This window comes from Artibeus jamaicensis, unplaced genomic scaffold (genome assembly GCF_021234435.1).
Source record: "Artibeus jamaicensis isolate MK-2021 breed Jamaican fruit bat unplaced genomic scaffold, CSHL_Jam_final scaffold_847, whole genome shotgun sequence".
NCBI classification, from domain to species: Eukaryota; Metazoa; Chordata; class Mammalia; order Chiroptera; family Phyllostomidae; genus Artibeus; species Artibeus jamaicensis.
Window position 1 is genome coordinate 15,562,315 of NW_026522057.1, and position 137,179 is coordinate 15,699,493.

The following is a 137,179-nucleotide window of genomic DNA, read 5'->3' on the forward strand; positions in this document are numbered from 1 at the left end:
CCCACTCTTATCCCTCGGCCTTCTTCACCCTGGCTCCTCTGAACGTGGGGCTCACAGGCACAGGCCTAGAGAAGCTGCCCCTCCATAGCCCCAGGCATCTTCCCAGGTACAAGGGAGAGGATGGGCTCAGGCCAGGCTTAGCCAAGTCACGCTAAGGATGCAGGAAGATGCAGCAGCTGGGTGTGTGTGCACAGGCCCCTCGGCTCCCCTTCTGCCCTCTCAGCGGCTAGTCTTGTGCTTGTTGAGTACACTTGTGTTAGATTCCTGAACCTGCAAACCGAGAGGTCTTGTCAATAGCACCCTGACATGGCAGATACTCCCTTCCTCCCTTCCCCCAGCTTCAGGCCTCCCAGGGCAGTCCTTCATATGTCTGTTAGCCTGCCTAGTGTCCTCTCTGAGCTTCGGAGACCAGGCTGTGGACAGTCACAAAGCTCCATGTCATTTTACAGCAGTCAGGTGGTATGGGAAGCAGAAACATTATGTGGGTGTGTGTCACTTTCTCCCTAGAAGCTTCCTCCCTCAGAAGAGAGGCTACTCTTATGCACCCTCAACAGGACTCAGGGGTCCTTTGCCATCAGGGGGCCTAAGTAACTGCCACTAAGCAAGAACTAATCTGGCTCAAGCCTCACTAAGAAAGGGTAGATTTGAAGGCACTAGAGTCAGAAGTGGTTCAGTGGGCAGAACCTGATGGGGGTGGCAGGGTGTCTTAGAGAAGGAAATGTGGAACCTAACCCTGATGGCGGATTGGCAGTGACTGCTGGGGTGTGGAAGTCTGGTGGCGGGGGTGGGGACCTGGAATAGACAGAAACCCTGACTACTGCAGCAGAGGCTTGACTCTGCTGGGCGGGCTGCATGGGGTGTGTGAGCACAGAGTGGGTGACTGGGGGAAGCTGCACCTTTTCTCTGTTGACGAGCGCAGTGAGCAAGTCTTGCTGGCTGGCTATGTCACGGATGTCCGTGGAAGACTTGCTCTCCATCAACAGGCTCTTCGACATATGCCTATGCAACAGCGCTTCTTCCTGCTCCTGGTTGAAGCGGATGGAGCGTACCTCCTCCACTATCCTGGGGGCGAAGGAGTGAGTGTATTCCAGAGTGGGGAGAAAGGGGGTAGCCCTCCCACCACTTCCCTGGTGTCCACCCGCTTCATCCTCCCTCCACTCTGTTAGAGACCCAAGTCGAGCGGTGCAATCGCTTGCTTGTGTGAGATGAGAGGAACTGAGAAGTCTGGATTCCAGCTTCTCCAAAAGGCTGGGGAACCATTGGCAAATCACTTAACCTCTCTGGGCCTCAGGGTCCACATAATAAAATGGTGAGGACGTAAGGCCAGAGAAACCTGAGGTTCCTCTCAGCCCTAACTCACAGGACTCAGGGGCAGCCCCAGTACCCGCCCTACGTGTTGAGCTCATCTCGGATCTCTCTGTACTGCATCAAATTCTCCTGAATTGCCTCCAGCACCAAGCAAAAGTTGTCACATGTGTTTTCTGAGAGGTTTGACATGGGGCCTCCCATAAGTGGCTCCTGGGGAAGGCCGGACATGTCCAGACGGGCCACCGCACAGTGCACCAGTGGGAGGTCAGAACTCTCATACTCCGCCATGTTGACTGTCTAGGGGAGGGGAAACGGAGAGAGGACAGACAACTCAGCCCACACCGCCTTCCCCAGCCCCTGCCTGTTGGCTTCGGGAAGGGCGAGCCTCAGGACACCAGGATTCTAATGTACCTCATTTCGGCTGCAACCACACTTAGTCTCCTCACTGCGCTATGGGAGCTCAGCTTCAAGTACATACACAAGCCCTTCCCCTACCTCTTTGGAAATTCTCACCCCTCTTTAGAACTTACCCTCCCACCCCCATTTCACTGCTAATGAATCCTACCCAGCAAACTTGTAAAGCACTATCTACTCTCAAGTCATGGCCCAGGGCCCTCAACACTTTGAGAAGTCCTATACCCCCCACTTTCCCAACCTTTTGGAAGTTCTACCTCTGACTAAATAATACTGTAGCTAACATTTATTGAGTTCTTAGTATGTGTCAATTTACCCACGTAGTTCTCATAATAGCCCTGTGAGAGAAGTACTATCATCATTCCCATTTTACAGAAGAAATTGAAGCTTAGATTGGTTAAACGCCCTAAGGTCATCCAGCTGCTCAGTTTTGAGTTGCCATAGAAACAAGACAGCTAGGAAACCCACACCCCTCAAAAGACACAGTTGGTGAGTTGTCACTCAAAGTGGGGAATGTGGCCTTGGGGTCTCAGGCTTGGCTTCCTCCAGACACTTGAGTGTGCCAGTACACACTCATCTACATGTGCGCAGGTCAGCACTCATACACACCCTCCCTCTCCTTCCTCTGCCCTCCCCATCCCACTCACCTCTGTGAAGTTTAGTTGATTCTGTTGCCCCTGCTCTCCTGCCTTCACCATTAGCTCCAGGTTGGTGGTCACCACGACGACCAACAGGTTGATGCCAATGAAGGCACCAATGGTGATGAAGGTGACAAAGTAGAGGGCACCCCCAACCTCCATTGCGTAGTCCCTGATCTCCCGCCTGGAGATGACAGCCAGAGGCCCAGTCACCCCCCTGGCTCTTTGAGCTCAGTTTCCTTATCTATGAAATGGGGAAATCATCTCAAGGCCTGCTAGGACTTCCGTCGCCTCATTGCTATTGTGCGGATGTATTGCCTACTTCTAACTGCCACACAAAAAAAATTTATTTTCTTATTTTCAGGGAGAGAGGAGGGAAGGGAGAAACATCAATCAATTGTCTCTCGCACACCCCCAGCTGAGGACCTGGCCCACAACTCAGGTATGTGCCCTGACTGGGAATTGAACCAGCCACCTTTAGGTTTGCAGGACAATGCCCAGCCCACTGAGCCACACCAGTCAGGGCAACAGCTGCTCTTTACCAAGCACCTGCTGTACTGCCAGATGGTGGGGTCTTCAACCCAGCCCTGCAGGGTGGAGATTTGTACATCAGCATTATCAAGTTTAATCTATTGGCTATACTCTTTCTTATTATAAAAAGCTCATAATTCAAGCTCACTATAGAAAGTTCAGAAGGAAAAATATACCAAAAAATCCCATCCACTATTAACACCTGTTTTAAATCTCTCATAAGATATTTTTCCAGTCCTAGCTGATGTGGCTCCGGTGGCTGGAGCATTGCTCCATAAACTGAAAGGTCACAGGTTAATTCAGGGTCAGGGCACAAGACTAGGTTGTGAGTTTGGTTCCCGGTTTGGCTTGTAGGAGACACAACTAACTGATATTTCTCTTTTTGTCTGTCTCCCTCCCTTCTCCTCTCTCTAAAATCAGTAAGTATGTCCTCAGGTGAGGATAATATATATATTTTTTCCAGATAATAGTGTCCTCCCTTTCTGTCTTCTGTGTGCATGTGTGTGTACTGTGCCAAGTTCTGTGCTAAGAGATTATATAGCAATAGATTTTCTGTTGATCCTCACAGCAATCCATGACATAGTTAATATTGTATTATAATCCCCAATTGACAGATGGGGAAACTAAGACTTAGGAAAAAGACGAAATAATTTGCCTAACATTGCACAACTAGTGTGGTGGAACAAAGACTCAAAAGCCCAGTCCACCTTTACAGGGCACCCTCTGGTTTCCCCACTACCTAAATCATAATGGACAATGACAGCAGAAGCCCTTTACCAACTGGACTTGACTCTCACATGAAGGGAATAAAAGGAAATCCGTCAGGGGACCCAACACCCTTGGATAGGCTAGAAACAAATAGGGTTTAGACTTAATGGCAAAGGGGTAAGAAACAGAACCCAGGCAGCCATCCGTGGCCAAACATGACCTTGGGCAGCATGTCTAAGAATAAATAAAATGAGACCCTAAGTTCCCAGGAGTCCAGGCAGTTTGGTGAGCTCCGGTGCAGGCTGGGAGGCTACCCTGAAGCCCTAGTGTGACCAGAGACAGCTCCCTTGCCCAAGGCCAAGCTACTCAGGTGTTTGGATGATGGGAGGAATATCCATGAATAGGTCTGTGGTGAGACTTTGAATAGGTGGAGTTTCAAGAGGACAAGTCTTCAAGTAGCGCACACACCCAGAGGCCCCAGCCCCAGGGTTCTTTCCTCCAGTTTTAAGTTCTGGCACACTCTTCCTGGTGGGCCATCCTCACCCCCATCCCTGGGAGCTCCACTCCCATCCAGAGCCCTTTTCTGTCCCCACTCAGTAGTTTGCTTCATGGGAGCCCAGCCCCTGCCTTGCCTGGCTGGGCTGTAGGACCAAACCCCCCGGGACTCACTGAAAGTCATTGTAGATGACCACCCAGCCATCCTGGGTGATGCAGATGAAGAGAGTGTACAGGGCAACTGGCATGTTCTCGAAATGCCTGGGCACGAATGCACCAAAGAGAGTGACCCCAAACACGGAGAACACCTGCCGGAGAGACCAAAGACACGCCCTGACTTCACCCAAGAGCCCTGGAGGTAGGACATGCAAATGAACACTACCAAGGGAATCACAGGGGTTCAGACCCTTAGGCCTCTCCTCTCCTCCAGACACCCCTGTAAGCCCAGTAACCCAGGGCCTGTTCAGGAAAAGGGAGTGGTGGGGGGGTGGGGGAGGGCACTGACCAGCATGAAGAAGAGGATGAGGGCCATGATATTGGCCATGTCAGGCACCGACTGCAGGATGACGCGGATGATCCGGGCCAGCGGCTCCACCGCCATGCACACGTGCAGCAGACGAAGTACCCTGTGGCAGAGCCTCTCAGGGGTGCCCCTCCGCCCTCCCCAGACCCCTCCTCCCGCTGCCACCCTATCCATTCAGACAGGCAGAACTAATCCCCAGCTGGTAATAACTCCCATCTCTTCCCCAGGGTCCAGACAGGTCCCCCTTGTTTCTCCAGAGGGCCCAGCTCACCTGAGGGTGTAAGTGATAGAGATGACATTGAGTTCACTAATGAAGAACCCCAGGAGCAAGATAAAGACGATAAGGAAGTTGAGGATGTTCCAGCCGTCCTGGGGGTGGGGTGGGCCAGCCCCAGTGGGGTCTGTCAGGCCCATCCCATGGGGACATCCCGCGTCTGCCTTCCCCACACCCCAAGGATGGGGGGCTCAATGTTCCTCTCACATCCGGACCAGCCATTTGCCATCCGCTGCTGTTACTCATTCCGTTGCCCCCAAACCATGCCACCCAACAGGCATGCACTCACTGTCTCATACATGTGTCAACAGCCAAGTGCAGTCTCAGAGACACACAGTGGAGACTCACACACAGGCAGCTGGTTCTTAAACCGAGCACCGCCTTAGTGTACTGAGTGTGCTAAGTTAGTTAGTGAAAATGGCCTTGCCCTACAGTTACATGACAGGAAAGTGTTTGGATACTCCAGGCTTTGTGTGACACACACTCCAATTAATAATAAAATGAAAATAAATGCTAATAAAAGCATTAAGGACCACTGCTTCAATAGCCAGTTCAGATGCAAACTAGCTCTCACTGTTTAAGACAGGAAATTTTTCCAAGCCCTTTGTCCAATCAGACACAAACTCATCCAGGAGCGGGGATGGGGGAAGGCAGCTCACATGGATGAAAAATTCAAGCACAGCTGCTAAAGAGGGGAAGTGGCTCTATCTAATAAACAAAAGATGCATTTACCTTTGACCAGTGATCTCACTTCTAGACATCTGACCTACACAAACTCTGGTACAAGTACAAAATGACATCTGTATGAGGTTGAAAACAACCAAAGTGTCTAGGAATTGAACCCTGGATGAATAAACTATTACACATTCATCCAATGGATTCTGTGTAGCCATAAGAAGAAAAATAAGAAAGATCTCCATGTACTGACATAGAAAGTTTGCCAGAGCACAGGCTGCGAACCAAAGGGTCACCGGTTCGATTCCCAGTCAGGGCATGTGGCTGGGTTGCGACCCAGCTCCTCAGTGGGAGCCATGTGAGAGGCAACCACGCATTGATGTTTCTCTCCCTCTCTTTCTCCCTCCCTTCCCTTCTCTCTAAAATAAATAAAAACTTTTTTAAAAGTTTGCCAGGATTTATTAAATGACAAGAGCAAAGTGCAGAACACTGTGTATAGTAAGCCACCATTAGAAAAGGGAGAACTAAAAATATATACATGTTTGCAAAATAAACACTAAGAGGATAAACAAGGGACTACAAATACACAAAGATTACCCAGAGAGGGTGTGGGTAAGGAGCGAGGGAGGAGAGAAAAGGAGTGAAAGCAAGAATTCTGTGTGTATTTTTTTTCTGTTTTAGATATTATTTATTTTTATAGAGAGGGGAAGGGACAGAGAAGGAGAGGGAGAGAATCATTGATGTGTGAGAGGTACATCCATCGGTTGCCTCTCATTCATCCCCAACTGGGGACCTGGCCCACAACCCAGGCATGTGCACTGACTGGGAATTGAACTGGCGACCCTTTGGTTTGAAGGCTGGCACTCAGTCCATTGAGCCACACCAGCCAGGGCTATGTGTACTTCCCAATAAAGTTTTGACCAATATGTATCTGCTTTAAATATTCAAAAAGAAACTGTTTTTTAATGGAAAAAATGTTCTTAAATTTCTCGGGCAGTCCAATAAACACAAGGTCTCCTGGTGTCCCCCGTTCAGAGTGTCTGCACCTGCACATACACAAGGAGACGCGAGCCAGCTTGCCTACAGTTCCGTCCCTCTATCCATCCAGTGTTAAGCTCATACTATATACCAGGCCTTGAACCACATTCTGAAGATATAGGAGTTTTGCCCTGATGCACTCACAGATTATTTTATTTTGAGGGAGGTGGACAGGCAGTAAATTTTTAACTCCAGGTAAGAGAGATAAGCACATAGTGTTAGAGAGACACAGAGCAACACCTAAGCTAGTCTGGGAAAGATAGGAAGACTTCCTGGAAGAGAAGACATTTGAATGAATCTTAAGCTGTAAGTAGGTGTAAACCATGTGAATTAAGTGGCAAAGAGCTTGCATAGACAGGGGTCAGCATGGACAAGGACAAGGAGGTGATAAGCGGCAGTGTGTGTGTGGGGGGTACAACTACATGCATTTTGGTGCAGCTGGAACACCAAGGGTGAGGCCAAAAGTGATGAAGCTGCAAAAATAAGCGAGGATACTTTCGCTTGTGCCTTGGGAAGATCACTTTGATGGCAGGTGGGGACATAGCAACATCCTGGTGAGAAAAGACAAGGCAAAAGCTAAAACGAGGGTAGCAGCCCTGGCCCATGAGGCTCAGTTGGTTGGAGCATAGTCCCATACATTGAAAGGTTATGGGTTCAATTCCCAGTCAAGGCACATACCTAGGTTATGGGCTCAGTCCCAGGTCGGGGCATGTATGGGAGGCAACAGTTCCATGTTTCTCTTTTACATAGATGTTTCTTTCTCTCTTTCTCCCTCCCTCCCTCTCTCTAAAAGCAATGAAACAATGTCCTTGGGTGAGGATTAAGAAAAAACATAACAAAACAAACAAACAAACAAACAAACAGGAGTATAGTGATAATTAGACTGTGGAGGTGAGGAAGAGGAAGGAATCACATGAGGATAGTAAAAAACGTGAGAGCTGAGAACAAAACTGGGGATCCCTATGCGGCTGGGTAATATCTGAGATGTTCATTTCCAGACTTTCCTCCCTTCCCTGTATTTTTCCCTTTCCCTCCTCTCACCACCCATCCACTGCACCCACGCAACAGGGAGCAAGCAGGCTTTGTGTACCAGGACCCAGGGGGAAAGCTGAGGGTGAGGAAGGAGGCAAAACACAGCTTCTAACAAGCCCTGGCTTTTGGCACTGGTAGCCGGGCCCCAGATGGAAGGTTAGAGTTTGGAACATTATCTCAGCCGGGGGTGATCTTGCCCTCCAGGGGACATTTGGCAATGTCTGGGGACATTCTTCATTGTCACAATTAGGATGGTGCTACTGGCAGAAATGGGTAGATGCCAGGAATGCAGCTAAACACCCTACAATGCCTAGGACAGTGCCCATGACAAAGAATTAGCCAGGCCAAACTATCCATACGTTGGTGCCGAGGTTGAGAAGCTGTGGCCTAGGGTATGAGTAGAGTGGCTCGGAGGAACACAGGACTCTCGTGCTCGCCTCGGGTCTCCGGTGCTAAGACACTCTGGGGCGTAGCCTTGAAAGTGCAGGCCCCTAACTGCTCCTGAAAGAAATGTCAGGCAGAACTGGAGGAGGAATGTTCCCTCTTAGGGAATAGATGTCTGCCTGCATCCTGGAGTTAGTTCTGATGAAGCACCGTGGCACCTGCTCTCCTCTCTAGTGTGGAGATATGTAAATACGAACCCTCCTATCCTTTTCTCTGCTAATAAGTATCCTTGCAAGTGTTTGCCAAAGCAGTCTTTAAGACATCCAGACTTCAGCATTCTTGTTCTAGGTTCTACATTCAGTGTCCTATGAAGTGAAACCTCTGAACCAGGGGTGTCAATCTCATTTTCACCGGGGGCCACATCAGCTTCGAGGTTGCCTTCAAAGGGCCAAATGTAATTTTAGGACTGTATCAGTGTAATTACTCCTTAATGGTTAAGCAAGAGCTTGGCACTGCCGCCAGGTAGAAACAAGGTGCCAGGCCGGATAAAACAAGGTAGAGGGCTGGATTCAGCCCGAGGGCCTTGTGTTGGCCACCATGGAAAGCTTTTAGTTTTAATTGGTTGTTCTCGTAACTATATTTAAATGGTTAAATACAGTTATTTATATGAGAGGGTTTTTTTTTTTTTACATTCCTTTTACATTCCTTTTTATGAGAGGGGTTTTTTGGATAGGTTTTTTCCCCACCTTTAAAATCTCTTCTGGAACATTCCCAAAGGCAAAATAAATGTCTTGGCTCCAGGAATCCCTTGACTCCAGAAGTCCTATTCAAACAAAGTTTGAGTCTTCATCTCACTTAATGAAACTTTGGGCCCTGGCTGGTGTGGTTCAGTGGGTTGAGCATTGCCTGCAACTAGAGGGTGGTGGCCAGTTTGATTCCCAGTCAGGGCACAGGCCTGGGTTGCAGGCCAGGTCCCCAGTAGGGGGCGTGTGAGAGGCAACCACACACTGATGTTTCTCTCCCTCTCCCTTCCTTCCCCTCCCTAAAAATAAAATAAATAAAATCTTTTTTTAAAAACTCATTTTAATGTAACTTTCAGGCCCACTCCCACCCAGACAGCTCCTTGATGCCCTCCAGAACAGGGGTCAGCAGACTCTAGGCCAGGGGCCAATCTGGCCAGCAGCTCTTTTTTTTTGTAAAATCCTCAGGCTAAGAATGATTTTCATATTTTTTAATGGTTGGTAGGAAAAAAATCAAAAGAATAACATTTGGTGACACATGCAAATTATATGAAGTTCAAATTTCGGTGTCCTTGAGTGAGGTGATCCCTGCAGAGGTGGTCACACGCAGCACAGGTGAGTGTTTGCAAGTGAGACTGGATGGCCCACAGAGCTTACAATACTTATCTGGCCCTATATAGAAAATTTTTGTTGAGTCCTACTCTTGAACCCTGTAAATTAAGGTGAATGCTCTCGATCTCATTCCTTATATAAGGACACGAAGGTTTCCCCAGGATCACAGAATGGCGGAAGGTTAGAAAAGGGACGGAACCCAGGGAGGCTGCACTTCTAGTACAAGTTGCTGCATCGGACATCTCCGAAGTAATCGGTCTCTCTTTCTCACACTTTCTTTCTCTCTCCACACACACGCTCCCCAGTTTGCAGGGCCAGGAGCACAAGGACGGGGACAGGGTGGGGTGCAGTTCCTAAGAAGGCATAGGGGCGATGGCAGGGAGGGCCCGGGATCTCACCTTCCAGAAAATCCAGAAGCCATTTAACCAGCCAAGGAGGACCTCACAGATAAGGATGGTCAGCACAATGTCATCTATGGTAGAGAACAACTCATAGTGTTTCTACATGGAAGACAGAGAAAAAGAGAGGGACAGAAAGGTCAGTGGAGGGGGAGACTGGGCCTGGCCGGGAACAGAGAACGTCCTGGGGGGGAGGGAAGGCTCATATTCCTGCTTCTCTTCATCCTCAGCATCGTTGTTGCTCCTTTAGGGCACACTTTGCATGTATAGGCCAGGCCCCATGCCAAGACCACCCTCGCATCATTTCACGTTACCATCACCATCGTCCTACAAAGCGGGTGTAATCTCATCTTACAGATGAGAAATGAGAGGTGCCCAAGGTCAGACAGTTAGCAATAAAGACTATTGGCTGCCTACAGACCTTTGTTCCTCTAGGGTGAGGATATTTGTAAAAGGAGGCAGGGGAGAGGCAGAACTGGCTCTGGATTGGGAGGAAAAGCCCCTGAGATGGAGGACAGCAAGTTCCATCTCCCCTTTCTGGTTGTCCCAACCACTCTTGCTGACCCGGCTCCCAAATCCCCCAGACCAGCCTGACCACATTCCCTGGGTGGATGCATTGTGGTTGGATGACTGTGTGGTGTTGAACTCTGTTTAAACCCCAACTCACTTTTCCCCGACCGAGATCTCTTAGCGCCCATTAAGCTGTGACACCACTATATTCTGTGACCCTATTAACATCTCCCAGCCCCTTGACTCTACCCTGGTAGTTATCAAAGTCACCAGGACTCCTCATTCTTTTAACTTCCATGGCAAACAAACTCTGCCCCACGGCTCGCCGCCACACATGGAGACCACCTGCACCCATTCCCACTGTACCCCCATTAACCAGCTGGGCTGAGCTTCTTCAGTCCATATGGGAAGTTAATGTTTATGGGCTCCCTGCCTATTCCAAATTCCTGAAGGGCTTCATGGGCCAGGGATGACTGCCTACAACAAGGAAGAACTTTCTGTCCCCTCTGTTCCATTCCACTGGCCACTGAACGCAATAGGCTCTCCTCATTATAGAAAGAACTTTCTAAATAGTCCTGCCTTCTTCAAGTCACGGCATCTGTGGCTAAATCAGAGTTGCCTTCTCTACCCACAAGCCTTCCATGGTTTCCTATGGTCTGCAGGGTAAGGTTCAAACCCAGTTTGGCATCCGCAGGCCTCTAGGATTTGCCCTCCATGGACACATACCCTATACTATGTTTGATTGGGACCCATGTAAGAGAAATATATTTTATATCTTATAACATGACCCTCTCCTTCCCTCTCTGCCCCCCACCATCACCTCCACATACACAGACAATTCCTACTCCGTTCTTTTTCATCCTGGTATTTCCTTCTATGTCAGAACATTAGCATCTGCACTCTGAACTGATTTCCTGACCCATCAGTGCGTGTGATCTGCCCTCCAGGCTGCTCATTCTCCGAACTCTGGCAATTGGGATTCTGCCTCCACAGCATCCCAGGCACCTCTCCTCAAGGGCATGAGAGCTGACTCCAGGGGAAGCTCCACAGTCCCTACTGCCTCTCTGCCCGCCCCCCTGGGAGCACAGCTCCCGGGGCTCCTCCCAGTTCTCCGGCACTCATTGGCCTCAGTCTCCTCCTCCACTCTCCGCCCTTCACCTGCAGACTCTCCTCAGAGCCGGGCGTTGGCCCCTTCTCTTCTCACTCTATTCCTTCTCCCCGGGCAACCTCATTCCTTCCTTCAGCTTCAGCACACCCAGAGGCTGGCAACTCTCATGTCACCACTTCCATCCCAGTGCTCTCTGAGGCCTTTCGGGGTTGGCCTCTCACCCCTTACTAGACATTTTTGTGTGGATAGTGCACGGGCAGCTCAGATACTCAGACAACTCAAACCGAACTCAGCATCCTTCCCAGACCGACTCATCCTTCTCTGTCCCCATCTCCATCCCCACATAGCTGCTCAGACCAGAAACAACTTCTTGCTCTCCCTTCCTTTGTCCGTGTGTGCGGTGATGACAGATGTGAACCAAGGTAGCCCATGTAAGTGCTCATTGAATGTTGCTATGAAGAAAATCGATCTGGAAGGCCCGTGGATCCAACCTCTAGGGAGCTCCAGACGCCTGTGGTCTCTTTTTCCCACTGCCATTGCCCTGCTCCACACGCATTGCCTTTCACCTGAAATTCTACAACACGGTCCTGCAAGTTCACCTCAAAGGTGAACTTGAAACTTCACCTTTTCAACTTCTTGATCCTCTCCCTTCTGTGGCGCACACTGTGGTAGCCACTGTAAGTTTTCTAAACATACCTGGTCATGTCACTTCCTGGCTTTAAACCCTTCCCTGGTTTTCCGGTGACGTGGGATAAAGGCCACCCTCCTTAACAGAATGTAAAGACACTGCTGCTGACCATCTTTCTGAGCTCATCAGCCACCACATTGAACATTTTAAAAATATTGATTTTAAATATCACAACTCATGTATATAGTATCCTCCTTGTAAGAAAGTAAATAATCAAGTCTTACTGGATTTCACGTTGGACATGGAGAACATACGCTATTTCTCCTCTCTCTGCCTGGCCAGCTTCTACTCTTTCTTTATTGGCAACTTAAGGGTCCCTTTCTCCAAAAAGCTTTCTTTAACCCATCAGGCTTGATGCTTTCTCTGAGCTCCCATGAGCTCTGATACCCAGGCATTTAATGAGCTATAGAAATGATCCCTGAAAGTATAGTCTTTGATACTCAGGCATTTATATAATGACATGTTTGCGTCTGCCTGAGACAGGACTGGGTCTGTTGTGTTCATACCTGGAACCCTGGCTCTCAGTACAGTGCCCAGTGCAGAAAGATTCTGTCTCAGTGACTGTTGATTAAAATGGGATATCCTTCCCTACAAGGCACCCATTTGCCTGCCTCTCCTCACACCATTTTTTCCTGCCCTTCTTTATACAAAAGCAATGTATTCCTTGAAGCTGGGCCCCCTCCACCACAATGCCTTTATTGCTAGACTACTGGAAGGTCAGAGCTAACAGGTCCTTGAAGAGCAGCCAATCCAATCATCACGGACAGATGAGGAGCCTGAGGCTCAGAGAGGGAAGTGCCTCACCCAGGCCCCCATTAGATCATGGGTGCAGAGGTCAGGCTAGAGTCCCACCTGATCAAGGACAGAGTTGGTGCGGAGCGCAATGGTGATGGCGTTGATCACCAGCAGCATCGCCAGCAGCAGCTGAAAGGCCCAGTGTCGGAGCAGCTGCTTGACATACATTCTAGTGATGAACTCCTGCACGTCCCAGGCATCCTGGGAGAAGGCAGGAGACCTTTCTTCAGGCAGGTATCGCCGTAGGAGGCCTCTGCCTGGATGTTTGCTCTCAGTGAGTGGGGCTCCCTGGGGAGGCCCCTCTCAGGGGAAGGGGCCTAAGAGGGAATCAGGGAATGGGAGATCAGTGTTGCGGTCCCTACCCAAATGGCTCACTGCAAGGGAGGCTCTTTTAGGGTTTCGGGCAGTGGGTGACTGTCATTACATAGGGGTTCCTGTGGATGACTGCAGGGATTACTGCTAGGGAATCCCTGGAAGGAAGGCAAAAGGGACAGAGTTATTATGAGGCCTGTTGCCCTGTGGGTACAGCTGCAAAAGGGCCACTGTGGGGTGAGGATGGAGGCAGCCCAGCCCTGTCCTTACCTTTCTGCTGGTGATGTCTCGGCGGTCGATGAGCACTTGTTCCTCTGGCCGGATGTAGTGCTCTTGAGTGGACCTCTGCAAGGGTGAGGAAAGGGCCCGTCAGTGCGGCCTCTGCCCCTCTGGACCTAGTACAGTCCTCCTGTGCTCCACCCGACCCTGGGATGCCCAGGCCGAGTGGTGGAGCCAGGGGCCACCTACCATGACTTTAAAAGATTTGATATTGGTGGTGTCCATCCATTGCTGCCACCAGTTTTCCATCACTGTTGCTCAGTTTCCTCCCACTCCTCAAAGAAATTTTATTCCAAGTGGTCTTGCTCCCCCTTGTGGTGATATCATAGAGGCCTCTGTGACCTCCAGCCATTTGCATTCCACCTAGGAATTCCAATCTTGAGAGAAGCTCCTCCCATTGAACCCCCTTATACCATACAGAGGAAGTCAGAGATGTTAAGGGCCATGGCTGAGGTCAGAAGTCAAGAGGTTGATAGGAGCAGGTCAGGTCTCCACGACCTGGATGAAACACAGGGGTGTGTCCCTACTCTGGATCCAGGAGCCAGAGCTGACACTGGGCTAAGGAGAGGAGAAAATGTCTCCCCTCAAGGCTCTCCTCCTAGTAGACCACAACCTGCGCCCCTCCCCACGGGCTATCCATCCCATCACCCTGGCCTCCAGGAGCCCGCCCCGCCCTCCCACGTCAGGTATGTTCTCCATCCAGAGAGTGAAAGGCCGGTCTCTATTCCTCACTCTGACACGAGGCAGGAAAGCACCCTCTGGTCTCCAAAGGGCTGGGGGCAGACGAGCCTGAGTCAAAGCCCCTCCTGAGCCACGGATTGGCAATCTTCATCATGGGAGACAGGAGCTTCCTGCTGAGCCAGGGCATGGGCTGCCCAGTGGGCTAATTACCAAGCGTGTTCACCCCTGTCTGACAGCTTGTTATCCCAGTCTCCCTGGGGAGCAGATTCCTGATTCTAATATGGAAGCTAAAGGCACACATAAATTCATGTTAGCAAAATTGACTTTATTTGGTTGAAAAGTGTCTCTGTGTAAAGTGAAGAACGCCCATACAGACCGGTCTGGGGAGGGGAGAAGTGCCATGGGCCTGAGGGAGGCAGGTTCGTGGCCCCCAGGTCAGAGGACAGATGGGAGAGTTTCTTCCAGCCCAGCCTCCCATTCCTTCATTGGCAAGGGGGGAGCGGGGAGCAGAAATGGTGGATGCTCAGGCAGAGGGGTCAGCTTGGGGTGAAACCGTGGACCTGTTCTACCTCCAACTTGAAAAAATTCAAGGCTGCTCTGTGCTAGACAGGCTGAGGCTGGGGTGGAGGTGGTCCTCAGATCCAGAGGTCAGGAGCTAGGTGCTGGCCAGGGTCAGAGATCCGGAGGTTGGAGGGTGCTCTCTGAAGTCAGGGAGCTGAGATGGGAGTGCTCCTCAGGGTCAGAGGTCAGAGGGTGAGAAGACTGTTCTCTGGAGTCAGAGGTAAGGACTTGGGAGCTGCCCTCAGCCTGCACCGCTCCCCAGGCCCCCAGACTCTCTGAGTAGAGCTCCTGGTTCTGCTCTTTCCACCGTCGGAACTTCTCTCCAGTCAGCTCGGGGTCACCTAGCACTTCCTCCAGGGCCTGCAGTTCTTGCAGCTTTGCCTACGAAGACAGTAGGGGCTAAGGGGCCGTGTTCACCAGGGAGGGTGGCAGAGCCTGAGCCCCGAGCTAGCTGAGTACTTAAAACCCAGCACCTGGCCCAGTCTAGTCCAGATCTTCAAATTGGGAGCCTAGAGCTTGGCCCAGTACACAGCTGAGCCCAGAGCTATGGGCCAGGAATGTGCGCCAAAAGCCTAGCCCCTTGCCATGCCCAGCACCTCCCAGCTGACCTTGAGGGTGCTCTGTAGTGTCCTCACACGGTGCACTCGCTCATTGAGCTGGGGGTCTCGGTTGCGCCGCATGAAAGAACTCCGCCATTGTTCATGAGTGAAGGGCTGTGGCTGGCCCAGGAGGGACAGACCACCCTGCCTCAGTCCCCGTACCATTCCTTCCAATGCCCTATCACTGTTATCTGTGGGAGGGGGAGCAGGATGAGGGTGTGTACAACCCAGCCCTCCGCCTCAGCTCCCAACCCCAGCACAGCACCTGCTGGAAGGCCAAAGGAGGTCTGCAGGCTGCCCGGTGTCGGTGGGGCTACAGGTGACGTGTCTGCATGGAGTGGACCCGCAGCTCGGGCAGGGCTGGGCTGTAGGCAGGGTGGAGGAGAGAGGAAGGTATCAGTCTGAGCTCTACGTCCTGCTACTCACCCCCACCAGGCCCCTACTCACCGAAGATGAAAGGGACCCAACCTCATCGTCGGGGTCTTCTGCTTCCGTCTCACTGTAGCAGTCTGGGGTAGATAGGAGCAGTTGGGGAACCCACTGAGCTTCACAGGGGTTTTGGAGGCCAGGAAGCGGGTTAGGGCATTTGAGTTCCCAGTCCCTATCCCAGGAAAGGCAAAGAATCAAGTGAGACCTGGTGAGACCCATCCCTGTGAGATACCCACCTTCTTCTCGGGGCAGGGAGGCCCGGCCTGGAGACTGGTACTTGGAAATGCAGGTTATGAGATGGCGCACCCACCTGCAGGGGGGCAATGGGGTCAGGGAAGTTTCATTTACTGTGTACCAAGGGCCTTTTCCCCAAAGCAAAAGCATCTTCTGATTCAATCCTCAGAGCAACTCAGAGGTAGGAACTCTTACTAGCCTATTTTATGGATGACGAAACTGAGACAGAGATATGCCTGGATCAACCACCATCAGAGAGCTGAGATTTGAACCCAGGCTCCCAAGACTCATGCGGGAGTTTGGGGGTGAGCAGGGGTGGCACTCACATGCTCAGATCTGTCAGGGTATCAGCAGCAAAGATGAAGGGTTTGTACACATCATGAGTGAGCTGGAACACACTGCCAGGGAGCAGAGGGGCCACTCTCAGCCTGGGTGTGCCCATCTGGAGCCCAGAGAGGCTGCACTGGCAATCCCCGCCCCCTGTAGCCTCCACTCCACCCCCACTGTTACCTTTTACCTTCCTTTCTCTCCCCACCACCCTGCCCCATCACGCCCAGGACTTAACTATTTTTTCTTCTGGTCATGCCCACTTTCCAGACTGTAGTTGGAGACATTGATGAGGCCCTCAGCCTTCTCATCCTGGGGAGACCACAGTGAGGGTCAGCATGAAGCCCCAATACTCTCGAGGTTCAGACTCCCGAGGCTACCTCCTGGGCTCTCTAACCACAGACCCCTGTGTCAGGATCTCAGGGCCGGAATCTGGGGTGGGGGCAGGGGGTGTGGCCAAGGGGCGCCTTTGAGCTAAGAAACAGAGGAGCCTGCTCCTGCATTTGTCTGACCAGCCCTCGGCCACTGATGTCTCAGGGAGCCTTTGCCGCTCCTCAGGGTGGACTGGCCACCTCTGTGGGCTCCCACCCGTCCCCTAGGCGTCTCCTTCGTCATGGCATGAATTCCCCGTGCTGTCCTTGATTCTCCCTCTCCCCCACCAGCACGGAGTAGCAAGAACTGCCCAAGTCTTCCCCGTGTCTGTGGCGCCCAGCCCAGAGCTGAGCACACAGTAGGCACCTGAATGTGTGTTGAATGAGGAAACAATTGAAGAAATAGCCTACCACTCAGATGGACAGAATAGAAGAGGAAGGAAAGATGCTTTTACTCACATAGGAGCCCATTTCTCTCTGAAGAGTGTCCCCATTTTAGGGACAGGAACACTGGGGCACATGAGGGTTTGTGGCCCACCTGTGTGACCACAGACGGGAGTAGATGGTGGAGTAGGAGCAAGAACTGTGGCCCTGAGGTGACGCAGGTGTGTGCGGGGTCTCACCTGGGGCTGGCGGTACCAGTAGAGTGTGTGTCTCTTGAGCACAAACCAGCAGCGGCGCCAGCGAGGACCCATGAAGCCACTGGGCACCTTGCGCAGCAGGAGCCAGCCGTCGCAGTCGGGCAGGCCCAGCTCCCGGCATGACACCCGCCGGCGGCTCAGCCGCGTCGCCACGCCTGCAGCAGCAGAGCGCGGGCGTTCGGTGAGGGACTGTCAGGGCACCTGGACCCCCAAACCTGCTCCCTTGCCCACCACGAGCATCCCCGGATGACTTCTGAACCATACTCTGTGCTTGGAACGTTACACCTGTTCGGCTCAGAGGAATGACTCCCTGTTTTAGAGGCGAGGAAATCAAAGACCAGAAATCAAAGACACAGAGCTCACGACAGGCCCAGGCTGGGAAAACAGGTATGTCTGACCCAAGAAACAGAGTTCTTTCCAGAAGAGGCTCTGTGTGAAGTGTGTGTGGTGGGGGGTGGTCTTGTCCAGCCCCATAAAGACCTCTAAGAGCTCCTCATGTCAGGGGACCCCGACCCGGCCAGGTGCATCTCATACCTTTTGATTTCTTCCGACCAGGGTCAGGACTCTGAAAGGACCACAGTGGGTTACAGCTGGGTCTGGGTCCAGAGCCACACCCCTCCCTGCTGAGCCCTCAGCTTACCTTGTTTTCTGGGGGCCTATGAGTCTCTGCTACCCCTGCTGGGACTGTGGCTGGGGGCGCAGGGGCATTGAGCAGGGGCTCAGGGTCAAGGGAGGCAGAGTCTGTCAAGGAAGGGGAAAAGAGGAGGGTCCGTGAGCCAAGCCCCAGGCCTGACAGTAGCGTGGGGGTGTCAGACTCCAGTGCTCAAAGCCAGGTTCCCCACATGTCCTTCCTGGGCCATCTACTTGTGGGGCTTTGAAACTACCTATTGAGGCAGGGCTGGGCCCAGGACTTGGGTTTGAAGCCAGGTTGAAGTCAAAGACGTCTTTGGATGGGGCCCTGGGGAGAAGAGAGCAAGGGGAGATGAGATGAACTCGAGGGTCCCCCACTAAGATGCACCCGGGGCAGAGCCTCTTACCTGGAGGACAGAGGGCCCAGAGCCGGCGATGGGACCCTCAGCTGTGGGGAGCCTAGGGTCCGAGGAGGACTCTGAGGAACAACCAGAAACAGGGTGATGGAGCTGGCAACGGGAATCTGAGAATGGGCCGCAGCCGGGGTTGAGTGGCAGGTACCTGTGGGGGTGTCTCCGGCACTGGGACCTTCTTCAGCACCAAACTGACCCTGGCTGGCTCCCGGAACAGCTCCCTCACCACATTCTTATGGGGCCAGCCCACCTGGGGGAGAGGACAGGAACACTGGGCTGGATCAAGCTGTGCAGGAGGCTCTGAAGCAACCCAATGGTCCTCTGCCTTGAAGCACTCTCTCATCCTCCTGCTCTGCCTCATGGCTTCCTCCTCCAGGAAGCCTCCATGACCCCCTTCGCCTTGGCTCTGCGGAGGCCGCTCTGGCCTGTATGAGCTGGCTGTATGTAAGGCACCTCCCACAGCCCTGGTTTTCCCTGGAGTCCCTCCCCACCCACCAGCCCTGGGTCCTACTCAGTAATCCCTTCATTCCCACCAGGTCTCTCTCCTTCTCACTCACCACCACCTGCTCATTGACCTGGACAATCTCATCTCCAGGCAGGATCGGCAGCCGGAAGTTGGAGGGGACCTGGTATGGAAGGTGGGGCTCAGAGGGTGCACCATCCTGGGTCTGCAGCTGACTTCCCTGGCAGATAAAAGGGTCTTGGGGGGGGGTGGCTGAAAAGGGTGTGGGGCACTCACTTGGGTGCCCACTCGGGACACGAAGTGCAGGCAGTTGCCGGTGGTGTGGATTTCCAGGCCCTGGGAAGGCAGAGGTTACAGTCCCTGTGGGTGTCAGGACAGCAGGGCCAGTGGGCAGGACCCCAGCTGGACAATAAAATTCTTGGGTGAGCAGAACTGGGGAAAGAGCTGGCCCCAAGCTGGCCCTGCCCAACTTGCTGTGTGACTTAGGGCTTGCCACTCCTCTGTGGGCCTCTGCCTCCTCCAGAAGGGTCAGCGGGAAGCTGGGGCGGCTGACTTCTGAGGTATGAGATTTTTAGCAGCTCTCCTAAAGGAGAGCTGCCCTCTTCCACCATATCTCCTGAAGGGGTAAGCAGGAATGGCAGGGCAGGGGCAGGGCTGGGGCTCCGGTTTTCCCAACGAGAAATATTAAAGCAGAAAATTTCGTGTCCTCTCCCCTAACCTTCCAGGTCTATGTCTCAGGGCTAGAATGTGTCGCCTGAGACCATACCAACTGTTGCCCCTCAGGACTGGGGAAAGTGCTGAATAACAGTGAGATCCCCGGAAGTCCTCTGTGCCTTTAACATCAGAACAAAAAAGGCCTTCTAGCCGTAACAGTACAGAATTCTGTGGAATCCTAGAACAATGTTTCAGGGCCTAAGCCAAGCTGCCAAGGTGAGAGGTGAGAGGTCAGAGCTCACCAAAGGACTGTCCAGCTGTACCCGCTCTAGCACAGCCTTCTGCTCCAGCAGTTCCCGGGGGCTGCAGTTCAGGATGTTGTGGCAGATCCCAGCCACGTGGCTGCACTGGGGGATGGGGAGCAGAGTGTCCAGCCTGAGCCCTATCCACTGCACCCCATCCCCACTCACCCCCCACGTCCCCACACACACTTACAATCCTCAGGACTTGGCCCTCCTTCTCAGCTGCTGGACAGTCCTGGAAGTAGTGAGAGCAGGGGCCTTCCCTAAGTGGGGGCACTGCCTTGTCTGGAGGGCAGGGTGGGCTCCCTGCAGTTCTTCCCTGCCTCTCGAACCCTGGCACCCTTCCCAGAAGTACTTGGCCTCAGAGCTTTGGCCCCAAGGTCTCCCCCACGGTGGTACCATGCCCCCAGAAGTCGCCACACATGCCCTCTTCCCTCCCTCTCCTGAGAGTCAAAGTTCCAGGGGTGCCCCTGCCAGGTAGGAGGCCCCGTGCTCCCATTGCCCCCTACCCGGTGGCTGGCTACTTCTCTTCCTGCTCTCTCCTCCTCCTGCCCTCACACCGATCTTGTGCTGATTCACAGGTTATAAAAAGCTCTTGCCTGACTTGGTTTCGATAGCCTGGGCCAAGCCTGGCTCCTGGTTATCCTACCTCCTGCAAGGCCTGGCCCAGCTTCCTGCACAACTCCCCAATCTCTTGGCAGGTTGAGAAGTCATTTAAGTGGGAGAAGAGGTACCTGGTAGGAGGAAGGATGGAACAGTGGTTAGCAGACTGTGTTTAACAGTCAAGTCACAGAAGCACTCAGAGCTGACTACTCACCTGAAACGTAGGGATAAGACCTACTCTGATGGGTTCTGGTTTAGAGCAAGAGGTGACTGATACCACTCAAGAGCTTTGCACAGGGCTTGTTGGTCAAGCACCTAATAGTGCGAGGCTCTGTTTAGGCACCAGGGAAACAGAAGTTAAACACATAATTCCATCAACAATGAGTTAACTTCAACTGCTCTGAAGTGTAGGGAGCTCTGACAGTATAAAACAGGGAAGGCTTCCCTGGGGAGGTGATACTGTGCTGGGACCTGTGGACAGGCAGCAACCAGTGAAGGGGAGGAGAAGCTCTCTGTGCACCGTCATCAACGTGACTGCTGTGATTACAGGGGGCGGGTGGGAACCCCGGCATCCCAGTGCCCCTGCACAGGTCAGCTGACCTCTGCCCTCTCCCACCATATCTGAGCAAGAGCCAAGCTCTGTTTTTCTTTCCCAGGCCTTGAGGAGGCCAAGGGTGAGAAGGGTCCCCTCACCAGTCACCCCAACCTGTGCCCTAGGAGGAGCCTGGGATACCTGTTGAGCCAGAAGAGGAGAGCACGGGCCTCACGCACCAGATCCACAGCCGCACTGAGGACATCCGTGGGGGGCTCGTCGCGGCCCTCCAAGCGGCCTTTTACTAAGCTCTGGAAGACACGGGTCCCCTCCAGCAGCCCCTCTGTTAGGCTCTGCAGGTTCTCTGTCTGTAGCCCAGAGCTCTGTGCCAGAGAGGAAGCAGGTCACCTCCTTGGCAGTGGCCAGCCCTCCAGACACCCCCAGGTAGGTGGGAACTGCAGCCAGTGTGGCCACCACTCACTCACCAGCGCCCGGAGTTGTTCCACCCCTTCCAGGATGAGCTCCTGGTGGCCCAGAGGCCACACGGTCAGAGCCTCAAGACTGCGGGGGCAGAGCTGAAGCAGGTACTTGCCAGGCAGCTGCCAGTCCTCAAAGCAATAGTCCTGCAGGGAATCATCGAGGCCTGGAGGGACAGCAGGTGTCACGAATTTTCTGGCCACTTCTTCACTCCCATAAAGCCCTATTCCCCCCATCTGTTCCTAATAACCCTGTGATCTAGGCTGTGTTCTGCCCATTTCACAGATGAGGCTACTAAGGTGAGAGGGAGGATGGTTTAGGGCAGTGGCTTGTGGTCCCCAGACCAGCAGCAGCAGCCTCACTGGAGAGCCAAATACAAATACAAAGTTTTGGCCTCATCCCACACCTGCTAAATAACCCAGGGGTAGGGCCCAGCAGTTCAGTTTCGCAAACCCTCCAGATGTTCTGATGCTCACTTCTCCTGAATCGGGATGAAGAACACGGATGGGGCTTTGGAGTCAGGGCGACCTGAGTGCCAGCACTTGAGCAAGTAATTTTTTAAAAATCCTTACCCAAGGGTATATATTTATTGATTTTAGAGGGGGGGGATATATTGATTCTAGAGGAGGAACATTGATCAGTTGCTTCCCAGACGAGCTCCAACCAGGAATCGAACTGTAACCTAGATACGTGCCCTGCCCGGGGATCAAACCCACAGTCTGTCGGTATTTCCTCATTGTTAAATGGTGATAATAAAAGCACCTACCTTCTAATCAAGTGGAAATGACACGACACATGCCAAACACTTGGCCCATTTCTTGGTTTGTGGTTGACAGTAACAGCCACTGTATTATTATCACCAGGCTTTTTACCATGGTCTTTAAGGCCTGGTATGACAGGCTGCCCCTCCTCTTCAGCCTCATCATTCAACACAGCCCCTCACACTTGACACTTCAGGTCCAGGGCACCAACTCCCTGAAGGTCCTGGAATGCTCGAGTGTCTCAGGGTCCTCGCAGGTGCTACTCCTGCCTGGACTGCTCTTCCAGCTCCTTCACTCCCTTTTCATCTAACTCCCTCCCGGGGAGCATTCCGCAACTCCCCGGGCTGCCCCCACTGCCCTCCGTGCCTCCAGAAAGCCCTGTCACTGAGCACAGCCTCTCCCACTTTAGCAAGAGCTCTTCAAGGACTGGGCCTTAAATAACCATTCTTCTCTAATTTCAACCCTCCGTGGCACAAGGTAGACCCTCAAAAATAAGAAAAATCTCTATTGAATGCTTACTATGAGCGGAGCAACATTTTAAGGGCTTTAAACATATTCAGATATTTGATCCTTACCAAATCTAGAAGCTAGAGACTACTGTTATTCCCATTTTACAGATGAGAAAACTGATACAAATAAAGGTTAACAGTTTGCTCACTCTTTGAAGGAATTCCTGCCATTCCAAGCAAGTCAAATGCCTTCTCAGAGAAGCTGTGTGGGACCGACAGCTCTCCCTCATTCCCTGCACGACGTTAGGGCCCTGGACAGGGGTTCATAAACCTGGCACTCCAGGGCTGTAGGCCCTTGAGCGACTTCTTCCCCATGTACAGTGAGTGTGCTGTGTTGTCTCCCACAGACCCTGACGCTGAGCTACACAGCCCAGACACCTGGCACGATTGTGTCACTCGCTAGGCATTTTGTGACGCCTGAGTTGCCATTCTCACTTAGTGGAGAGGAAAACTGAGACCTATGGTCACAGGAGTGGCAAGTGCAGGGGCTGGGCCTAAAACCCAGTCTGGGAGTGTGAATTCGACCCTGAATCCCTGCTTTTATGAAGGCTGGTTACCCTGAACCTGACCCTAGTGTACTGCTGCCTCCTCCTCTCCCCTTCCCCCTCTAGGAGAAACCACCTGACTCACCTTCCCCTTCTACCAGCATGTCAGAGGTCTTCACCTCTCTGAGTCTGTCCGGTGTCTGGGCCCCTTCCCACCCATTTAGGCTCACTGAGCCTAGGGGGCATCTCCCTTGGAGGGCCCTGGGGTGGGAGGGGCTGTGCCAACCCTCTCATTTGGCTCGGGCTTCAGCTTTACACGCTGGGAGCACCGGTGGGGAGAAGGGAAAAGGGTCGGCCCTGTTCCAAAGCCTGCGCAAATCACTTCCTGGCTCAATGCGTCAGTTTCCGCTTCTGAAAAATGGGTTTAATAACAGCCCTCTACGCCCTGGGTCGAGGGAAAATGAACTCATAGTGGGTGTTAACATTCAGATTAACACTCAGAGTAGTGGGTGTGGGCCGCGCTGGGACGGTCCCCCTTTGTTTTCATTACACCCACCGCCTTCCCTTCGCCAGCCTGGCAGTCTCTTGGGATGCTCGAGGCAATGGGAGACCCGTTTGGGTTCTTCGGGCCTCCTGGGCTCATCTCTGCCTGGCAGAGTATCGCATACAGGGTAGCCGCTTATAAACACTTGATCACACACTAACCAACTGACAGCCTCAGCAGGCCCTTTTTCCTTCACCTCTCCCCGTCCCAATGCTCCTCGAGACCAACTCTGCCCCGGCTCCACCCACCTCTCAGCCAGGCTGCCACCTTCCCAGGGGTCCAGGTCTCTACTGGTTCCATGGCAGAGTCCGCCGGATGGGATGGGCACTGGCTCTGTCCCGCGAGCGCAGGAATTTCCGCTCTCAGAGCCCAGGGCTGGGGAGGGGCCGGGCTGGGTACTGGGCGGAGCCACCAGCATACCTGGGCCCACGTGGCTTGCCAGGTGAGTCACTGAGTCAGCCATTGGCGCACCACCAGGCCGCCTCGTACACGCCCCTCTGCTCGATACGGGGGTGGTGCCGTTGGTGTTTGACCCCTGTGACCTCAGAGCTGGCCTGGGGTACCGCCCCAAACTGGCCTCACAAGACCCGACCTTGAAAAGAGGGGCTGAAAAGTGAACAGTGAACGAAGCCGCAAAGCACGGCTCTGTAGCTTGTTAGCTGCGGGACTGGGGGGTAATTTACCCACCTTGCATCAGTTTTCCTGTCTGTAAAATGGGCTGCTGTGCAGAATCTCCAAATCAATAGCTCTACATCTTTTAGAGTAAGGGGTCTTAGCCCCTATCTTTTTGTACCGAGAGCCCTATTGGCAACCTGGTAAAATCTCTGGACTCTTACTCAGAATAATAATCTTAAAAGTGTAAAACAAAATGCTGAAGATTACATGGAGGACAATTAGTATAAAAATGTAAAAACCACAAATTTACAGTATGGTAATGTTTTTATTAACATTTAATAACAAGATTGGCAGGTTATCAAAGTTATATTTTCTTTTCTAACAACATCGGTGTGTTGTTGCTCAGCTTGAATAAGAACATTAAACTGAGAGGTGGTCATTGATTTACATCAAACAAACTGACCAGCCATCAACTAAAGATAGAGAATACAAGGAAGTAATGGAGAAACCTGAGTCACTGATAGGAAAACAGGAGGATTCACCATTAGGTCCCGGACCCTCACAGCGGTGCCCAGTCTATGGCAGCTATGCTGCAGGAGTGTTGGAGACTAGTGCAATTTAACAGGGGGTTAAAAAGTATCAGGACTTTGAAATAGTTATGAGCATAAATATTGTGAGGTACTTGCAATCATCACAATTTGATATGAAAATCTATGGTTTCTACTGGAGGCAAAGCTACAGATACTGCTACCACTTCAATCCGTATGGAAGAAAATAGCAAGTTTGGGTTAGAGCTTAGTGGGGGAAAAAAATATATATATATATATATATATATATATATATATATATATATATAAATATATATATATATTTTATCCAAGTTTATGGGCCCCTTAATTCTGAAGCCCATGTTAAGAGTCTTCCTCTTGGCTCAGTGGACTGAGTGGCAGGCTGTGAACCAAAGGGTTGCTGGTTGGATTCCCAGTCAGAGCACATGCCTGGGTTGCAGGCCAGGTCCCCAGTACGGGGCACGTGAGAGGCAAACACACATTGGTGTTTCTCTTCCTTTCTCCCTCCCTTCCCCTCTGTCTAAAAATAGTAAACTCTTTTTTTAAAAGTCTTCCTCTTAGACCATCTGAAACACACTAAATGTTTGCCGTTTCATTATTAGCAGAGGCCAGGGGACTCCCAGGATTTGGAATCAGAATCCGTTCCATTTGCTCTAAGACCGAGCCCAAACTCTACCCTTCTCTGAACTTTTTTTTCCTCTAAAGTGGTGGTGGGGGGGGGGGGACACCTAGACCTTAGTGCTGTGAGGAGGTCGTTTAAGTATTCAGAAATCTCTAACATGAAGAAGAGCTGAGTTATTGCTTTAATTTTATGGGGAGGCCTTCCCAGAGCCTACTCCTAAGACTGTGTCACCTAATTTGAAATCTCTACCAGTGCCCCAAGACCTGGCTCTCAAAGCCTATCACTATTTTGCCTGTAACCAAGACCTAAAGTCTGAATTTGGCCCACAGATACCCATGTTGTGTGTGTGCATGTGTGTGTTATGTGTGTTAAATGATTGCCATCATTTAATAATTTCACATAAAAACTGAGTCTCTGGAACTCGGCCAGCTCTGCTGACCCCATCTCACCTGCACTCAAGGCACCAAACACAAGTACAGATCATTGGCGCTTCCTTCAAAGGGGGCTCCCTTCCTGGCTCAGTGCATGTTTCTGCTTCTGAAAGTGGGTTTGATAACAGCCCTCTAAGCCCAGCTCACCAGGTCCCTGCAGGTCTAGCTCCCTCCAATCCTCATGTCCCTTCCAATCCTCCTCTATGCTGAGTCCTCATTTTTTTCTTTTTGCCTCTTTCTCCCTACAACAACCTCCCTATGGCAGACACATCTGCACTATCCTGATGTCATGAAACACTTACCCTGAGCTGGCACAAGATATAGAACTGAGAAGCCACCCGGCCTCTGCCCTCCCCAATCCTGTAGAGGAGCAACAGACAAGAACTCACCACTCGTATTCACATACTCCCCTAGGAGGACTGGGGCCTAACAACCACAACAGTGTCTATTCTCTGTGCCTCTGGCACCCGGTACCTGGCAGGGCAAGGCAGTTAGGGGCACAATAAATGGCAGCTTCTATTTTAAGGTAATTTTATGAGTTTATAAAAGTCCTTTTTACATATCTGCTATAAAAATTTCAAAGGTCGTTACATAACTGTAGGTCATTAAATAAGAGGAGGACCTTCCTAGCTCATTCCCCAGGGGGGACCACCTTTAAGTATATAGATATCCTACATACTATTCTGCAAATATGGCTTTTTTATTTTACGAGATAATCCATGCCAAATGAAATAATATAATACAGGTATTTAGAATACTGCTATCTATTATGTACTAAAAGATAATAAGCCTTGCTAATCAATGTATGCAAATCTTTTATTATTGTTCCCAAGCTGAGGGTAGGACAGTCCCTGCAGGAACTCCATGTTGGGGGAATGGGTGGTATGTGCTCTCTCCAAAGGCAGGGGTGGGTGATCCAGCCAAGACCAATGGAAAAAGGAGCACTGAATTTTTGGGGTGGGGTGGGGTTAAGGTACTCCTTCCCTCCTTTGCTGAGAGCTGATTGGTGACAACCAATCATCTGAGATAGGGATGGGGCCAGGACCAGGCTTCGGAAGCCCCCCAGTACCTGATACAGGCCTGAGACTCCTGAGCGCTGTCAGGCAAGGCCTTTCCTGGCTACCCAGCGTGGCCTCCCTGGAGAGTGGGGGAGGTGCTGCCCAGGCCTGATGCTGATCTCTCCTGACAGCTGCTCCTAAGGCTAGCAGGGCAGGCAGGAGGGGGAAGAGACCAGATTTAAAGGTGCAGCGGCCCCGTCCCTCGATAGACCTAGGAGGGTAGACTCTGGTGAGCATCCAAAGGCATGGTTCTTATGCATATCAGAGGTCAGAAACCTCTCTCCCCTGATATTTCTACTTCTTGGTACCATGAACACCACGGGTCTTCATTCCTGCTTCTACCCCACAGGCTGCCAGGGAGACTAGTGGCACCCACCATGCAATTTCGACGCCTGACTCCTGGCTACTTCCGGATTCTGCAGGTAAGTACCCCTAATTTACCATTTTGGGCACTGACCCGTTCCTCCTCCCCCTATCATGGCTGGGTTGTCAGCTCCAACAGCCAGGGAATGTTGTCACGTTCCCTGCCGCCTGAGCAGCCAGGGCCTAGATGGGCACCGAAGCGAGAGGGACTGGGGTGGAATCTCCCTGGGGCAGCGATGGCGGCCATATCTCCTTCACCCAGCTGTATTTTCTCAGCACCTCCCCTTACTAGTAGTCTCAATTGACCCTTCAAGTAGACCCTCTGTGTATCCCTAGATGCAGGTAGCTGGGGAGCTGAAGGCAGAGCCCCGGAGTCGACTGGTTGGGGTCGTGGCTACACTGCTGGCGGTCCTTGGACTGGGTGGCTCCTGCTACGCTGTCTGGAAGATGGTGGGGCAACAGCCACCGCCACAGGCCCCATGAAGAAGTGGGAAGCTTCTCACCTGTGCCCTGGGGGGTAGGTAACTCACCAGGGACTACAATCTTGGGATACCACTTCTTTTCTGCCCTCATTGGAAGCAGTGCATATAAACCTGACCCTACTCCCCATCCCTCCCTACTGCACCAGGGCTCTGCCTGGGGTCTCCAGCCTGGAAGCCAGGACCCCTGGGGGAAGGCAAGGATGCAGGTTCCGAAGCTACCAAATAGGGAATAGACACCCCAGGTCCTGCACAGTAGAGTAGCAGAGAAGTCATCACAGGGCAGGAGTAAGGCAAGTGCCCTGGAGGTTAGGGAGTCAGAAGCAGGCACTCTTTATCCAGTTCCTTTATTTGAGGGTGAGGGCACCCAGAAGAAGCCATCCACTCAACAAACTCAAGGCCAAAAAAGGTTGGCACGGTCTTTCCCAGCCTAATCCTGCAACATGGGCAGCTTCTCTGCTTTTTGCATCCTCGGGCCATGTCAGGTAGACGTATCCATCTCAGGGACCTCAGTGGATATTTCTGTGGGCACTGCCAGCCGTTGGGGGGGCACATAAGAGCCCATACCCGCTGCCCTCTCAGCCTCTTCCTGAGTGTAGGGTTCCACACTCAGCTGCTTTAACCTGGGAGAAAAAAGAGGAATTGGGAGCTGCCCTGTAAACCAGACACCCATCTATTAATCCTGTCCTTATTTCTTCAAACCTTTTCTTGTGGTCTTTGGATCGGAAGTGAGTCTTCAGGTTGGCGGAATCGATGAAGTACCTCCTGTAGGGATGAGGAGTAATAGGAGAGTGAGGGGATGATTAATGCCTCTCAGATACATCTATCTCCCTGACCGCATCTCATTCCCTGACACCAAGCTTGGGGTCTCAAGGGATGGGAGGGCCGTAGACCCACGGATCCCAGGAGAGGAGACTCCGGGCGCCCGGGGCCTGGACTTACGCGCAGGCCAGACAGCGATGCAGGCCGCCCCCCGGCAGGTCAGGGTCCGGTTGGGCACCTGGGTCTGACCAGGGCCGCGAGGGAACCTGGGGCCGCAGCTCGCGGTGAATCTCATCCAGATCCGGCAGCCGCCGCTTCGCCTTCATCTGGCGAGCCAGGGAGTGCGCTCGGTGCGCACCCGTCCGGCGGGAGCGACCCATGGTAGTGACAGCGGAACCGGAGGGCCCTGGGAAGTTCGCGTGCCTGCGCTTCCGGACTGTTCAGTGACGTCACGGACGCCCGGGGGTGGGGCGGGCTCCAAGCGGACCGTCTCTGATGGCGTCACTCGCGCGGGTAGCGCCCTGAGCGATCTCGGGCGGTTATAAGTGTCAGTGACACGGCCCTGGGGAGGACTCAACGAAATGCCCTAACCCGTGGGTGTGAGGCCTTTCGGGTCGTCGCCGGGGAAGGGGAAGGGGGCGGGGGTGGTGTCTGCTCATGGGGATTCCTGTGCGTCCCGCTACCCTGCCTTTTCCGACCGTCACCACCTATCTCAGCGTCGTTCTCTGGCCCCATCACTCCTTCCTGGTTCTCCCTCCGCGGTGCAGGAGGGACATGCTTTAAGTCCCTCCAGGAGATGCTGAAAAATGTCTGTGATGGGAATAAATTAATACATGAGAACTGAATGCATGAGTTTCATAAATGAGACTGAATAAATTTGGGATTCCAGTCTTCATAGGGCTTCCTGACATATCTCCATTCCCTGAATCCTAGCCTCTTCTCACTTTCTCCCCAGTTATTCCCTCTGGTGTCCCTCCCCATCCACCTCCAGCCAAATCCCCGAGAAAACAGTGGAAGGGCTGTTCTTCCCCAGAAATCACAGTGCTCGGGCATTCTTTCAGACTTAAGAGGGATCAGCTCCTTCCACAAGAAAAGGAGGTGTTCCTGGGAGGGCCTCCCGTCTTTGCTTCCTCTCTCTGAGCCCTGGACTTCCACGTGTGGGCTAGCAGCAGCGAAGGCAGAGAGAGAATTACAGCCTGGGTGTTGGGTGCTCAGAGTAGGGAGAGAGCCGGAGAAGCCTTTTCCCATTCACCGGGGCCTGGTGCCTTCCAGGCTGACCAGAGGAGCTCAGCAATAATTCAGGGGCTCCAGCTCTTTGGAACCTGTTGCCAGGAAACAGGGAGACAGGCACGTGCATCCCTGGGGAATCAGTTTCCAACCCAGACAAAGCAGTGAAATGTAAGCCCACGGAACTGCCTGGGGGCCTTGAGACTTTCCCACTGCAATTGGCAGAGGCTAAGTGGGGACACAGGGCAGGGCCCTGTGGAGGGCACAGCGAGTTTGGCTATAGTCACAGGGGCTCCAATGTGGGCCCTGGGTCCAAGGACTTTGGAAATGGACTTTGTGAAAGGAAGAGGATTTTTCTGGAGCCATTCCAAGAGATCAAATTTAAGAACTCTAGGCCCACGAAGGAGGCCACTGTGGAGAGAGATGTCTTCATTATTCTTAGCCAATGTGGGTCACGACAAGGGGCTGAGGTGGCAGAGCTGGCTCTGGCTCACCCCCACCCTCACCCCCACCTTTGGATCAGTTCACTTGCTGGGCATTGTGCCAGCTGGAGAGGCTGGTGCATCTTTAATGAAGTCACCAGATCCCTGGGACAGGCTCTCTGTCTCACCGAGTTTCTAAACCCAGACCCATTGGGTGCCCACCAGCCTCTCACTGCCTTCCTGCGCCTGGGTGCCAGACCCATTTCCCCTGCAACTATGAACCAGACCTTCTGGAAAACCTACAAATCCAAAGTGCTACAGACTCTGAGCGGGGAATCTGAGGAGGAACTGGCAGAGGAGGTGGGTATGATCCATGCTTGCTATGTGGGGCTGGAACAGGGAGCAGCGGGCGTGAAGGCACAAGGAAGGGCAAGGGACAGGCTGGGGGTGGGGCACATTTGTGTGGAAGTAATCAGCACATTCAGGGATGACACATGGCATGGTGCAGTGTCAGAAAGCCAGGACATTCAACAAGAGATTTGGGGGACACCAGAGGGGTTATCACTATCTCCAGAGATCTCAAGGACTGCCACAGGGAAGACATCCTTCTAGGCCCATTGGCAGTGGCCACATAAGGTATACTCAGCTTGACACAACTTTCTAATGGGCAGAGCTAAGCTGAGTGGGATGGCTTACCTTGAGGGGAAGTGAGCCCCCTGGTACAGGAGGTAGGCAAAGTGACACTTGTATTCTGAGGGTCACTGTCACAGCATCAGATCAGAGCCACACTTGGACCATGTTTATCCTAATGTTAAAAAACTGAAAAGGCTCTGAAACAGTCTTACATCTAGAGGCCATGATAAATAGCAATTGTGCAAATAGATGTGGCAGGGGCAGGGATACATTCTGTGGTGTGTGTGTGTAAAGTAGTGTATGTCTAGACAGGTTGGTGTCTGGGGCTGGGCATGTGTAGAAGTACTTGTGGGTCAGTATTAGGATTGGTGTCCATGTGGAATCCCCAATGAAGGTGTATGTGCAGGTGTGAACCAGGTATAGGTATTTTCAGGTGTGTACATTTGGGCAGAAGCCTGTGCCTGCATGGTCGATGGGTGTTCTGTTCGTATGGGACGGGTGTTTGTGTGTACATCTGTGTCTTGGTATCTGAATGGGTGCAGGGGTTTTGTGTGCTGTGGGTGGACCTTTGTGCAGCTGTCTGCAGTTGCAGAGGTGCACAAGTGTGAATACTATACTTGCGTACATGTCCTTGTCTAAGTGCCTCACAGTGCATACATACAGCCACATGTAGGTGAAGAGCTGTAGCCACGTAGAGGCATGCTCATGCACAGGTGTGTCTACATCAGTGTGTGTTCCCAGTGTCCACATGTCTTTGGGTGTATATGGATGTGTCTGTAGGTGGGCACGTATGTGTGCTCAAGGGCTTCTGAAGGGATTTTTCTATACAGCTCATGTATGTGATTGGTCGCTTTGCTTAGAGGAGTACCTGTATGTACTTGTGGAGGGTGTGAGGGGACTAGGCGTGTATTTGGTCCTGTGCAGTTTGGGGTGCCTGGCGTATGCGTACCAGGCCAGCAGTGGGGGAGGAGGTTCCTATTCCCTTGGGGCCTCTCTCATGCTGAATGGGGAGTCTTGTGTCCCAGAAGGAGAATCCCGCCTTAGTGGAGCCTGAGACAGCAGAACCGACCCCAGAGGCCTTGAATCCCATGTCACAGCTGGCCCGCCGGGTGAGTTCTCCCTTCTTCCCTCGCAGCCCTGAGGAACCTGGCAGAGGCTGCCGTGGAGCCCTGGGACCGGTGCTTTGGCCCCTCACTGACTCCCAGCTCCTGCCTCCCAGGTTCAGGGGGTCGGGGTGAAAGGCTGGCTGACAATGTCATCTCTGTTTAACAAAGAAGATGAGGACAAGCTGCTGCCACCGGAACCCTGTGCTGACCAGTACGTGTATGTGTGTGGAGGAGCAGGGGCAGAAGGTGTTGGTTCCGGCCTATACATATGGTCTGTCTGAGGGTTGGGGAGGGCCAGCCCCTGCTGTATCTGTTTCTTTTAGCAGGTAAGAGGCCAAATCAGCCTGTCTGGGAAATTAGGTTAGATCTCTGGAGGAATTTACCAGCTCTTAGGACTGAGGTGCTAGAAGGTATTATGGGCTCTCTTTCTGTCTGTCCATTTGGGGGGAGGGGTGTGGTCATCTCTCTTTATTCAGGGAACTGCGCAGAGAACCTTTAGGTGTTTGGAACAGACGGGGTCCAGATCAGTGGTTCCCAAATACTCTAAACTCTAGAGTATTGAGGTCTAAACTCTCAGTTCTCCCAGGGAGCTTGTGACAAACCCAAATTCCCAGACTCTCCAAAGATCTGTTCGGCATGTGTGGGTTGAGGCCTGGGATCCAGATTTTCAGCAGCTCTCTGATGATCCGAGGATTAGTTTAGGAACCAGTCTTAGCAGGATTTTGATGCTGGAGGGTTAGTGGGGAGGACGCAGGGCCTCGGTCTTCCTCCTAGTCTATCTCTGGCTCACCCTCCATCCCTGGCCCTTCCTCCAGCCCAGTCACACACACTCCTTTGACACGCTCCTATTCCTTTCTCCCCTGGGCCCCCTGACCCACCCATCTCTCCCAGAACCTATCTCTTCTCTTTCCCAGCTTTGTAGGGGCTCCTCCTCAGACTTCAAGGCATACCCCCTACACTGCATCGCTACCTTTCGAGTCCCCCCCTTCCCCTGAACCTCTGATTTAGACCTTTCTTCTCCCCTTGGGGTCACTCCACCCGTCTTCCTCCGGTGACTCCTCCTTTTCCTGGTCCCCCTATCCCTCCATCTCAGAACCTGACTCCAGTACCCGCCCCGCCTGTTTTCCCTTGGTCCACGCTTAGCTCTCCTGACCACAGCCTCCAAAGTCTGAACCCGCCCTTCTTCCAGGATCTTGCCCCTCTCCCGGAATCTTGCCCCTCCGGGTCCCACGCCACTCTTGCGAATTGTTGGGCCCCGCCCCTTTCTTAAGGGTCCACCTTGAGACTGGGCACCTTTGGCTTTCTTCCTCTGGCCTCGCTCGGAGTCGTTGTCTTAATCCCCAGACCCCATCCCACCCCAGCCTCCTTTTCTGGCACCTCTGAGCCCTCACCCGGCTTCCAGGTCCCAACCTGCGCCCAGTCTCCCGGGCCCCTCCATTCCGAGTCCCTGGGCCCCATTACTGGTCCCTGGAACCTGCCTCCTCTTCGTGCTCTGCAATCTCTCACCCCACCTGTCTCCTCCAGCCCGCTAGCGGCGCGGCCCTCCTCGCAGGCAGCGTTGGCAGAGGCAGAGGCGGAGCCGCGCGGGCCAGGATTCTGGGATGCGTTTGCCAGCAGGTGGCAGCAGCAGCAGGCAGCCGCCGCGTCTGTGCTGCGCGGTGCGGAACCCACCCGGGAGCGGGACCTCGAAGCTGGGGACGAGGCTACCGAGGAGGCCACTGAGGAGGCTGCCCAGCGCGCCGAGCCGCAGGAGGCCGACACGGCCGCTGACTTCAAGTGGGGCTTCCTCACTCACAAACTGGCTGAGATGAGGTTGAAGGTTGCGCCCAAAGGTGACTAGCCAGACAGCCGAACTGGGTGCCCAATCCTCCCCACCGACATAAAAACCCTGCACCGACAGCCCGTGTGACCGCGTGCCTTTGTCGGGACAGCCAGGAAAGCTGCTTTCTTTCGGGCGGGCAACATCAGAGTGGGGGTCCGCTAGAGGAATCCTTCCCTCCTTATCTCACAAACATCCAGGGAGAAAATGACCAGGGAAAGACCGGATATCAGATAGATTGTGTTAGATTTAGGGTACAACTTCCCAGGAAGCTGGGGAACCCCCCAGGACAGACTCCATGGCTCTGTTCAGCCTCTTAGTTTGGCAAACATTGCCTGTGACCCTACTAGGTGCACCATCTTTGTACTAAGATGTCACAGGCTAACAACAGAACTCAGACCATCCCCGGTCTGACACAAGGTGACGAACTGAGACTCAAACTATAGGGCTGTATTTCGGAGCTCAGAGATGAGGCCGACTGGGGAATTCAGAAATTCCTGTGGGAGAATGAACATGTGTAATCTTAGAAGGATAAGTGGAGAGAAAGGAGAAGGTAACCCAGGCAAAAGGAGGATGGTGAATGAAGACTTAGAGGTGTAAACATGTGAGGAAGGCAGGTAACCTTGTGTGTCTTTGAGGGAAAGGAGGCAGTGGCAGGATGTGAGGTTGGCACAATCCTGCGAAGGGTCCTTTCCTTTATTGTCTTCAATTCTAGCTCAGCCCATCATACCTAGTAATCCAAAGGGGTCAGCGAACTCCACGAAAGGGGACCTTGTAGACATCTGTGGGCCCCAGATTTCTAGAGAAGGCCTCTCCCCAGAACCCTTTAAACATGCCATTTCTGGTTCCCCGCTCTAGTTTTGGCTGCCCTGCCGGTTGGTAGAGGAGACGGTCCTAATAGTGTGAGTAGATTCTAAGTTGGTAGTGGCTATAGCAACTGTCATCCACTGAGCACCTCCTTCTATGTGCTGGCTCGTGGTCATGAGCTTTACAACATTTTGGTCACGGGAAAGGTGCACGTACAGCCCAGAGATGTTAAGTGCTCACCGGAGGGGGTGGGAGGGTAGTCACACAGCCTGGAACCCACACTCCAACACCCACGCAATGCACACCTGCAAACCCTTCCCTCCCCCTCTTCCTCAACATCAACCTCGTGGCTGGCTTAACGTTTTGACTTTATTCAGCAGGTTCTCTGAAATTCTAAGCCCAGTCTTCACTCCCCAGACCCACCTCCACAGGGGCCATGAGGCCGCCACTCCATCTCCGCTGTCTGCCCTAGGAAGGGCCTTGGGAATCATTTTGTCCCATGCCCCTATGCTTATTTGGGGAAGCCCAGATCCAGAAGGGGGGGCTTGCCAAAAGTCAGTCTGTGTCAGTGGCAGGGCATCCCTGCTCATGCCCGGGTCCAGCCCCATGCTTACTCCCCGATCATCCCCGGACCCTAGACTCCCCGGGAGCCCGCTCCCGAGTGACTGCGGTCACACCTCAGACTCGCGCGGCGGGCCACGGGCGCGCTGGCAGCCGTACAACCACTGGATGACGCGTGCGTTGCGCTCCACCACGGACACCGGGGGGCGCCCGTCCCGCTCCGAGCCTGCCGCCTCTGAGCCTTCGCCGCCGCGTCCTCCGCCTGAACGATCTGAGTGATCAGCGCCTCCATCGCTGGACGTCCAGTCGCTGGTGTCCCCATAGGCGGGTGGCTGCGATGTTCCGGCCTGGGGGCTGGCATCGGCGCTCCAGCTCTGCGGAGAGAAGCGCTCAGCACCCAGCACCTCCACGAGCGCGCGTTCCAGGCCGCAGTAGTTGAAAAAGCGCTCCTTTTCGGACAGGGGTAGTGAGCACGTGGGGCACAGCGCCCGCTTTCCCACCTCTTCCGGGGCACCTTTGGGCGTCCCCCAACCCCCAGGAGCTGTAGATCGCTCCGCTGGGCCTGGGCTGCTGGAGGTGGCGTCTCGGGTGGTGCCCAGGAAGAGGCGCCGCACCAGTCCCTGACCCTTGGCGTTCTCTTTGTTCACGGAAGCCTTGCAGTCCCGCTTCTGGCGGTAGAAGATGAGAGAGTCCGGCCTTGGCAGCCGCCGGCCGCTCCCCCGGCGGGCGGGCCTGGGAGTCCTCGGTGATGCAGGGGCCCCCAGCTCATTGCAGGGGTGCGGCGTGAGTGGCCCAGGACCCCCGCGCAGGGCTGGCTCCTGGCGTCGCGCTATCACCTGGTGCGTCTTGACATACTTGGCTTTGTCAGCCTCCAGCCTCTCCACCGCGCTGGGGGTCCGTGCTCTGGATGGGGTGGAGGGAGAGGCCAGGAGCATCTTAGCAGGACTGTGCAGGACAGTGCCCCATAAGCCGCCGGAGGTAGGCAGCTAGTTGAGTTGCTGAGAGCAATTGGCTGGGGCTCCCTGGGCCTGCAGGGAAAGAGAAGCGGTCAGGGGGAGAGTCGATATCCCTGCCCCTCTTCTTGAGGCATTCCTGGGAATAGGATCGGCCAACCACCCCTCCCCCATCCAAGTCACCGTCTGCCCTGGGGCCAGAGGCTCAGGGAATCCTTACCCCCATTCCTCAGAGACTTTGGGCAGGGGCTCCCTGGTCATCCATAAACATATGCCCCTTTGAGTGTTGCCCCATCTGATCACAGGGCCATGCCAAGCAAGCATCAACAAGCAACACTGGGAAAAGGAAATGGGGCTGGTCCGGGCCCAATTCCCGAAAGTGGCCTCAACCGGAAAAAATACCTCTTCCCAACCCAGCAACTTGGAGTCCAAGACAAGGAGGCTTCCCAAGCAGAGGCTGGCTCCAGCAGGGCCCACCCTTCCCACCCCCAAGTACCGGAGGTCAGGGATATAACCACAGGGTAGGTCTCCAGTAATTGCAGCCAACTGCCCTGCCCAGGCCCAGCAGGGCCATTGGGAAGGAGAAGGCAGTGGTCACCAGGTTATGTCAGCCAGCTACCTGCTCTGTGCCCCTCCCTGTCAAGAGAATTCCAGAAAGTCGAATCGTAAACATCACCTTATCTGCCTCTGCATTTCTATTTCATAGACATGACCCTGGCCCAGAGCGAGGGGGCTTGCTCAGGGCTTGCTGAGAGTTAGGGACCCAGTCTAGAACCTAGGTCTCTCACCTTTCAGTTCTGAACTGGTTCAGATTGGATCTCACACTTGCCCATCAGAACATCCCTCTTCTTGCTTGTGTTTCTGCTGCTATAAAAGCAGGCAAGTTCTGTTAGAGATGGGCCTCTTGCCTCACTGAAAATTTTCCTTCCACTAACTCCAAAATCTGCACTCCCAGAAATCTGCCCTCAAGGTCTCTGCCCTCTTCTCATCCGGAGACCCAGTGACCCTTCTCCTCCACCTCCCTTCTTCAGGGGAAGGGGGCCAGGAGGGGTTGTAAATCAAAAGCTGACAGTTTCCTTGGCAGTAACAGAAGGGGCCACCCACATGGCTCAGCACACCCCACCCCGCCCCTGCCCTTTCACTCCCCCCATCCTCCATTCAGATGAGAGAGTCAGTCAGTTCTGGGTGCTCAGAAGACCTCAAGTCTGGAAGTAACAAAGGAATAGAATTTGTCAAGGATGGGGGAGGGGAGCCCCAGTGAGGGGCCAAGAGGCAGAGACCCTGCCAACTCCATCCCCCCCAGCACAACTTGTTGAGATTTGTGTGTGCATGTGTGCACACACACACACTCACACATACCCAGCTAGTGTCTAGTAAGTCAGCCCACAGAAAACTGGGAACCCAGAGAGTGAGGAGAGCCTGACAGCGCCCTCCTTCCTGGCTCCCAAGGGCTACACCAGGCAACAGGTCAGTTTCCAAGGTCCCGGGAGGGCACTGTTCTTATCTGACCTCATGGACACCCTCACATCCCCTGTCATCTCCTCCCCTTCCCAGTCCCAAGTGCAGAAACTATAAAAAGTCTCTAAACATAGGGACCAAAATAGTCTGCCATCTACTGTCCCTTCCCTGCCTTCTGGGCTGGCCTTGATGCCCAACCACAGACGTTCCACCCTAGATGCCTGGCAGACATCCCTGTGCCCTCCATCCCTTTGCCCACTCTCTCCCAGTCCTGTGCTTAGTGGTCCAAACTTTGCTTAAGTCTTCTGCTCTAGTTGAGGGCTGGGGGACTGTGCTCATTGGCCAGCCTCTCTGCCTTTGGGTCCCTGGGTGCCCTCCCACCCCAGCAATGGGCTCTAGGTACACTCACCTCTGTGTGGGGAGGCTGAATGCGGGGACCCAGGGCAGGGCCAGACTGAGGGCTGGAGGGACAGCAGGGACTAGAAGTAACTTTGGTGGCAGCCAAACCTCACTCTCCACAGGAAAAGCAGAGAGAGCCTCCACCCCCCCAGATTAACCCTTGCCTTCCTGACCCAGAGCCTGGACTGTTAACTCCTTCCTGATCAGTCTTAGTGTTGGAGAGGACTTATGGACCAGGTCCAGCTCTTTTATTTTATAGATGGTCACACAGGCCCCGACAGGTTAAATGATTTGCACAGAGGCACAGTGAGCTTCGGGCACAGCTAGGACCCCAAACAAAATCTCCTGATTCCCAGGCTTCCTTCAGAGTCTTGGGGTTAGACATGCTCTTCACGTGGGGTCAGCCCCCGCTGTTGGGCCTTGGCAAATTCTCTTGGTTGGAATGGGAAGACAAAGCCGGGTTCTAACTGATTGTGCCTTTTTCCCTCTGTAGCAGGCTTAGACCTGTCCTGGTCTGGGTGTGTGGGTGACGGCAAGCCTGCTCTCCATAGGGGTGAGGCCAGGAATCTGCAGCCGAAGGGTGGGGACAGTGGGGCTGCAGATGTTCAGGGTGAGCCTGTCCCTGCAAGTCTTGGCTTGAAGGTCACCTAGAGGTCACCTGGAAGCCCATTGGAGGTGTTTTTCCCCAAAGTCTGCTGATAGCAAAGGGGATTGGCTGGGAAGAAGGGATTATTCTGGGGCCAAACCTGGGTCCTTTGGCCTCCTTCCTCCTCTGCCCCATCTTGGGGACTTCTAGAGCCAGCACAGTTTCTTATCTGGCACCTCATGTAGGGCTGTTACCTGTCCCTACAGTGCTGGTGACAGGAGGCTCCTCCCCTCTCCCAGGGAATAAACTCTGCAATGCCCAGAGCTCAAAAAATGAGGTCCCGCCAAGGGGTCCCTGCCCCCCTTTAGCTGGTCACTTTCCACAAATCCTCCCTTTTTTTAAAAAAGATTTTATTTAGAGGGGACAGGAAGGAGAGAGGGAGAGAAATATCAGTTTTTGGTTGCCTCTTGTGTGTCCCCTGCTGGGAAGTGGCCTGCAACCCAGGCATGTGCCCTGACTGGGAATTGAACCGCAATCCTTTGGTTTGCAGGCCTGCACTCAGTCCACTGAGCTACACCAGCAAGGGCCCTTGTAGCAGTTTTTAATAGTTACAATTCACACCTGTGCTCTCTGCTCTTCTCTGCCCTTCCCAAGGACCCTAGACAGGGGTCCAGCAGGGTAAGGAAACTGGATCAGATAGGGGAGAGGCTTGCCCAAGCCCAACCCTAAACCCACTCTTTCCACTGCATCCTCTGCCTGTCAAGTAAGGTAATGAGTCCACCTCCTCCAAGAGGTTTTTATTACCTATTTGGGGTTATTATTATTCTGTCCATGATAGTTCCATAGTGTGTTGTTACAACACTGTACGAATGCTTTCACGTGCATGATCACAGTTCATGCCCAGGACAATCTCTGGGGTAGGTTTTATTATTTTTCCCACTTGACAGCAGAAGAGACTGAGGGAGGCTCAGAGAGTGAAATGGCTGATGTCAGCTCACACGATTAGGAATCACAGCTAACTTTTACTGAGAGATTTCTATATGCAAGGTACTGTTGTGCGTGTCTCACACAAATGATTAACACTCAAATGATTTAATCCTCAAAACAACCAAACGAAACGGGGACTTCCATTCTCCTAATTTTATAGATGAAGATCGGGGGTGTGGGCCAGTAGCCCTGAGATCTGGTCATGATGGGGTTAAGCATGGAGGCTGGGCAGGGCCCAGCTGGGATGCTGTCAATGGCAGGAAACCTGGCCTGTGGAGGAGGGGGAGGATGGGGCTGTTGTGTCTGACTTCTCAACCCCCACCCCTTAAAGGAGCATCCGGGTTGGCCCCTTTCTCAGCTTTTTCCTAGGGGCCCAAGACAGATGCTGGGCTACAAAAAGGGGACTCAGGAGGAAATGCAGGTGCTGTGGGGTGAGGGGAGGCAGCCTCAGGTTTGAGGAGGTGATTGGAGGTGACATCGCTTCCCGGCCAGAGCCTCTATCAGAGGGGGTAGACACTGAGTCTACCCTGAGAGTCTCCAGTCCGAGGAGGTAGACACAGCTCCGCCTTCAGGAGCCTGAGGGGGAAGGTGGTGAAGGAACCTTGCTCTCAGGAGCTCCCACTCTGAGGGGTGACAGGACCCTGTCCCAGGTGCCAGTGGACACAAACCCTCCACCACACTGGTAGAGCAGGGTCATGGAGGAGAGGTCAAATTGGACTGGCTTCCTGGGTGAGAGAGCCCTGGGGTCAGTGGGAGATGGGGGATAATGGGGTGGAGCTGCAGCTGCCTGCCCTGCCTGTCTCTTGGCCACACTTGCTGGATCATTTGTCTTTCTGGTCATGGGTCCCCAGGGAGAGATCCTTAAAGTGGTTCCTTCCAGACCTAGAGCCAGGACCTCGGGCAAAGCGGGGAAGCCAAATCCGAGAGAGGTTTCCTTCCTATTTCCGAGCTCATTCCCGAATCGCCCTGAGGATCAGTGGGAATGGGTCTGAGTCAGAACTGGCTCCTTGGAGGAGAGGGTGGTGGGACGATGGGGAACCAGCTCTGGTTTGCGTTGGGAATAATGAGACGGTTCAGGGAGGCCCTTCAGGTCTAACCTCAGGCCCTGACCCACATTGTCACAGAGGAGAAACATGTCAACTCCCTCACCATCCAGCTGCCCTTGCCATAGCCATCCACACCTCTGTGTGCCTTTGAGTCTAATCCCAGCCAACCATTCACTGGCTGTGTGGCCTTGAGCAAGTAACCTCTCTGAATTCCTTTTCGTGTAAAATGCAAGTGATAAGACACAGTTCTTCTTTTTAAAGATTTGATTAATTTTTAGAAAGAAGGGAAGGGAGGGAGAAAGAAAGGGAGAGAAGCATCAGTGTGTGAGAGATACATGGATGGGTTGCCTCTCACTAGCTCCCAACTGGGGACCTGGCCCCCAAGTCAGGCGTGCACCCTGAACCGGCAACATTCAGTTCGCAGGCTGGTGCCCAGTCCACTGAGCCACAGCAGCCAGGGCCAGACCCAGTTCCTGTGTGGCACAAAGAAGTGCTCACCATGCAGGGGAAGCACCTGGGGCCTCAAGGTGCTCAGTGTTAGGTGAATCTGCCTCTTAGCTGGGCCCTCCTCCAACACCTTCCTGACTACTCTGGCCTACATCTTTTTTTTTTCCCTATTCCCACAGTCTCACTCTCAGCTGCTGTCAACAAATCATTCTGAACACTGCTCTGTGCCATGGGGTCAGCGGATGGGTCAGCAGACAAGGTCTGTGCTCCCAGGGAAGCTCAGCCCGCTGGGGGGTGGAGGTGGGGGCGGGCAGAGGTGTGAAGGACTGATCATCACAAAGTGCCAGCAGTGCTGCTGTGACGGCTGAACAAGGCAGAGGACATGGGGGCCGGTATTCGTTCTGTCTGGTGAGGTGGATGCTTTCAAAGAGGAGAGGGTATCTGGGCCTGGAAGGGATTCCTGACGGGGGAGGGGTGGGTGGGGATTTGGCAGGTCGGAGTGCACGGGGTGGGGGAATTGTGGGTGGATGGTGAGACCTCGTGTGAGGGCAAAAGGCTAGGAAAGGGATTTCTGGGCAGTGCGGCTCGGGAGGACTTGGAGAGAAGACAGGGTGCAGAAAAAGGAGGGGGTTTGTGAGGAGATGGATTCAGTGAGGTAATGGGAACCCCGAGAAGAGTCAGGCTTAGAATGAGAGGAGGAGGCTCAAAGGGGACCTGGGACGCAGAGAGAGGGAAGGGTGGGGCCCCGGGCTTCTGCAATGCCTGCGCACCACAGGAGGGGCCCCCTCGAGGGCCACGTGTAAGTCCCCAGAGGGAGTAGAGCAGCCATCCTCCCATTCAGGGCTTTCCGTTTCGGAAAGAATTTCTGCCACAACAATAGTCTGGCTCCGGCCCTCCCTCTGAGGCCGTGACCTCTGGGCAGAGCCAGGTGCCCAGTGCCCACTGTCCAGTAGTCACTGAGGGGAGGGGCAGAGGTGGCCAGAGAAAGGAGGGGGCAGTGGGGTGGTGGGCAGAGATACATTAAGCATCCCCCCCCACCGAAGCACCTAATGAACAATAAACAAAGTAGACAGGATTCTGCTCTCTTAGAGCTTACAATCTAGTGTTTCCGTAACAAAACCAGCCACACCTACTGTTTGCTACATGCTTGGTACTACACTAAGTGCTTTCTGCTCAGGGCCTCATTTACTTCTGACAAAGCCCTGAAAGGGGTGAGGAGACAGGCAGAGAGGTGACGTGACCCACCGAGGGTCACACAGCTCGCAGATGGAAGAGCTGGGCCTCCAGGGCTGGCTCATAGCCCCTGGGTAGCCCATTGCCTTGGCTGTGCGCAGACGGGGCTGCAGCCAGTCCACTCGCATTGCCCCCTGCCTTCCTATTTTGCTTGCTCCGTTGGCTGGGCATGGGGGACAGAAGCAAGGATTAGAATGGGGACAGCCCAATGGCAGTCCTCGCTCCAGTCCTTGTCACCTACATCTCTGTCACTGCATCTTCATTGACATCTCCGTCATCTCCGCTTTCCACCACCATCTTCATCAACATGCCTCCAGATTCAGTACAAGGAACACAAACCACCCAACCTAGACTTAGTCAAATAGGGGAACACGTGGAAAGGAAACAGGGATGTCTCATGAAATGCAGGGGCAAGACATCTGTCCTCCTATCTTGACAAATATGCCTTCATAATGCCGTACTGAAAGATGTTTAGCCCTGGCCAGGTACGTCAGCTGGTTAGAGCCTCATCCTAATGTGCCAAGGTTGCAGTTCAATCCCCGGTCAGGGCACATACAAGAATCAACCAATGAATGCATAAATAAGGGGAACAGCAAATCAATGTTTTTAATTTTCTCTCTCTCTTCTTTCCTCTCTTTCTAAAATCAGTTTTAAAGGTTAGATTTTTTTACACAGAGAAAGTCATCAAAATATTAGATGATTCAATTTAATTATTATTAAGCATGTATGGGTGTTTTGTCACAGGGCCCAGCAATGCTGAATGAGCAAGAAAAGGAAGATGTGATTAATTTATAAATAATTACATCTTTAGTTCATAAAATCTACTTTTCTTGCCTTGATTTCAGCAAAATTACTAATTATGTGGTTATCATTAGATAACCTCTCTTCGGTCTTTTTTTTTTTTTTTTTTTAGTTTAGGTATTTTTGTTGTTGTTGTTGTTGTTTTAGTTTTTGCTTTGCTGAGGTAGTAGCAACTAGAATTAAAAATCAGATTCTTGCCCTGGCTGGGTATCTAAGTGGGTTAGCGTGTCATTCCCCTGTGCCAAGGTCGTGGTTTTCTTCTCCTGGCAGGACCTGTACAAGAATCAACCAATGAGTCTTGGCTGGTGAGACTCAGTTGGTTGGGCTTTGTCCTGCAAACCAAAAGGTCGCTGGTTTGATTCCCTGTGAAGGCACATGCCTGGGTTGCAGGTTCGATCTCCAATTGGGGCGTGGGCTAGTGGCAACTGATTGATGTTTCTCTCTCACATGGACGTTTCTCTCCCTTTTTCTCCTTCCCTTCCCTTTTCTATAGACTCAATAAAAAGAAAAAAAGAATCAACCAATGAATACATAAATAAGTGGAACAACAAATTGAGCTTTCTCTCTTCTTGTTTCTCTAAAAACTAATAAATAAAAAATTTAAAGAAAAGAAAAATTCTTACAGCAACATTTACATTTAGAGATGAACTATGTTATATAACATGTTCAAACATTTAAATGGTTATATAGAATAAATTATCATGAACACAGAAAATATTACAATGTATTTTAACGGCATCAGGTACATCCCTACTTCTTACGTCACAGTTTTCACCACCTCCTAATGCGATTGGCTCCATGCTTCCTGCATGCCATGCCTAGTCTTCACTTACAATTTAAAAGTAAAATATATACTGTTTAATACTGCGGAGTTTTCCTCAGCCATCACGGGCGTCGTTGCACCTACATGCCGCGCTGCGCGTGGGAACACAGGGAAGCAAGAAAATGGGCACCCGCACTCGATGGGCAACAACAGGTTCTTGCGCACGAATCTGTGGCATTCGTGCTCTCCGAGAGGAAGGATGGCACAAGTTAACTTGTCATTTCTCTCACCGAAGCGCTTTCACCACTGAGCCTTCCCTGCGCTCCACACAGTGGCTGTCTGCAGCGTCGGCAGCAGCGCAAAATCTTGTGGCGTGTAGCAGCCTTTTATTTTGAGGACATAGGGCAAGGGATGCGGAGAAGCGTTTGTCTGGCTGAGACCGAGGGCAGATGTTGAGGGGCACGGCTTCCACTGGGTCCCGAGGGACAGACGCCCACGCGATCTTCAACAAATGACGTTTGCGGTGTTTTTTGTATCAGTGCTCCTTAAAAGGCAGGGCTCCTCCTAGTGAATTCTAAAGGGTGCCACTGAGCTATGGCCATGGAAGTGTTGGGTCTCACTGCACCTACCCAGCTGCAGGGACCTACACTTTTCTATGTGAGGAGGGCAGTTCCTGCAGAATGTGGAGCTGGAGGGAGGGGCGATGGTGGCGTTATAATCACCATTCCCATCATCATTACTGCGTGACAACCAACACTTTAATCCTACCTACCCCTGCATTATAACTGTCACCTTCTTCAGTCATTGTCAGCTTCCTCACCTGCAGTTTTGCCGTTCGACAGTGACTCATTTTCTTCGGGCAGTCTTGCCCTGACCTAGGCCGTCTTCCTCCCGCTCTCAGCCCTTGCGCTCCCAGAGTGGGGTAACTTGACTCTGGGTGGGGCACTTGACCTAGACCTGGGTCAAAAGCCTATCACATTTCTCTGGCCCCACTACTTCATTTAAAAATGGACATGTAACTCGAATCATAACCAATGAGACTTGTTGTGACCTCTGAGAAAAAGCTTTTCCCGTCATCCTGGCTGAGCAAGAATCCGGGAAGACAGCCCTGGGAGGATAACCTGCCCCCAGGACTGAGTCAACCAGGAGTGGAGAGAGTGAGAACCAACCTCGATGAGTGGGGTCTCTGCTCCCAGTCATGTCTGAAGCAAGCCTGTATTTGGTCCTCACATTTCCTTTTGGCTTAACTGTGTTGGGTTGGTTTTTCAGGCACATGAGAAGGAAGCACACTGTTTTCTCCAAAACTAAAGTCACCTTCATCACAGCGCCTGTAGCCTGGAACATGTGCAGCCTCGGTTTGCTCACCATTCTAACCCACCTCCACACTAATTTCTCAGGTATGCTGACCAGGTGCCTCCAGGTTTGTTACAAAGTGGCCTGGAAGAGCAGCAGAAGTTACTGTGGAGTCAGGAGACCAAAGTTCTGGTCCTGACTTTACTAGGAACTCACTCTTGGTCTGGAGCAGGTCACTGATTAGAAAGGTGGTTCCCAGGTGCCACTCCTTGGGTGGAGTCCAGCTGGCTACATAGAATCTACCCTGGGAGCTTGTTAACGAGAAAGCCATCAGGACTCCACCCTCCGAGAACCTGAGTTAGTGTATCTGGGGTGGAGTCAAGGAGAAGACAAAACCCTGGGTCGTACTGATTTTATGAATGAGTGCCCTTACCAGAGAGTCTAGATCTAATGTGTTACCTCTTGCAGCCAAAAGTAGCTCTAACAGTTTGCTCATTCAGTAGGCTAAAACTAATACTCAGCATGGCCTGTATATTGCTGATGAGGTTGAGGTGCCAGCACTTCCTTGGTTAATCTGTCTGATGCCTAAGAATACAGGAATGTTGGAGAAGATTTATTATGTGAGCCCTGGCTGGTGTAGCTCAGTGGATTGAGCGCCGGCCTGCGAACCAGACAATCTCGGTTCGATTCCCAGTCAGGGCACATGCCTGGGTTGCAGACCAGTTCCCTGCAGGCCAGTTCCCATCAGGGGATGCACAAAAGGCAATCATACATTGATGTTTCTCTCCCTCTCTCCTTCCCTTCCCCTCTAAAGATAAATAAATTAAATATATATATATAAAAAAAGATTTATCACGTGAAATGGCATACACTCCATAATCCTACTGAGTACATTCCTCACAAGGGCTCAGAGGGTAATTCTTCACCTGGGTGCAGAGATAAGTATTCGTGAAAGCAGCATCAGTATCTTTGAAAATTTTTATGGTGGGTGACCTCTATAGCAAGGGCATATTGAAGAGGTGCCACTGAGATGGGCTCCCTGGCATCCCTGGGGATGCTGGAGTCCTAGAGGAGCAGAGGCCCAAGTGGCAGAGCTGAGCCGAACTGCCAAAGTCAAGGTGGGGAATGTGCGGTGGGATGAGGTGATCATCAAAATGCTTTGACTTGCAGCGATTTTTAAAAAGATTTTATTTATATATTTTTAGAGAGGGGGAAAGGGGAAAAGAGAGGGAGTGAAACATCATCAATGTGTGTTTGCTTCTCATGCGCCCCCTACTGGGGACCTGGCCGGCAACCCAGGTATGTGCCCTGACTGGAAATCAAACCCGCAACCCTTTGGTCACAGGCCTGTGCTCAGTCCACTGAGCCACACCAGCCAGGGCAACACTTGCAGGGATCTTTCATCAGAGTGTCTCTAAGAATGAAACAGATTAGCTGCTTATTAAATATTATTGAGTTATATTACAGAAAAATCTCAGTGTCTTATGGTCAGAAGCCTAACTTGAATTGTTGTCGCACTGCAGCAGCATCTCAGCCTTTTGGGCTAAGTTCTAGATCTAAGCCAGTTCACAGACCTGAAATCCTGACTGAATAGGAGGCCAGGTCCCTTAGAGGAGAAGCCTGCAGCACTGCCATAACTACGTACAGTAAGTCTTCTCCAAGAAACGGAGAGGGAGAGTGCAGACATTTTAGGAATTTTTAGACATCGAGTTTGAACTGATGCTAATATGTGGGAACCCAAGATTCAACGTGTCTCCTCCGGAGCTCCTCCACCACTGCTTTCCTCATCTCGGCTGATCCTTCGTCTCAGCATCTTTCCAATTGCTCAGGTCAAAAGCGTGCGGTAATCTTGGACGCATCTCCTTCTTTCACATTCCACATCTAATCTATCAGCAACATCCTTTGGCTCTGGCTTCGGCATACATCCAGATTGGCCTGCTCTCCCGCTCAGAGCACACCCACCTTTGCCTTTCTCTCTCCTGAGCTCCCAGGGCCCTTCTCTGGCCTCTGCACGTTGTTTTCTGAGTCTTCGCAACCCAGCTGGCTCACTTCTACCACCTCTGTAACTTTCTAAACAAACTTTCTCTTATAATTTTTTGGGGGAAAAAAGAATACATCCAGATTTAGACCACTTCTGTCCCACTCCACTCCTACCACCCCGGTCCAGACCATCACCATCTCTCATCTGGATTATATCCTCCGCCCCCAGGAACAACTCAGCTTCTCCAGCTTTTCTTCTGAGATCCCACCCAGAGATCCCCAGGTCACCTGAAGGGGCAGTTTCTTCACAGCTCCTCCAATACATCTCTTTCTACTCTGTTTGAAATCCAGACACCCTTTCCCAGTTCCCTCCTCAACATCTGTTCTATGCACAAGTATTAAGCACCCACTAGTTCCAAAACCTTCATAATTTTTAAATGACTTCAGGAGAGAGATGAGAATAAATCTTTGGGCCATAAAGGGCCAAGACCCTGAGTCGTCCACTCCCTCTGGCCTCCTGAGGTTCCAGCTGTCGTCGGAGAAGCCACCCTGGCTAAGCCTAGGAATCTCCAAGAGATCGGTCATCAGGAGGTTGGAGCCCAGGTCAGCTCTTGTTTAGTGACACAATGGGAATCTGTGGTCAATCACTTACCCTTCAGAGACTGCCCCCAACAAGACTGTGAGATTAGGTGAACTTGGCCCTGTGAGGCACAGGCAACAATGATAATTTTGTTTCCCAAATTAGCACACCCTATCCTATCACATCTACAGGAAGTAAGTCTGTGGAACTGAGGGGAGGCAGAGATTCAGATTGGGGGGCGGTTTATCCAAGGACACCCGGAAAGCGCCAGTCTCACTGGGCTTGAGCAAGGTGTTCCAGGCCCATCCTCCAGAGGGCAGGCTTTACCCTTCAAGAAGCCTCCTTGATTCATTTTTACCTGCTGACTGTCTTTCCCAGCTCCAGGTAGCCCAGGAGTCCACACCTCAGCTCTGCTCTTCCACCTGGTGGCCACTCCGCTGGTTATTTACCGTGATACTTGGTGCTTGGTAATACCAGTTAACCCATGAGAGCAGCAATCCCTTTTATTTATATATTTTTCCTGCAGTTTATGAAATATCTTCCCATTGTTTTCATTTGGTTTGCAAAGGAACTTAGACAAGTAATTTATTATTCTGGCCATTTTTTAGAAAAGGGAACTGAGGCTCACGAAGGTGAAGTTGCTCCACCAAATTCACAGAGTCAACTCTGCGGCTGCTGCTGCCGCTGTCACAGACCTTTACCAAGCACTTGCCATGTGCCAAGGATGATGTTAAGGGTTAATTTATTTAATGCTATGGTAATTAAGACAATGAAGTATTGACATAGGGATAGACACATAGATGACTGAACTTACAGAGCTTATTAATTGTAAGGTTCAAAGCTCCCATGTCCTCACTGAATTTTTATTCATTTGCTCTATTAGTTACTAGGAGAGATGTATTAAAATACCCAACGATGGGCCTGGCTGGTGTGGATTGAGGCTCAGTGGACTGAGTGTCGACCTGCGAATCAAATGGCCGCCGGTTCAATTCCCAGTCGGGGCATGTGCTTGGGTTGCGGGCCAGGTCCCCAGTGGGACATGTAGGAGGCAACCACACATGGCTGTTTCTCTCACTTCCTCCTCTTCTCCTCTCTCTAAAAATAAATAAATAAAACCTTTAAAACCTTTAAAAATAAAAATAAAATACCCAACGATGGGATGGCAGATTTGTCCATTTCTCTCTAGCACTTTGAATTATGTTATCTGGTGCATACCGATTTAGACATGTTCTCTCTCTGGTGACTTGACCTTCTCATTATATAGTGACCCTCTTTAGTGATGCTTTTTGCTTAAACATAATTTCATCCTTTTTCCTCCCTAGTGTTTTTTCCCCAAACTTTGTTAATCTGTGTTCTTACATTTTAGGTTTGTCTTTTGTGAACAAAACATTGCTGGATTTTATTCTTTTATTTATTCTGACATCCTTTATCTTTGAACTGAGATCAATATAGTTTTTGTTCCTGTCATCTTATAATGTGCGTTGTTAGTCATGCTTTCCCACCCTCCGTTTTAAAAACGTTTTTTATTTACCAATTTTTGAGAGCAGGAGAGAGGAAGAAACATTGATTTGTGGTTCGGCCTATTTATGCATCCATTGATTGATCCTTGTCTGTGCCCAGACTCTATAAGGAACCCACGGCCTCGGCGTATCAGGAGGACGCTCTAACCAACTGAGCTACCTGGCCAGGGCTAACATTTTTTATTGATTTCTCCCCTTAGAAACATGTATATTGCTACAAACCCACTAACATTTCAGGGGGTTCAAGATTCTCTGAGGTCCATTCATGGATCCTGCATTAAGAACCTGTGAATGTTACAGTGCTGACAGGTGGAACAAAAAGACACACTCATTTTTTAGCTTTTTTGTTTTGTTTTCTAAATATTTTATTTACTTATATTTAGAGAGAGGGGAAGGGAGGGAGAAAGGGTGGAGGGAAACATCAGTCTGCTGCATCACACATGCCCCTAACTAGGGATCCAGCCTGCAACCCAGGTATGTGCCCTGACTGGGAATTGAACCTGAGGCCTTTTGGCTCAAAGGCCAGTACTTAATCCACTGAGCCACACCAGCCAGGGCCATTTTTTTAGCTTATATTTCAAGTTCGTATTTTCCTGCTTGTCTTCAAAGACCATTCACAATCTGATCTCACTGTATTCATCTCACCCTTTTTTTTCCTGATAACACACTCTCAGCGATAGTCCATCTAGGTATCTCCAGGGTCTCTCCTCAATTCTATACTCGCCTCCATTTGTGCAACGTAGAGTAGTCACTGAGATCATAGGCTCTCAGGCCAAGATGCCTGGGTTCAGATCCCAAACTAGCTGTGGACCCGAGCAGGTCATCTACCCTCTCTTTGCCTCTGTTTCTGTACCTGTAAAATGGTGAAGAACAGTACTTACCTTGCACGGTTCTGGAGGATACGAGTCAGTGCTTTTGAGGCACTTAAAGCAATGCCTGGCTCATAATAAGTGCTTGAGACATTTTAGTTGTGACTACTGTTCATTCCTATACAACTTGTCATTATTAGTTTCCTATACCTCATCTGTAAGCTGTGAGAGGATTCTCAAACAAAATAGTTGTTAAAAGTCTCTAACAAAGTATCTGGTGCATAGTAGGGCTCATTTTCTTGAGAGGTAATTTTTCTTTTGCTGTTTCAAGGGGGAAATAGAGCTCTCTGTACTGGAAGTCTATGGCTTCACTTCTCTCAGTGGAGAAACAAATGCTTTGCTTTTCAATCTCAAGGGCAATGAAATGGCTCAAAAAGTTGAAATGTGGGGGAATGAGCAACCCCACCACCTCAACAAGGGTGGTCTTCTGAGACCGAAGGAAATGGACAGGTGGTTGGTTCTGTGAGAACTAAGCTCAAGCAGCGACTCCTGGCAACAAGACTTCCGGTGAGATGGAATGTGACTGAGGTCCCAATGTTCGAACAGGGCATGAAGAGAACTCCATGAACAGGAGATGCTGGACCATTTGGACTTGGTCAGTATGCAGGTAGTGGACAGACCTTTTCCAAGTCTTATGCTGGAGAAATTCCTTGTAATCTTGGCTGCTTGGGAATAAAGAAATATGACATTTTGTATATCTTAGAGCAATTTAAAAAAATATTGACTCTAGGACATTGCTTTTTTAGAGAGAGAATAAGTGAAAGAAACATCGATGCGAGGGAGAAATGTTGATTGGTTGCCCTCTGTATGAGCTTGGACTGAGGATCATACATGCCCAGACCACAGATCAAACCTGCCGCCCAGGTATGTGCCCTGAGTGGGAATCAAATATGCACCCTTTCAGTTACCGGATGACATTCCTACCAACTGAGTCACACAGCCTAAGGCTTAGAGCAGTTTTTTTAATTTTCCCAGCTCATTTTGCTTCATACTTTCTTTCTTTTAAAAAAAACATATGTTATTGATCATGCTATTACAGTTGCCCCAGTTTTTCCCTCTTCTGCCCAGTATCCCCTTCCCTCCAGTAACCCTCCTCCTTAGTTCATGTCCATGGGTCATATGTGTAAGTTCTTCAGCTTCCCCTTTTCCTATACTATTCTTGACATCTCCTGTCTATTTTGTATCTACCAATTATGCTTCTTAATCCCTGTACCTTTCCCCCCATTCCCCCCTCCCCCTCCCACTGTTAACCCTCCAAATGATCTCCATATCTGTGATTCTGTTCCTGTTCTGCTTGTTTGCTTTGTTTTTTTAGATTCAGCTCTCTATAGTTGTTAATCTGTTGCCCTTTTAATGTTCATAAATTTGATCTTCCTTTTCTTAAATAAGTCCCTTTAACAATTCATGTGATAATGGTTTGGTGATGATGAACTCCTTTAGCTATACCTTGTCTGGGACACACTTTATCTGCCCTTCCATTCTAAATGATACCTTTGCTGGATAGAGCAATCTTGGATGTAGATCCTTGCCTTTCGTGACTTTAAATACTTCTTTCCGGCCCCTTCTTACCTGTAAGATCTCTTTTGAGAAATCAGCTGATAGTCTTATGGGAACTCCCTTGTAGGTAACTGTCTCCATTTCTCTTGCTTCTTTTAGGATTCTCTCTGTATATTTAAACTGGGCTAATGATGTGCCTTGATGTGTTCCTCCTTGGTTCCACCTTCTTTGGGACTCTCTGAGCTTCTTGGACTTCCTGAAAGTTTATTTCCTTTGCCAGATTGGGGAAGTTCTCCTTCATTATTTTTTCAAAAAAGTTTTCAATTTCTTGCTCTTGCTCTCTTCCTTCTGGCATCCCTATGATTCAATGCTGGAATGTTTAAAGATGTTCTGGAGGTTCCTAAGCCTCTCCTCATTTTTTTGAATTCATTTTTTCATTCTGTTGTGGTTGAATGTTTTTTTCTTTCTTCTGTTCCAAATTGTTGATTTGAATCCCGGTTTCCTTCCGTCACTATTAGTTCCCTGTACATTTTCCTTTATTTCACTTAGGTTAGCCTTCATTTTTTCCTCTAATTTGCAATCAAATTTAACCAATTCTGTGAGCATCCTGATTACCAGTGTTTTGAACTGTGCATCTGATAGGTTGGCTATCTCTTTGTTGCTTAGTTGTATTTTTTCTGGAGCTTTAATTTGTTCTTTCATTTGGGGCTTTTTTTTTTTTTTTTGGTCTCAGCGCACCTGTTACACAGTGAGGAGCGGAGCCTTAGGTGTTCACCAGGGAGGGGCAACCTACCTTGCTGCGTTGTGATGCTGTATGTGGGGGAGGGGTCTGAGAGGGAACAATGGCACTTGCTCTGCTCTGCCAGATTTCAGTCACTTCCCCAACTGGGCCCTTCTGGTGCTAATTCCTGGGTGGGTGGGCTTGTGTACATTCTAGGACCCTGTGGGTCTCTCCAATGGACTCTCCTGTGAGGCCGGGAGTTTCTTCCGCTGCCGCCTCAACCCCCACAGGTGTTTTCAGTCAGAGGCTTTGAGGCTTTATTTTCCTGCACTGGGAGCCTGGGTTGCATGGTCTGACTCGCTTCTCACTTGTTCCTCCCAGTTTACTCACACGAAAATGTGGGACTGCCTGCTCCACCAGCTGCTGCCTCACCCATCCTGGTCCTCCAGCCACTGCCTTGCTGTGAGTTCTCTCTACCCGGCTGCCAGTCTCTGCCCCTCCTACTGGTCTGGATGAATGTTTCTTCTTTAACTCCTTGGTTGTTGGACTTCCATACAGTTTATTTTCTATCAATTCTGGTTTTTTTTTTAATTCTTTGTCCTTTTTAAAAAAATATTTATTTATTTATTTATCTTTAGAGGGGAAGGAGAGGGGAAGAGAAACATCAATGTATGGTTGCCTCTAGTGCATCCCCTGCTGGGGACTGGCCTGCAGGGAACCGGCTTGCAACCCAGGCATGTGCCCTGACTGGGAATTGAACCGCGATCCTCTGGTTTGCAGACTTGAGCTCAACCCACTGAGCTACACCAGCCAGGGTTCTTCTTCGTCCTTTTTTTGGTTGTGGGAGGAGGTACAGTGTCTGCTTTTCTCTTGCTGCTTTTAGGATTCTCTTTATCTTTAACCTTTGGCATTTTAATTATGATGTGTCTTGGTATGGTTCTCTTTGGGTCCAACTTGTCTGGGACTTTCTGTACTTCCTGGACTTGAATGTTTATGTCCTTCACCAAATTAGGATAGTTTTTGTTTATTATTTTTTTAATTAAGTTTTTTATTTCTTTCTCTTTCTCTTCTCCTTCTGGCACTCCTATGATTTGGATGTTCATATGTTTAAAGTTGTGTTAGAGGTTCCTAAGCCTATCCTCATTTTTCAAAATTCTCTTTTCCTTCCTTCTGTTCTGATTGAATGCTTTTTCCTTCCTTGTGTTCCAAATTGTTGAGTTGATTCTCGGCTTCATCCTCTCCACTGTTGGTTCTCTATAGATTTTTCTTTATTTCACTTAGTGTAACCTTCGTTTCTTCCCCGATGTTTTTACCACACTCAGTGAGTTCTATGAGCATCCTCATCACCAGTGTCTTGAAATCTGCATCTGATAGGCTGGTTATCTCCATTTCATTTAGTTCTTTTTCTGGGGATGTGTTCTGTTCTTTCATTTTGGCCATATTTCTTTGTCTCCTCAATTTGGCAGCCTCCGTGTATTTGTTTCTGTGAATTAGGTACAGATCCTTTGGTTCTCTATAAAAGCCATCCATCTGGATGAATGTGGCTTCTTTAAATCCTTGATTGTTAGACTACCATATGGCTTGATTTTCTGACAGGTCTGGTTATTATTTGTTTTGAGAAATAGTTGTGATTCTCTCTGCGGTTGCACGAGGAGGTGAAACACGTCTACTTATGCCTCCCTCTTGACCAGAAGTCTAGAGCAAATTTTTAATGATACATTATATACTTCATTTTCTTAACTAAGTGCAGGGGCTGTGTGACACTCCTTTGATTGTTCCAGTCCTTTCATTAGTAATTTTCCATGATGAGTAGAATACTTGAATTTTAGAGCTGGAAGGACTCTCGGAAATTGTACCTAGTGTTGACTGTGATTAATTATATGAGGACCAAAGATATCACTCTGTTGAAGTACTATGTCCTTGAAAGAAATTCTGAAGTCAGAAGTTTCTCCTCTCCCCAGAGGGAGGGTGGCCTGGGGCGGGATGGTCGTGTACTGTGACAGGGTGTCAAGTGGACGGTGCATGCAAGCCGAGTGTGTGAACACAAGAGGGGTGATCGTGCATGGGGTGTGCAAGACAAGTGTGTGCCCCCTATGGTTCTCCACCCACCTACACATTGATCTTATTTGATCAGGTTGTGACCCCAACACCACTGGGCGGATTAGAGATGAAAAGAAGTTTCTCTTCTAAGGACTGGGCCTAAAATAAACATGTAATTTAACCCCCAAAGAATTCTTTTGTTCGCCACAGCTCATTGTAGTCCATATGTACTGACATTCCTTTGGGAAAGACTATAAGAACCAATTGTCTTCTTCCATCTGCTGATATGATCAGAGGGGTTCAGGGCTCACCAGATCTCTCACTAGCTTCAGGAAATCCTGTTAAACTGGAGGACTCAGGGCCAAGTAAAATCTCTGGAGCAGACTGGTGAGTTTGTGAGTAAGCTGGTGAAGGACCAGAGCTCCTGCAGACACAGATAGTTGTGTTTTGACATGTAAACCTAGATAAGAATGGGTACCACCCAGCTGACGAGTCAACTCCATCCAGCCTTTCTTTGGCTAGTCTGTGACTTAGCTTTCCAATCCCTTTGGTGTTCATTCTTCTCCTTTCATCTACCCCACTTACCCCATACCCAGAGTTTTCATGCAGTGGTTCTTTATGTGACTAGAATAGTGGTTCTTATAATAGTGGAAATAGTGATTCAAAGATCTTTTGGACCTTTTCAAGAATCTGTGAAAAGTTATGAACTCTCTCCATGGAAAAATGCATATACACATAAAATGTTGCTTATGGTTCTAGTCGGTCCACTGAGAATCCTGGATTCTTCTGTTGGATTCTGGCTGAAGAAGCCCTTCCCTACAGTAAAATACCTGGTAGCTCAGTCAGTTGGTTGGAGCACTGTCCTGATACCCCAGGGCTGTGGGTTTGATCTCACTGGTCAGGACACATGCAAGAATCAACCAATGAACGCATGAGCAAATTGATGTTGCTTTCATTCTCTCTCTTTTAAAAAAAAATTCTTTACAGGTTTGGACATTTCTCATGTTGATATGTGTATTATCTCTGATGCTTACAAAACCTATGAAATGTAAATTTTACATTTTACAGGTAGAGGAACCGAGGCTCAGAATGAAGTGACTTGCCCAATGCCACAAATTACTTATGTAGGTGTTTGCAATAGCTAGTATTCAACATGAGATCTGCTACACCAAAGCATGTACTTCTGCTACAAAGCCATGGTGCCTTTGGCAATAACAAATTGCCTAACTTCTGTTGAGGATACACTAAGCCTGAAATACTGGGACTGAACAGGAAATGAAAGTGTGAAGTCAAACAAAAGCCCGGACATCTCTTAAAAAAAACAAACAACCTTCTAACCAATGAAAAATCATTGTAAAAGAGAAAGTACTGCCTTTAAAAGACGCACTTTGCCCTCAAGAGGTGTGGTCGGTAGGCTTCTCAAGTAGGAGTTATTATCTAACCACAAACCAACTGTCTTTCATTACCCTGCACTTCAGCAGACTTCTATGATTGGTTGACAGGGAGCAACATTTGAATTTAAAGAAAGGGCCAAAATAACTAAGGGACATTACTTCAGTGAGAAAGATAGAGCTTTGTGTTTAGAGAAAACTCTAACTGGGATCAGAGATTAGGCACTAAAACCCTGCATTAAGGTAAAACCATTACCTCATTAACTGGTGTTATTACTAAAAATTCCTTATCAAGAAACCATCTCATATTTTAAGTAAAACCTATGGAAAAGATATGCAAAAGCATGTGAAGGCACTTTGTAAACTACAAAGGGTTACAAAAAGGCTAGTAAATACAAGTATTTATAGCTTAAGATTTAACTTAAAAAAATTAATCTTTAAATAGAAAGCAAAATTTGCCGGTCTACAAAGGCTATACCAGGAAAGGGTGGCAGTCAGAAGCAGCCCTCATTACTGATGCCTACTTTTCTACTCATCACTGCCTCTAGCAAAGGTTTTCTGTCTCCCCTTTTCCCTGTGCTGATCCACTGGACCACGAAGTGCACTGTATCCTCAGTACTTTGCTTACTCTGGAGAAGGCATACATAATAGAACCTACAAAGCAAAGAAAAAAGTGGGCCAGATGATTTTATGGAAAAGAAATTGTAGTCTCAAGTTACAGATTGAAAAGCTGCATCTTCTTCATTCTGAGTCTGGAATGCATCCTTAGCTTAATGAGATAGAAAAATTTTAAAAAAATCAGGCAATACAAGTTCTTCTGACAAATACTGAAAGATAGTAAGCACTAAAATTTTAGACAACTTAAAATGCTGAAAGGAACTCCTATAATTCAATACTATTTTCCTCAGTAATAATTTCTATTACAGAAAGTTTAATTCAATAGATAAGGCTGAAAATGACACAGTTTCCAACTTTATATCCTCTATTACATTCATGAAGTAAAGCACTACAGGACTATTCAGAGAGCCACCAAAGCAGTAACGTAGAATTCTCAGGGTTGGTTTCTTTTGTTGAAACTCACTTTATTTAAAAAAAAAGTCATGAACAATAAATTACAATCATTTCCCCCCTTTTATAAATTCTTCATAAAATATATTCGACAATTTTAAAAGAAAATTTCAAAAGTTGCTTTCATTTTTGAAGTGCTGATGACTTATTTTTTGACCATTTTGTCATGCTGGTGAATTATTTTGTAGCTGCTACAATAGTTTGATAAACATTTTACAATTAAAAACACCAACAAAGAGGAAAAAACAGATCAGCAGAAAAAAACAATTCAGTGTGCTATTTATCTGACACTTAACACTTACTTTATCATAATGACAAAGCATCCCTTAGCACCAAAAAATCTACAGGAACCCCATCTTTCTAAGTGACAACTAGTGCAAAATAACATTCTAGGAACTAACTGTACAACCCCATATTTTAACTGGCCACAGCTGCCTATAAGCTTATTTGAAATATTTGGTCTTTTTTCAATTAAGACAAATTTCATAAAACACTATAAACCATGGCAAGAGACTCTATGAAGAATAATTGTTTATTGAGTACCTATTATGGGCAAGGCACTATACAAATTCTTGCTCTTGTTTTTCCTCTAGCAAATATTCAGGAATTTTCAAGTATCACTAATCATCTTGTATTTTTTTTTTGCTCCTGGTTGGAAAAGACCTGTGGCTATAAACTGTTCTTAAATTGTCATTTTATCAACCGACCTTTAGTGCTGAGCACACAGTAGGTACTTAATAAATACCTCCTGACCGAAAGAACAAATAAAGACAAAGAATTTACTATCATTTTGCTTGGTATCATAGTCTATTGTAGAATACAAGGACTTCAAACAAATTCCAGAAGAAACTACCTGATCACCTCATACCCTTACCACCAATGAAAGAATTCCGCTTCACAGGTAAAATCTTTCAAAATAAATTATAATCATTAACTTTTAAATAAAGCAGGACCAAAAACTATGTACTTAGGAAACTATGGCTCAAGCACGTACATATTTGAAGAGCAAATGAAGTGCTCGAATGCTATCTATCACCTGAATCGTGAACCTCTGCCATGTTACTGACAGACACTGTAATGATGCTTTTTATTTCCAATGACCCGATCCCCTTGACCAGATCTATGTTATACTAATTTGGTGATCTAGAGGGTCAGTTATCATGAGGTGCCAGTTTTCCACCTCTTGCTATCTTGAAAGTGATGTTAAAATGATTTCTTTTGCTTTTATTTTAAAAGCCTTTATTTCAATAAAACCTTTTAGCCCACATTTTGAACCTCTGGATCAAGTAACACATAGTTCAGAAATTTTATGTACTCTAATTTCGTTGTGCTTTTTCACCTCCTATAGTCAGCTGAACAAATTTTAAATAAGAAAAAATTTATGATAGCAATATTCCAAAAGTTGTGGAGTTCAAAAGGAACATCTGAAGAGAATATGCAAACTATCAATGATTTCAATATTTTAATCTTTTAAAATACTTTTGACCAAAGATTCTAGTGCTTTAATAAAGATTAACCTAGATACATGGTTTTAAGTTCTCTCTAACCTTAAAGGCTAATGTTCTGTTTTAGAAAAACCTTCTTTCCTTAGATATTAACTACCTGCATTTACAGAAAAACAAACCAGAGACAACCATGGAAGGCAAAAATCAAACTGACTTCCAGAAGAATGGTCTATTGGTTTTGACATAGACCATACCAAGTGATTGTATAAAGTCTCTAACTTTTCTACTTGAAAGGTGCAGTTGATGCCACAATATATTATTCATTTTCCAAACTATAAAGGTATCATCTCCCACATTAGCAAAAGGTGATCAACATTTAATACGACTACAACACTACCATTACTGTGTCAAATTAGACAAGAGAAGACAGCATTAGTGCCAAAATGAAAGGAATTCCAGTGATGAAACAAGAGACCCTATTAGGGCAGTAATGTGAGGACAGAGCTCATTTGGTTTTTTCAATTTTATGCTGAGGCTCAGACATAAAGTCTTGAAATAAAAAATTAATACATCAAGTATTGTAGTACATATATATATATATATAGAAATGTCTTCAGAAACAGAAAAATCCTGTCTTCAGTTTGCAGATGCTCAAGTGCAGACATGTCCCAGTGCAGTGGTTTAATTGGTTAATTGAATGCTTGGTTACCTAAAGAAGGTAAGACTGAATCATAAATATCCTTGCCATCCTGCTACCACACGACTGCGTGGCTAATTTATTCCTGCAGCTATAGGGCACTGGAGAGTTCAAACATACTTCAGCAGCTTTGGATTACTTAATTTCATTTAGGTTTAATTAGATTATTTTAGGCCCTCCAAAATGATCCCTTAAAAAATTGTACATTACAAAAATAAAAAACTTAGTATGATTTCATTAGAGGGAGGGACAGGGTAGGATGATGAAGGAAGGTTCTTTTATTTCCCATCACTGATTTCACCAGCAAATCTCAAAAAACCCAAACCTACATCAAATAATTTAAACAGAAGTGGCATTTTCTTCATATGGAATGCAAAATGCACACATTCACATACTTACATATACATAAATATATACATATATGTTTCCTTTACAAAGCTTCAAAGGTTGCATTACCAGCATGCAAACCTCTTCTTCCATGGAAATTCCTAATACTGACAAGGAATGTCTAAAATACTTAAAGACATATTTCCAGAAAACTGGACTCTCTTTTCTTCTTGGCTCTTAGAGAATTTTCCTGCCAAACTTCTACCAATGATCACTAAGAAAAATTTACACCCACATTGGTAATACATTTAAAACATACTAACAAAATGGCCAGCTTGGACTTAAGAAAAATGAGGAAAAAAACACCCCACAATAAAATCTAACCCCTTAGAAGGCGGAGTTCATCTTTTTATATTCTTTTTCAGCCACATTATGTTGCATCACTGTTAAAAACAGAAGCAGCATATCATCCAATATATTTGCAAATCATATATGTGTCACGTTTCCCAGCTGCTGTCTTTAAATGCAATTTGTACTAATCTGAGTTCTAGTTCAAAAGCATCTGGACGATCCTGAGGATTTGCAGCTAGCATTTCCTTAATCAGTTGTTTCATTCGCCCATTCATAGACTTTTTCTTCACAGGAATGAGAAGTTCCATTTTGGGGTTTTCCAGAAGTGCCTCCCCAACAGGCACAATCTCAGTTCCTTGTTTCACATAACTCCCCAGGAGTTCCTTCTTTGTCTCTGTGTCTATAAATGTGATCCTCTCCAGCATTGCCCAGATGATAATCCCCAGAGCAAAGATGTCAGCTTTTGCTGTATAATGTCCCTCCCACACTTCAGGAGCCATGTAGAAATCTGTTCCACAGGCTGTGGAAAGGAAACACTTGTTTACACTGACAGGTTCTTCTGGGTTCTGTCCAGAGGCTGAACACACTTTACTTAGACCAAAATCAGCCACTTTCAGTGTGGGTTCCAAGTCATTGGTATCCAACCTGCTTTGAGAAATCAAGATGTTATCAGGTTTAAGATCTCGGTGGATGATTTGGTTTTTATGCAAGAAAGCCAGGGCACTGCTCAGCTGAAGCATGAAGCTGGTGTTAGTTTTGCGATTGGGTTTCCTGGACAACAGATACTCATTCATATCTCCTCCATCACAAAAATCCATCACAAACCACAAGTAATAGGCGCTTCTGGGATCAAAGGCAATTTCTCCTTTTAATGAAGTCTCTACAAGCTATAAGGAGGAAAAAAAGACAGAATACAATCATTTGCAGTTTATGCAATTCAGCTACTGTATTTTGCTGTGTATAATGCACATCCATGTTTTTGGCCGAAACTTTTGAGAAAAAAGTTTTTCATTTTAATTTTTAATTTAATTATTTATTTATTTATATTTAGTTACTTGTTTTTTGTATTACAAAGGAATTTTAGCATTTATTTTTGAATATACAAATGTTTTTATTGCTGTTTAGACTTACGCTTTTAACGCATAAGCATAAGTAAAAAAATTAAAAACATGTATACAGTTACAGAACTAGTATGACCCATGTATAATACGCATCCTTATTTTTTCCTCAAAAATTTGGGCAAAAACATGCGCATCATAAACAGCAAAATACGGTATATAACAAAAGTAGCTGGTTAAGTTAGTCTCTAATTTTACGTGGATATTCCATACATATTTTATTTGGTCAGTGTTTTCATATGCTCATTTTATTTTAAACTTCAGTACTTCAAACTGTCACTTCGTCCCTAATGAGTGCATACCAAATCTCTAGGTCAAAAGGTTAAAACATACTTAAAAATAGCTTTATTTTGAAAAGTGTCCATTTTCTGCACATGTCAATGGAGTTGAACTCTACTCATTTAGCTAATAGCTTCATGAAAAGATGCATGTTTTAGTTAGCTAGACTTTGGGAGACTGCCAGCTGGGATATAAACATCAATTAGGAAATTCTATTAAGTGAAACTGCCTAGAATATTTTACTTACTCATTGTACATACACTATCAACATCATCTGAGAAATCAAGAGAAAAAAATAATCAAGGAACGACTGACTAGTTATTATAGAAACAAAGTGCTCCTGTAGTCACTGATGAAAGAAGCCTGACATCATCACTTCATGCACTTCTACAGGCATAATGCAAATGTGTTGGCTATCTCTATTACTGGATGGCTTCTAAAACCAATTTGTAACAGTCATATCTGCACTTTGATATGAAAATTCAAATCTGAGTTTGTATACTTCTGTGAGACAAGCTGAAATCTAGAATAAATCAGTTTTGTTATTATCTAATTATAGATCTATTACTTGAAATTCAAGAATACTAGTTACTTCACTGAACATGAACTACCATTCTAAAATACAGGCAGCATTTACTGCTTTGCAAACATGTGTCCTATGGTGTCCTCTTCAGACCCATGGGTGTAATAGAAACTTAGGGAAGCCAAAGAATTTCCATAGTCTCTTCAGATGTTCCTTTTGAACTTCCACAACTTTTGGAATTTTGTTTTTATATATTTTTCTTTTCATCTTCACCTGAGGACATGCCCACTGATCTCAGAGAGCGGGAATGGAGGGGGATGGGGGGGAGAGAATCATCAGTGTAAGAGAGAAATGTCAATCGGCTGTCTGAATCTGAGACCTTTTGGTTTATGGGATTACGTTCCAACAAACTGCTATGCAGGCCATGGCTAGAAATAACAATTTTAATAAAGCTACACAGCACTGAATACTTCCTATGTGCCAAAATTGTATCTGTACCACCTCTAATTTTGACAATTCCCATGGAAGGTAGAATTTATTATTATTATTACTCCTATTTTATATACAAAAATACAGATGCTGGAAAAAGTTATTTATTCAAAGTCGTATACCTAGCAAAAAGTGCCACAAGTCAAACAGAGATCAAACTTTAAAAAAGGGAAGATATTACGACACAAAAAGGTGCTTTTGATGAAAAAAAATCATTGAATCAAGTCTGGAAGTACTAACATTCTAAAGCCTTGAAAGGCCAGCTAATGCCCAGTTACTATAAAGACTGCTTGATCTGGACACAAGAATACCATCAGCACTAAGTCATATGTTTACATGCTTTTTGAAAAAAGATTATGCATCTTGATCTCCAAAATTCAATGCAAAGTTCAGTAAGGTTCTATACACTTTTTAGAGGAAATGTGGTAAGAATGTTTCTGATATTTTCTATGAGTGCAACTTACAAAATAAGCATTTATTTTTATTTTTTAAAGATTTTATTTATTTTTACAAAGAAGGGAAGGGAGGAAGAAAGAGAGGGAAATATTGATGTATGACAGATACATGGGTCAGTTGTTTTTTTGCAAGGCCCCAACTGGGGACCTGGCCCACCACCCAGGCAAATGCGGACTGGGAATTGAACCAGCAACCTTCTGGTTCACAGGTGGGCATTCAATCCACTGAGCCAGGGTAAAAATAAGCACTTTTAGAAAAATAGAACAAAAATAGTTGTGTTTTTTATTCAGTCTTAGGAGAGAAAACTTCAGGGCATAGCATGTTAAACTGCAATATACATTAGATTCTCAAGATTGATATTTGTTCACCATAAAATGAAACTTGGGAGTTTCTAATTACACACACATTGTGTTTGTTTTCTTGTTGTCTCTAGCCTATAAACCTTTTTAAAAATTATTACTTTTAATCTTCAAGCAAGGGTATATCCATTGATTCCTGACAGGAAGGGAGATAGAGACAGAGAAACATCCACTGGTTGCCTACTAAATGCGCCTGACAGGGGACTGAACCTGCAACCTAGGCATGTGCCCTGACCAGGAATTGAACCTGTGACCCTTTTTGATCTATGGGATAACACTCCAACTGAGCCAAACCAGCCAGAGCAAGCCTTTGTTGTTTTAAAAACAGACTTTTGTATCTTAATGGTAAATTCTGAATTTAGACACACTCATGGAAAATTGTTTCCTTTTCCAGGAATGACTGGACTTAAGAAATTTTCCTCTGGCCTTTACCTACCTATGTCTTAATTACCTTTTCTCTTTAACTAGTATAGAGCTAGTGGAGATTTTAATCTATGGCAGAAGCCAACCTCAAAAACGAAACAAACCCCTAACCTTTTCTGTTTGCCCATGTTAATGCTTTTCCCAGGCCTACAAAATAGTACCTTAGAGGTGAAAGAGTAATCTGGAGGTTAAGAAAGCACAAATTTTTTGCTGACAGTCATATGTTCAGCTCCCGATTCTGCTACCTGTTAGCTATGTGACTTTAGATAAATTCATTATGTATTCTAAGCCTCAGTTTCTCCATTCGTAATGTGGATAACAGCATCTTCCACATAGTACTGTTCTGATTAATTGCCTTTAAAGCACTTAGCACAGAGCATGGAACTAAGTAGGAACCCAAATGTTAGCTTTATCATTGTTAATAACATTCAGGTGTTAAGCCACATACTTCATGAATATTAAGTGGAACCGAATGGTTAAGACACCATATAACCTTGTAAAACAGCAGAGGCTTATGTTCAAACCAGTGCCCAATTATCTATGGGTACTGCTATTGGTTGTAGAGTTTTTCCTTTTCTTCTGTCTTCAGTTTAAAAAAAAATTGATTTCAAATAAGTCAACTTACTAAACTCTAGTCTTAATCACTTCTCTAGGTCCTGTGTTGCCCTATTCCTATGCAAATTGGCAAGTATCATGGCACAACAGGTGGCTTATGTTATTTTTAGGTATTTGCATCACAGGTTTAAATAAAACCATGTTTTAAAGCAAACATCTACTCAATTGTTGACAGACCCCTAACTACTCCTAACTATATAAACACCTGCATTTAAAAGTAGCTCATCTGACTCTTTCATTCCTCTTCCTACTCACCAATGCTACGTTCAAATTATTTATATTTCCCATTCAACCACACATACCTGTAAATAAAGGGAAGAATTAGAGCCATGGGACATCTTTTGCACCATTCCATCTTTTTGCAGGATGCATTCCTCCAAGTGAATTACATTTGGATGTTGGCTCTTGATACTGCTTAGTGCCCAGAACTCACGCAGGGCTAGTTCAACATTCTCAGGAGCATGGCATCGAATTTTCTTCACTGCCACCCGTGCAGAGGTCTTTCTGATAACTGCTTCATACACAACACCGTAACTACCTCGGCCTACCTCCCGTATTAGATCGTACTTTGGCTGGCTACTCACCATCTTCAAGGTCGAGGTTTCTGGAAAAATAAACAAAGTGCTCTAATGAAATTAAGCATGCATACTGGCTTGTATTTCTTAAGTATGATTTAGTTATCATTTACCTCACTGTTTACTTTGCTTGAAAGGTATCTGCTATACCTTGGGCAAATCTAAATTATTTTAATAATAGTAAAGCAGCTAACTTATATAGTACTTACCATGTATCAGGAACCAAGCACTTTACAATACTGAGTAGGGCAAAAGTAGGTTTACAGTTGTGAATACACAAAACAGTTTATTCCTGTATTATTTTATTAATTACTGTATTATTTTTCCATACTGTAAACCAACTTTTGCCCCACCCCATATTCCAGATATCAGCCCTTTGTCAGATACACTATTAATCCACTTAGTCCTCATAATAATGTTACAAAGTATATACTATTATGGTCATTTTATTGATAAGAAAATTAAAGCATGGAGAGTTTAAGCAGCATGCCCAAGGTCACCCAGGACCTGAGATCTGAAACCAGGCCACCTGGCTCTGACACCTACCATTTTAACCACTACACTATATTGCTTTGTACCCGAACTGCTTCAATATATCACTGTTAAAAGATAAACAAAAAATTCAGCATTCTTACTTATTGATCATGAAAAATGAAGTTCCAACTTCTCTTTAAAGCTGACACACATAAAAAGGTCATGAAACAGCAAAAATAAAAACAAAAAGCAAAAACCTGCCAGAGTTAGAAATAAAACACCTGGTTTATGTTTAGGGACTGAAAGAGAACCAGACCACATATAGACCTGAAAATGTGTAGTTTTTATTATTTGAAAGTAAAAAGTCAAAATACATATATGCTTCTATTTTAATTTTGTTACTTCCTTATTTCTTGCAAACTAAATGAAAATAAATGTGGAGAATAACGTTCCTTTAAAAATAAAGGAAGCTACTTCTAATATAATTACCTTTCTGTGGCTGAACAATAGTTACTTAGGTTTACTTCATTTTTGCCAACAAAAACTGTCCTACAAATTAAGGGGCTCTCTTTGGGGGAGCAAAAAGCTACTGATCCTTGAGCCTGAAAAATTCCGAACAGCTACCTTTAAATCCAAGTATCGATTTAATAAAGAAAACAAAAGCGTCTGAGATTGCTTCTTAGTCCCACTTCCTCTGATTGGACACCCACCCTGCAAATTCCTAGTGCATTTCCTAGTGTCTGATTTCCTGGCCCAGAATCTTGTGTCCCGACTACACAGTAGACTTTCTTTTCTGCTCTCCGCGGATCTCCGATTATTGTCCATCTCAAAGTGGCTGTGTCTTTGAAGCTGTCCCATATGGGGGAGGGAGGGTGTTTATGAAATCCTGGCGATCCGGATCGGAACACGGCGCGGTGATGCATCCTGCGCGGGCCCCCACGCCCGCCGGGCCCACACCTGCCGGTGCCCGGGAAGGGCCAGTCCCGGGCAGAGGTGCGGCCGGGCGCGGCGGCGCAGGGCCCAGCTCATTGGCCAAGTGTCAGACCCACCCCCTCCTCAGCTGAGTCCAGGCGGAACCCGGAGGGGATCCTCCCAAGGCCCTTCACCCGCAGGGGCCAGTCCTGCGGCTGCCCCCACCTTTCGGGGCTGGAGGCCGAGGCCAGGGTCATAAGAGGAGGCCGCAGATGGGGCCGGTGGCCTGAGGTGTGCCAGTCGGAGGCCGGAGGAGCGCGAGGCCTTCTCCAGGTTGACTCCGCTGACAGGTCTGTGACAGGCCCCCCCGGAGAGGGGGGCACATGCAGGACCCTCGGCTGTGCAGCAGGGCCTCTCTGCCAGGCTGGAGGGCCGGATTTACCTCAGGGTAGCCACTGCCGCTTCTCCCTCTCACGGGCTCTGCAGGCCGCCATTATCGGGCAGCTCGCGCCTCCGTCGCCGCGGCCTCCAGTCAGAGGCCGGTGCGCGCCCCCGCGGTGCGCGGACACACACCCTTACGCCACGCGGCCCCGCCCCCTCCGGCTTTCCGTAGCGGGAACTGGGACTCCGAACGCTGTCCCTATTGGGCGCGCGCCCCAGGCTCCCCTGGTCACCTCCCCTCTTCCCTGGCTTTCTAGAGCCAGGAGTCGCGGAAGGTGTGCGCGCGTCGGCACGCACCACTCCAGTCCCTCCACGCAGGGGAGGCCAAGCCCGGGAGCGAGGAGGCCACAGAACGCTCGAGACTCCGTTGTACTCCAGCCGCAGCAGGCGCGCGCAGCCTGTGGCCCCGGGACTAGCCCTCAGCAGCAGATCCAGGGTGCGCACAATCTGCGATGCGAGGCCGCCCCTCCCCCTCCGCCCCCCCCCTGCTGACTTACCGATCGGCGGCCAGGTGTGCTAGAGTCGCTGGGATGGGATGCCTGGTGCATCTTCTCCGGCGTGGACCTGGGGTGCGTGCAGGACGCAGGACTCCTTGGCGAGCAAGCTGGGAGGCGCAGCGGGAGCTGGGAGGCCTGGCGTCCGCCCCGCCGGGAGGGAGGCTGCACCTTTTGTCACAGTCACTGAGCCATGTTTGCGGGCGGTACAGTTGCCCAGGCGTCGGTGGCGCGGGGCTGGGGTGCGATCATCTGGGAAGACGCTGTCCCCTGCCCCGCTGGCGCGGTGGTATCTCCCTTAAAGAAGCCGGCGCCTCATTGTTCCTGGGCCGAGGCTGCCCTTCCCCACGCGAGGAGGAAGGGGCGGCGACACCCCGCACCTGAGAATAGCCCCTGGCGTACATCCTGCTCCACGGCCGCCAAGGCCACATCCGCCGGCTCTTGGGGAGTCTGCATCCAGCAGGCGCGCGCAGCGAAAGGCTGTGGCCTGAGCCCACCAGCGCCCGGATTGACACCGAACCCTGCCACTCTGGGGGCCCTATGTGCAGCCCCCGTCTGCGGGCAGCCCAACAGCGGTCAGTCAGACCCGGCGCTCTTTCTCCAAGCCAGCCCGGGACTGTCAGTTACTCAGAGACCAGGACCAGTCGGTCATTCAGTTAGTTACACAGATCAGTAAGCATCCGCCAGAAACGTCCATTCCCGCAACTTACTATGCACCTACTATTTGTCAATATGGTGGTGGTTCCTCCCTCCACTGCTGTACAACGCAAAATGCAAAGAATCTGTCACTGCCTTCAAGGATCAACCAATTACCCGTTTTATTTTCTAGTCTCCCCTTATTACCTTCCCTCTAGAATTTGAAACTGGGTTAGGTCTTTAAATTATCTCACCTAATCATAACCAAACCACACAAGGGCAGGCTTTATTATTTAACCCTTCTTTTACAAGTGAGGAAACAGACTTATTTGACCTAAAGGTGTCTTTGCGGGGGGCGGGGGCCGCTTTGAATACCCCCTTCCCTGGTGTATTATACCTCTCTGCCCCCCAAAACTGCTCTGTAATCTGTTCCAGACTTTTGTCCCGAGTACCATGTACCAGTCTTCATCTTTCTGCTGGGACTGCTGAGGTCAGCCAAGGCTTGGTTTCTGCTGTTGAAAGTAGAGGGGAAATATGGAAGGCTCTGTGCAGACAGCTAGCTACCCGTGTAGGTGATGGTTAGAGTCAGGGCCGGGGTTATCATTTTGGGCCAGAGGAGGCTTTCCTTTTGTTTGCCCCACTCATTAAACGCAGGAGTCCTTCCTTTCAAACTGGCAGCAGAACTGAGATTTGGAATCCACCATCCCCAAAGATAGGCTGAAGTTAAAGTCTGTGAGGCAGATTCAGGACTTGTGGAGCCTGAAACTTAAACAGTTCGGGGTGTCCTCTTTAGGAAAAAGATTACAAAACGGCTCTGTAAACACATTGCTGGGGTCTTGGAAAGGCTTTCTAAGGGAGACACTTTGAAGTTTAGGCTTCATTCGCTTCAGGTAAATCTACCCCTGCTTATTACATTATATCACTGTTTGCCCATAGATCTATTGGAGTGAGAGTTCCCGGGACTTAAGAGACAGGAACCTTCTCTGTGATTCATCTCTGCAGCCTTTTCTATCTGATACGGTACCAAAATATACCTGAGAAAAGCATTCTTGGGTGTAGTGATGCATCACTAGTGGGAAGGCAAAATGATTAACTCTACTTAAGGAAATTTGGCAATATGCAGCCACATTACATGTTTTCACTCTTTTACCCAGTAAGAAGTTCCGGGTTAGATCCTTAACTTCTAGGAACCTATCGTCTTGGTATATTGGCAAATATGCAAAAAGCTGTATCAGAAGACTATTCACCATGGCATTATTTTTATAGCAAAAGATTGCCAACTTCTTACATGTCAATAACTGGCTGAATAGATTATAGTACATAGAATGGAGTGCTATGCAGCTCTTGCAACATGCAGTGTTCCTACCCCAGCTCTGGCATTTTACTGTTTTGATAAGGACCTTGTCTTTTACCAACTTATTACTTGAAATGATAATATAGTCTGTTTGCTATTCTGTTTCAGGACTATGATGTATATTCCTAGTGGTTTGGTTTTAAAAAATAAGGTTTAAATGGAGATCACATGGAGGGTTATCAACGCGAGTGGGAGGAGGAGAGAGAGGGAAAAGGTATAGAGAATAAGTAGCATAGATGGTAGGCAGAAAATAGACTGGGGGAGGGTAAGAATAGTATGGGAAATGTGGAAGATAAAGAACTTGTATATATGACCCATGGACATGAACTAAAGCGGGGAAATGGTGGGTGTGTGCACAGCAGAGGAGAGTGAAGGGAAAAATGGGACTTTAATAGCATAATCAATAAAATATATTAAGAATAAATAAGGTTTAATTTCCCTCAATAAAAAATAAAAATATACATAGAAGGTTTCTTATATACTAATAAATGTACTAATATGAAGTGATGTCCATATGTATTAAGTGAAATAAAGCACATAATAGTGCTTATAGGATGATTTCTTCTGCATACAAAATCAGGATATGTAAATATACATTAATTGCTTATACTTAAACAATGGAAGAATAAACCCCAATCTTTAAAACAATTTTTTCAATTACTGTTTACATTCACTATTATTTTGTATTAGTTTCAGGTGTACAGCATAGTGATTAGTTGATCATTTAATTTACAAAGTGTTCCCCCTGATATTTCCAGTACCCAGCTGGCACCACACATGTTTATTACAATATTATTGACTATATTTCCCATGTTGCACCTTATATCCCCATGACTTTTGTAACTACAAATCCCTACTTATCAACCCCTTCACCTTTTTCACCCAGTCCCCTCTCTTCTGGCAACCATCAGTCTGTTTCTTGAATATGTGAGTCTGTTTCTGGTTTGTTTGTTTATATTGTTTTTTAGATTCCTCATATCAGTGAAATCATATGGTATTTGTCTTCCTCTGACTGACTAATTTTACTTAGCATAACAACCTCTAGGTCCATCTATGCTGTTGCAAATGCTAAGATTTTATTTATTTTTTATGGCTAAGTAATATTCCATTGGGTATATGTACCAGAACGTTTTAAAAACCAACCCCAAATCTAAAAATGGTTTACTATATGGGTTGGAGCAATTGGGGATAAAATGAGGCCTCTGTGAATGTACATTGTTATATAGTACCTATTTTGGAATTTTGTATATTTATATGACAAAGTTTAATAAAAAGAATAAAATATTCCATAAAAATTAAAAACAAATGGAAGCAAATGAATCATTTATATGTCATATTGGTGGTATAACTACACAGAAAACAGTTTCAAGTGGCTTTATAAGTATTTTGACTATACCTTTCTAATGGGATATGGACTTACTGTAACTAGAACTGCATAGAAATATTAAATTGCATGTATTAGTTTTATTGTTAATAATAATATTAACATTTCTATTTTGAAACTGAGAGGTATATTTTAGGATACAAGTAAATAATTATATAATGGCATTAGGGATATTTTCAATGTATCAGAAAGACTAATAATAAGTATTAAAGACATTTATAGTTTTAGATCTGAGTAAGCAGAATGAAGTATATATTTTTCTCTTAAAATGTATTTTTGTTTTAAAAAATTACTGATTTTTAGAAAAGGAGACAGAGAGAAACATTGATTTGTTGTTCCACTTACTGATGCATTCATTGGTTGATTCTTTTATGTGCCTTAACTGGGATCAAATCCAAAACACTTGTATTGGGACGATGTTCTAACCAACTGAGCTACCTGGCCTGGACAAAAAATGTATTTTTCAGTCCTGCCTAGATGCAATGACCAACTTAGTAGTAATGAACATCACCAGTGGACAGATCTGCTCTTTAAATACCATTTTCTAATTTAAATGAATTAAAAATTAAGTTTAAGACTACTTTGATAAATGTCTGGTTCCAGATCTGAAGCAGGAAAGATGAGCTTGGGCATCTTGTGCCTGGAAGCCAGGAAATTATCAGACTATTGAGGTCATGTAACAATGACTGTGTAAGGGACCCTACTGGCCAGAGATGGACCAATTTGAACATTAAAAGAAAAATGACTAATAGATTACAATACATTAAAAAGTCTAAAAATACATTAATAATGATACTTAAGGAAAACACATTTGTTACCATTGGAATTTTATAGGGAATCAACTAGTTTACTCTGAGCATTGATAAATAAAGGGAAATAAATATTTTCCTGGTCTTTCCTTAATGGGATATATTCCAGGTAATCAAATAGTACATAAAGTTATATTTTTAAGTTTGTGCTATAATTGACATTAATTTCAGTAGTACAACAATAATTTGAAACACATAGTGAAATCACAATAAGTCTAGTTGACATCCATCACAAAAAAAGTTATTTTTGTAGAAGAATTTCAACTAATAAATGTTGGGAACCACCCTGTCTGGTTCCACAAGTTGTAACCCCCCCACAGCTAAGGCTGAGTAAAAAGACCTTGGGACCATAAGCCACTAAGGAGACAAAGCTTATCTTCCCGGCAGGAGTGCAGCCTCTGCCCCCTTCACTTCACCCTCCTTGGCCCCAGGGCGGACGACTGGTTAGCCAATGAGAGATTCCTTAAGGCAGGGATGACCTAAAACAGACCTGGTCTTGAAGGGGCCTTGGGGACGGATTTAGGGGACTATAGAAAACGGGTGATGTACCCTCATCCCTCAGCTTTCAGTAAAAAGTCTCCTAATCTCTTGTCTGCTCAGTCTGCCACCTGATTTAAACCTAAAACAATGCCAGAGAAGGGTGTGGCCCTGTGCTGGAATGGGCAGTTCCCCGGGGGGCAATCAGGACTAAGAATGCATAAAATCTTGTGAAACCTGCTTTGCTAAGAATACCCTCATTTTAAATGATAAGGGTCTGGGCATAACCAGAGTTTGTTTCCCACATGACCCTGACTCAGAATAAGCCCTCAGGGTTCTTTGAATGTTATCTGTTGTTTGATCATTACTGCCTGACAATGATTGATGAGCTTTACTATACATGCCCTGTATTCCTATGCCAACTAAACCAAATAAAAGCCTATTGAGGAACAGGCTCAAGGCCCTTCTCCTCTGAGAGATCGGCCACCTTTCCTTCCCAAGCAGATCATGCCTTGGTAGACTTATTCTCATCGTTGATGGCTGGGGGAACTCTGCTGGACAAAGCTTCCCCACAAGGCAACACAGAAGAGATGATAACATTAGAAAACCATGATCTTGCAAATTGTAGGCAATGATCATGAAATGATGCTAGAACAATTGGGTTAAATACTGTTGGGGAACTTTGCGATAGAGAGCTTACGCTAACACAGTGAATCCACTAACCAATCTTAAAATCCCTAAGTGCTCTCCATGAAAAATTCTTGCTTGTAAAAAAAAGAAAAAGAATCCAAGCCTAATCAAACCACAGTCTAATTAATAGGTTACCAGAAACATGGGGGACAGGCTATCACCACAATCAGCCAAACTTACAATGTGGACATTCTATGGGACAAGTAATCTGGTTTGTACAACAAACTAATGGCATGAAGATAAAAAGGAAGGTAGAATATTAAAGCATAAAAGTCAAGACTGTAGCAAATGCAAAAACATTTGAATCCTGATTTAAGTAAGCCAACTATCAAAAGACATCTTTGATGCAATCATGACATTTAAAATAGGAACCGATAGACTAAGTCAAGGAATTACAGTTCTTTGTTAGGTGTGATAATTACACAGTGCTTACAGACGTAAAAACCTTAAAAAAACTAGAGCACTGGCTGGTGTGGCTCGACTGGGCAACATCCTGTAAACCAAAAGGCCACTGGTTCTTTTCCTGGTCAGGGCGCATACCTAGGTTGCAGGATCAGTCCCCAGTCCCGGCATGTGCAGGAGGCAAATGATTGATGTCTCTCTCACACACTGATGTTTCTCTCCCTTTGTTTCTCCCTCTCTTCCCCTCTCTCTAGAATCAATAAAAAATTAGAACTGCACAGTGATGTGTTACGGATAACATAAAAGTGAGAGTTCTGGGATATGCCTTTAAAATACTCCACAGGCAGTATAGCAAACAAAAAGAGAGAACATTGGTAGTTGTTGAAACCTGGTGCTGGTAACATGGGGTTTGTTACACTATTCAACTTTTGTGTACGTTTGAATTTTTTTTCATAATAGGTTAGACAACCAAGCTCAAAAAATGAATTTCTGAACTAGTGGGAACTTGGATGTAGTGAGCCTGCCCTCTGGTGGCACATTCTATCAGTGCAGCTGCTGCCCCAGCTCACTCTGATCAGAATTCCCAGACCGATCTAGAAGAGTAATGCCCATCAGTGAATCTCACTAAATGCATGAAGTAGTTAGTACTGGTATACCATTTTATAGCTGAGGATACAAACTCAGAGGGACCCAGTAACTTAAGTTCCTGATAAGTCAATGGTGGAGCCAAGATTCCATGTTTTAAGCCCCATGGATTGGTGTTTCTGGACCTTTTCCTATATGAAGAAAGGGTCACATGGGAAAAGGCAAATGGAGATGCCCCTAATTAGAATGGATCCCCAGGAAGCAGATCATCCCAGAGCAATTTCAACTATGAACAATAGATAAATAAATGTAAACAAATAATAGAAATAAAAATAGGTAATATTCACATTACCTACCATGTCAGGCACTGTGCAAAGTGCTGTTTAAGCATGATCTCATTTACTCTAGTTGTCCTGCGAGGTACACACCCTTTTACAACTGAGGAAATGGAGGTTCTAAGAGGTGAGGAGACTTGTCCAATGTTTCATAGCGAGGAAATATCTGAATTGGAACTTGAACCCAGGTCTGACTATGATGCCTATGTTCTTTAATTAACATTTAGAGACACAGTTTACGCACAGTGAAGTACTCACACAATGCTTGTGTTTTAACCTCTAGTAACTATCGCATACTGCTTGTCTCACTTTAGCCTGAATGCATATATTAATTTTTTCTGGAAAATTGATTAATCATTTTCTAAGGAATGGGAGTGATGAACGAGAAGAAAGTGATCAAGAAAGGGAAAGTGGAGCCCTGACCAGTGTGGCTCAGTTGGTTGCGCATCCGTCTGCAAAGCGAAAGTTCACTGATTCCTGGTAGGGAGATCAGGCCTGACCATCCCTCTGATAATTTTCTCTTCTTTCTTCGCTTGCCTTCTTGTTTTGATTTCTTTCTCTTCTTGTTTTGTCTTCGTATGGGTCCTAGTTGTCTTCTTGGCGAGGACTGAGAATAGTTGGAGCAGCTGGTAGTTCAGACCTAGCTCCACAACCCCTGACCTTGGCACCAAGAGCTGTTGCTGGGGGTGTCCCTATCTGAGAGCCACGGTGGATGAGGAGTTGAGGGCAGCACTACAGGGTCCCAAGGGCATCACAAAGTGAGGATTCACTTAGCTCCCCAGAAGGTACTAAGATATTGAAGCTTGGCTGCCTCTGACCCTTCTGGGTGATGCATGTCACAAGGGCAGAAACCCAACTCAAACTGACTTAAAGGGAATGATGGGCACATGTGCCTGAGAAGGCTGGAGACAGGAAGGCTAATTTCAGGAAAGGCTGATTTAGCAGCTCACATTATCGTCAAGGACTCAGTTTCCCCCATTGTGCCTTCCATGATGCTGACTTCACCTTTATGCTGGCTCCTCTCACAGGCTCATGTGGTCGGCAGTGCTCCCGGGGATTTCACCTTATCAGTTAGCATCCTATATCCCACAGGAATGAGAAAGTCAGCCTCTCCATTCCTCAAACTACAGTCCTGGAATTGAGTCTTTTTGGATCTGATTGGCTAGTCTAGGGCTGTGGGTCCTTCCCTGACCAAGGTCAGTCCTGGAGGATGGGGGGTTACTGACTGGCTTAAATCCAGAGGCTTAGGGGCAGCTAGTAAATGTCACAACCCGTGCCCTACCCCAAGGGGCCAACGTGGTGGGCACTTTGTTCATTAAGTCAATAGCTATTTAGTGAGCCCTCACTATATGTAAGAAATTGTGCTAGATGTTGGTGACAAAGCAGAGAACAAGAAAACAAGGCCCCCACCCTCGTGATCCTCCCAGTTTAGTAGAGAGAAGCTACAGGCAGAGACAGTGCAATGTGATTCGTACCAGAAGGCATTGCACATACCCAAAGCACGGGACCCTAAACCTAAACCATTCTTACGTGAAGGGCCTGAGAGGTCAGGGAACACTTTTGAAAGGAGCTGGCATTTAAATTGAGGTTTGAGGGTCAAGATGAGACACTTGGACACTCCTTCAAACTGACATTCTTTGAATATTTGGTCAACAGTTATTCGGAGCAGGGGCTTGCTGAGTGCTGTTTGGGACGGTTAGAGAATGAGGCCACACTTAGCTTCTTTATGGCCCCAAGTCATGGGCCCTGGATCAACACGCAGACCACATCACGAAGCAAAAAGGCCTCTACTCAGTACAGCACCGAACGTCACCTTCCAACAGGTCACAGAACTCTCCCTGAGAGCAGTGCTGGTGAATATAATGTTCTCCAACATGCATGGGAGCCTGGGAGTGAGGCACTGAGCCAGGCACTGGGGAGGTGGCCACGAATAAAACAGGCAGAGGGCTGGCTTTCACAGAGCTTACATTCTCGTTTACTTCCACAAGTGATTATGGGGAGATTATATATATTTACAGTTGTGGAAAGTGTTAGGAAGAAGAAGCTCTAGGAGCCACTAGATTAGTGAGAAGGCCAGGAGTGGGGGTAGGATGGGTCGTTTGGGTCACAGAAGACCTCTCTGAGCATGTGACGTTTACACCAAGCAATGATTAATGAGTGGCGGACAGCCAAGCGAACTGTGGAGGAAAGAGCATCCTAGGCAGAGGGGAGAGGGGATATATGTGCCCAGCTGCTCTACCAAAGACTGAGCTGGAAGTTAAAATCAGGATTTGGTGGAAGGCAACAGACGGAGGGAGCGCCATGGTGGCTGTAGGTGCACGCCTAGTCTCCAGCCCAACATTGTCGTAATGAAGCCTGTACCTTTCTCTTTCCGTCTGTCTTCCACTTCTATTTCCTGGCAGGTTCAGATTCCAGCTGAAGGGGGAAGAGTTGTGATGGTAAGGCAAGGCCAGGTCTGGTAAGGTGTTGACCATGTTAATGGGTTTTGAGATCAAAGTAATGGCCACTGAAGGATTTTTTTTTTAATTGTGGCAAAATATGCATAACATAAAATTTACTGGTTTAGCCCTGGCTGGTGTGGCTCAGTGGACTGAGGGCTGGCCTGTGAACCAAAGGGTTGCTGGTTCGATACCCAGTCAGGGCCCATGCCTGGGTTGCAGGCCAGGTTCCCAGTTGTGGGTGTGTGAGAAGCAACCACATGTTGATTTCTGTCCTTTTCTTTCTCCCTCCCGTTCCTGTTCTCTAAAAAGAAATAAAAATATATTTTTTAAATGTACTGGCATAATCATTTTAAGTGTAAAGAATTCGGAGGCATTAACCGTGTTTACATTGTTGAGCAACCACTGCCACTATCCTCCCCCAAAACTCGCGTCTCTCTGAAAGGAAACTCCACGCACCCATTAAACACAACACTCCGTTCCTTCCCCTCACCTACTGGCAGCCCTCACCGTCAGTCTTTGTGAATTTGACTGTTCCAAGAAACTCGTACAAGCAGGATCACATAATATTTGGCCTTTCGTGTCAGTCTTTTTTCACTTAGCACCATGTCTTCCGGTTCATTCATGTTGTAGCAAGTGTCAGAATTTCTTTATGTTTAAGGCTGAATAATCTTCCATTGTGTGTATACAGGGTGGGGCAAAAGTAGGCTTATAGTTGTGAGTGCATGAAAGCAGAGTTTGTTCTTGTTTTATTGTTTATTAATTATTTGTATTATTTTCCATCTAAACAACTGTAAAGCTACTTTTGCCCCACCCTGTATAAGCACATTTTGCATATCTGTTTATCCACTGATTTTTTTTTTGTTTTGTTTATCCATTTCATCACAAAACCCTTCTGTCACCAAGGAATTTTTAAGTAGAGATTTTAAACATGATCAGGTTTCTAGTTTAAAAGATCGCTTTTAGCGCTGGCTGGTGCAGCTCAGTGGATTGAGTGTGGGCCTGTGAACCAAAGGATTGCTGGTTTGATTCCCAGTCAGGGCACATGCCTGGGTTGGGAGCCAAGCCTCCAGTAGGGAGCGCTCAAGAAGCAACCATGCACCGATGTTTCTCTCCCTCTCTTCTTCCCTTTCCCTGCTCTCTGAAAGTAAATAAAATCTTTAAAAAAATAAATGTTATTGAATGCAAACTGTAATTTTTTTTAAAAAAGTGAGTTCTGAAGGCAATAGGGTGATGTCCAGCGAATGTAAGCTCCTGGAGAGAAGGGATTTGTTCTGCTAGCTGTCATATACCCAGAGTCTAGAACAATGCTCTGTGCATAGCAGGGAATTAAAATCTATGGAATGATTATGGAAAATGCTTAGGATAAGAAGTTAAGTGAAAAAGTCTCAAAGTTGCACAACTTTGAAAAAATCAGAAGGAAATGGAGTGATATGGTATATGATAGGAGATGATTTTTATTTTTATTTTTAAAATTATTTGTTCAGTTACTGTTGTCTGCATTTACTGCCCCTCACACACCCCCACCCCAGGAGATGATTTTTAAAGTTTCCTTGTTCAATGTCTAATTTCCATTTTGTTTATGATGGGGAAACTGAGGCGCAAGAGGTTAAGGGACTTCACCAAAGCTACACAGCTCTAAGTGACCCCGGAGGGAGACCTATCAGAATCTGGCTCCAGAGGCTGCAGGCTTAAGTACTAGGGCATGTTGCTCCTCAAGAGCTAATGTCAAAAGCCTAAATTCAAGGCCTTTGTGACCCCAAACCCTTGGATGAATAGGCCTCTTTGCTTTCCTCTCCCTGTGATTGACCCTGTCTCCTGGGAGGATCCAAGTAGTCAGGCACCATGAAGGAGAGAAGTGAGTGAAGTATGGAAAACCAGAACCAAAAGAGAAGAGGTGAGTAGAGGGGTCAAGGCCTGCTCCAAGCAGAACAGTGTCTTCCCCGGGCAGGAGCACATGTTCCTGTCACCTGATTCCCCACGCCAGAAGCCCTGGGAGGGTCCCTCTCCCAGGCTGGCGCTGTTCCTGCCCCCTGGGGCAGTCAGGAAGCCTGGGCCAACAGTCCGGGTCCTGCTGTCAACGCAAGAGGTGGCTTCCTGGAAGTCCCTCCCCCTCTCTTGTCCCATCCCAGTCGACTCTGTTCCTGGAAGTTAATGAAACTGGGCCATGGTGTTTATTGTGCCTGAGCAGGATGCCTGCCGCTGGCTCTTACCCACCACGGGAGGGCTTGGTGCTGCGGCAGATAGGATTTCAGTTCCTGCCCGGCCATTCCCCTGCTGTGTGATCTGGGGCAAGTTACTGGACCTCTCTCACAAGGCTCCACCTCCCCACGTAGAAAATGGAGATACTAGAAGTACCTGAAGGGACTGAATGCAACAGTGTGAGCAACGCACTTGTTACCGTGGCCTGGCACCCTACAGCACTGAAAAAAAACAGGGTGGCTCCAATTATCATCATTATCCTGCCACCCTCATCCCCTTCAGGGCCATGAAAGGCTTGGAGCAATGGGCTGAAAAGGCATTCATATGTCTTGGCTACCAGAGGGAAGCCTTTCTTTCTTCCTTTCTTCCTTTCTCTCTTTCTCTCTTTCTCTCTTTCTCTCTTTCTCTCTTTCTCTCTTTCTCTCTTTCTTTCTTTCTTTCTTTCTGAAAAGATTTTTATTTTTTAGAGGGAGGAGAAAGAAGGGAGAAAGAAAAGGAGAGAAATATTGATATGAGAGATGGGTGAGAGATCGGTTGCCTCTCACATGCCCCCAACCAAGGACCTGGCCCACAACCCAGGCATGTGCCCGGACCAGGAATCGAACCAGCGACTCTTTGGTTAGCACACACCAGGGCAGGAATGCCTTTCTATTTAGCACTGTCAAATAAACTCAGAAAGTCATGAGGCTTTGGCTGGAGATAAATAATGAAGATTTATTCAAAGGCTTTAGGTTTTGCCAACTGAAGGCACAACTAGGCAATATCCAGTGTTCCAAAGAAGAAAGAGAAGGTAAGAGTTCCTACAGTAAAAAGGACATTCTTGAGAAGATCAGTCCTATATTTTTAGCCTCTAGATTGGTCCATGATAGTGATCTTCCAGATTAGATAGAGTCCAGATAATGATGCCAGGTGGTCTGGATACCTTGGTGCTTCAGAGGAAAACCAGAGGGTTATCTGGAGGATTAATGTGTATCCAGGCATTGATACTGAACTGGACAGTTCAAAAATTTAAGTTCTCAGCCTAGTTAAAACAAGAATAGCATTGTTTCCCTGTGCCTTAACCTACTTGATTTTATAACTTTGTTTGAGCCCCGACAGTTTGAGTTTGATTTTATAATTTAGCAGCTCGACTAGAGTGACTCCATTTTATCTCTTCACTCTATTCCTCATCACACAACTCACGAGTTTAGTCACTCCTACCCCACTGGTCCCACCAGCTCTTGGATTTAGCATTTCAAAAGAAGGTGGAGAGGAGGAGTGGTGGGGCCCAGGAACAGGTGGCTGTGGTGCCCCTCCCAGCCTCCAAGGCAGCACTTGGCTGCTTCTCCTGCCAGACACCCTCCACCTGCAGTCCAGGGTCTGAGAAGGTGCGAAATTCCTTCATAAAGTCAAGCTCCAGGCAGTCAAATTCTCAGTCACCTAAGGGCACATCACTGTCCTTCCAGGGATCCAATGCCCAAGTCAACAGGGCCACCCAACTGGGCCCTCAGAGGAGACAAAACAACTTAGAGAATCATGGAATGTTGGAGATAGACAGCTGAAAGAGTCCCCCAACCTGTCTGATGGCCTAGAGGTCAGCTCCTGGGCTCGGATAGTGAGGTGACTGGGGAAATCTATATCCCTCAGCCTCAGTTTTCCCAGCTGTTAATTGAGAATAATAGTAATTTTCAACCCTTCGTGTAATATAAACATTTGTGTTTAGATGTTGAAAGAACAAATGAAGCGATTCATGTAAGTGTCCAGTAAAGAGTAGGTACTGGTGGCCCAATCTCTTTTTACACAGGACTTCTTTCTTGTTCCTTCCCGTGTGAGAGGTGGCAGACCTCAAGGAACAAATATCTTCCAGGAATTTCCCATTCCCCACCAGAGCTAATAATTATACCAGACAATGCTTCTTTGTTTTCTTATATCAATTTCTTAAAAATAAATAACCTTTATGTTTTGGAGCATTTTAGGTTCACAGCAAAATTGAGCAGAAAGTACAGAGAGTCCCCGTATACTCACTGTTTCCTCCCAACCCCCACAGCTTTCCCCACCATCATCATCTGCACTAGAATGGTACAATCAACAAATCAGCACTGGCAGGTCATTGTCACCCAAAGACCATATTTTACATTAGGGGTTACTCTTTGTGGGAATGGGTTTTGATAAGTCATATCAGGTGACCACTGGTAGATGACATGGATCTACCAGTAAAGTATCATACGAAATATTTTCCTGCCCTAAAAATTCCCTGTGCTTCACCTGTTAATCTTCCCCTCTCGCCAAACCACTGGCAACCACAGAGCTTTTTACTGTCTCCATATTTTTGCCATTTTCAGAATTTCATGTGGTAGAATCATACAGTATGTACCCTTTTCAGATTGATTTCTTTTTCACTTAGTAACATGCTTTTAAATTTCCTCCTTGTCTTTACATGGGTTGATAGCTCCTTTTTTAAATGCTGAATAACATTCTGTACCATAGTTTACTTATCCATTCACCTACTGAAGGACATGTTGGTTGCTCCTAAGCTTTGAAAATCATAGAGGAAGCTGCTGCAAATATTCATGTGCAGGTTTTGTGTGAACATAAGTTTTCAACCCATGTGTGTCGGTACCAAAGAGCACAGCTCCTGTGTTGTGATGTAAGGGCATGTTGAGTTTCGTAAGAAATTGCCAGACTGCTGTGAGGTTTTGTCTTTCCACCAGCAGTGAGTGAGAGAGCCTGTTGCTCCACATCCTTACCAGCATGTGGTTGTCAGTGTTTGAATTTGGGCCATTCTATTGGGTGTGTAGCGGTATCTCATTGTTTTAATTTGCGATTCCCTGATGACATAGGGTGTTGAGCATCTTTTCATAAGCTTATTTGCCATTTATATATCTCCTTTGGTGACCTGTTCAGATCTTATCTTATCTGCCCATGTTGTCATTGGGTTGCTAAAAACATTCAACCAGAACAGAATGAAGAAACAAGAATTCAAAAAAAAATTTAAAAAAAAAATGAAGAGAGGCTTAGGAATCTCTGGGACAACTTTAAACATTCCAATATCCCAATCATAGGGGCGCCAGAAATAGAAGAGGAAGAGCAAGATATTGAAAACATCTGAAAAAATAATGATGGCAAACTTCCCCAATCTGGTAAAGGAAATAGATTTTCAGGAAGTCCAGGAAGCTCAGATAGTTAAGAAGTTGGACCCAAGGAGGAACATACTGAGACACGTCACAATTAAATTACCAAATATTAAAGATAAGGTGAGAATCTTAAAAGCAGCAAGAGAAAAGGAGAGGGTTACCTACAAACAAGAAGGGGCTGGAAGGAAGTATTCAGAGTCATGAAAGGTAAGGACCTACATCCAAGATTATTCTATCCATCAAGGCTATCATTTAGAATGGAAGGGAAGATAAAGTGCTTCCCAGATAAGGTCAAGTTAAAGGAGATAATCATCACCAAGACTTTATTATATGATATGTTAAAGGGACTCATCTAAAAAAAAGATAAAACCATGAACAGTAAAATGACAACAGACTTACAACTATCAACAACTGAACCTAAAAAACAAGCAAACTAAGCAAACAACTAGAACGGGAACAGAATCACAGAAATGGACATCACATGGAAGGTTATCAGTGGGGAGGGGGCAGGAAGAGAATGGGGAAAAACGTACTGGGAATAAGAAGCATAGTTGGTAGGTACAAAATAGATGGAGAGGTTAAAATAGTTTAGAAAATGGAGAAGGCAAAGAACTTATATGTGTGATCTGTGGACATGAACTAAGGGGGCGGAATTCTGGAGGGAAAGGGGGTGCATGGTGGAGGGGGATAAAGGAGAGGAAAAATGGGACAACTGTAATAATATAACCAATAAAATATACTTTAGGACTTCCAGCCAAGATGGAAGCATAGGTGGAAATACTGTGCTTCCTCGCACAACCAAAATTAAAGACAACAAAGATTTAGAAACAAAAACACAACCAGAACAGGCAAAAAATTGAACTGTAGGGAAGTTGGACAACCATTTATCCAGACTGGTAAGAGGGGCAGAGTCGGTGGCCAGAGGAGAGGGGTCTTGGCAGGAAAAAGTGGTGGCTGGCAGACCTGGGTGTGGGGAGGAAATGAGCAGACCCAATGAGGCGTGCAAGGCGGTTGGCTGACTGCGGTCACACATTCATGCGCAGATAAACCAGGCAAAAATGGGCAGCAAGACAGACCAGCGATGGGAAATAAAGCCTAAAAGCACTGATTGAAAACACTTGTGGGGGCTGAGGTGCCGGGAGAGACTCCCAGCCCCACTGGAGTGTTCGTTGGAGAAACCCACAGGATCCTAGAATGTACGCAAGCCTACTTACCCAGGAACCAGCAGAAGAAGAGCACAATTTGCTTGTGGGAAGCAGTGGAAGGGACTGAAATATGAGTGGAGCAAGCGCCATTATTCCCTCTCTGACCCTGCCCCCACATACAGCGTTACAAACCTGCAATATGGGTTGCCCCACCCTGGTGAACACCTAAGGCTCTGCCCCTCATATGTAACAGGTACAACCTGACCAAACAATTATGCCTCAAATGGAAGAACAAATCAAAGCTCCAGAGCCAATACTTTTAAGCAACCAAGAGATAGCCAACCTATCAGATGTGCAGTTCGAAACACTGGTGATCAGTATGCTCACAGAACTGGTTGATTTTAGTCACAAATTAGATGAAAAAAATGAAGGCTACAGTAAGTGAAATTAGGGAAAATGCACAGGGAACCAATAGTGATGGAAAGAAAACTGGGACTCAAATCAATGGAGTGGACCAGAAGGAAGAAAGAAACAACCAAACAGAAAAGAAGGAAGAAACAAGAATTCAGAAAAAATCAGGAGAGGCTTAGGAACCTCCTAAGGACATCTTTAAATGTTCCAACATCCGAATTATAGGGGTACAAGAAGGGGAAAAGGAAGAGCAACAAATGGAAAAGTTATTTGAACAAATAATAAAGGAGAACTTCTCCAATCTGGCAAAGGAAATAGATTTCCAGGAAGCTCAGAGAGTCCCAAAGAAGTTGGACCCAAGAAGGAACACACAAGGCACATCATAATTACATTACCCAAAATTAAAATGAAGGAGAGAATTCTAGAAGCAGCAAGAGATAAGGGGACAGTCACCTATAAAGGAGTTCCCATCAAACTGTCAGCAGATTTCTCAAAAGAGACCTTCCAGGCAAGAAGGGGCTGGAAAGAAGTATTCCAAGTCATGAAATGCAAGGACCTACATCCAGGATTGCTCTATCCAGCAAAGCTTTCATTTATAATGGAAAGGCAAATAGAGTGCTTCTCAGATAAGGTCAAGTTAAAGGAGTTCATCATCACCAAGTCCTTATTATATGAAATATTAAAGGGACTTATCTAAGAAAAAGAAGATAAAAAAATGAACAGTGAAAGGACAGCAAACTCACAGTTATTAAAAACCACACCTAAAACAAAAGCAAACTAAGCGGACAGCTAGAACAGGAGCAGGGCCACAGAAATGGAGATCACATGGAGGGTTAGCAACAGAGGAGTGGGAGGAGGAGAGGGAGGGAGAAGGTACAGAGAATAAGTAGCATAGACGGTAGGTAGAAAATAGATAGGGGGTGGGCAAGAGTAGTCAAAGAAATGTAGAAGCTAAAGAACTTATGACACATGGATATGAACCAAAGGGGGGGAATGTGGGTGGGAGGGGTGTACAGGGTGGAGGGGAATGAAGGGGGGGAAATGGACAACTGTAATGGCGTAATCAATAAAATATAAGAAATATATATACTTTAAAAGTTATTCTCCTAAGTTTGTGTCACATAAGTAATAGAAAGGCTTTACTTTACCAGTGCTGTCATCTCTGAGGGACCCCACTTTTGGCAGGTGTACCAGGCCATGTGACATCTTGTGTGTTCAGTGTTTGGCTGAGAGAGGAAGTGTGACTTGCATGAGGTTGCACAGCACGGTCACTAAGGTGATGCATCCATCTCACCTGCATGGCCTGCACATACGCAGGGAACTGTATTATTCGGTCTGGATGAGACTCTTGGGATGCTTCTTTCCTCACTGTCCTTCTCCGCCTCTGCCTCTGTCTCTTCCTCCTCCTCCTTCTCCTCTTTCACCTTCTCCTTCTTCTACTTAAAAAAAAATTAGACACAGAAACAATAATATGATAACAGCAGATGTGTTTTTTTAAAAGAACAAAATTAAAAACCCTTCACAATCACTCCACCTCAATAAAATAGCCATTTCACTTTTCTGAGAATTTCGTCCATCTAGGAAAGGTTGGGAAGAGGTGTTCCCAGATACTAGAATAGTTATCCTAGTGTATCTTGTACTTTTTTATTTTACTTTTTTCCAGATTTCAGTTTTTAAAATGGTATCTTAGAATGGCTGCATAATATTCTATGAGTTCCTTAAACATGCCAGGCGGACAGCTGCTCCGCTGGAATGGCCCTGCCCTAGGCCCCCAGACCACTGGCTTCTCCACATTATTCAGGCCACCTCCTGGGCGCTGGGGCGGGGCTTCCTTGAATGTCACATTTAAAGCAGTCCTTCTGATTGCAAGTCTCTCTCCATCCCATTATCCTGTTTTATTTTCTTTTATTTCTTAAAAAGACTTTCTTTAGCCCTGGCTGGTGTAGCTCAATGGATTGAGCATGGGCTGCAAACCAAAGGGCCGCCAGTTCAATTCCCAGTCAGGACACATGCCTGGGTTGTGTGCCAGGTCCCCAGTTGAGGACACATGAGGGGCAACCACGCATTAATGTTTCTCTCCCTCTCTTTCTCCCTCCTTATTTATTTTCTCCTTAAAAATAAATAAAAGAAGATTTTATTTATTTTTAGAGAGAGCAGAAGGGAGGGAGAAGGAGGGAGAGAAACATTGCTTAGTGGCCTCTTACACACGCGCCGACTAGGAACTGAACCTGCATCCCATATTCTGCTTTATTTTCTTGTTAGCATTTATTTCTGTCAGAAATTATCTTTATTTATTTCTGTGTCTGTCTTCTCCCAGAACACAAACTTGTTTGCTCTGTATCTCCAGTACCTACAACAGTGTCTGGCACATAGTAGGTACTCGATAAGTATTTATTTAGTTGACTCAAGAGTTCAGAAGACCACTGTTTTTCAAGTCGGTCACTGAGTACCCAGTTTTTAAACTCATTAGTCAGTGCTGCAACAGACGTCTTGAGGAATCAGTATGAGCTTGGGAGGAGGGTTTTGGCAAAAGACTTGGGTTCCTCTCTCAGCTCTGTCATTTACTAACTTTGATGTTTCCCAGTATCTTTAACTTCTCTGAATCTAGGTTTCTTTATTTGAAATGAAGGTAATATTAGTGCCTACCTCATAGGGTTACTGTGAGGACTGAATAAAAAGAATGCGTGTAAGGTGCTTAGCACAATGCCCATGCGACAAGAGCAAGTAACACCAGCCGCTGATCACCGCGCTCGGAGTACCTTCCAGGTCTCGTCTCATGTGATCCTCAAAACTGCCCCCTTTGCTGGTTACAGGACCATACTTATTTTGTGAAAACTCATCAACTGAATGCTTATTTGTATACTTTTCTCTATTTGGGTTAAGAGTTTGTATATCCTTTGGATATAATCACAAGGACAGAATGAACTAGGGGAAAGGGGGCCCAGAGAGCTGAAGTGACTCGCTCCAGGTCACATAGTAGTGGTACTTGGAGCAGGGCCGTCATGCAGAGTTGTTTAAGTTGTTCACTTCACAAGGGCACATGGTCTCGGGGTCAGATCTAGTGAAAGGTAAGCCTTGTTCAGGGTTTGAAGGGGCAGGGGGCAGATGGAGAGGTTTGACAGGGCACTCCAAGTGAAGGCACTAGGAGAAGAGAATGAGATGAGGTGGGGGAATGAGAAGGGGAAATAGCAGAAAATCAGTCTTAAAGGATCAGAGAATCAGCAAAAAGGGGGGATATGAGGAAGCAGGTGGATCATTAAATGATAAATAAACTGGATCATTTATTTATCCCAAAAATATTTGTTAGGATCCTAATATATTCCAGGAGACATGGATATAGCCCATCTAATTCCTCCATTCATGGGACAGATACTTTCTTGGGTTAGGAGGAGGGGGTGGGGACAGACAACTGAAATTGAATAAAAACAGTGATAGATTCTGATAACTATTAAGAAGAAATCAAATAGGTGTTGGGTCCAGTAGTAATGGGATGGGTTCCTATTTAAACAGAGTGGTTTGGAAGGCATCTTTGAAGAGGTAACATCTCAGTTGGGGAGGGGAAGACAGGTCTAGGCAGAGCACACAGTGTGTGCAAAGGTCCTGAGGTGGGTACTACAAAGAGGGCATCCAAAGCCAGGCAGCAGAGGGTCTTTAGGGGCTGTAAGTTCAGAAGTCACTCCAGACAGTCTTGAGCAAAGGACTCTTCCCTCCATCCCAGGCTGTTTTTCTAAATTCAGCTGTGCTTTTCTGTCTGCTGGTTGACCCCACGGAGTAGTCACCCCAAGGTCATGTGTCTTCCCCAACCAGCTCTCTATTTCCAATTGTCCTTCTATTTCTCTACATTCTCCCAGACTGCTTTGCAGCCCATTAACAACATGGTTCATTTCCTGGATGATGAGAAGCCCACAGAGGTGAGAGATTTTCTCAGATTCTTATAATAGATTGGATACTAAGTCAGGCCATGGTGGGCCTGCCCCAGACCCAGATTTGCCCTAGAAGAGCAAACTAGGAGGCCTGAGACCTCAGGCTGGCCCAGACCTACCTCCCTGAGCTGGAACACCTCCCCAGAGCGACAGAGTCATAAACACAAGCAACTCTTTCAACAGGACATCGAGCCTGAGTCATAGAGTATTTATAGATGAGCCGCCCCTCTTCTCCTTGGCTTTGCCAGGGTTTATCAGGTTCACATGGGGCTTGGAGGGTGACAACCTGTTTACCATCCAAGGTGCCCAAGCAGGCAGTTGGGACATACTTTGAGAACGAAGTCTGCAAGCCTGCTCATGTTTAGACCTCACCTGACTCCCCCAGCTCCAGACTGAGGCAACTCTCCCTACCCCAGCCGTTCCACCTTCTCCCAAATACCACCCATACCCCGTGTGCCTGCCCCCCCCCATCCACACACACACCCAGGGAACTCATGGTTCTCAGGCTAAAATGGGACAGAAATGCTGCTTCTCTGAGGAGTACCTCTTGGATTGATGTGAGAAGGTTAAAATCTTTCCCTAGCCCCACTACTCTTAGGGAGTGAATCCTCTCACTGGTTGGATAATTGAATTAGTCATAACAATGACTGAGGATTTTCTCTGTACCAGGTATCATGCTAAGAATTTTAACATTACTTTTACAAGTCCTCACAATGATTTTATAAGTTGAATGTTAATTTAATATCATGTTTGTCAGTGAGGAAACTGAGGCCCAAAGAGGTAAAATAAGTTGCTCAAGACCACACAGCCAGTAACAGGGCCAGATTCAAACTGCAGGCCTTCCTTGGTTCCAGAGTCCAAACTGTGGGTGACCTTGTGCAAGTTACCTCCCCTTTTGGGCTTCAGTTTCCTTACCTGTAAAACAGAGACATGAATACCCACCTTTCACAGTTGTAAGGACTGATTAAAACTGGTACACAGCAGGCTCCCAAACCTGCTGCCCTGACTTGCCATCCCCAATAATCAATGAATTAACTTATTTTAAGCTGCTTAAGAGAATCAGCAAAGTCGAAAGTCACATCTGGCTCAAACTTCAGGTGCTTGAATCCAGGACCCAGGCTGTTCCACCACCGCCTGCTGCCCCACCCTTTGTTTCTTTCCAGTAGCCAGGCTTCAGGTCCAGAGTGACTCAGAACTGGAGGGTGGAGGGAAATGGCAGGGAGAGTGGGGGGTGGAGGGGGAATTGGCGGATTAGGAGTTGGGTGGCTGTGTGCAGAGGCACAGAGGAGTGACCGGGCTCTCACCCCAGGATCTATTTTGGAGGGCTCCTGCTTCTAGGCTGCCAGCAGCTGGAACCTGAGGTGTCAGTGCTGAGTTAACAGAGTGGCCCCTGGAGCCAGATTTAGTGGCTGAGACCTGACCCCAGATCAGTGGCTTGGCTGCAGGCACTGGGTAGAACCTGCTTTTGTAACTGCTGGGAGGCTGGGGGCTCCTGAGGCTCTCAGCCCTGCAAAGACCCCTGTGTGGACTGGGTTTTTGAGCCTTTGCCGGGCGCAGCCTGGTGCTTCCTGCTATCTTCCCTCCCTCCCTCCCCAGCCTAGTGCAGAGCCCCAACCTGAGGTTCAGACAGATTTGGGTTTAGGTGTGGCTGTTCCATTTACTACCTGTGTGACCTTGGGCAACATACTTAACCTTGGCATCCTGATCTAGAAATGGAGGCAATCATACCTACTTCTTAGGGCTGCGATACTTAAGTCACGCCCTTGGGTAGGGCTGTGTCCCCTTTTTTCCCCTACCCCCACCACCACTGGGGCCCATGAGGGCAGGGCTACTTCTGTCCTTCTGCTCTGCAGGGGCCTTTAAATGCACTCCCCAGGTTTTACCCTGGCTGTTCATGGGTCCTGGGGTGGCTCACCTCTCACAGTGTTTCCAGAACCGTGATCCCAAGTCCCTTCTGTCTGGCTGGCCAGGGCTAGACTTTGAGAGAGGTGAGGGCTGGGCCTCAGTCAGCTGTAGCTTAAATTTCCTGCTGGGCTTCAGCAGAGGGCCCCAAGGAGAAGCCCCAGCTCCTTGAGTTCCAATCCATAAGAACAGTGACTTTTAACAGTGGGGATTTTTTCTGGCCCTTTTCAATGCCTGAACAAAATTTTTAACATTTATATTTATTTACATACATACATATATAATTTTTTAAATAGAAAAGAATCATATTACATATACGTGACATGTATTTTTCTGTTGTGTCTAAGAAGATATTGCTTATATCTTTTCATACTGGTATTTAATGTAGAAAGCTCAATATCATTTTTTAATTGGAGAAACATTTATGCATATATGTATTTATTCTATAGACAGTTGGAATGCTTATTGGGTTGTTTTTGTTTTATTTTTTTAGTCAACTTTTTCGTTTGTAAAAAAATAAAAATTTTTTCATCTATTTACTTTTAGAGAGAGGGGAAGGGAGGGAGAGAAACAGCAACGTGTGAGAGATGCATCGATCAGCTGCCTCTCCCAGGCCTCCAGCGCAGGCTTGTGCCCTGACCAGGAACTGAACCGGTGACCTTTTGGTTCTCAGGCTGGCACTCAATCCACTGAGCCACACCAGCCTGGGTATAAACTTTTTCTTTAAGTATAATATACATTCAGAACAGTTCATAAGTGCCTTACAGCTGCTAAGGCACATGTATGAATATTTTACATTTTGATTTTGTGAAATTGTACACCAAGGTCAAGGTGTAATGGCAGTGTCCATTGCCCTACACCTTCACCAGCCTTAGCTATTATTACTATTTCATATTTTTGTCAAGTTGATAGAAGAAAAAGCAGATCTTACTGAGGTTTTAAGGAGATTTTTAACATTGGTAAGGACAAAAGCACCTTGTTTCATTTGGTTTGGTTTTGGGGAGAGGAGGCGTTGGCATTTATTCTTTTGTGAATTGCCTTTTGTTTCCTTTGCTTGTTTGTAAAACCTCAGTGTCTTGTGGGGATTGACATGGGTCTGTACGAGTGTTTCTGTGGTTTTCTCCCAAGGGTCACTTGTCTTTTAGCGTTGTTCGTGGAGCAACTGCCAGTTTAAATATAGTTTGTTTTCCTCCTGTTTACTGCTTATGATCTGGATCGTCCAGAGAGTGTGTGGCAAAACCCAGGTTCAAGCTAGTGGGGGTGGGGAGAGCAGGCCAGGCAGTGTGGGCAGCTGGCCCCCAAGACTCTCTCTCTCTAGGGTACAAGCTCCAGAGCAACAGGTAGGTACTGAGCCTCGGGGCCTTGAATTTGCCATGAGGCTTCCTCCAGTTCCTTTTCCAAGTGTTCCCAGTGCGCACTGGCCCCACGTTGTTAAGAGTCTCTCCCTACAGCCCAGGGGCCCAACTGGAATAGGGCCATAGAGGGAAGGAAAGTTTAGGAGTAGAGCTAAGCAGCCCAACTCTCTGAGTTCAAGGCCTGTCTTAGTCAGCTCAGGCTGCTGTTAATAAAATACTAGAGGTTTGATGGCTTCAACATCAGAAATTTATTTCTCACAGTTCTGGAGGCTAGAAGTCCAAGATCAAGGTGCTGGAAAGTTTCATTCTAAGCCTTTTTCCTTTGGCCTGCACATGGCTGCCATCTGTATGAGCTCACATGGCCCTTCCTTGGCCAGTGCGCATGAAGGGAGAGAGAGCACAAGAGAGCTCCCTTGTGTCTCCAAGGGCACGAGCCCCATCGAACCAGGGCCCCGAGCCATGGCTTTATCACCTAATTACCTCCAAAGGCCCCATTTCCAAATACCATCATATTGAGGGTTAGAGAGTCAACATTTTGGAGACACAAATCAGTTCATTATAATGCCCCAGACCATTTCCTAGAAATGTAACCGTAGTCAAATTACCTAATCTCCTGTGACTCAATCTGTAAAATAAGGATGATAAAAGTATCGACCTCAAGAGTTAACAATACATTTCTAGTTATAAAACACTTAGAACGGACTGTGATAGCTGACCTCCAAGATGAACCTCAATAATTCTTGCCTCCAGTAATTCATGCCCTTGCATGCTCCCCTCCCACACTGTATCAGGGTTGGTCAGTGTGACCAATAGAATACAATGGAAATGATGGTGTGTGATGTCTGAGGCTAGGTCATAAAAGGCATTGCCACTTCAGTCTTGCTCTTTTGGGTCACTCTCCAGCCACCATGCTGTGAGGATGCTCGAGCAACCCTAGGGATGTGTGCTGAGGAACTGAGGCCGCCCACTAACTTGCCAACCGTATGACTGAGTCATCCTGGAAGCGAAGCCTTAAGATATCTGACTGCATACCACCCTGGGCGCCACTTCACTGTAACCTCCTTAGAGACAGTCACTGAGCTGAACCACCCAGCTCAATGCCCTTGAGTTTCTGACCCACAGAAATGGTGCGAGATAATAAATGTTTATTACTTTTTTAAGATGCTAAGTTTTAGGAAGATCTGTTATGCAGCAATAGCTACTATATTGGTCATGGAGTTACCCAGAGCAACTGTTCTGTAAAAGCCAGCCAGTACTAGTCCCCTGACTGTGAAAATACTAACAACAATGTTTGTTGAGTGTCTATCATGTGCCAGACGCATGCCATGAGCCTGGGAAAATGGACTCCCACCTCCGCATCATCAGTTTTCAACAAAGTATAGATTATTGGGGGCAGTTAATCAAAACCCAAGACTCTCAGGGCGAGAAAGGCCCAGGGATATCATTATACTCTAGCCAACTCTCATTTTACAGATGAGGAAACTGTGACATAGAGGTTAGGTAACCTTCCCACGGTAGCAGAACTATATGGAGAGAAGTCTAAACTTGAATTTGGATTCAAGGGATTTGTAACAGTGGTTTATTACACCCCAGTCTATAAAGCACTTTCAATACTTTAGTTCAGGATCGTCTCTGTAGAGCCCCCTCCAGACCCTACTAACACCCCCACTCCCTGGGCCAGTCCCTCTGTAAGGCCACCCACCCCCAGGAGCCCTTGTAGCTGCCCACAGCAACTGTCAGGGCCTGAGGACATAGGGGAGAAGCCTGTGGTGCTTCCAGTCCTTGGGTGGTGACTCCCAGGACTCTGCGCTCCCCTTCCACTGCAGGTGCCCCAGGCCCCAGGGACTTGCCTCTGCGGACTGCTGTGGCTTTAGCCTCTGGATCAAATGACCTGTTGGTTTGATCCCATGATTTGCGATGATTCTTCCATGAGGATGACTTTGAAGCATGTGACAGGGATCTTAAACTAAGAAAAATAATACCTCTCCCCACCTTTCTGAGGCACCACAGATACTTGAGGGGAAATCCAGAGGAAGAGGCGGGTGGACTCCACCCTCCAAGGGAAGTCACTGGGGCAGGGGTGGGTGGAGAGCAGCACACTCAGGGAAAGGATCTGCTCCATCAGGTACCTACGAAACCTTCCCGCAAGCCCAAGGCATGCAGAAATGAAAGGGGGGACGGAAGGTGGTTTCCTCCCAGCACCACTTCCCCCAGCCTGTGTCATCCACGGGGAAGAGTTCCTCTGAGAACCCGCTGGGAAGGGGGAAGGACCCTCAGGGGTCTTTTTCCAGTGCCCCATTTGGCAGATGAACAAACCGAAGGTGGGTGTGGCTTGCTGGGCAACACGCTGCTGGTCTCTGGCAGAATGAAACATGGAGCCCAGGTGTCTGGGCCCCAGGCCACGGTCCTCTCCCTCAACCAAAAGGCCTCAAGATCTCAGGTTTCTAAAAAATTCCCTCTCTAGTGACAATCAAAAAGAGCAAGACTTTGGGGTTAAATCCGCCTTTTCCAGCTCTGCCTACCCAGGCCATGGGACTTGGGGCAATGCCATAGGCCAATCTGTGCCTCAGTTTCCTCATCTGTAAAATGGAGGTAAGAATGATCTACTCATGTTTGTTGTGATGACTGACTGAAATAGTGCCAGGATGCTCAGCCGCTTGCAAGTATTAAATCAATCAAAAACGGTGTCCCCACAAATCTCGGTGGTGGAGCGACCTCCCACAGTCTTTTCCGCAGATGGGCTCCGTGTGGCCCAGCACCCTTTTTCTTACTACCTATGTTTGCAAACCAAGGGTCTTGAGGGGCCACCGCCGAGGTCTCTACCAGCCCACGAGTGAGAGCATTGTGGCTGTCCCTCCAGTGGCTGGTTCCACTCCCAGAAACAGCTCCTGTGGAAGTGCTGGTACCCTGGGGAAGCCATCTTCCACCATCCTAGTCTCCCCAAGGCCCACCTGTGTCACTGGTGGGTGGGCCTCTTTTCTGGGAAGTCCACTCTCCCACTCCTGGCCCCTGTGTCAGTATCCCCAGAACACCCGGAATCTCTGGAAGCCACAGGGAAGCAGCCTGGCGGATACAACACCAGCCCCTTTCCCCACCAGCCACCAGACTGGTGCTGGCCCTTTTGAGCCCCTCCCCAGCCTGTCCTCCTCCACCTCCTGTTCCCCTCCTCACCCTACCCCATACACTAGGCAGGCTGCAGTAACCAGACGCACTTGGTTCTTTTATATCAAAACAGCAACAGTCCAAAAAAGAAGTGGAGGGAATCCCACTCTTTACTACCCAAGGCACAAGTGAGACTTCCTGACACCCCATAACTGTGTGCCTTGCACCCAGTGGAAAATAAATGACAGGCAGTCAGCAAACAAACAAACAAATGTGTTGTAATTACTATTACCTTACATCTCCTTCTTTTCTTGACAGGCTCAGACTATTTTCCCTGCTGCTCTTCCTGCCTCCTACTCAGCTGGGACCTGCTCACACACTAAAGCCCCTTCCTCCAGTAACACAGGCTTTGGGGGCGGTACCAAATGAGAAGTCTGTCTCTTAGCTGTGCAATGTTCCATGAGTCACTTAACCTCTCTGAACTTCAGTTTCTGATGTGTCAGAATGAGAATCACAATATCTGGAATCATTCTCCAACAAATCAGTGGCGCAGAAGAATGGGGGGAAAGACTATTGACACCGATTAAAAAGAGATTAATGAGACAAAATCAGCAACGTGCCCTGTGTCAGACCTCATTTGAATCACATTTGGACAAACTAACTGTAAAAAGGCATTTGAAACAATCAGCAACCTCTTAAAATGGTCTGGGGTTCAGATAATATTATTAAGAAACTATTGTCATTTTTGCTACGTAATGGCGTAGTGATTACGGAGAACAATCCTGCTCAGTTAGAAATGCTTACCGAACTATTTATGGGTGGAATGACATGATGACAATGCCTGGCTTTAAAATATTCGACAACAAAGAAGTGTGTGTGCGGGGGGAATTATAGATGAAATAAGACTGGGGAAACATGAAGGGTAAAAGCTGGGTTTGGTCACATGAGTTCATTTATATTATTCTCTCTACTTCTGTATGTTTGAAACTTTCACTAATAAACAGTGAAGTGAATAAATGAGGAGACCTGCAGAGGGGGAAGCAGTAAGATGTAGTAGTTAAAGGCTTTGGGCTCCGATGCACCACTGATATTCTGAATTTGTCTCTTTGTCAGTCCACAGTTTGATAGAATATTCCAGCAACTGGTAATGGTACTTCTTTATAACCCTATTTCTGGTGCTGGCTCTGCCACTCACTGCTGGCTGGCATTTGGCCAAGTGACTTAACCTCTCTGAGCCTCTATAGATCAGCTGCAAAATAGGGAAAATCATTACCCCTGTGTTCCTGAGTTATTTCAAGGACCAAACAAGTGGATGAATGGAAAGGGCTTAGCATAGGCCTGGCATGCAGTGAGTACTCAATAAATGCTTCAGTGTGAAGAGCACAGGTTTAGGAGGATGTGAACCCCAGCTCAGCTCTGCCACTTGCGGCTTTGGCCAAGCCATTAACTCTCTGAACCACGTTTCCTCCCGGGAAAAGCAAAGATCATAATACCTCCATTGCAGGGCTGCCATGAGGATGAAATGACAGAACATGTTTTGATGCCCAGCATGGCCCATGTGGGAATTTCCCTCCCCCACCCCTTGACTTTCAGCAGCACTGGCCTTGCCAGCTCCCAGGCTGGAGTTGATCCCACTGTCCATTTATTTGCTTGGCTGTTGCAGCTGGAGCACCAAGCGTGGCTGGAGAAAGTCAACAGAATCGTGTGAATGGCTCCTCACAGATGGCAGTGCGTGTTGGGAAACGTCGGTGAGGCTCTTCTGCTTCCGGGCAGCTTTCGGCCCTCTCTAGGCACTTTCTCCCGCATCTCTCACTTTCTGGTCCAAACTTTTCCCACCACCCACGCATGCTGCTTTTCTCCCTGCTTCTGCCTCAAAAGTTGGACTCGACCGAGGTCATCAATAGGAGCACCTTTCTCTCAACTTTTCAGCACCTCACCTCCATCTTTTCCTCACTTAAAAAAAATATATTTATTTATTTTTAGAAAGGGGAAGGGAGAGAGAAAGAGAGGAAGAGAAACATCAGTGTGTGGTTGCCTCTCACGCACCCCCTCCTGGGAACCTGGCCTGCAACCCAGGCATGTTCCCTGACTGGGAATCAAACCAATAACCCTTTGGTTTGCAGGCTGGTGCTCAACCTACTGAGCCACACCAGCCAGGGCCATCTGTTCTTCTCTCTTATCCTCCCATCTCAACAGTCAGATTGTCTATCTCCTTACCAATGCTTCAGAATTTACTCCATCACCCCCTCCCCAATGTTTTAGTACTTTCTCTCCACTGGCTGTACCCTCTCAGACAAAAACAACAAAAAAACCAAACAAGCAAAAATCTTGGTCAAGTACCTTGATCTCCCCCAAGTCTGACAGCCACCCTGCTGCTCCCTGGTTCAATTCATACATTCACTTGTTCACTCATTTAAGAAACTTTTGTTAAGTGCCTACTATGTGCCAGGCACTGGAGGCAAAGAGACAGTCTTTGTCCTTAAAGTCTTCCAGGTCCAGAGGGAGAGTCAGACTCACAGATGGGAGGATGACAAGTGAGATGCAAAGATGGACCCGTGCTGGGTGGTGAGATTCACAGGGTGCCACGGGAGGAAGGGGGAACCCGAGGATGGCGCTCTGCCTTCCGGTCTGCGCAGCAGGTGACGGTAGAGCGGCTCATTAAGACACAAAAAAGGAAAAGGGAAGGAGGAGCTCAGTGTGAGGGGTGATGGTGCTCTCTGGGTGGGTTCGGGATTTGAGGATCATTAGGATGTAGAAGTTGGAACCATGAATGCATAGAGTGCTCTCTGCTGCAAGTGACAGAATGATGACACCATGATATCTGTGAAGTTGCATCTAAAGAGTTAAGAGGTAGGAAGTCCCAGGGGTGGGTGACCTGGCAGCACAGCGACCCCAGTGTTTTCTCTGGTCCCTCTTTGTCCTTCTCAGGGAGCTGATTTCTTCCTCAGACTTGTCCTGTCTTGGTTGCAAGGCTGAAAAAAACTGAGGTCATGTGAGCAAGGAAGAAGGGATGGCCCCTTTGTAACCCTCGTCCTCCTGGCCTGGCACCGCTGACCTACACAGTTCAGCAGACACATGAGGAACTTGGGCTCCCAAGTCAAGCATGTCTGGGTTCATGTCCTTGAGCCACCTCGGCAAGCTGTGTGACCTCCTACGAGTTATTTTTCCTTTCTGTGCCTGAGTTTCCTCAGGTCTATAATAAGAAATAGATATTTGTTCTGTGAACCAATTTCTGGTTCACAGCTCCTTAAACCCTTAGAATTTCTACATGCAGAGGCTGACGGAGGTGTCTTTTGTTATGTGAATGAGATGACTTGGAAGCACCAAAGGATGGGGGCTGGTTGCCAGGAGAACCCTCCATATGATTAGAGTTGGAACTTTCAGTCCCAAATGTCTCTCACTCTGGGCAGGGGAGAGGGGCTGGAGGTTAACCAATCACCAACAGTTAATGATTTAATCAGGCTTATGGCTTGCATACTAAGGTTTCCATAAAACCCAAGAGAACAGGGTTTGGAGGGCTTCTAGGTTCATGAACACGTGGGGGTCCTGGGAAAATTGTGGCCCCGCCTTCCCACATGCCTTACGTGTCTCTTCTACCTGGCTGCTCCTGAATTTTATCCTTTTGTAATAAACCCTTGATCTAGAAAATGAAATCTCCCTCCGATTTCTGTGCTCTTCTCTAAATTAAATTAACTTCAGTAAATTAACTGAACCTGTGGAGAGGGAGCCGGGGGAACCTCCAATCTATAGCCGATCCGTCAGAAGCACAGGTAAGAGCTGGGTGTCTGAAGGAGGGCCGTCTGTGGGACTGAGCCCTTTACCCTGGCAGATCACATCAGAATGGAGTGGAATTCTTGAGCACCCTGCTGGTACCTTAGAACTGTTTGTTGGTACAGGGGAACCCCCGTGCTGGAATTGGATTCGGGAACCCTTTTCAGGGATATAATAATTTTTGTCATTGCTGAGATGGTGAAATGAAACAATACGTACAAAGTGCTTAGCCCAGTGTCTGGCACGTAGTAAGTGCTCAGCTGGAACGAGCCATTAACAGTTTGGGGGGCCAGCCTTTCCTTGAATTTCCCCAGCCCCCTCTCTCTAGGCCCCCTCCTCTTTCTCTGACTGCTCCCCCTCTTCTCCTCCACCTTACTGCCCACCCTTCCCAAGGCTGGCTTCTTTGCCCTCACTACTCCCTGGGTCTCGGCTCCAACCCTCGACCCCTCTCCAGGCTGAGGAGATCAAGCCTACTCTCCTGCCGTCCCTCTTTCGTGAGACCCTGGACACTCCTGTGTGCCCCACGCCCTCTTAGGCTTATCCTGAGGCCTGATGTCACTGCTCCTGTTCTCGCCCCAGCACCTAATACCTGGTGGCCCTAACTAATGTCCTTTGGCATGAGCTTCTGTCTTAAAAACAACCTCTGGGACTGCTACTCTAATGACGTCTACCTGCCACCATGGAAGCCGTCCAGAAGGACATGGAGAACAACTCGTATCAGTGCAGAGAGCAGAGGAGAGCACGTGGATAACTTCTAAGTGTGACTAGGTGGGGCTCGGCTATTTCCGTCTGTCTCCCCTCCTAGGCTGTGGGCATCTCGGGGCGGGGAGAAGGGTTATTCATCTGTCTGTCACCCGGTGCCTGATGTATACAGTTAGTACTCAGGAAAATATCTCATGAATGAATGTGATTCCTGGCTTTGCCCCTTAACTTCCTTTGACTTTGAATAAGGTCCCTATTCAACCCCAGTGTCAAAATCTGCAACACAAGGGAATTGGATTACATTTTAAGGGAGCTCTTTCAGCATTAAGGTGGCATTAGTGGTCATGGGATGGGGGACCGGCTAGCTGGGGTCGGGGGTCCGTGTCAAGGTCTCCAACAACGTGCTGTGCCCAGGTCTGAGGCAGAAAGATGGGCTCAGAGAGAGGGGCTGCCCTGCCCCGTCTTCTTGGGAGCTGCCCGGAACACCAGAGGAAGGGTGGACCTGAGTATGGCCAGTGAGGGGGCACTGGCTATTAACCCTGAAACTCCCAGGGGCCCATTCCCGGGGTCCCATCCCTGGCTCATGTGGGAGGAGACTGATTTCTGGTGTGGGAGGAGACTGATTTCTGGAGGAAACTCTGGGTACCTAGTCCTACCCCAAGTCTGCCCACGAACAGGCTGTTCTTGTTTACGACCCCCGTCCCGAGAGGACAGCGATTGCACATCCCCACACATGATCTGAGAGTCTGGTCTTGCAGGCTGGGAGGAAACTCAAGCCCCGCCAGCCGTGCTGGCACCAGAATGCTCAGCTGGTCCCTTCCTGGGGCTCATGTGACCAGGGTCTAGCTATAAATATCAGAGGGGCCTCAGACCAAGACAGATTTCAGGCACCAGGAGAAGAAGGCCAAGAGACTCTGGGCGAGTGTTTTGTGACAAAGGCAAAACCCCAGGTCTGCTTAGAGCGAGGAAGGTAAAGGAGGCAGCCAGGGGAGCCCCACACCCCCCCGACAGTATGGATTACAAATCCGGCCTGATCCAGGATGGGAACCCCCTGGAGAACCTGGAGAAGCAGCTGATCTGTCCCATCTGCCTGGAGATGTTTACCAAGCCCGTGGTCATCTTGCCGTGTCAGCACAACCTCTGCCGGAAGTGTGCCAGTGATATCTTCCAGGTGAGTGCCGGGCACGGCCTAGTCCTGGGGGCTCTGGGGGCTCCTTGGCTTTCCTCTGATGAAAACTTTCCTCTCTCAGCCCAGGACCCTTCTAAACTGGGGCCCGTTTTTCCCCTGCAAAGGCCTCTGAACTGAGCTGAGGGGTCTGGATAATGGTTCTGAGGGCCCAGTTCCTTTTCCATGACGCATGTGTCCCCTCCCCATCCTGTGGCAGCTCAGCCACCTCCACCCTGAGCACTGCAGTTGACTCTTCAATCAGGAGTCAAATGCCTCAAGTGATAAGTGGGGGAGGCAGGGGGAGAGGAGAGAGAAACCAGACCCCTGGGGCTGGAGCCAGCTCCCTGGTGGCAGGGGGCCCAGAGCTGTAGGAGGAGGGAGGGTGGGAGGCACTGGCCAGTAGCAACACCTTCCCCTTCGAGGGTACTGCCTCCAATATAAGGCAGGAGGGGCTTTATCTAAGAAAGGCAGGAGAGTGCATGTCCTGGCTGGGAGGCAGGACTCAAGCTTCCCCAGAAGCACTTTACAAAATGTTCTCTCACTGTTTTATCTTTAAAGTAGCAGCCCTAGTCACTGGTTCTAATCATAATGCCCATTTGACAAATGGGAAAACTGAGGCTTGGAGGGATAACATTGCCTGCCTAAAGTCATTCAGAGAATGGCTGTGACTTGAACTCCAGGTCTGTTGATTGCTTGGTGTGTCTCAGGCGCTCTCTGTGGGAGTGATCTGCCTCTCAACTCAAGACGGAGGCTCCATCCAGGTCCTGTGGTTGGACAAGAATGGGTGGGGTGAGCAGGAGGGAGGATAATCAGAGATTAGAAAGGGCAGGGGCTAAGGGGGAGCCCAAGACTCACCTCTGTCCTCGACACCCACAGGCTGCGAACCCCTACTGGACCAATCGAGGTGGCTCGATGTCCATGTCTGGAGGCCGTTTCCGCTGCCCCTCCTGCCGCCATGAGGTGATCATGGATCGTCACGGAGTGTATGGCCTACAGAGGAACCTGCTGGTGGAGAACATCATTGATATCTACAAGCAGGAGTGCTCAAGGTCAGTTCACCCGGTCCTGGGAGCCCCTCCTCCCTTCCCAGCCCTTCTGTGCCTGGCTGTCCCAGGCTCCTTCCTCCTTCATCTGCTCGAGATCCAGTCGCCTAGCTGGATGGGCTCCACCAGCCAGTTCGGAGAGCCATGTCCCTCTTCCTCAGGCAGGAACAGAGGCTCACTCTATGTGAGTGGGAAGGGGCCCAGACTGCTCTACTGCAAGCTACTGCGATAGGACCCAGAGGGAAGACAAGATGGGAGAGGGACAGAGAGGCACTGGGGCCAGCTAAGGGGCCCTGATAAGCCGAGAAAGTGCCCAGTGAGAACAGAGCCGGTTTCTATAGTGATAGCAACAGCTAAGGGAGGCACACACTGGGAATGCTTTCTCCCGCTGCTGCACAACAGCCCTATAAATCAGGCATGACTTATCATCCCATTTCACAGAGAAGGAGGCTGAGGCTCAGAGAGGTGGAGTCAGTCGCCCAGGGTTGCTCAGCGGGGAAATGGGAGAGCTGGGAGTGGGCCCTGACGAGGGAGCTGCGTGTCTCCTTGACCCAGAAGCATGGCTCCATCTCAGGCAGAGCTTGTGAGTGCTGGAGGTTGTGCCGTGTGGGGCCTCGAACTGGGGAGAGACACAGCTCCCAGGGAGATCTTTACAAATCAGGATGTCCCAACAAGACTTCCAGGCAGCCCCGATGGTCCCAAACTGTCACAGCCTGGAGGCAGCGTCCTGCCCAGGGAAAGGTGACAGACCCATCCTAGCGAGAAGAAGCCCAGGCCTAGGGAACTGTGTTTGCTCATCCAACTCTGTTACTAATGCATTGCAGGGTCCTCGTAAGTCCTTGAGCCTTCATTTCCCCCGCCTTCAGAGGGGACAGTAAAGTTTGTTTGGGGGACTGTATAGGATTTTAATGGGAAATGTTCAAAAATGTCACACATTTATTGAGCACCTACTGTGCGTAGGCACCATACTATTTCCCACAAGTTATCCCTACTTAATTCTCACAGTAACGATAAGACAGTCTTCCCCTCATTTTACATAGAAGGCCACTCAGCTTGCAAGTGCTGGAGCTGAGAGGGAGCCTGTCTGACTGGCTCCACAACGAACACTCCTGACTGCTGTCGTGTCTCTCGCTGCTAGGGCTCAACACTACAAAATGCAAATATACTTTTGATCATTATAATACTAATAAAATCAACATTGCACTAGAATATTAGCCCATCCAGTGTCGGCCTATGAAGATTATACTGTGTTCGAACTTATGAGGGCTTCCTGCATGGTCGGATGACAAAGATAGCCGCCCATAGTAGGGGTCTGCCCAGTACTATACCATCACTACAGCCAACTCCTGCCATGATCTCAGGAACTCTGGGAGGAAACCAAAGCTCAGAGAAGCAAAAGCACTTGCCCAAGCACTTGTCCATTATTCACAGAATGAATAAGTGCAGAACAATCTGGATTCAAACCCACATGCAGAAGTCTGGGCTGGGTGGTCGCCTGCAGTGTTAGGGGCTGGGAAATCAGAGGTAGTGTAGACACGGGGTGGACTCTAAATGCGTGCGGAGTCCAGCCAGGGGAGGTAAGACCTAGACCCCCCAAATGAATCTCAGGTAGGAGGTGACCAATTTCCTGAGAGAAGCACAGATAACGTGTTAGAGCCCTTAAGTGGAGAGAGAGACAAAGGAAGAGAGACATTCTAAGAATGAGTGTTTGGGAACAAAAGGAAGTAAGAGTCTAGACCCTGGGAGAACAATCTCTGGATTAGAAGTCGAGGCTCGTGCTGGGCTGTCAGACAGCCTGAACTGCCTGTGTATTAGCTGTGCGGCTCGGGCACACACACTGCTTCCTTCTCTGAGCGTCGGGCGCCCTCCGTGCTTGCTAATTTATTCCTTCTGCCTGTATTTACTCACCACCTCCTCCATGCAAGGCACTGTACACTGCAGGTTCAGGACTGAAGGGAGTGGGCAGGTTTCCCTGCTTTGATGGAGGTTACAGTCTGGTGGATTAAATATAGAATTCTATGAGGCCATGATAAATTGCTTCACTTAGAGCCCAGCCTGCAGAAACGGAGAGGTGCAGTGACTATAATTAGAGCAAATGAACTTCAGCCTCCCCTGCCCTGACTTGCTGGGTGACCTTGGGTGAGTCAATTCACCTTTCAGGGGCCCAGTTTCCTCCTCTTGAAAATGTCTCCAGATCTGACTCGGGGGTCCTACCACCCTTCCAATGTCCAAGCCAGCTCCATCACCAGAATTTGAGTCCTAGTATGTGGTGACAACCATGGTGTCGTTGGCTTCCCTGGCACTGGCTCCCCACAGGATAAAGAAAAGGATCAGGACATCCAATCACTGAGAACTTGGGTCATAGGTCTGGGGAGGAGCTATGACTGGAGCTGGGTGAGGAGACCCCACCTTGTGACTCGTGACTCTTCCACTTCAGTAGGCCCCTGCAGAAGGGCAGGCACCCCATGTGCAAGGAGCATGAAGACGAGAAAATCAACATCTACTGCCTCACCTGTGAGATGCCCACCTGCTCTATGTGCAAGGTGTTTGGGGCCCACCAGGCATGTGAAGTGGCCCCGTTACAGAGTGTCTTCCAGGGACAAAAGGTACTGGCCCGAGCCGCTTCCTCTCACAGCCTGTTGGGCACGGCCCGATGATTCAGGATTCAGATTTGATCCTTGCATGTCTGCTGAGCCAGGGCCCTTTCAGTAATGGGCCCTCTGGAGGGACTTCCCAGGCTACAGGGACAACAGTCCTTGCCTTCCTGGGGGAGGTGGCTGAGCTCATGGGTTATACTTAGAGCCACTTGAGAGCACCTGGGTGTGGCCTCAGGGGAGAGGCCAGACCCCAGGGCCAGGCCGCCGGGGCCTCTCAGGACATGGGGGCCTCTCAGGCCATGGCTTTTACACCCCAGTGTGCTTTGGGCCCCAGATACCTCTTCCTGTGCTGGTCACCTGTCTCAGGCTCCAAATCCCCCAGACATGTGGGAGACCCACTACCCTGTCTGTGCAGTGACCTGTGGCCCCTCTCTCCATACTCTCTCTTCCCCACCTCCTGCCCTTCTCTTGATCTCTCTTTAAAATCATTTTTAAAGTGAATGTTCAAATACAGTTGTCTCCATTTTCCCACCACCACTTTCCCCCATCCCACCCATCCCCACCACTGATCTTTTTTAGAACTCCCAACTATTTCCTCTCTTCATCCCTTCTTTCTCAGAAACAAGCCCCTCTTCTACCAGTACCTTGCTGTGTATTTTGGGCAGCTCACTTCCCCTCTCTGGGCTCCATTTGTAAAATAAAGAAAACAGTATCTCTCATGTTCTCTGCTCTGGACCTCGGCTGTCCCTCGGAAAGAGCACCCTCGACAGCTAGTGGAGGCTCTTTAGCAGAGAGGGGAGTGAGGGTGCCGATGTGCTGTCAGTTCCCAGAGGGCGGGCCCTGAGACTATTTCTGTCTCTCCTGACCCCCCACCCCCTCCTCCCATCCAGACTGAACTGAGTAACTGCATCTCCATGCTGGTGGCGGGGAACGACCGCATGCAGACCATCATCACTCAGCTGGAGGACTCCAGTCGCGTGACCAAGGTGAGGGGACCCGGGGGTTTGAAGCCTCCAGTGCAGCCTAGTCTGTGGGGTGAAGGCTCACCCCTGGGTTGTGATTCAAGGCTGGGGCCTGCAGCCTGGGGTGTTCAAGCAGGGGTAGTGGAGAGGGACTGACTAATCCTTTAATCCACTCATTCAACAAATGTTTCTGGAGCACAGCTGTGTGTCGGTCCCTGCCAACGGCCCCAGGGGTGGGGTGGTAAACAAGACAGCCCCCACCCCACCAAAAATTCCCAGGATTTAATTTAATTTAATTTAATTTAATTTATTTTGTTTTTTAGCATTGGTGGTTTTTAGACCATTGTTCTCTGTGTGCTGTACACCAAGGCTTCAAACTTTGAAGTGCACACAAGTCACCCTGAGGTCTTGTTAAAGTCCAAGTTCTGGTTCAAGAGGTCTGGGATGAGGCATGGAATTTTGCGTTTCTAACAAGTTCTCGGGGTTTGCCCACGTTGCTGGCCCATGGGCCACAATTTGAGTAGCAAGACTGTAGAGGCAAAAAAAAATTTTCTGTTTCTGTAAAAACACCCATGATTTCCTTTCTTCACTTGGGAGAGGTCCCTGGAGATGAGGTGGGGGCAAGGGATCATCAGATTGCTGGTAGACAGGAGGGGGACATTGTTACCACCCATGTGGGCTCCCAGGCTGATAGACAATGCTAGAGCCCCTGGTCTGATGAGATGCTATTATTGTATCCATTTTGCAGACAGGAAACTGAGATGTGGCATCTGTGTTGAAGACAAGGGAACTTCACTGAGGAAGTCCTAGGGAAGGAGCTGCTTCTCCACCTCTTCTAGGACCAAGTGATGCAGAGCTTCTCGAATCCATTCTTGGTCCTAAAATGGGGAGAAGAGTGTGACTTGGGGACACACTGGAGGGCCAGAATGTATCATTTCATTTGACCCCAGAGTCTCTATTTTTGAGGAATGGGGTTGCTTTCTCCATGACACCAGGCTCCAAACATGTACTGAGTAGCTATGAAACCTTAGCAAGTGCTTTCTTCTTGCTAAACCTTCATTTCATCTTGTGTAAAATGAGGGTGTAGTAAGACCTCTTCCAGCTTTAGATTCGTTTTTCTTAGCACACCCATTCCAGAAAGGAAGTGTTGGGGATAGGGAGAAGCCAACAGGATGTGACTCCAAGATCTCTGTCCCCAGGAGAACAGTCACCAGGCGAAGGAACAGCTGAGTCGGAAGTTTGACATGCTGTACGCCATCCTGGATGAGAAGAAGAGTGAGCTGCTACAGCAGATCACGCAGGAGCAGGAGGAAAAGCTCAGCTTCATTGAGGCCCTCACGCAGCAGTACCGGGAGCAGCTGGACAAGTCCACCAAGCTGGTGGAGACAGCCATCCAGTCTCTGGACGAGCCTGGTGGAGCCATCTTCCTCTTGGTGAGCACGACTGAAAAGGTGTGGGCAGAGTCCGTTCAATTCAACAGCTCCGTATAAGGTTCAAGTCATGCTCTTCCTCTGACCACCTACATGCCCTTGGGCAGGTCATTTAAACCTCCCTGAGGCTTATTTTCCTCATCTATAAAACAATCCCTACCTACACCTGTTAACTGAGCACCTACTATATAGGTCAGCCACAGAGATGTAGGAGACACAGCCCTGCCCCAGAAGAGCTTGTTGGGGGAGACAGAAAGGGACCAGCTAAAAGATCCCACAGTTCAGTTCCATAAAAATTTCCTAAGCACCTACTGTAGGCCAGGCTTTGTGCTAGACATTAGGTGTAAAGAAGGGATTAGGATAAGATTCTCATCTTGGAGAGTTCAGGGTGTAAGGTGTTTAGACTGATATCCCTAAAATCCAAGCTGCCTACCAGGACAATGGAAGGGACCTAGAGTGATCACCAGGACCTGTGCAGAAGAAGTTCTGTTCAGTTCAGGGTGGGGAGCAGGTCACAACTGGGCTGGGAAATGGTACCAAGTGCCCACCCGCAGGACCCAGTCACTGGTTTTGCTGATTTCCTGGGGCCATCCCTAATGCAGTACTAACCACTTGCTCTCTCTCCCCCCACAGAGTGCCAAACAACTCATCAAAAGGTCAGTGTCTCCCCGGGCCTGTGATCCAAGGCCCTAGCTCCTACCAGGGCCTCTGACTTCTGTCCAATGGGCCTCCTCCTTTACATTAGGGCTGCTGGGCGGGTCTCATCCTGGGCTGGCTTTCCCGGCCTTTGCATCATCCCGTGCTTTCTTGAACTGGTATTTGCTTGTGACTGGAGAGGAAATACTCCACCGCTCCAGAGGGAGCCTCTAGGTGCAAGGCCTGGGTGTGGGCACAAGCGTGTGTACTGGCGTGAGTTGGAGCTAAAACACCCTTTCCCTGCACTAAGCCCCAGATCTCTCTTTCTCTTTCTCTCCCACTCCTATCCCCCCCCCCCCCCACAGCATTGTGGAAGCTTCCAAGGGTTGCCAGCTGGGGAAGACAGAGCAGGGCTTTGAAAACATGGACTACTTTACTTTGGATTTAGAGCACATAGCAGAGACCCTGAGGGCCATCAACTTTGGGACAGGTAAAGGAGGTGGTGGTGCCACTTGTCTGCTTCTCTGCCCAACCCCCGGAGATCAGCTTCCCTTCCACTGGGCCCCACGTGGAGGCAGATACACTAGCAAAGATGCCCAGATATCAGCCAGCTTCTGGATGAGCCCAGAGCTGAGCACAGCGCCTGGTACATAATTGTTGCTCAGTAAATTATCGCTGTAGGGAGGCGTCTTGGGCTGTGGGAAGACCATTGCATTTGGAGACAGACAGACCTAACTGTGAATCCGGGACTGCCATTTGTTGTCTGTGTGACCTCTGCTGAACCCCTCCACCTCTCTGGGCTTCATTTTTCTAACTAAAACTTGGGTCAAAAGTGGGCCTGCTCACAATGACTACCTCATGGTATTGCTGCAACAACTGAGATATCGACACAGAAGAGTTTGTAGAATACTAGACATACACTGATTGGTGCCTAAAGCTAGTTTTGGGTTCAGCTTTTTCATGCTATTGTCTATGATACTCAGGTACCCTAATTTATCTATACCATATCCTCATTTCTGTTTATAGTTATTCTTCCACAGGGTGCCTACCATGATTGTCACAATGCAGCCATAACAGCAATAAGAGTAAAATAATAAGAGAAAAATGAGGAAACCCCATGAAGAGCAAAGATGTAAATAATTTGCTCAAGCTCACAGTTGAAAGGCAGCTATTACGCAATGAAAAGGAGATGGTAGGTCCGGTTTTGTCAAACTGGCGTTGTTCTGAGAGGTGATGCTTCCATGAACAGGACAAAGAGAGGTATGCAGGAGCAGGAAAGAGTTATACCATGGCCAGCACGGGGAAGCTCAGCTTGCCTGCAAGCTTGCAGAATCTGCTGTTACATCTGTGCTCAGAGCACCTGAGGTACCCCACTTGTGGGTGAGGACAAAATGCATTCTGAAGCTGGCAGATGCTGGCAGACTTAGGGGTAGCTGTCACTCTGAAGAGTTACCCTCCTGAAGCTAATATATTCAAGAGTGGATCGTACTGTGTGAACAGGGAGGCATTGTGAAGACCTGCACTGCCTTCCAAAATCTCCCTCAGCCTTAGTTCCCTCATGGGAAACTGGGGAGAGAACCATACCAACAGCTACAGTACAATTTCTTAAGCACTTTCTATGTCCCAGGCACTAAGCCCTTAATACAACTTCATGAGGTAGTTTCTGTTGTCATCTCCATTTTGTAGTTGAGAAAGTAGAGCCCAGGGACAATGAGAGGTTTCCTGGAGGCCACACAGCTAGTAGTAGCCCATGTGGGTGCCACCAAGGGCCATCTGGCTCATAGATTCTTGGTGAGGATTACCTGGGACAGCGCATGTGCAGCGCTGAGCACAGCCCTTGGCATGAATAGCTAATGTAACAATGATGAAACAAAGGCAGCAAAACGCCCTGGGTTATGCGTAGATTCCTGGGAGGTGGCTGGAAATTTGGCTCTCGTTTTGGGGGCATTCACTCTTTCAAGCCTCTTCCTGGACACTCTAGACAAGTGCTCTGACTCTGTGGTGACCCTCTCAAGGCCCCAAAGGAATGAGGAAGCAGCTTTGGAGAGGGGTGGACAATAGGCATGTTCCTCACTAGCACATGTTCCTCGTTTCCCATCCTCGTCAGGATGGGAAAGGGGGGACACAGGTTGCAACCCACTCACAGTCTGGGGCTCGGCTTCAGAGAACCAAGGAGCAGGTGCCCCAGAAGTGCTCCCACCCTCTATCACCTTCCTGTAGGCTGAGGAATAAGGAAAAGTGGACAGGGAGTACTAGGCAAGCAGATTTCAAAGGCTGGGCAAATTCCTTCAAGACAAGGACCCTGATCACTGAAAATCAAGGCATTCTTGTCCCACCTCCTCAGGTGATATCGATCTGTCTAACTGAGAGGTATGCAGAAGTACAGTGTACCCAGAAAAGTCCCCTCTGGTCACAGGCAGATCAGGCGGTAGAGGCTGCTGTAGCTCCTGGAACAAAGGAGCCTCCTGAACCTCCCTCCCTGGGAGGGTGCAGACAGAGGGGGAGGGAAGCCCACCCCTGTGCAGCTCGGCTTTGGCAAGCCCATCACCTCCTGGGCCACTAAAGTCATTGCATGGCTGGATGACTCCGACTGGCGTCGGAGGGATTGGGATCAGTGCTGTCCCCAGCCTGGTGTGAGCAACACCTCTGAGAAACCAGCCTATCCCAACACTGGTGTTCTTTGTCACACTCAGATGAGGAAGAGGAAGAGTACATTGAAGAAGAAGGTCAGGAAGAGGAAGGGTCCACAGAGGGAAAGGAAGAAGGTAAGAAATCCATCTATTTCCATTCATTCATTCATTCATTCATTCAGTCAGTCAGTCAGTCAGACAAAAACATGCAATGCTGCCTGGGTGCAAACTGCTGTGCTGGGCATTGGGGAGGATGTCCCTGGGTGTGATGATTGTAATTATGTGAACCTTTTATAGATAAAGTCTGCTCCCTTCGCTCTTAGAGGAAGAAACCCAAACCATGCACAATAAAAAGCGCTCATTTTTATGTCTAAATAACCTCTATCTCTATGGAAATCAACGCAGCATAACAGAGTCCTCAAGAGCCAAGCTGGGTCCACTGAGGCGTTTTGTTTGGCCAGCACAATGTAATTAACAAGGGATTTAACAAATCCGTTGACAACATTTTAAAAATTAGGATATTTTTAAAGGGATTTTTTAAGAGGATATTTCAACTAAGAATCTGGATTTCCACCTTCTTGTTAAAATGTTGAAAGGGATGATGACGTTGGGCCTGCCCTTCTCTCTTGTCCCAGAGAGTCGGCACTGGGTGGCGCTCTCCTCTGCTTGGCGCTGCACTTGCCGGCTTGCCCAGGCCCACCACTGTCCACCACCACCGTCCACCTTCCTGCTCTCCTCACTCGTGTCATCTGCTGGCCCCAAGGGCACCCGGGGGTGCCAACCCGTCGGACTGTGTCACGGCTTTATCAGGGACTGGCGGTGTGACCTTGGGAAGTTCACGTTCTGAGTCGGGCTACTCCTCTGTCCATGGGGCCACGATAGTACTGACTGACTGCAGAAGATTATAATGAGAGTGCACAGTGTCTGGTGCACGGGAAGGACGTGCTTGTTAATTAGCATATACCTATTAATAGCACTTTTAAAGCCAAATTATTATTGGAACTAAATTCCAATCCAGCTGAGAAATAGAAAGTAGTCTTTTGGAGTTTTATGTGTTGGATGTGCAATCCTATTTTGTCTTGGCAACTAAATTCTATTTTTGTGTAAAAAGGAAGAGGCCAGGCAGGAATTGGAGTTTAGTCTTTTGTCACTTCAGCTTGGTGAGCCCTGGATCCCCTCGAGTGCCTGTCTCACTTCCCATTTCTTTGCCTCTTTCTTTCAGGACACCAGTAAGGAGCTGGCTGAGGAAGAGACCCTCCAGATGCAGAGAGACCGGGGAGGGTGGGGATGGGCCCTGCCGCCTCGGTGACAGGCCCGGGGTGGGAGGGGGCGGGGCCCCAGGAGGAGGAGGCGTGTCTTCTCTCTGCTCAGAGAGCAAGGACTCCAGCCGCCCCCTGTGCCCCGCCGTCACTGAAGCAGAACTGGGAGTGCACTTGAAACCACCGCTGAGGACACTTTTCTACGTTGGTGCAAAATAGAGTATTTTGTACATTTTTTAAATGTGATTTTTGTATATACTTGTATATGTATGCCAATTTGGTGCTTTTTGTAAAGGGACTTTTGTATGATAACGCCTGGTCATCATGTGAGTGGCGGCTGTTAGGCAGGGGGAAGGAAACCTGGGTGGCCCCGCCGCCCTCGTCCTCTCCCTGGCTGGGGGGGCTGGGCAGCACCCACGCACCTGGCAGGGGGGACATGCTGTGCTCCAGTGCCTGTCCCTGACAGAGGGGGTGGAGACTGTTTGCGTTACATGTTGTTCTAATAAATGCACAGCGCTCGCTCTCTTCCTGTTACTACCAAAGGAGTTGGGGTTCCTGTTGGGGTGCTCAGTGACGCAGCTGTGAAAAATTCGGAGAGAAGAAAGTGTGCAGAATAAAGTTTTTATTCACTCTCCAAGAAAGGAGAGGGGCATGGTGTGGAGAAGCACACGGGCACTGAGGGGTGGGGGCTTTGAGCTTTTATTGGATAATAATCGGATTATCAAAGGGTGGAGGGGTGCTGTTTGGGCACTGTAACACGGGCTGCAGTTTATTCCCATGTTACCTTCCACCCGTGGTGTAGGGAGTGATCAGTTCTGTTCCTGCTTCCAGTGAGTCCCAGTCCTGGGGCCAAGGTCAGAAGAGTGAAATGGCCGTCATGTCTAACAAGGCCACAGGCCTGCTCAGCAAATGGTGCCACGATAGCAAATGGCTCTGGCTTCGCCCTTTTGGTTTCATTCAGCTTTCTTTTCTGGAGAGTTCACAGTGGAGGGACAGACGCCTGACAGAAAGACACCTGCAGGAGCGATGCAGCAATGGCAAGGCTGGGCTTCTGTCCCACCAAACGAGAGCTCTTTACATCAGCGTTTCCTAATGAGAGCTCCATGGAAAACTCCCTGAGATGATCCTCAAGAAACAGGGTTACTTCGGTGTGTTAGTTTGGATAAATCCCAGGGCAGCCAAGGTGAGGGAGAGGGGAAGCAAGGCAGGGAAGGAGAGAAGCAAATAGAGAGTGTCGAGTTACTGAACCTGCTTCAGCTTCACCAGAGACCCGGCTGTTTGCTCAGTCCTGTGTGGCGTTCCAGACAGGCCGTAAAGAACATAACCGACTCAAAGCACTTCCTCAGGGGAAGAGGTTTTCGTGTGCTGGCTCCTCTCACCTCCTGTCTCAGGACTGAAGTTTGTCTCCCAGACTGCTAATTCCTGTACACTTCCAGGTTGCATCGCTTGGCCCCTCTAGGCAGCTGCTAAGGGGAGCTAAGCTAGATGGCACCCCATCAGCTGACTCTGTGAGTAGCGGGTGGAGCAGAACCTCCCAGGTCCAGTGGGTTGGGCATGGGTGCTGGTGCTGCACAGGGGATGCTCTGCTGGAGGCCGCCTTTACCCCAAGGAAGGCCAAGGCAGCCACCAGTGCTGGGGGACAAGGCAATGACCATAGCCAAAATGGCACCAAGGCTTTCCAAGGACAAGGGGCCTAGGGGCTGGGAGAGGGATGAAACTGAGTGAATCGGGCACAGTGCACTCACTCATTGGGTCTAAGAACCTTGGACTTATAAATCTGATGAACACTGAAGATTTATCGAAGAAAAGGTCTCACCTTTTCAATATTTGAGTAGCAAATGAGTAGTCCCACTATAAAGAAAACTGTTTGACTTTAGACAATGACTGGCCAATCACGTTTATGGTGTTTGGAATACTGCCTGGACCTTAAGGCTCTTTGGTGGATTTAATATTTAACCCAATATTTCCCAGATTATTCATTTACGTGACATCCTCTAGAGCACAGGTGGGAAACACAGGACCCCTCAGGCTGAAACCCACTCTCCACCTTGTTTTATCCGGCCTGGCACCTTGTTTCTACCCGGCAGCAGCAATGAGCTCTTACTTAACTGTTAAGGAGTAGTTACATTTATACAGTCCTAAAATTACATTTGGCCCTTTGAAGGCAATCTCGAGGCTGATGTGGCCCCTGGTAAAAATAAGTTTGATGCTCCTGCTCTAGAACTAATGTTCTGTGTAACTCACTTTTTAAACATTGATTTGAAAGAGAGAAACACTGATTTGTTGTTCCACTTATTAATACATTCACTGGTTGCTTCTTGTATGTGTCCTAACCGGAAATGAAGCCTGCGACCTTGATGTATCAGGACAACGCACTAACCAGCTGACCCGCCCAGCCAGGGCTTGAAGCTCACTTTAGGAAAGTGCTTTCTGGACAAAAACGGGGCCACATATGCAACCTTACAACCTCAGAGACAGAATGTAACCACACAGGATGGTCTGAAATGAAAACTTCTTAACCAAAATTCATAGCAGGTAATCACATCCTTCTGCTATCTTCCTTGACAAAGTTCATTCTTTACCTTAACTGAGCCTATCTTTATAGTCTTTTTGCGTCTAAAATGATCTACCTTTGGAATGTCTGAGTAATCCCTTTTCCCAGACCCCTCAGGACACACTGATAGCAGGTTAATTGTTAACTATCCTGCACCCACCAATGTAAAAGAAGCATTTTTCTCTTCCGTTAGTCTTTATCCAATCCCAGAGACTTCCCCACTTTGCTTCCTCCCGCCCCCTAAGCAGTCACCAGTGAATTCCGTGGAACCCTCTTAGTGCCTCCTCCTGTCTTTGTTAAGGTAAAACTGCAATTCTCTAGAGCATTTTCTCAATCTGTCGAGATTTTGCTTCCTGGTAATTGTAGTCAGTTTGGCTCAAGTAAACTCATAAAAATTCTTATAAATTTGGACATTAACACTTTATATTTTAAAAAAGATGTTCACTTATGTACTTTTAGAGACAAGAGAAGGGAGAAAGAGAGGGAGAGAAACATTGCAACTCAGGCATGTGCCCTGGGTGGGAGCCACACCTGCGACCATTCACTTTGCAGGACAGTGCCCAGCCGACAGAGCCACGCCAGTCAGGGCTGTGACCGCACTTCAAACCCTCACCCCTTGGCTCACATTTGGGAGTTTTTCAAGGCTAATGTAGCTCAGTCCCTAAGTTTGAATTTCAGGGAATCAGATTTTGCTCTCATTTCTAGTCCTTTCTCAAGTTCTGAAGCATTTTTAATAATTTCTTTAAAAATTGCGATACATTACAGACACACAAGTGCACAAAACCAGTTATGGAGTTTAATAAACAATTGTAGAATGAAATCTGGTGTTGCTACCATGCAGGTCAAGAAAACAACATTGCCAGCTCCCAGAAGTCCTCTATGTACCCCCTTCCCCTCGTAACTTCTTCAGCTTAGAGACAGCCACTATCGTTTCTTTTCTTTTCTTTTTTAATAGTCACATACTTGCTTTTCTTTACAGTTTTATTTTCTAAAGTATCTTCCAACAGAAGACTTGGGGAATTTAAGGCCAGAAAGTGAGAGGCGGAACACCATGTATGGCAGCTCTTGGGACTCCCGTGAGCTGCTGGGGTCAGGGGAGAAGGGATGGTGTTGACGTGTCAGCTCTGCACCAACACGGACAGACGCTGAAGTACAGCGGCCCAGGGCAGGGGATGGAGATAAAGCCGCCACTCGGGGTTCTCACCGGAGCGGGTAGGCGAGGAACTCGCGCTGCTGCAGCGAGGATGGGTCTGGCAGTCCCAACCGGTCCGAAAGAGGGCCACCGCCCCAGCCGCAGGGGGGAGGCATCCCCCCCCCCAGGACCCCACTACCTAGCCTGAACGGAACACGGCCAACTGCTGATGGCTGCCCCCTGAGGATGGAAACCTACCAAACTCTCAGTCTTCAGCCCCAGGGTAGTACAACCGTAGCCTCAGGAGCCGCATTCCTGCTCTCCGGGGATCCGAGGCGAATTCCGACAAACCAAGATCCCAGAACTTCTCTGTGGGACGCTGCCAGCCCCATGCGGGGAACAGCGCTCGTGGCTGTCGCCCCCTCCTAACTTGGTAGAGGCATTCGTCGCCAGCCAGGTGGGCTCCCCGGGCCGCGGGGGACACAGGGGTGGATGCCCCGGGGCATCTCCCGGGCATCCTTTGCAGCCGGCCACCCCTCCCCCTTCCCCCGCGGGCTTTTGCACACGACGCGTGGCCGGCCGCTTCACACGGGGTGACAAAGGCCGGATAAAGCACTCGGCGTGTGGAGCCGAGGCTGGAGCAGCGCGGTCGCGGGATTGTCCCACCGCCGGGGCAGGGGCAGCGGCGCGAGAGCTGGCGTGCAAGGGGCGCAAGAGGGGCGACGGCGGGAGAGGGACGCAGGGCTTTCCCGGAAGGTGAGACGCTTCCTTGCCGCGAGCGTCTGGCGCGCAACTTCCAAGATTCACTCCGTGGGGCAACCGCGCGCGGCTTCCCGACCCAGAGTGGGGCACGCGGGGCCGCATGAAGGCCACGGATAAGCAGCATCTGTTGGACGCCAAGCCCGGAGCCCGGTAAGGCGAGAGACTGGGGAGGGATGGGAATTTGAGTGGCATCGTTTGCTCTCCTGGGATGGTTTGGGCGGCTAGAACTAGGACCACACAGGAGGGGTGCGGTAAAGTGAAGGAGAGGGAAATCTGGAGTAGACGGGGCAATGATCCCTCCCTGGAGGCTGAACACAGATCCTGACCCCAGTCCGCCGGTTTCGAGTGCGCCGCCTAGAGCCCCGCCCATGGCCGGGAACTTTGCCCCGGGGCAGCCTCGCCCAGGGAGGCCCTCTGTCCCCAGGCGCACGAGATAGGGGTTTGCCCTTCTGCTAGGTCCCGCCCCTTGGCCAGTTGGTCTTTGCCTCTTTCAGGCCCTGGGAAGGATGGGGGAGAAGTGAACGTCCCCGTCAAGGTCCCTAGACTCTGGGAGCCTGGTCAGTCCTCCAGCACCCACCTTGAACATGGGCTTCTGGTCACTCCTTAGGGACTGTCCAGCTTTGCGTGTCCTTAGCTATTCTCCTCATTGTACACGTGGGAACGTCAAGGCCCCACAGAGAGATAGGACTGGAGTCAGCCCTCCTTGTTCCCACCTCAAAGCTGAGTCTCCTTTTTCCCTTCCTTTCTGGCCAGGTCTTACACGGGGCCTCTGTGGCAGGATGGCGCGAGCTGGATTTCTGTGTCCCCACCTGACTCGAAGTTGCCATCCATTGAGTTGGCCTCGGAGAGCAACCATTACTGTCATGCGGGGAAGGGTCCTGGCAGTCACTGTGACCCCAAGAAGGAGCGGGCCTCTCGCCAGCTCTATGTGGCCTCTGCCATCTGCCTGGTGTTCATGATCGGAGAAATCATTGGTAAGGACTTCTGTGCTAATTAAACGAAACTGGCACATTAAACGAAGTCTGGATGATCCAAAAGGCTTTTCTCCTGAATATTCCAGCAACATTAATACAGCTGACACTTGAACAATGCAGGGGGCTTGGAAGGGAGGGAGTGCTGACCTGCACAGTTGAAAATCCACATGTAACTTTTGACTCCCCCAGAACCAGACCTTCTCATCCATGGGTTCAACAGACCCACCACGGTTGGGAATCCCAGGTTGGAAAACTGCGTCCGTGAGTGCGGAAGTACTGGTTTCCATGGGGTTGATTGAATCAGCAGATGGGAAACCCGAGGGCTAAATACGAAGGGCTAATTGTGTTTACTGAAAAGAATTTGCCTATAAGTGGTCCTGTGCTGTTCAAACCAGTGTTCAAGGGTCAGAGCTACATGACCCAGTGTTCAAGGCACAAGGGTCAAGATTGAACATTCACTGTGCATTTAAAAAATTTTTTAGTTTAAAACCTTTATTTTTCAATTACCATTGACATACAAATATTATATTAATTGCACTTGTACAAAGTAGTGATTAGACATTTATATCTTGCAAAGTGATCACCTTGGTAAGTCTAGTACCCACCTGACACCATATGTAGTTATTACTATGTCATTGACTATATTCCCTGTACTTTGTTGAGTCTTTTATATACACCTGTTATACAAATCCTCAAAACAACCTTGTCCTGATTTTACAGATGTTGAAACTGAGGTACATTTAGGTTAAATAATTTACCCAAGACCACACACAACTGGTAGGTGAGGGAAGGCCTGAATGCCTAGAGGGAAGGAGCGTTTACTAAATGCCTACTGTGCTTTCCAGGCCCTATTTGAACTTGACGTTTTGCATTCACTCTCTAAATAGACGTTAGTCCCAATTCACAGATGGTAGAAGTCAAGGCACAGAGAAAGTACTCGCCCATGGTCATACAGAGAATGGGTGGAGAGGTCCCAGTCTAGTGTTTTCCTCCAGAGCCCATGGTTTCCCTGCTACATGAGACAGTCTGGGAAGTTGGCTCCCGGGGCAGCTGATGAGGACCCACCATCCTCATCACTGCCCTTGCAGGTGGGTACCTGGCACACAGCTTGGCGATCATGACCGATGCAGCCCATCTACTCACTGACTTTGCCAGCATGCTCATCAGCCTCTTCTCTCTCTGGATGTCCTCCCGGCCAGCCACCAAGACCATGAACTTCGGCTGGCAGCGAGCTGGTGAGGGCCCTGGTTGGGATGGGGGTGGGGCTGGAGGAGGGGCAGGTCAAGACATGGGTTCTTAGGTGGCCGTAATGGGTGGATCCCCTGAGCAAGGCCAGAAGGGTGACTTTTGTGGGGAAAGATAATGTCAAACTTGGCTTCTCTCCTCTGGGTAAGGAGAGTTCACCTTCCTATGAAATGAACTGGGCAAACTTCAAGAACAAATGACCATAACATTAGCTCCAGGGATCAGCTCTGTGGGGCTGGAAAGGTCAGCAAGGCCTTCTGGAAGGTACAGACTTTGAACCCTCTTTAGTTCATGTCCTAATTGCATTATCTTTTTCCTCTTGGTGGGAGATAGCCCAGCCTCCCCTCCTCAGAAACCTTAGTTTGCCGGCTGAGCAATAGTTTTAAAAGCCGCTTTCTTACATGTAAAACAGAAAGACTTGACTCTAATGCCTTCTTAAGTTCCTTCTAGCTCGGACACTGTCAGATGTGTGAGTGGTGGGGTAAGGTGTAGCCATCCGCAAGATTGGTGTTGGGTTGGTTCTTCCTCAGAGATCCTGGGAGCGCTGCTCTCCGTGCTGTCCATCTGGGTCATGACTGGGGTGCTGGTGTACCTGGCAGTGGAGCGGCTGATCTCCGGGGACTATGAGATCGAGGGGCGGACCATGCTGATAACGGCGGGCTGCGCCGTGGCTGTGAACATCATGTAAGGCCTCCCTCCTCCCATTTCTCAGGTGCACACCAGCGTGCCTTCTGGTGGAAACAGGGCGGGCCACACTCCAGTACCGGCTACAGGAACAGAATTTCCCTGTCTGACCTCTGGCACCTGGAACCCCTGGGTTCTGCCTTAGGCCTGGGCCAGGTCCCCCAGGAACTGTAGATCTGCAGCAGCATCAACTCGCCCCCCCCATACATGTTGGTGAACAATGTGGGAGGCTTCATACCTAAAGTTGGGGTGGGGGAATCAGTATAGTTCTTGCAGGAGCAGTTGTCCCTAGGGGAAGAATCCCAGTTATTTCTCAAGCTGATATGACTGAAGTTGGTCTCAGTGAGAGGCAGGGTGTATAGTGTCTGTCTTATTTGGGTTCTGTCATCCTTGCTCAGTGGCCTAGGGCAAGCCATTTCCCTCCCTAAGACTCAGTTTCCCCATCCCTGACATAGTGGGGGAACTGATGACCTCCGTGGTGCCCTCCTGCTCTGAGATTTGGCACTGGGGCATCTTCGTGCCCAGATTTGGCCTGGCATTGGGGTTGAACCCTTTCTCCTGTAGCACTCAGAACCAAGGCCACGTGGGTCAGGCTCCTCACACAGTCAAAGGAATCGTGCACATGCCCGGGGCTTGGGATTTTTGCCCCACAGGAAGGCCAGCCCTAATGAGCGGCCTCTCCCTGGCTGATTTGAAGCCTCTACCTGCTCCCTCAGCGAGCCCCTCGGCTTTGTCTCCACTTCTGTAGAATGGGGTTGACTCTTCACCAGTCTGGCCACGGGCACAGCCACAACCACGGACAGAGCTATGACACCAGCCAGCAGCAGGGGAACCCCAGTGTCCGAGCTGCCTTTATCCACGTGATAGGAGACTTGCTGCAGAGCTTGGGCGTCCTGGTGGCGGCCTATATTTTATACTTCAAGGTCAGAGCTGGGAACAGAGGGAGGTGGGCGGGGGGGTGGACAGGGTGTAGATCATCTGGGGGCTCCTCTCTGCACAGGACCCTTTCCAGATTCTGTCCCCGTTCCAGCTCTTGGCAAATGGTGGGGAGAGGGAAGGAGCATTTATTCAATTTCTGATTCTCACAACAACCCCGAAGAGTAAGTAGTGGTGTTTTCTGAAGCCCAGAAAGGTTCAGGGACTTGCTCCGCGTCACGCAGCTAGTAAGTTGTGGAGCCACTTTCAAACCCAGCACTGTGTGCTGCCAAAGCCTGGGCCCCGCCCATCACACGGAGGCAGTGCAGTAAATCCGAACAAGTCAGGCCTTGGGTTTGAAGCCTGGCTCCGCCCCTTGCTAGCTGTGTGATGTAGAGTCCCTTTATGTAACCGAGTCTCAATTTACCTACCTGTAAAATGGGGGTGAGGGACCAGATGGTATCTAAGATTCCACTTAGCCCTGCCCATGTCTCAGCTCCTTGCCAACGAAGGCTGGGCAGGGACTGTGCCTTATCTCGAACTGCAGTCTGTCACCCCATCCTTCTGGGCACAGAATACACAGGGACGCAGGGCCAGGGTGAGGCTCACGCCCACCTGCAGAGAGAGCCCCTCTTCCCCACCCAGCGCTGGGACGGAAGGCAAAGGGAAGCTGAAGTGCAGAACCCCAGCTCTGCCTTCCCTTTTTCCTGCAGCCAGAGTACAAGTGTGTAGACCCCATCTGCACCTTCCTCTTTTCCATCCTGGTCCTGGGGACGACCTTGACCATCCTGAGAGACGTGATCCTGGTGCTAATGGAAGGTGACTGGGTGTGGGGCTCCCTTTCTGCTCTTGGCTCTCTGGCCCTGACGGGAGTCCCAGGGCTGAGGGGTGGATCCCAGCACTTTGGTGGAAAGCCAGGGCCTGGAGCATGGCATAACCTGGGGCCCCAGGCTGATCTTGGCATGGGGCTGGGCCCTCAGGTGTGGCCCTTCCTGGAAATGTCCTCGGACCATGCCTTCCCTTCCCCCGAGGCCCAAGGGTGCCTCCTCCCTGCTCAGATGTGGCCTCCTCACCCAGTCAAGTGGTTTCTGGGTTGGGTCTGTAGCACCTGGCACCCCGGCCCTTCCCCATACACTTTTGCCTTCCCTCAGGCAGAGGGAGGGGTGAGGATTATGCTTCCCAGTTGCACAGGGGGCAGGCTGAGGCTCAGAAAAAAGCAGTCAGTGTTGGCCGAGGCTGCCGAACTGAGAGCCAGTTCAGATCTTCTTTTCTGAGGCCGCTACCTCAGGCTGGGCTTTGAGGGGTGCTGGGTAGTGGCAAATGGTATGCCCTGAGTTACCACACTATTCATCCCACTTTGAGCTCCAGGTCTTGCGTCAGGAGTGTCTCTGTGGGCAGGGTCAATCCGAATCCCAGTTTGGGGTCAGCAGGAATGTCCAGCTACAGGTCAGAACTTTTCTCCAAGAATGTGCCTGACCCACATAAAAATGATGATGACGCCCCACTAGGTGCAGCCATCTCCAGGCTCCCTTTATTCCACTATAGAAACAACAACAACCACCCCACAAAGCCGACCTCACTTTATTGAGCACCTACTGTGGGCGAGGCGCTGTTCCAGGCAATGAGGGGGATAGGGCGGTAGACAAAACAGACTGTCCTGCTCTCGTGAAGTGTCCATTCCAGAGGAGGAGGCAGACGAGAAACTAACAAACAAGATGGTTTCAGAGAGTTTTAAGTGCTAAGAGGAGAAGACCACAGGGCGATGCGATGGGGATCATTTGGGAGGCAGCGGCAACAGCGATCCGGCCAAGGAGCTCTTCTGAGATGACATTGGAGGAGCGGGAACCAGTGTGGGTGGACGGGAGCGGTTTCCCTCAGCCCCAACCCTGCTGTCCCCAGGGACGCCCAAGGGCGTGGACTTCACCGCTGTTCGGGACCTGCTGCTGTCGGTGGAGGGGGTCGAAGCCTTGCACAGCCTGCATATCTGGGCGCTGACTGTGGCTCAGCCTGTGCTGTCTGTCCACATTGCTATTGGTGAGCGGTGGGGACGCCTCAGGGTGGGGTGAGGGAGAGAGGCAGCTGGAGGCCTGGGCATCCCCTATGGGTCCAGGTGATTCCAGCACTTTCAGGATTGCATCAGGTGTGGGAGCTGGGGGGTTACCTGGTCCAGGAGTAGAATCTGGGCTTTCCTGATGTTCAGGGTCACCTGTCCTGTTCTGCTGTGGGTAAGGCATTAGAGTTGGGCTCCTGGTGGTTCCTAAGGGCCCAAGAGTCAGTAAATGTTTTTCTGGTGCCTCCCCTGGTGTGTTCTCTTGGCCCCCAGCTCACAGCGCAGATGCCCAGGCTGTGCTGAAGGCAGCCAGCGCCCGCCTACAGGGGCAGTTCCACTTCCACACCATAACCATCCAGATCGAGGACTACTCTGAGGACATGAAGGACTGTCAGGCATGCCAGGGTCCCTCAGACTGACTGCCTGGCCAGGAGCCAACTGGAGCACGGACAGGACCTACAAATGGCAGGGCCCAGTGTCCCTCAAGCCCAGCCAGGACCCTGTGTACCTTGGCTGTTAAAACCAGATCCCTCTCCTGATCTTAGCTCCACGTTCAGTGTGGAGGAGCCTTGCCCGCTGCAGGAATGAGGCTCTTCCCCTGCCTCCCATCTGACTACAGCCAGCCCCTCGATGGGAACTCAGCCAGTGTAGAGCTAGTACAACCCGACTCCTCCGGCTCCTGGGTCAGTTCCTGTCGGGCCTTGGTTTGGGCCTAATCCTCGGCCAATGCTGTCCTACCACCAGCCTCAGGGAAAGGTGGTGAGGACAGTGAGGGGAGCTGAAGGGGGGCCTGGCCTCAACGTCCCCGGCCTACACGCCCATTTCCTTTTTCAGCCTGTCTTGCCTTTGCCTTATGAATCTGTAAAGAAGCCTGTGGACAGGGCCCCCTCCCTCTTCCGCCTCTAACAATGATCTGATTTAAGGAGGCCATGAGGTCTGGGGAGTTGTGAGACAGGCTGGCGAGCCAGGACGAGTGGAATAGGGAAACTGAGACAGAGTTAGCTGGCCAGGCCATTTTACAGCCATCTAGTAAATCACAAAATTCTATGTTCTCCAACCAAGGATGCTTAAGAGTAAATGGTTTACACTTCTCCCCAACCAGAGAGTACATATGTAGCTTAAATCGCCCTATTCAGGGAGATAGATAGTAAAAATCCAATTAGTGCCATTTGTGGCAACACACTCATGGATAGATGAAGTCAGGGGAATCGATCTCATTTTGGTATATCAGCATAAAGCTGGTGAATATTCTGTTGAGAACCTCCCCTAAGATCTCCCCTAAACTCCCAGCCTTTAAAGCCCTCAAGATGGCCCCGGCCCGGTGACTCAGTCGATTGGAACATTGTCTTATACACCAAAAGGTTGGAGGCTCGATTCCCAGTCAGGGCACATATCTAGGTTGTGGGTTTGACCCTATTGATGTTTCTCTTTCACATAATGTTTCTCTCCTTCCCTCTCTAAAATCAATAAACATATTTTAAAAATTAAAAAAAAACCCTCAAGATGAAGAACCAGTGTGCCTGCGCCCTTCCCTTCCCCTTCTCCTCCCCCGCCCCCAGGTGCCCCCTTCTGCCTTTCTCCTAATCTCCAAGGGCCCTTCTCCCACCTCTGTAACTTTCTAAATAAACTTTCTCCTACAATCTGGGTCCTCAGCTCTGAAATCTTTTCACGACTTAAGATCTGAGGTCTAATTTCACCGCCAACACTGCGGGTAACGTAAGGACCCTGCACTGTCCTACGTGTCCCCCTGAGATGGGGGCCCAGGGGCACCTGAAGCCCATCTGTGCAGCAGTCACTTCAGCGGTGAGCCAAATGTTTCCCTTGCCTGGACGGAGGAGGCTTCTGACTAGGTAAGGACCCGGCTGGTTTCCTCTTTGCTCAGGAAGCTGTGCCAGCGCAAAGATGCCCTGGTCACTGCTGGGAGGAGGGACAGGAATGTCATCTTGGGTCCTGCCCTAACCACCTCGAAGCTCCTGGGCCACTCCTCAGCCTGACAGTGTCCTGGGGAGCTCAGCCTGAAACCGGATCTGATGGGGCCAGCTGTTGCCAGTATGGCCTGACCTATTCTGAACTTGGGGATGGGGGACAAGGAGGGGCCCAGGAGACGCTGGCTTCCTGGGGTGTGTGAAGGTTCCTGAATTAGGGGGCGGCTTAAATGTGTGTGTTTGTTTGTTTCTTTTAAATGTTTTATTTATTTATTTATCTATTTATTTATAGAGAGAGGGAGGGAGAAAGAGAGGAAGAGAAACATCGATGTGAGAGAATTACATCGATCGGTTGGCTCTCACATGCCCCCAACTGGGGACCTGGCTGGCAACCCAGGCATGCGCCCTGACTTGGAGTCTAACCAGCAACCTTTCAGTTCACAGGCGGACACTCAATCCGCTGAGCCACACCAGCCAGGGCTGTTTGTTTGTTTATTTTTGGACTGTGTTTATAAACGAATGGGGAAACCTGTCTCCAGTCTCACAGAATGTTAACACTTACCTCACAGGGTTGCTGTGAGGACGGAAGCCAGTCTGCTAAGCACCTGGTCAGTGAAGAGTGGTTACTTTTATCTTTATCCTGGAAGATGCAGCCTGAGGCTGCCTTGTTCAGGAGCCTGGTGGGCTTCCCGGCTTCCCCAGGGGCAGCACTGAGTTTATCTAGGCTCTGTCATTACGCATGGCAAGAGGAGGGGGGCTTGGCTACTCACCTCCCCCTCTGAGCCTCTCTCTTCTCAGTAGGGGAGTGACGACTCTGTGCCTTTCTAGCACTGACATCAGGGTTACCTGTGACCTAGACCAGTGGGTTCTTAAGCCCCTCAAGATTAGGGGGAAGTCATTTTGTGTTGACTTGGAAGTGTGTGTGGGGGACTGCTGATGGCCGTGCTGCCCTCCACCCCAATCTCAGGGGACTCAACACCCCTTCAGCCATGGCAGGCCTCTGGGTCCTGAGCTTTGCTCTATGCCGAGTCCTTAACCCCCTCTGCAGGCATTGCGATGCTCCATTTTTACAGATGAGAAAACTCAGAGAGTGACCTTTGGTCACATAGCCAGTATGAGGCAGTTCTGGAGTTTCTGCCTCACTCCCCTACAGCAGGGGCTGGGGACCTGCTCTGGGCTGCATGTTGTTACAGTGTGAGGCCTTGGGCCTTGCGGTGCCCTCCCCGTGGGCAAGGCTTTGCCAAGGCAGTTCAGTGCTCTGGGTGCCGCAGCTGTGATGGGGGAAGGCAAAGGTGCCTCTTTCCCCTGGCTGGGCCTGGCACTCAGAGCCCTGCGCCTTGGGAAGGCTGCCTGGGCTGCAGCTGTGCACTTCCTCACCCACCCTCAACTGCCCTTGATCCTGGGCCAGGCGGTCTCCTATCTTCTGTAACTCCCCGTCTCCCCGCCACCTCAAGAATCTAGCAGCCCCATGCCTCCCAAGGGAGAGCCTTCTCAGCACCCCCAGCCATGACTAGCCCCCAGGAGGACCTGAGTCATCCAGGGGGTAGAGGTCAAGCTAGAGGATGGGGGTGGGGAGCTTGTGGAGAGGCCTTGGGGGACAGCATGTTCTGGCCAGCGCACTCGTCACGGGAGTTTCCAAAGCGGAGAGGCTATCAAAGCAGAAAAACACCTGACACCCTGGATCTGGGCAGGACCAACTCTACCCCCACCCCTCTAGAAATGTCCCCCTCCCAGGTGCCTCCCCTGCGCAGCTGCCCAGGGGGTATTTATAGCCTGAGTTTGGGCAGCGAGGACGTTAGCTTTATTTCGGAAGTGATAATTCCAGTTCCAGGTGGATGAACCCAGGAGAACCCAGCGTCCCTTCCCCCACTCCACTCTTACCTAAAGGCGCTCCAGCTTCTGCTCCCACCCAGCCCACCTAGAAATGACCCTGCTTGATCCTAAGTGTGTGGGCCAAAAAAGTGGCGCTGTTCTTTCAGATACTCCCCTACCCCCTGAGTTTTCAGACCTCAGGCTGCGCACGAGCGAGCCTTCTAGTTTCCCTACTGGAGTGCGGGGCAGCGCTGACCTCTAGTGGTCCAGGATGGTAACGCAGGGCGACTGCTGAGCCTGAGCCTAGGGTCCCTGGCGGAGCAAGGGTTGATCCCTGGCCTTATCCCTTTCCTCCCCTCCCTGCTCTGCTCTGCTCCGGGAAAGAAGCCGAAACTAGCTTCCCAGCGCCTCTTTGCTCCATCGCTGGGACGCGAGGATCACACCTGGCAATGCAGGCGTCTGTGTTCCCACCGGACTGGAAACCCCGAAGATGGGGTTTCGACTCCTCACTCCTGTCCACATCTCGTCTTCCCAGGGCCAGGCACGCAGCTGATGTTTCTTCCATGATCTTTTCATCAAATATTCGTAGCGCACCTGCCAGGGTAGAGAAGGAGAACACGACCCTGCCTTTCTGAGGCTCCCAGGCCAGTCCGGGGGCCTGATGGTATGTGCGACCAGGCAGCATGCACAGTGCCGGGACTGCAGCAAACACCCCGCTATAAAAAGCGCAGAAGAGACCAATCTCCGATCCGGAGACAGGATGGGGGCGGGGGTCAGACAAGTCCCTGTGGGAGGTGAGGATTTGAAAGGCAAGTAGAAGTCCGCTGGGCAGAGTGATTAGCACTAGCAGAGACACCAAGACAGAGAACCGTCATCTGTTGCTGGGCTGGAGAGTGGGGTGAGGTCCGCCCCCTCCGGGCGCTGTGACTATGATTGGCCAATCGGAATCTGACGTATTGGCCAACTGGACGCCTTAATTGGGTCCCTAGATGTCTCTAGGGAGGGAACATCTGAGCGAGCCACCTCCCCTAAGCAGGTGCAATGCCCGGGAGTAAGAAAGGGGTTTCTGGAGGTCCTACTTAGGGCTTCTCCAGGCTGCGATACTTCTTTCGCAGCACGGACACCGGGTCCTTGAAGAGCACTGGCTCCAGGCGGAAGCGAGAGGACACCAGGGGCATGCGGCCGAACCCAGCCGCCATCTGATTGATGCAATCATGGTCTGCGGGCTGCAACGCAGGCGCGGGCTCCAGGCCCCTAGACGTCTAAGAGGGGGAAGAGAAATACGTCGGAGGGTTTTCCGTCTTTCTGAACCCAGCCTTCTCCCGCCCCTCCGCGGCAGAAAGAATTCGCGTTAGCCAGCGAAAGGGAACTCTCCCCTACTTCTCCCCACAGTGCCCCTCCATCCTCACCAGTGGTGGTCTGGCTTCCAGATGCCGCTTCCCATAGGGCACCTTGATAGGGGGCAGCTTGGTGGCTGCTGCTACTAGGAAATTCATTAGGACGTCCACACAGGTGGGTGCATCATTTGCCAGGCTCCTCAGAGCCTTGGGCAGGGAGTAGGTGAAGAGGGTGTGGTAATACCTGGGGGGGGGGGGGAGACAGGGAGAGGCTGCGACCACGCTCGCCCCCTTTCCAGGCCTCATCCTCCCAGTCCTGACATTCTCCCTTTGACCCCAATCTCCAAGCCTTTTGAAAAAAACCCTGCTGCCCCCTCTGAGCCCTGCCACTTCAGAGAGCCCCCACTGTAAGTATAACCGCTCCCCACTGTTCTGTGCTCTGTGGCTTGCCTGCAGCCAATGGTGTACCCCTGCCCCCTCCCTCACCACTCCCTGGGGGCCCTACCGCAGGCTCTGAGGAATGAACTCAGACCCAGACTGACGGGGGATCAGCTGGTTCCAAGGCCGTCAAATGTGGCAGCCCAAAAACCGCTTCTGGCAGGATGTGGACTAATGAGGCTGGTGCGGCTCCAGGTGAGCCTTGCTCCACGCAGCCTCCTACTGAACAACCCGGGCCCCGCAGACCTCAGGGGTGTTCTGCACCGTACTGAGGCTTCCCTGCGAGAGCTTCCGAGTCTCGTTTAACCATGTTAAAGGAACCCCTTTAACATGTTTAAAGAAGCCCTCCAGAATTCAGCCCCTGCCCCAAGACTGGGGTGCTTGTGCAGTCCCCAGCTCATCACACATGCATTTATTTTTTTAACTTATTAAATTTCTTTTATCATTTGACTATCACACAACCCTATGAGGTGAATACATTTTGTAGATGAGGAAGCTGAACCTCGGGAGATGTGAAGAGACTTGCCTGTCATACAGCTGAGACATGGCGGGCCTGGGCCTTGAACCTGAATCTCTGGGCTCTAGGCTGTGTTCGCTCCCATACACCCTGCTCCTGCTTTAAAGAGGGTCGCTGGCCCTCTGATCCCAGTGCCAGGGCCGCCACCCGCACCTGTGGTAGAAGGCGGCCGAGGTGAGTACCATGGAGAACTCGTTGACCTTCTCAGCGGTGTAGCCCCAGCCACCCCGGGCCTCATCCCAGAAGTGGCTCCAGGTCAGAAAGCCCACCATCCGCTCCGGGAAGCTCCGCCACACCACGAACGCAAAGTCCACCTGTGGAGACATTTCAGTGAGGTCCGAGGGAGGGGCAGCCAGAGACGTGGACGCAAAGCCAGCCTGGACTCGGGAAGAGGGAGTAAAAGCATGAAAGTTTCCAGAGGATGCTTAAGGGAAAATTTTCAGCTGAGGGCTGACAAAAAAGTGTTTTCAAAAGAGTCTGTAGACAGCTTCTGTTACATTTCTAAGGAGGAGGCTGAGTGTGGTTTCAAAGGCGGAGACCGGGTCTCTTACACCTGGCCCTCCCAGCTCTGGGGGTCCCAGGGGCCACCAGGGCCCCCCGGCTCAGTCCCCACCCACACTGGACTCTTCTTGGGCCCAGTCCTCACCTCACTTGTGGAAAGACTGCTGTGGGCATCGAGGCTGAGGATGGCGTCGGTGCTGACGGCACTGTACGGGAGGAAGCGGTCACTGACCTGCAGTGAGAGAGGTGGCAGCTGTGGGAAGCTGCCAGGACCCCCGCAGTGCGTATCCGAGTGTGTGCTAGGCGGGAGTCCTGCAGGCATGTTGTAAAGAAAAGGCAGTGAAAACGGAAGCCTGCCCTGAACTTGGACCTGAGGAACGCATTTTACCTTTCTGGAATTGGATTTCCCCTTTGGTAAAACGGGAGTTGGTAACTAGGGGCCCTTCCAGTTCTGACATCTCAGGATTCTTCCCTTGTCTTGTCGGATGCTCACCTCAACCCTGGAAGGGGTTGTCAAGTATCCTTCATTGGGAAGACACAGGTCCAACCCCGGCTAGTGTGGCTCAGTCGGTTGGAGCGTCATTCCATAGAGCGAGAGGTCGTGGGTTTGATTCCCCGTCAGGGCACATACCCAGGTTGCAAGCTGGATCCCCAGTTGGGGCGCATGTGAGAAGGAAACTGACTGATGTTGCTCTCTCTCCCCCATTCCTCTCTCTGTCAAAGCCATGTCCTCAGGTGAGGACAAGAAACAGGTTCAGAGATGAAGGGACTTGCCGGGAACCGTGCAGCAAGCAGGTAGGTGGCTCGTGCCAACCCAGATTGGCAGAAGTGTCCCCTCTCGGGCCCGTTTGCCCATGTTTCCTCGGGGCCCCAGTTTCTCCTCACCTGAAACACCGTGTACCCCCTCTGCCTTACCTTGTCTCATAAAACCCCAGTTCTCTGGAAGCACAGTTCACAAGGGCCAGGGATGGAAGAGAAGCATCTCTATTAGGCCTGTAGGCAAACCTCCTGTCTGATTCCTTCAGGTCCCACGTGAAGTCCGGCTTTGGCTCAGGCCCGAGTAAATGCCCTCCCCAGGTCCCGGCCTTCCAGGCTGAGCCCACCCCTTCCGTGCCTCCCCATCCCTCACCTTCCTGTGCCCCTCGATGACTATCAAGGGCACTGCTGTCTCAGGCCACCTGGCCGGGGGTGGCTTGTCATTGCTCCAGAGAACCAAGATCTAGGAGGGAAGGGGATGTTACTGAAGTCTGGGGCGGAAAGATCCCAAGAGTTTTCTTTCTCAGGATGGAAGAAATATGGGTGAGCAGCTGTACATGTGAGTTTGGGAGAAGATGGTTGGAGCCTAGGTCCTTTCATCGCTGTCCTATTCTTGCCTCTGGGCTTCTGGAAGGCAGGAATCCCAGTGACACGAAGGCAGCTAGCCACCCTTGGCATTAGAACTCAAGAGAGTTCTAGTGGTAGCCCCCAGCCTGGGTCCTGACCCCGTGCCCCACACCCACCCTCTCTCGAAGGTTTCCATTCTCTTTCTCCTGCTCCATTATCATTCCCAGCCCAGCTCATATGGCTCGTCTTTGTTGCCACTCCATCTGGACCCCGGCTGAGCTCACTGCTTCCCCCTTCTGCAAATAGTCTCAAGAGTCTACCTGGCTTCTCTGGAAGGTAGATTTGCAGCCTGTGTGCTAGGAGACGCTAACTGAATCAGAATCCCAGGGGATAGCCCTTTTCTGCCTTTTCTCTGCATCTTCGGCATCAAGCCCAGGGCCTGGTGCTCAGAAAACGAGCTGGGTGAATAACCGAGTGAACACAGGTATGTTTATTCCTCCAGCCTTCCCAAGAGGTACCTCTTTTTAGATGGAGTCATCAATTTCCATGGGGAGGCAGGGGCCGGGGTGGGGAAAAAGGACAAGAAACCTGGGACTTGAAGAAGGCAGCAAGGACACTTGAAAGTCCTCCTCGTGCCTCCCCTCCCCCAAATGGGGGATTATCTTTGGGGTCCAGGTATCTTCAAGGGCCCTGCCCTGTCTTTTGCCCCCCACCCTGGATCCCAGCTGGCAAGGGGACAGACCTGGGCACAGTGCTGGGAGCCTGCCACCGCCTGGATGAGCTTCATGGGGGGCTGGCCTGGGGCCCCCACCCAGATCAGGGCGCTGAACCTGCCTGCAGGGCGAGAGCCTGGGGGAATGAGACACAGACTGTTAGGGTGGGAGGGGACAGAATCCTCTGGGGAGTGACCGGGGTTGGGGACCCTGGGAGCCAGGAGAAATGTTTGGGACCTGGGGACGGCCTTGGTGGGGCTCTATGGTTGAGACTGGGAGGAACTTGAGGAGAGATGGTGAGGGGACTTCAGGTTGCCCCATGCCCAGGACATACCCTGCCTTAGGTAATAGAAGGGGAAGTCCGAGGGACTTGTGGAAAACGTGGGCAGGGCCAGGAGTGCCCCCGGGGGGCTGTTCCACAACAGCGAGGGGTGAGCGGACACTCCACGGATCCGGTCCTGAAGAATCTGTAAAATGAGAGCGGGCTCTGCAGACGGAGTGGCCAGGGTGGCAGTGAACCAGGTCCAAGGAAGTGAGGACCTGGCTAGCCGGGCTCCTCCCCCTCAGGCTATGGGAGAGGGGTGGCAGCTGCAGTAGCCAACCGCCGGGGACAGAAGGGTCCAGATGCAGATCCAGAGCACGAGACACGTGGTGATGGTGCCCAGACCTGGCAGATGTTGGGGAGCTAGCTGGCTGCCTCCCTCTCCTTCCTCACTGGTCACAGAGCTCGCCAACAGCTCGGACAATCTTTCCAGACTCAGAGCCTCTCCCACGCAGCCCCAGGGCAGCCAGTGCCCATCAGCTGATTTGGTACATGCTTTGGAATCTATCTGCCACAGCCATCCCTCTACAGATGGGGAAACTGAGGCCGGCATTGGGGAAGGAACTCATCCGAGAGCTCCAGTCTCAGCGTCATCCCAGAAGCATCTTTAAGGGGGAAGCCCAAACAGTCAGGGGAGCTGTCCTGAGAGGCGTGAGGCAGGAGCCCAGCGCCAGGGCCCCAACCAGGCAAGTCCCCTTACCTCGAGAGTGGTATGGATGACCTTCTCCACTGAGGAGAAGTAGGTGTCCCACAGGAACTGCGTCTGCTGACGCAGGGTGAGCACCCGCGCCAGGGGCATCTCCTGAAGGGCAGCCAGGACCTGGGCCGCAGAGGGAGAAAAGGGGAAGGCGTGGGGCCTCGGCAGGCCCTGACTGACCCTGGGGCGGGGCAGCCTGGGGTTGGGGGTCTGGGAACCAGAAGCCCTCTCCCTCTAACGGTTCTCCAGAGTTAGCAGCAGCCACCCTCGGTCAAGTCCCAGGTGACACAGCACAGAGAGTTCAAGGGTCACAGAGAGCTGAGTTTAAGTGCCATTTAGTAACCGTGTGACTGTGGACTAGCTACTTAACCTCTGAGTGTTCCCTTGTGTGTAAAGTGGGGACAATAATGGTACCCGCTGCCTAGGGTGGTGGTAAGGTACATGTTAAGTGCTCAGCCCGGTGTAGAGGTTCAGTGCGCGGTGGCTGCCGGTGTTAGCTCCCTACACCATCCTCCCTTCTCAGTGGGTTAAAGGCTCACACCCACGTCTCCCAGAGCCGGGCAGAACTGGTTTCATCAGATGGAAAAGTTGCTGTTTTTTCCTTTGCCATCCAAAGCCTCATCAAAGCACTCCAATTTTGGGGTGTGTGTGTGTGTGTGTGTGTGTGTGTGGACTTCCCTTACATTGGGTATTTAAGTGGTCATGGACCGTTGGGGCTGGGCCCATGGAGATCAACTGCTCTAACTCCTCCCATTGTACAAAAGGGGAAACTGAGGCTCAGGACGTGCTCTCAGAACCCTCAGGAGTCTGCCTCCATGTGGAGTCCTGGAGGCTTGGGGCTGGGGAGCAAAGTCATCAACATGCTACACAGACAGGGGCATAGAAATGAGAATGGGGGCTGGCCTGGGGGCTGGGATCCTGGGGTCCCTCCCATGTCCTGGCCCCAGTCCCCACCCCACGGGTAGGGCCCTCGGCTACCTGAAGTGGGAGCCTCTCATCAGCTACCACAGCTGCCTTGGTCCAGTCGATAACCTCGGAGAAGGGCAGCTCCCAGCGAGGGCTGAGAAGTACAGGGATGCAGCCAGCCTGGGGGGCGGGGGTGTCACTGGGGAGCCTGGTCCCGCCCTACACACACACACCCACCTCCCAGCTCTGAGGCAGCAGCTGCTGCTGTTGGGGGCAAGGAGAACGGAGGAGAGACCAGTGGTTTGGGGAGTGTGGGTTGTTCCACAGAGGGTGGGATGAATGGGGCCTCGGGCACACCCGAGTCCCAGAGTAAAGGGCAGCCCGAGGCTCCTTGCCATTGGCCTGGAGCCCGGAGGACCCTGGCAGCTTGGGGGGGTCAGGGATGGGGGATGCCCAAATTGGGGTTGTACCTGCAGGGCTTGGAGGAAGTGCAAGGCATCAAGACGCCGGCTGCGGTCCGGGATGAGGCAGAAGGTGGCATTGGGCAGCGATGCCCCAGGGTGGGCCCTAAAGAGGCACAGGAGGGGCCCAGGATGCACGAGGCCTGAGACAGCTGCCCTTTCCAGCACCTGGCCCACCTGATGGCCCCCCAGCTCCCACAGCAGCACTCCCAAATTCACAAGGTACAAGCCCTGCACTGTGTTCTTGTATGTTAACAAACACTCAGGCACAAGCACAGCTACACACTGATACACACCTACACAAGCGCCAGCCTCACACTCACCCCTCACCCACAAGGCAGGAGCCCCTGGGTTCCAGCTCTGCCTCTGCCCTTGCTGGCCTCAGAAACCTCCCTTCTCTTCTCTAGGCCTGGGTTTCCTCATTGGCAAAATGGGCATCTGCGGGACCTGATTTTCCAAGGCCAGGTCTGACTTAGACATGCCCGGGTTTGCCCTCCCACAGCTCGGCCACACGCAGACTCTCAGGCAGCCCTCACCTGAGTGGTCCCCATGCCCTGCCTCCCCACCCCCATCCTGAGAGCCCAGACGCGTGAAAGGCTCCTCTGTCGTGAGGTGGGTTGGGCCCCCAGCCTGGAACCACACAGGAAGCCGCTGCCCAGAGGCCCCTCACCCAGAGGACAGGCCTCCTCTGTTCTTCCCTCCTCCTCCCCCAGCTCCAGGGCCACACTCAGGCTGCGTGTGCCTGGCGGGGAGAGGGGTCACAGCCTCCTCAGAGCCACTTCCCTGGGACTGCCCGCCCACAGAAGTGGTGCCCATGACCTAGCTGCTAGGTAGGGGGGGAGGGGCAGCAGGCAGGCGGGACTCCTGGGCTCACCAGCCTGCTCAGAATAGGACTGACGAACAGGGCCCGGGGGGTCCCAGGATCCTCCTCAGCCTGAGTCCAAACCTCCAAGAAACAGTCCTGGGAGTCCTTAGTTAGCCTCTGGGCCAACCCCCATTGAACAGATGGGGAGACTGAGTCTCAGACTCAAAGATGAGCTCAGGGTCTCAGCCAGAGTTGGACAGAGCGGGAACTGGAACCGAGGTGTGCTACTCAGGACCCCGAGTTATTTGAACCACCCAGGGCTGCTGCCTTCTTTCTGCAGTGCTGGGGGTCTGCCAGGCTCTCCATGAAAGGGGTGGTGAGTTAAACAGCAGAAACCCCTCTACCTCGTTAAAAGCGGCAGCACCAGCCAGCTATAGCACGCCCCCATGCCCAGTAAAGCCTTAAGGGACTAAAAATGCCTAAGATTAAGGCTTCAGAGAGCCCCAAAACAAAGAGCCTGTTGAATGAACTATGCCCCTCAGCCCTCATTAGCTCCCGCTGTGCCCTCACTTTGAATGTCCTTCCACCTCGTCCTGGAGCACCCCTCCCTTCCTTGCAGCCCAAGGAATTCCACTCCATCTTAATGTCTAAGCTCAAATGTCACTTCCTCCAGCAAGCCTTCCTGATCTCTCCAGAGATGGCTCCCTCCTCTCTGCTCCCACAGCCCTTCTGTGCGCTGGAGCAGCAACAGGCCAAGCTAACCTTTATCAAGCACATACTTCGTTCCAGGCACTGTTCTAAGTGCTTGACTTTCATTACCACAGTTCATTCTCACAGCAGCCCTATGAGACAGGAGGTATGTGCTTTAACGTTGCATATTATAGATGGGGAAAATGAGGCCCGCAGAAGTCACGTAGCCTGAAGTACAGGAGCCAGGCAGCTTGCACAGCCTCTCCGAGCTTAACAGTGTGTATCATAACCAGGGACTTGTCTGTCCTGCAGGACCAAACGACTTGAGGATGGGGCTGTGCCTCCCTCATCTCTGTGTCTCTAGGGCCTGGCAGAGCGCCTGGCAGAGAACGGGTCATTCACTGGGTGCTAAATGAATGAATTCTCAATGTGCCATTGAGGCTAGACCCAGGACCAGTGGACCCCATGTCTGAAAAGTCAGTTTTGGTACAAGTTCTAGTAATGGAGCTGGTTGTGAGTAGTCAGTCAGTGGGTGGCCTTGGAAGGTGGTGAGTTCCCCATCAGTAGAGGTAAACAATCAGAGGCTAGAGGAGCACCTGCATGTGTCTGTTATAGAAGGGTCATTGTGGCAGCTGCCAATGAAGTCTTAGGGTTCCGTGACCGTGTAAGATACTTGCCACGGAATCAGGGCCTCAGGGCTCCAGGCTGGAGCGTATGTGGCTCCACCTGCCTTCACACGCCCCAGGCACTTCCTGTGGCCTTTGTGACCCCGCTGCCATAAAAAAATTTGATAAAAATTATAACTGATGTGTGACATGGACATACTAATATTATATGTAAAAATATTTTCTTCTACTAGAAGCTCATTTTTTCCTCCTAATTTGGAAAGAAATAAAAACACATTCATAGGCCCCTAAAAGCATCACGGGCCCTGGGCACTGCACCCCCTGAGCCCGGTAGAGATGGGCCAGGGGACTTTAAAACCTGCACTGGGCCCAGGCTGGTGTAGCTCAGTGGATTGAGCGCAGGCCTGCGAACCAGACAATCGCGGTTCAATTCCCAGTCAGGACACATACCTAGGTTGCAGACCAGTTCCCTGCAGGCCAGTTCCCAGGAGGGGACGCACAAAAGGCAACCGTACATTCATGTTTCTCTCCCTCTCTCCTTCCCTTCCCCTCTAAAGATAAATAAATAAAATATTTAAAAAAAAAACACCTGCACTGGACTTACGTAAATAAACAAATTTTTTAAACGGGAGAGCAGAGGTTCCTGTTGCTTGTACACACACAGAGAGCACCTCAGAAAAGGCAGGAGAGAAACCAGCAGTGGAGTCTGGCTCCAGGAAGGGAAATGGGGTGGCCAGGGACGGGGTGGGGGGGACTTTTTACTGTATGCCCTTTTGTGCCTTTGGAATTTGGTGCCATGTGAATGAATCCCCTATTCATAAAAATAAGTAACAATTTCAATGGGTGGAGGCTTATTCCAAAGCAACAGGAGACCTGCCCGACAAAGGTGGAAAAACATGGGCTTTGGAGCCAGAAGTGCAGGGTTTAAGCCCAATGCCAAGCGCCTGATCAGAAACATGAGGGAGGCTGTGATAATCAAGGAGCTTGTCACCAAAGGCCCTAGGCTGGCTCTACCCCTCCGAGCCTCGGTTTCCAGTTCCCTGGAGTGAAAACACTAATACCTCCTTTGAAGGACAACAGAGGATTAGCCACGACTTATGTGCCATGGTGGTGCAGCACCGGGCCCAGAGCAAGCTTTTCCTGAATATTCACTTCTTCCCCTCCCCCCCTCTCTTGAGTGAATGTGGGACAGTGGCAGGGACAGTGGCGGGGACAGTGAATGGCCTCTCTCTGGCCAGCAGTTGTTTACGCAGGCCACCTTCCAGGACTGGCCCTGCCGCTGCAGGCCTCCCTCCCTCACTATGTCCCTACACTGTCCGGCTTGCTCAGGCAGCCACCTGGCACTTGAGGGAAACTGAGACTCAAACTGCCCCAGAGATCAGGACTCCTGTTGCCTACAGAACTTCTTGAGGTTCCGATGACAATATCGGAGCCTGCCAGGCATCACGCATTGGAACCAAACTTATCAAAAATGCTGCTCAGAGGGAAGGCCACACTGATTAGAAAACCTCCGCCAGTTCTGGACAGTTTGGGGCCAATCGGTAAACCGTGTGCAGCTCCCTAACTCTCAGTTTCTCAAAGAGGTTCAGGCTGCAATGGCTTTCAGATTCACCAGTAAAACCTGTGGCATTTAGCAGTAACTAAAGTCAGCTGAAAGAACGGTCTGTGCAAGAACAGCGAAGTGCCAAGTCAGAAAAGTGACACGGGGCATGGTGAGTGGAGACCCTTGTCACCAAAGGTGAGCTCTGAGCCTGAGCTACCTGGGGGATCCTGGCTTTTGGGGTAACTGCCGAGAATGCCTGCTAGGGGAGGGTCCTGGCCGAAAGGCAGTGGAAGCTGGTGGGGAAATTCCGTACTTCCCGTGGCTACGGGGCTCCCTAGAGGAAGTAGAGAGACTCAGTCCCACGAGCGCCCTTCGGCTGAGAGAAGCCCCAGAAGCCCCAAGCAGAGGCAAAAACGGAGCGTGGCCGCCGGAGGGAAGAATTCCTGGGAGGGAAGTGGAGCTCAGAATAGCCCTGGTTGTGTCAGCAGAGAACAGGGATGTGCCTGGGGCACGTGCGAGGGAAGGAGACCAGGGCGCCAGCCTCCAACTCAGGTCTGCCCTGGGAGATGGAGAGGCAATGCTCTGCTTCAGGGCCCCGGGACAACCTCAGGAAGATGTTCATTCTTGCCCACCCAGCCAGCCTTTGGAGACTGCTGGCCTCCTGGGGGTGCAGAGGGGTTAGGGTGCTTAGGGGTTCATTGCTCTATCACCTAAGGTGTGTCTGCCCATTTAGGCCAGGTACAGAGAAGTTTCTAAATTAGCTCTCCATGTCCCATAGGCCAGTGCCCTTTATATGTATTCAGGACTCCCACTGGCAGGAAGTTCTTCTGTAGGTCTAACCCAATTCATATTTGCTCTAACCAAAGACTGTTTCCTTGATAGGTCAATCCCCAAAGATAGACATAGGAGCCGCTCCCATCTAGGACTAATCACCATGGCTCTGTGGGATTTGACAGGGTTGACCATAAATAAACTGTCCCTTAGAACTCAGAATGCTAATGCTGGAGGCTTTGGAGACAGGCAATTCTGAGTGAAAATACTGCCCGTGCTCTTTCTGGCTGGGTGGCCTCGAACAACTACTTAACCTCTCTGAGCGTCAGTGACTGGTACACAAACCCTTAATGATAGCGATGAGTATTATCTTATTATAATCATTATTTATGAAAGGGCTCAGCAGAGAGCAAACACTATAGAAGAGTGTGTTAAATAAAATATTAGCGAAGGAGGGATTGGCATAAGAGAAAAAGAGTAAAAGTGAGTCATGTTTTTATGTTTTTAAAGAGCCCCAAGGGAGTTCTCCAAAACCTGCCTTGAACCAGATGGTAGGGTTCCCCGCTGTCTAACTTGACTCCCTCCTGCTGTAGCTGGTTCTCCCATCTCAATCCCGCCCTCTACCTTGACCTCTGGGCTTGCTCCCATTAGAGACCCCTCTCATCCAGCCCCCAGGGGGAAAGTTCCACTTACTGCTCAGGTCCGTGGTCCTGCTCACAGCGCCCATCCCAGGGGCAGGCAGAGGAGTTGGTACCTGCCGTGTGCCACCCACCCCTCTCTTCTGCCAGGGCTAGCAGGGCCGCCCTGGGGTGGGGGCTGTACTGCCGCAGCTGTCCAGGAGCCCCACCTCGAAATGGGTGGGCTTCAGGGAGAATCGGGAGGGCCACATCAAAGCCACGTCGGAAGGTGTCCACTGTGGGGCTGGCCTCGGCCACCATCGCCTGTCCCAGCTGGAAGGTCCGAGAACAGGAGGCTGGGTGGAGCCGGAGGACCAGATGGTTCTTGCCTCCATCCCATTTCGGGGGCACCAGGCTGCACTCTCCAGCTGACGCATCCAGGCTGAGGAGGCGGAGGCAGGCCTCGGCAGGGTCGGATGTGTGGTAGCGGGATCCCTCGATGGAAGCCAGGATCTTGTGCTGCGTCTCAGAAATGGGTCCAGCGGCCAGGTACACAAACACCTTGAGGCCACCACCCCTGCACTTCGAGGCATCAAAGCAAGCTCCCCAGTCACAGCTGCCACTACGGAGGGCTTGAGGAGGTTGAGGGGCATCTTCTGGCAGCTCCCCAGGATGGGAGAAACTCTGCAGGAGCTCTGCATCCAGCCAGCGGGGCCAGCCTTGGGGGGGCCCTGCCTGAGGTCTGGTGGGCACTGCCAGGCGGAGAAGGGGAAAGATTCCCAGGAGGCCGAGAAGCCAGGAGGTCAATAGTGCCAGCCACAGGGACTTCCTTCTCCACGACTGCATGTGGCCACCCACAGCCAGGGCTGGGGAAAGCAGGAGGAGCAGGGACCCGAAGGGGGGGTCGCTGGAGCTGGGATCACCCTAGTTCAGTGCCCTCATTATACAGATGGGAAGACCAAGGCTCGTGAAGAGCAGGCTGCCTGCCTAAAGTCAAACAGCAAGTAGCCAACCAGGCACAAGGAGGCCAGGTAGAACCCAGCTTTCTGGCTTTGCTTTCCTGTGGTCAGGACTCTGCTTCCTGGGCCTTTGGACAACCAAGCCAACCTTTGGTCTCCCAGCAGTAGCCCCTGCCCCTGGGCCCTATTTAGGCTGATGCAACCGCTGTCGAGATTGCTAGGCTGTGTCCTCTCTTCTTGGCTGAACCCCCTGACCTGGCCCTTGATGGAGAGTACAGTCTGCCAGGCCATGGGGGACCTGTCAGAGCCCCCACAAGAGGTGGCTTGACCAGGGTGCAGGGCTAGAAGGAGCAGGGGTGGTCTCCCCCAATCCTCCCCCAGCCTAAGCAGCCCCAGAGCAGCCCTGGCCACCCCTGTGTCCCCTGACAAGCACTCCTGGGCTGCAGGCCCTGTGGCTGAGTTAAAATTAGACCCAGTGCCCCATGTGGGCTATCAGGGTCAGCTGAGGTCAAGGCCTGAATGCAGCTGGTGCCCCTTGGCTGCCGTGCCAGGAGTGCTGTTGGTCTTGATCCTCTCCTACCCTGCCGCTGTCTCCAGCTCAGGCAGCTTGGCCCCTCCTCCTCCAACCCCTGGGAGCTGTCTCTGCACCCTCTGGCTCTGAGCTGTCACGGCGCAGA

General features: G+C 49.6%; 10 protein-coding genes and 1 non-coding gene across 20 annotated transcripts in view; 5 read left to right on the forward strand and 6 right to left on the reverse strand.

Annotated features, from left to right (window-relative positions):
- Positions 1-219: 219 nt before the first annotated feature.
- CATSPER4 (cation channel sperm associated 4) lies at positions 220-13,908 on the reverse strand. Its single transcript, XM_037135800.2, is given in 12 exon segments — positions 220-270; positions 897-1,062; positions 1,394-1,605; positions 2,370-2,544; positions 4,269-4,402; positions 4,600-4,720; positions 4,889-4,986; positions 9,771-9,872; positions 12,929-13,072; positions 13,454-13,552; positions 13,554-13,609; positions 13,881-13,908. Coding segments are annotated over 12 exon segments (1,386 nt in total).
- A 539-nt stretch (positions 13,909-14,447) lies between these two features.
- On the reverse strand, positions 14,448-24,175 carry CNKSR1 (connector enhancer of kinase suppressor of Ras 1). 3 transcript variants are annotated; one of them, XM_037135966.2, is made up of 21 exons: positions 23,946-24,175; positions 21,388-21,545; positions 21,104-21,285; positions 20,417-20,501; positions 19,961-20,002; positions 19,768-19,872; positions 19,088-19,147; positions 18,906-18,974; positions 18,497-18,598; positions 18,343-18,413; positions 18,190-18,263; positions 17,946-18,046; positions 17,840-17,870; positions 17,288-17,460; positions 16,532-16,605; positions 16,293-16,364; positions 15,969-16,042; positions 15,751-15,812; positions 15,569-15,668; positions 15,313-15,494; positions 14,448-15,085 (listed from the first exon to the last, which is right to left on the reverse strand). In XM_037135966.2, exons 1-21 carry the CDS (start codon positions 24,139-24,141, stop codon positions 14,816-14,818), a joined length of 2,283 nt encoding a protein of 760 aa, XP_036991861.2. In that variant the 5' UTR covers positions 24,142-24,175; the 3' UTR covers positions 14,448-14,815. The 3 variants fall into 3 exon arrangements, with proteins under 3 accessions (XP_036991861.2, XP_036991862.2, XP_053516075.1); XM_037135967.2 differs by having other exon boundaries at positions 23,927-24,045; XM_053660100.1 differs by lacking the exon at positions 18,906-18,974.
- Positions 24,176-27,146: 2,971 nt separating this feature from the next.
- ZNF593OS (ZNF593 opposite strand) lies at positions 27,147-27,819 on the forward strand. 2 transcript variants are annotated; one of them, XM_053660734.1, is made up of 3 exons: positions 27,147-27,202; positions 27,323-27,395; positions 27,673-27,819. In XM_053660734.1, exons 2-3 carry the CDS (start codon positions 27,351-27,353, stop codon positions 27,817-27,819), a joined length of 192 nt encoding a protein of 63 aa, XP_053516709.1. In that variant the 5' UTR covers positions 27,147-27,202; positions 27,323-27,350. The 2 variants fall into 2 exon arrangements, with proteins under 2 accessions (XP_053516709.1, XP_053516708.1); XM_053660733.1 differs by having other exon boundaries at positions 27,199-27,240.
- A 327-nt stretch (positions 27,820-28,146) lies between these two features.
- On the reverse strand, positions 28,147-29,023 carry ZNF593 (zinc finger protein 593). The gene is made up of 3 exons (XM_037135965.2): positions 28,758-29,023; positions 28,518-28,580; positions 28,147-28,438 (listed from the first exon to the last, which is right to left on the reverse strand). The coding sequence occupies exons 1-3, from the start codon at positions 28,955-28,957 to the stop codon at positions 28,297-28,299; spliced, it is 405 nt and encodes a 134-aa protein (XP_036991860.1). The 5' UTR covers positions 28,958-29,023; the 3' UTR covers positions 28,147-28,296.
- Positions 29,024-30,502: 1,479 nt separating this feature from the next.
- On the forward strand, positions 30,503-33,805 carry CUNH1orf232 (chromosome unknown C1orf232 homolog). The gene is made up of 4 exons (XM_037135845.2): positions 30,503-30,586; positions 31,885-31,968; positions 32,079-32,176; positions 33,490-33,805. Exons 1-4 carry the CDS (start codon positions 30,503-30,505, stop codon positions 33,803-33,805), a joined length of 582 nt encoding a protein of 193 aa, XP_036991740.1.
- A 1,137-nt stretch (positions 33,806-34,942) lies between these two features.
- Positions 34,943-38,042, reverse strand: FAM110D (family with sequence similarity 110 member D). Of its 2 annotated transcripts, none has more exons than XM_037135912.2 (2): positions 37,973-38,042; positions 34,943-36,180 (listed from the first exon to the last, which is right to left on the reverse strand). In XM_037135912.2, the coding sequence occupies exon 2, from the start codon at positions 36,085-36,087 to the stop codon at positions 35,263-35,265; it is 825 nt and encodes a 274-aa protein (XP_036991807.1). In that variant the 5' UTR covers positions 36,088-36,180; positions 37,973-38,042; the 3' UTR covers positions 34,943-35,262. The 2 variants fall into 2 exon arrangements, with proteins under 2 accessions (XP_036991807.1, XP_036991808.1); XM_037135913.2 differs by lacking the exon at positions 37,973-38,042 and adding an exon at positions 36,326-36,436.
- Positions 38,043-54,237: 16,195 nt separating this feature from the next.
- Positions 54,238-54,478, forward strand: LOC119042286 (small Cajal body-specific RNA 2). Its single transcript, XR_005081199.1, has one exon. It is a non-coding gene; the product is annotated as a small Cajal body-specific RNA 2 (non-coding RNA).
- A 2,318-nt stretch (positions 54,479-56,796) lies between these two features.
- PDIK1L (PDLIM1 interacting kinase 1 like) lies at positions 56,797-66,864 on the reverse strand. 5 transcript variants are annotated; one of them, XM_037135778.2, is made up of 3 exons: positions 66,766-66,864; positions 64,169-64,470; positions 56,797-60,491 (listed from the first exon to the last, which is right to left on the reverse strand). In XM_037135778.2, exons 2-3 carry the CDS (start codon positions 64,451-64,453, stop codon positions 59,751-59,753), a joined length of 1,026 nt encoding a protein of 341 aa, XP_036991673.1. In that variant the 5' UTR covers positions 64,454-64,470; positions 66,766-66,864; the 3' UTR covers positions 56,797-59,750. The 5 variants fall into 5 exon arrangements, with proteins under 5 accessions (XP_036991673.1, XP_036991671.1, XP_036991669.1 ...); XM_037135776.2 differs by lacking the exon at positions 66,766-66,864 and adding an exon at positions 66,053-66,427; XM_037135774.2 differs by lacking the exon at positions 66,766-66,864 and adding an exon at positions 65,626-66,426.
- Positions 66,865-98,357: 31,493 nt separating this feature from the next.
- Positions 98,358-109,765, forward strand: TRIM63 (tripartite motif containing 63). 2 transcript variants are annotated; one of them, XM_037135780.2, is made up of 9 exons: positions 98,359-98,669; positions 99,543-99,715; positions 102,147-102,315; positions 103,197-103,292; positions 104,468-104,701; positions 105,332-105,354; positions 105,700-105,824; positions 108,028-108,099; positions 109,187-109,272. In XM_037135780.2, exons 1-9 carry the CDS (start codon positions 98,511-98,513, stop codon positions 109,195-109,197), a joined length of 1,062 nt encoding a protein of 353 aa, XP_036991675.2. In that variant the 5' UTR covers positions 98,359-98,510; the 3' UTR covers positions 109,198-109,272. The 2 variants fall into 2 exon arrangements, with proteins under 2 accessions (XP_036991677.2, XP_036991675.2); XM_037135782.2 differs by lacking the exons at positions 105,332-105,354; positions 105,700-105,824 and having other exon boundaries at positions 98,358-98,669; positions 109,187-109,765.
- Positions 109,766-112,992: 3,227 nt separating this feature from the next.
- On the forward strand, positions 112,993-121,201 carry SLC30A2 (solute carrier family 30 member 2). Its single transcript, XM_037135779.2, has 8 exons — positions 112,993-113,821; positions 114,425-114,645; positions 115,734-115,880; positions 116,421-116,574; positions 117,323-117,497; positions 118,203-118,308; positions 119,389-119,523; positions 119,813-121,201. Exons 1-8 carry the CDS (start codon positions 113,772-113,774, stop codon positions 119,956-119,958), a joined length of 1,134 nt encoding a protein of 377 aa, XP_036991674.2. The 5' UTR covers positions 112,993-113,771; the 3' UTR covers positions 119,959-121,201.
- A 2,017-nt stretch (positions 121,202-123,218) lies between these two features.
- The window catches only part of EXTL1 (exostosin like glycosyltransferase 1), a 14,049-nt gene continuing 88 nt past the window's right edge, over positions 123,219-137,179 (reverse strand). Inside the window, exons 1-12 of the mRNA XM_037135961.2 lie at positions 135,620-137,179; positions 130,501-130,597; positions 130,103-130,210; positions 129,128-129,247; positions 128,440-128,572; positions 128,135-128,241; positions 127,199-127,288; positions 126,215-126,301; positions 125,722-125,882; positions 124,686-124,857; positions 124,356-124,538; positions 123,219-123,870 (exon numbers count right to left, since the gene is read on the reverse strand). The exon at positions 135,620-137,179 is cut by the window's right edge and continues 88 nt beyond it. Coding sequence (XP_036991856.2) covers positions 124,356-124,538; positions 124,686-124,857; positions 125,722-125,882; positions 126,215-126,301; positions 127,199-127,288; positions 128,135-128,241; positions 128,440-128,572; positions 129,128-129,247; positions 130,103-130,210; positions 130,501-130,597; positions 135,620-136,389 — 2,028 coding nt within the window. The 5' untranslated portion in view covers positions 136,390-137,179 and the 3' untranslated portion in view covers positions 123,219-123,870. The remainder of the gene's footprint in view (positions 123,871-124,355; positions 124,539-124,685; positions 124,858-125,721; positions 125,883-126,214; positions 126,302-127,198; positions 127,289-128,134; positions 128,242-128,439; positions 128,573-129,127; positions 129,248-130,102; positions 130,211-130,500; positions 130,598-135,619) is intronic.

Bases quoted from the DNA above. Each gene is read 5' to 3' on its own strand.
- CNKSR1 (XM_037135966.2), bottom strand. From the start codon at position 24,141: ATGGCTGACTCAGTGACTCACCTGGCAAGCCACGTGGGCCCAGGTATG. The intron at 20,502-21,103 runs GTATCCCAGGCT...TCCTCCTACCAG, and splicing joins CTCCTCTTCTGGCTCAACAG to GTACCTCTTCTCCCACTTAA. The intron at 15,669-15,750 runs GTGAGTAGGGGC...CCCTGCCTACAG, and splicing joins TTGGGTCCCTTTCATCTTCG to CCCAGCCCTGCCCGAGCTGC.
- ZNF593OS (XM_053660734.1), top strand. From the start codon at position 27,351: ATGCAATTTCGACGCCTGACTCCTGGCTACTTCCGGATTCTGCAG. The intron at 27,396-27,672 runs GTAAGTACCCCT...GTGTATCCCTAG, and splicing joins GCTACTTCCGGATTCTGCAG to ATGCAGGTAGCTGGGGAGCT.
- ZNF593 (XM_037135965.2), bottom strand. From the start codon at position 28,957: ATGGGTCGCTCCCGCCGGACGGGTGCGCACCGAGCGCACTCCCTGGCT. The intron at 28,581-28,757 runs GTAAGTCCAGGC...TCATCCCTACAG, and splicing joins CATCGCTGTCTGGCCTGCGC to GAGGTACTTCATCGATTCCG. The intron at 28,439-28,517 runs GTTTGAAGAAAT...TTTTTCTCCCAG, and splicing joins TCCAAAGACCACAAGAAAAG to GTTAAAGCAGCTGAGTGTGG.
- CUNH1orf232 (XM_037135845.2), top strand. From the start codon at position 30,503: ATGAACCAGACCTTCTGGAAAACCTACAAATCCAAAGTGCTACAGACT. The intron at 31,969-32,078 runs GTGAGTTCTCCC...CCTGCCTCCCAG, and splicing joins TGTCACAGCTGGCCCGCCGG to GTTCAGGGGGTCGGGGTGAA. The intron at 32,177-33,489 runs GTACGTGTATGT...TGTCTCCTCCAG, and splicing joins CCGGAACCCTGTGCTGACCA to CCCGCTAGCGGCGCGGCCCT.
- FAM110D (XM_037135912.2), bottom strand. From the start codon at position 36,087: ATGCTCCTGGCCTCTCCCTCCACCCCATCCAGAGCACGGACCCCCAGC.
- PDIK1L (XM_037135774.2), bottom strand. From the start codon at position 65,773: ATGGGACAGCTTCAAAGACACAGCCACTTTGAGATGGACAATAATCGG. The intron at 64,471-65,625 runs GTGGGTGTCCAA...TTATTTTTCCAG, and splicing joins ATGCACTAGGAATTTGCAGG to AAACCTCGACCTTGAAGATG. The intron at 60,492-64,168 runs GTATGTGTGGTT...TCCTCCTTATAG, and splicing joins ATTCTTCCCTTTATTTACAG to CTTGTAGAGACTTCATTAAA.
- TRIM63 (XM_037135780.2), top strand. From the start codon at position 98,511: ATGGATTACAAATCCGGCCTGATCCAGGATGGGAACCCCCTGGAGAAC. The intron at 99,716-102,146 runs GTCAGTTCACCC...CTTCCACTTCAG, and splicing joins TACAAGCAGGAGTGCTCAAG to TAGGCCCCTGCAGAAGGGCA. The intron at 104,702-105,331 runs GTGAGCACGACT...CTCCCCCCACAG, and splicing joins GTGGAGCCATCTTCCTCTTG to AGTGCCAAACAACTCATCAA.
- SLC30A2 (XM_037135779.2), top strand. From the start codon at position 113,772: ATGAAGGCCACGGATAAGCAGCATCTGTTGGACGCCAAGCCCGGAGCC. The intron at 113,822-114,424 runs GTAAGGCGAGAG...CTTTCTGGCCAG, and splicing joins GACGCCAAGCCCGGAGCCCG to GTCTTACACGGGGCCTCTGT. The intron at 116,575-117,322 runs GTAAGGCCTCCC...CCACTTCTGTAG, and splicing joins GCCGTGGCTGTGAACATCAT to AATGGGGTTGACTCTTCACC.